At 49.9% G+C, this 142,495-nt stretch overlaps 2 protein-coding genes, 1 long non-coding RNA gene and 1 other non-coding gene across 5 annotated transcripts; 3 read left to right on the top strand and 1 right to left on the bottom strand.

Moving 5' to 3' along the window:
- Window positions 1-17,954: 17,954 nt before the first annotated feature.
- Glrx5 (glutaredoxin 5) lies at window positions 17,955-27,026 on the bottom strand. The gene is made up of 2 exons (XM_032908335.1): window positions 26,425-27,026; window positions 17,955-18,542 (listed from the first exon to the last, which is right to left on the bottom strand). The coding sequence occupies exons 1-2, from the start codon at window positions 26,849-26,851 to the stop codon at window positions 18,367-18,369; spliced, it is 603 nt and encodes a 200-aa protein (XP_032764226.1). The 5' UTR covers window positions 26,852-27,026; the 3' UTR covers window positions 17,955-18,366.
- Window positions 27,027-27,173: 147 nt separating this feature from the next.
- On the top strand, window positions 27,174-28,956 carry LOC116905388. Its single transcript, XR_004388519.1, has 2 exons — window positions 27,174-27,490; window positions 28,629-28,956. It is a non-coding gene; the product is annotated as an uncharacterized LOC116905388 (long non-coding RNA).
- LOC116906411 lies at window positions 28,115-28,389 on the top strand. The gene has a single exon (XR_004388673.1).
- A 20,473-nt stretch (window positions 28,957-49,429) lies between the features above and the next one.
- Syne3 (spectrin repeat containing nuclear envelope family member 3) lies at window positions 49,430-132,769 on the top strand. 2 transcript variants are annotated; one of them, XM_032908332.1, is made up of 18 exons: window positions 49,430-49,497; window positions 84,661-84,818; window positions 91,061-91,233; window positions 92,292-92,601; window positions 99,592-99,753; window positions 101,374-101,721; window positions 103,769-103,902; window positions 105,058-105,232; window positions 107,219-107,401; window positions 108,817-108,960; window positions 109,951-110,085; window positions 115,283-115,444; window positions 115,630-115,802; window positions 116,133-116,262; window positions 117,896-118,054; window positions 121,798-121,947; window positions 122,934-122,972; window positions 131,393-132,769. In XM_032908332.1, the coding sequence occupies exons 2-18, from the start codon at window positions 84,675-84,677 to the stop codon at window positions 131,600-131,602; spliced, it is 2,931 nt and encodes a 976-aa protein (XP_032764223.1). In that variant the 5' UTR covers window positions 49,430-49,497; window positions 84,661-84,674; the 3' UTR covers window positions 131,603-132,769. The 2 variants fall into 2 exon arrangements, with proteins under 2 accessions (XP_032764223.1, XP_032764225.1); XM_032908334.1 differs by lacking the exons at window positions 49,430-49,497; window positions 91,061-91,233 and having other exon boundaries at window positions 84,763-84,818.
- Window positions 132,770-142,495: the final 9,726 nt, after the last annotated feature.

The raw sequence follows: 142,495 nt of genomic DNA, 5'->3' as shown, positions 1-142,495 counted from the left end.
TGTATATGTGCATATAATATATGTGCATATATATGCATATAACATGCGTGTATATATGCATATCATATGTGTGCATATAATACATGCGTGTATATATGCATATAATATATTGTGTATATGTGCATATAATACGTGTGTATATGTGCATATAATATATGTGTGTATATATGCATATAATACATGAGTGTATATATGCATATAACATATGCATGTATATATACATATAACATGTCTATATATGTGCATATAATACATGCGTGTATATATGCATATAATATTGTGTATATGTGCATATGTGTGTATATGTGTATATAATATATGTGTGTATATGTGTATATATGTGTGTATATATGCATATAATATATGTGTATATAGATATAGATGTAATATAGATATAGATATAGGTATAGTTATAGATATAGATATATACAGGCCAAAGGGCAACCGCAGATGTTATTCCTCAGACCATATCTTGTTCATTGAGACATGGTCTATAAGTAACTTGGAGCTTGCCGTGTACATCAGGCTGACTAGCCAGTGAGCCCTAGGGGTCCGTGTACCTCTGACTCCCCAGAAATGGAATTACAAGAACATGCCACCGCATCTGGCTCTTTAAATGTGGGTGTTGGGGATTGAACTCAGGTCCCCACGCTTGCACTAAACCAAGTGAGCCGTCTCTCAGCCCGGCCTAGCAACTGCCCCTGGAGACCAACACAGCCATCCTCCAGCTGCAGCAATTTATCTTCCGTTCGTGCGTGCGATCTACCTGGCCCCCTCCTAAAATATCCAGATGTAAAGCCACTACGGCCTCAGGTTTAGGGATGAGGCCCAGGATCTCGTCACATAAATCGGGACCGCGTTGTGGGTGAGGGCTCCCGGACACAGTTCCTCAGCTACAGTGTCTCTTACTCTGACACCGCTCCTTATTTTTTTCCCCACTTCAAGCACACAATGGCACACAGATGACACAGATGACAAAGACACCCTCCAGTTAAGCAGTGGGGGAGCTGGGACAGGAGGGTGTGGGCTCTGTGTCTTCTTGTCAGCCTCACTGAACTTGCAGTCATCCGGGGGACACACGCTTGGGTGTGTCTGAGGGTGTTCCAAGAGAGGTTTAACAGAATAAGACATGCAGGTGGCACCATCTCTTGGGCTGGGGTCTGGAGGATGAACTGAAGAGGACAGCTTAAGCACAGCATTCCTCTCCCTTGGCTTCCTGACTGGGGGTGCAGCCTGACCAGTCACCTGTGGCTCTAGTCACCATGCTGTCCCTACATTGATGGATGGCACACCCTGAAACTGGGGGCCAAAACAAACCCTCCCTCCCTTGAGTTGCTTTTGTCGAATATCTGGTCACAGTAATGAGAGAGAAATTAAAGCCAGGCCCGCAAAGATTCCTGTGCTGGACCTACAGAATGCCTTGGCAATGAGACATGTCAATGCTAGCTAGATCGATGGTTGTAGTAACTGTCTGTTAACACTCTCTCTTAGAACGAGGGAACCATTTTCTGACAACCCACCCACTATCACCTTCCAGCTTCATATGGCCTGGGTCAAGGTATGTGTGTGTGTGTGTGTGTGTGTGTGTGTGTGTGTGTGTGTGTAAATGCGTGCGTGTGTGTACGTGCATGTGACTGTGTGTGCCTGTGTGCATATATGTGTGTGTATGTATGGTATATATGTGTATGCATGCATGTATGTTATGTATGTGTGTAAATGTGTTGTGTGCATGTATGTATGTGTGTGCATGTGTGTACATGTGTGTGCATGTATGTGTGTGCATGTATGCGTGTTCATGTGTAGATGTGTATGAGTATGTGTACACATGTGCGTGCATGTGAGTGCATGTTGTGTGTGTGTGTGTGTATGAATGCGTATGTGAGTGTATGTATGTGGGTATGTGTGCATGTATGTGTGTTAGAATATATAAGAAGTAGAAATCAAACTGATTAGAGCTCTGGTGGTGCAGCCAGGGTGAGACCTTCCCCATGGGTTCTGGGCCTATCCACACTCATATTGATAACCCCAGTAAACTCTCTGGTTCACCGAGCTAGACTGGGGTGGAATCAAGTCTTGGTTTCTCACAACCCTGTGCAGGGTGAAAAGAACATTTCTTTACATCTTCCAAGGGAAAGTAGCAGCCATAAGCAATAGCCCATGTTTACAGTTAAGGAGGCTTGAAGTCTCTCTATACCTCATTCTGTCTATACTACATTCGGGTCCGAAGGCTGCCCGGCATTTGAAATATTTCTACCATTTCATTCTAAACGGGTTCATTCCCTTTATAATTTCTATAGGTTTCTAGTCATCAATTATGCCGGCATCTCTAATTCTTAAAGACCCTGTTGTCCATCAAAAGTGGCACAAAAAACGGTCTCTAATATCCTTAAAAAGCCTCTCGCCTGCAGGGCAGTGGTGGCACACTCCTTAAGTCCCAGCACTCGGGAGGCAGAGGCAGGTGGGCCTCTGAGTTTGAGGCCAGCCAGTTGGCTACACAGAGAAACCCTGTCTTGAAAAACCAAAAATAAACAAAAACACCCTCTTATCCCAAGGCAGGGCCAGGAGGTAGTTCTGTTGGTGGAGAACTTGCCTAGAATTCACAAAGCCCTGTGTTAAATCCCTGGCATCACACAGAGCAGGCATAGTGGATTATGCCTGCCATCCCAGAACTTGGGAGGTAGGAAGATCCGAAGTTTAAGGTCAACTTTGGTTGTGCAGAATATTTTTGGCTAGCCTGGGCTACACAAAACACAGTCAAGAAGAGAAAAGAAGAGCGGATGTGGGGAAGGCTGAGGAAGAGGATGAGAGGAAAGATGAGAGAGATTGTCTTGTCTGCCCGGGTCTACAAAGAAAACCCTCAGAGTTCCAAAAGGGTCTTAGACCTCTGGGAACTTCATTTCTCTGGAGAACCATGTTTTACTTGTGTACACTAGGGGGCGCAGTAAAAAAAAAGTGCCAACGAGACTGCTCCAGGGCATGGTTGAGGGAAAGAAAGGTTTTGTTGTAGGGAAGAGAAAATATCCACCGGCATCTGGAAGAGTCCAGAGCAGAGAGAAAAGAAAGGCAACTGGAGGTGGCTGGGGCTGTCTGTGAGAGTGGGGAGAAGAGCAAGAGATAGACCCATGAGACCAGCGTGTGGTCAGGGGAGTAGGTAAGGGCATAAAGAAAGCCAGATGCTGAGGTGTGAAGGAACAGAATGCTAGGGGACTTTGAAAAGTCTAACAGGTACGCGTGAGTACCACTGCCTCTGGGCCATGTCCCCTCAGAGTACTTTGTGAACATGTCTGATTAGTATACCCCTCAGCCCACCAACTCTCTCCCGCTGCTTTTCCCTGTACGGAGCCAGGCAGTTCCTTGGAAGGATAAACTTCCCCTTCCCCAACATTTCAACATTGCCCTGTACTGATCCTTTCAGTGCAAGTAGAGACAATGGCTGGCCTGCTCTGGACCAAATACCAGCACCTTCACAGTGAGGCTGCTACTGTCCTGACTGACGCGACATTAGGTCAGTAAAGGCATCACATCTGACTGCCGGCATCTCCTAGGCTGTCTTCCACAGGGGACACAGAAACCCCAGCCACCAGGGTGAGGGGGTGAAAGGCTCATGGTGGAGGCCTCCAGCTGGGCCTAGGCCCGCAGAGAAGAGAGGTCTCATCCCTGGGATGTCAGTGTGTTCGAAGGGAAGTGTCTCCTGCCAAATGGAGCCGGTGTTTCGCAGGCCTGGGGACAGGCTGAAATTGCAGCTATTTTTCAATGCCTCGAATGTGTGTAGGCTAGCAAAAGTTAAAAAGAGAATCTGTTGACAAAATGTTTCTAAACTCTGCGAGGAAGCTGGAAAAATAGCACAAGAGGAGACTGGGGGAAAAAAAGCAACGGGGCTGTGCCTGGTGGTACAGAAGCAAGGGTCACAAGTTCAAGGTCTGGTTGGACTCTAGAGTGAGTTCAAGGTCAGCCTGAACAACTTAATGAGACCCTGTCTCAATGAATGAATGAATGAATGAATGGCCCAGCTGTATTTATAACTCTGTGGTGGTAGAGTTCTTGTTTATATGCAGAACCTTGGTTCTACCTCCAGTGGAGAGATGGGAGAGAAAAGGGGGGAGAGGGGGCTGGAGGGAATAAGAGAGAGATATGGTTTAGGGATTTTAAACTGTACTATCTCATTTAATGTTCACAGTAGCCCGGCAGTGGACGGGTGCTAACCTCACTCCTGATACATGCAAACTGTCTATTCAGCTCTTCTACATCCCCAGTGGTCCCCCCCCCACCTTTCCCTCCCCATTCAGCTCTGTGCCTAAACCTGAAATCACAGGAACGGTTTCAACTAGCTCCCAGGTTCAACAGCGTCTTTGGACAGTAAGCCCACAGGAGATGTTCAACACGTACAAACATCACACTTCTTGCTTAGCTGATGCCCTGTCGCCAGGAAGACACAGCACGGCCACAGCAACTCTTATAAAGGAAGACATTTCAGTGGGCCTGGCTTACAGTCAGGGTCAGTCCATTACCACCATGGTGGGAAGCAGTGGAGGTGCTCGGGTAGATATGGCACTGGAGAGGTGGCTAAGAGTTCTACATCCACATCCAGTGGGAGGCAGAAAGAGTCACTGGGCCTGGAATGAGCACTTTGAAACCCCGACGCTCACCCCTGGTGACACACTTCCTCTGAGAAGGCCACACTTCCTAATAATGCCACTCCCTCTGAACCCAGGGGGCCATTTTCATTGAAACCACCACATTTTTCAAATCTCCTTCACGCCCATTCTTCAAGATGAGTCTTGGAAGGAAGGACCCTTGAAAGGAAGGTCAGCAGCATGGCATCGGATTGGGGGCTTGTGTTTTCTTCCCCTCAGCACTGGGACGCCATCTGCACATCCTGCCTCAGTCTGTGAATTCCTATGTGTCTGTCCTGTCGTATCTGGAAGACACTATTTCCTGGTGTCCTCTATCCCCGCTGGCCCTGACACTTTGCCTCCTCTTCCACGGGGTTTCCTGAACCCTGAAGGGAGAGATTTGATAGAAACACCACATTTAGGACTTCCCTGCACATTGCGTAGTTGTGGGTCTCTGCACTGCAGGAGAAAGCTTTTCTGACGATGGCTGAGCTCGACTCCCATCTATGAGTACCATGGGATGTTATTAGAAGTCATTTTATTGCCACGTTCCTTTAGCGGAAGAGTGGTTTTCTCCTAGGTCTGTGGTTAATGTAGTCTCAGGCTCTTGGCCACCAGGACAATGTTGAGCATGGGTTCCGTCGTCTCAGGGACTGAGCCATGATGCCAGTCAGGTGTTGGTTCGTGACACTAACTGCACCGCGTGCCTTGCAGGCCGGTCACCATGGTGGGTTGCAGGGTTTGTAAGCTGGGCTGGTGTTTACCTTTCTCCGCTGTGTGCAGAGCACTTCCTGGTACCATGAACACTAGTCAGTAGGGGGAAAGACTTATGTGGGCGTCCTCTTGGCCTCACCACCAGTGTGTGGAGAGAAAGCGTTAGTCTTGGAGATAACTTGGGTGGTTTGGGGGTTCCATGTGGCTCCTTGGGCCAACGACTCCATGAGATGTCACCCTTTACTGGCACGGGAAGATTCATTAGGTGGTGAGAGGTGTCTAGTTGGGGCTGTCTCCCCCACTATTTGATGACTCCAATTTAGATTTCTTCCATATATGTATGTATATTTAAGAAACTTCTACTATACTAGGTTTTCACACAACTCCTCAATATTAGCTGTCTTTCCTGTCTCTCCCTTACTCCCCTCTTCCCTCTCCCTCCCTGCTCTGCTGACCCTTCCATTCCTGCTGAGTCTGTGTCCCTATGTGTGCCCATGTGTGTGTGCCCATGTGTATGTGTCCGTGTGTGTGTCTGTGTGTCCATGTGTGTGTATCCATGTGTTCCATATGTGTGTGTCCATGTGTGTCTGTGTGTCTGTGTCTGTATGCCCATGTGTGTGTGCCCATGTGTGTGTGCCCATGTGTGTGTGTCCATGTGTGTCCGTGTGTCTGTGTGTCCATGTGTGTGTATCCATGTGTTCTGTATTGTGTGTCCATGTATGTTCGTGTGTCTGTGTGTGTCCCTGTGTGTGCCCCTGTGTGTATGCCCATGTGTGTGTGCCCATGTGTGTGTGTCCATGTGTGTCCGTGTGTCTGTGTGTCCATGTGTGTGTATCCATGTGTTCCGTATGTGTGTGTCCATGTGTGTCCGTGTGTCTGTGTCTGTGTGTCCATGTGTGTGTCTGTGTGTGTTCATGTGTGTCTGTGTGTCTGTGTGCCCATGTGTGTGTGCCCATGTGTATGTGTCCGTGTGTGTCCGTGTGTCTGTGTCTGTGTGTCCATGTGTGTGTCTGTGTGTGTTCATGTGTTCATGTGTGTCTGTGTGCCCCATGTGTGTGTGCCCTGTGTATGTGTCCGTGTGTGTCCGTGTGTCTGTGTCTGTGTGTCCGTGTGTGTGCCCGTGTGTGTTCATGTGTGTCTGTGTGTCTGTGTCTGTGTGTCCATGTGTGTGTCCGTGTGTGTTCACGTGTGTGTCCATGTGTGTATCCGTGTGTGTCCATGTATATGTCTGTGTGTGTCTATGTGTGTGTCTGTGTGTGTGCATGTGTGTGTGTCCCCCTGTCCATTCATAACTACCTATTCTACTTCCCTTTTTAGGGAGCCCCTTCCTCTACCTTCATACCTAACCTCTGCGGTTACATGTGTTGTAGCCCCTGGGGAAGAACACTGAATTCCAGTCACACTGTCTTACCTAAGAGAAGCTGGTTCTGTCCAGTACCCAGGCTCCTCTCTCCATGCTCTACTCTTCTCTATAAACCTTGCTGCTTGTTGTCGCCGTAAGAAAAGCAGTGTTCCTTACGGCCCTTGTCTCTGGAGCATTCTTGAGCAGGAACTACCAACCGTCTTCCATTGTACAGGTGAGAAAACCGAGACCCAGAGAACTTTAGTGGCTTGTCCACATTACATGGCAGCCGGTTGTCCATCCACAACCTTCCTCCTCTGTCTCCAGAACAACTCTCAGTCTGGGGAGACCACCACGTTGCCTGCAGACGTGAGACACACTTCGCGTGTCTGATGAGACTGATATCAAAACCCACTCCCTGTACCCCAAGTGTCTGAGAGCAAGATCTGCTTCCCTGAGAGGAAACACGCATGTGCTACAGGGGACAGCGAAGGGCAGCCTGATTTGCTTTTCCCATGAAGAGTTCTAGAAAGGGGGACGTATCTTAGTTTACCAGCTTCAGGAGAGAGCCAGACGGAAGCCACCTAAGCAGACAGGGGCTCATTTTGGAGGCAATGGCGCCATCTTCTGGTATATTGTGGTATAACACCCCATGACACCAGACCCAGAGCCTCTCAGGCATCCTTGAAATATTTGGTTGATCTTCTATTTGGGTGGGTGGGTGGGGGGTCAAATTTAAAACTTTGTAAGTGTTGCAACCACTTAGAATTCTTTTTTAAAAAAATCATTTTATTTTCTTTTTAGAAGGATTTTCTTTTTTTCTTCTTCTTTCTTTTTTTTTCTCCAAGACAGGGTTTCTCTGTCCTGCAACTCCCTCTGTAGACCAGGCTGGCCTCCAACTCAGAGATCTGCCTGCCTGTGCCTCCAACTGCTGGGATTAGAGGTGTGCACCCACCACTGCCTGGCAACAATCTTTTAATTACTTAAAAATACGTATATCGATCCCTAATGAGACGAGACAGACGTGTTTCCCCCTCTTCTAAGTTCTGTGCAGTGAGGGCTTAGCGCTGTGCTGTTACACAGACTCACGTGCACAGAGTTATTTTGTTAAATAACTACAGCAGAAGGCTGCAGGTTTGGCCTGGGCTCCCTCCCTGGACCTCCAAACCATGGAAAAGCCACATGCTTTCTGTCACCAAAGCAAAGCTCAGTTACCTGACCCGAGGAACCCAGGAATTATGTAAGACAGTAGCTAAGTTCCCAAACACTGTGAGGCCAGTTGGTGCAATACTGAAGCTCTCTGCCTTTCCCTAAGATGTAATCCGATATTGATCAACCCTTGGCTTCTCAGTTCTGTCACCCCATCTCTGCCTTACAAGGGAAGTACCTTGAGCTGGCTTTTGTTCTTGGTCCGGGACCTCTTTTCCCTGGCTTTGTCTCCACTGGGCTCAGAAAAACACTTAATAAGATGCCACGTGACCCATAAAGCCTGCTCAGAAAGCCATGTAAAACCCACATCATTGTGGCTGTTTTAGATGATACTCAAATGCATTGCGCGCCCATAGACCGTGCATGCCTGTGTCCAAACACATGCACCAGGGTTCGCACGGGCGAGCTTGGCTTAGGTATGGATGAACTGAGTCATGGCGTAAGTTAACAGTGACTGAAGTTCTGCAAGAGTGGTAGAGCTCACTCTCCAGCCGGGGTGGTAAGACTTCTCAGAGTAGAGAGAACCAAATGAATGTCACGATGCAGGAAGGAGAGCTAAGAACAGAACTCACGTCTGAGCATGCACAAGTTCCTGGGAAGAATGTGTATCCAAACACTGGAGCACCCAAGGCTCCACTAGAATCTGGTCTCTAAGCTCAGCTGCTGGCTGCTGCAGCCCTGAGACCACACTAATAGACCAGGTTCGGGCCTTCAGATATAAGTGCACTCTTCTCAGGTCCTCTGGCACGAGATCATCTCTGGGAGGAGACAATGACTGTCTCCTTCACTGATGTGTACAGGGCTGGAGGTGCTCCAAGCCCAGTTGGACCCTGACTGTCCACTCCCAGTGCTGGGCTCATAGGTCTGACTGTCACTTCCTGAGGACAGTGGGAGACTGCTTCACAGAGATCTGTTACTAACTCAAAGTGGGCAGAAAGACATCCAGATCAGAGGGATCATATCCTGTCAGGTCCAAAGGAAACTCCACTCCCCAAACACTGGCAGTTGGACAAAACCAGCATTCCTCAGGAGTTGATGAAACCCTTCTAACAAAGGTGTCCATTCCTTTATCAGTGGCAGAGGGGACAAGTGGCTCTGTGCTGCCCATTAGAACAGCAAAGTGCATGCTGGCCACCGGCTCCTTCAGAGTCACAAGTACCTACCTAGCTTGTCTCACCTCCTCCCCCATTTGAGCTCAACTCCTCAAGTTCAGGACCCCACGCCCCCGGCCCCATGCCCCTTACCCCCATTTCTCCTTGTAACCCTATTTTGGGATCCTCTCTCTTGGTGATCTCTTTCTCCTCCTCTCTTTCTCCCTTACCCCCCCCTCTCTCTCCTCTCATGGCCAAGTTCAGTTCATTTTATTTCTCTGCTCTGGACTCTTCCAAATGCCTCTGGCTGTACTCTCTCATACCTATAATAAAAACCTTCTGATTAACAATACCTTGAAGCAGTCATGCCCTCAGCGTGTGCAAACACCAAATCAGGTACCCCAGCCTCAATATCTCCTCCCTGTAGGTCCTAAAGATGCATACACTTGAGCTGCTCCTATGGGAAGGTATAAGTGTTAGCCCTGTAGCCATCCCTTCCTCTCTAGAGCCCCAGCAGCCCTTACTGTGGAAACTTTCTCAGCACAGGGTCCCCAAAAGAACACACGCCCATTAAAAGCACTCCAGGAGGCTCACAGCTCTAGCCATGTGCATCCAGCCAACAATCACTAGCTTTCTGTGGTTCCTCCATCCTTAAACATAACTGAACGCACCTCCAAATAGCCTTCCTAGCTCTCAGAAGCACCACTAGGCCTGAAGCAGAAGCAAAGTACCAAAAGAGTATGGGACACCCTGGTCATGTGCTCAAAAGCCCAGGACAAATGATTATAGTGTTTCCTGTAGAGGAATTTTATTCCAGCAACATGGCTGCTCTGGCAAGGGATCACATCCAAAGAACTTTCAGGTCTATAGGATCCAGCTGGAACACAGACACACTCTGGGTTACAATATGATCTGGCTAGAATACACACACTCTCTTAGTACACACCTTTAATCCCAAACAATAAAAGTAAGGTTAGTTTATAGAAAGAAGGAGCCATGTTTGAAAGTGGAATCTAATTGAGGGGTAGACAAAGTGATGAATCAGAGAAAGATTTGACAGAATGTGTCAGAGATATGTCTCAGGACAGGAAAGAGAGGCTACTTAAGAGAGTAGACAGAAAAGAAGGGCAACTTAAGAAAACTCCAAAGAGAGACGCACAGAGAGAGGAGGCAGTTTTACTAGGACAGTTTTACATAGAGAGGTGGCAGGGGATGACAGAAGGAGCCAGAAGATTAGAACATATTGCCAAGGTTACTTTAAGGCTAAGCAGAGACAATTCAGTCAGAAGCTGAGGGAAGCCAGTTTGAATCAGTCGGCTTGGAGAGGAGTTCGGGCCAGAAGAGCTGAGTTGAACCAGCCAGCCATAGTTTAGAAAAAGCTAGAAAGGGTGGTCTTATTCAGCAGTAAGCCTCCCAGAGGACAATTACATCTGGGGAATAAAAGTTACTTTTACAGTTTCCTCCGAGGCTGCAGGACCATGAACCAAGAGACACATAGCAGACATTTGAGGGACAGAAAGAAGGAAACAGAAGGGGCTTTCTAAAGAGAACAACATCCAAAGACTGAAAAAAATGAGAGAAAAGATAAAATTAGGATTGGTTTGCGATCCAGCCTCTGACTAACGGGGGGTCAAAGGTGAGGGATTTCCCAAGAAGCTACAAATGGAATGTGTAGGCCTGGTTGTACAAACAGAAAGCCACTGGAAGATAAAAGAAGAAAGGGAGGGAGGGAAAATGCCTTCTACGAAAGCACAGAGGCCAGAGATTTTTTTAAAAATGATCTTGAAGTAATTTCTTCATAAAAGAGGGGGAAAGTCATAAATATCCTTCACTGTACTCCCAACAGAGCTGTAGAACTCCGGATAGTGAGGTCTTGCTACCAGACTTGGAGGGTCAACGTCTCTGGGCTCAGCCATGCTTTTCAATAACACAGAGATCTGACAAAACCTTTTCAGAAGAGCTGGTCTCAAGAGTAAACCTCCCATGCCCCTTCCTCATGAAGCTCTCAAGGCTGTGCTCTAGCAAAGAAAGGAACAAAGGAATAAAATTTAAAAAGTCCTTTTTTAAGGGAAGACTAAAGACTAAGCCAAGGAACACAGGGAACTGGGGAGCAGGGACACTCCACACTCCAACCCCGGGAGGACCAGAACAACCATGCAGTACTAGGAGGCAACCATGGGGTGGAGGATCCAAGACAGGCTGAGAGGAGGAAAGGGGGCTATTAATTACTGGATGTTTTTGTTTGGAAACGTTATCAATGGATTTTATGCATTATACGAAAACCCAGTAAGAAGACAATGACACTCAAATAGAAAAGAACCAATTAACAAAGGTAATTAAGGAAGGGAAGGGGGACTGCGTAACCATGTAGCATGTGAGGCAGTGGGTATAAACTTATCACAGTAGTGACAGAGATGGTTTCATGGATAAAGGCAGTGTTAAACCTGAGACTCGTGAGACAAAGACCAGTTCCGCAATTCCTGAGCCACATTTGAAGTGAGCTTTAACTGAATACTGGTCACGGTGATGGACTCTGGCCAGACCCGTTCCTGGATTCCCAGAGATGAGTCACATTTTGCAGAGGCTTAAAAGGCAACACCACAAGGTGTTTCCCATCAGGTCCAATCAGGGACAAGCGTATACCCCGATGTGTGCTTCTTGCTCAAATACCTCCCGCCCACAACCAATCAGGGGCAAGTGTGCATCCTGATGTACTCCCTGCACACGCGAGATCAGGCATGTCAGTATAGCTGTGTCGAACAAATTTCTTTAGGGGAGCAAAAACCTGTGGCTTGCTATCTCCCGTAAACAACAATCTCCAGCGGTCCAGAAAGTTCTCTGTCTGGGGGCCAGGTGAGCCTTACGGGTTAACTTTGGCCATTCCGGCACCTGCTGCCAAGTCTGAAGACCTGAGTTCAATCCCTGGAACTTACATGGTAGAAGAAGAGAATTTATAAGTTAATTAATAGACTTTTTCAAAAGCCATACTAATCAAACATCATTGTTATAACTGAGGGAGAATTAGAAGCTGGATAGACCAGCAATGAAATAAAGACACTACGTTTTCACTAAGCTGAATTAATTAACTAATTAACTAATTAATTAATTAATTCAGATAGGACCTGAAAACTCTCACTAAAGAAATAGTACCAGGAATGCTGAGAGCTACAGAGGCAGAAGAAACAACTCCAGCAACAGAAACTGACAGCCTCTGGGCGGGAAGGTCAGGGGCAGGAAGAAGACTGAGGACTTCAGTCATCTCGTTAATTATATGCTTGCCTTGGCTTGGCGAAATAAAAATTAGCGGGTGTGAACTTCAAAGCAGCGGGACTATGAAAGCACATGACTTATTTGGCCGTGTTGCCAGGAGTGGAGGAGGGGGGCTGTAACAGGCTGAGGGGGTGGACAGAGGAGGGAGGATAGAGGTGAGGGCTAGGGAGGAATAGAGAGCGGATGTGAGAGCTTAGCACCCAAGACAACAGGTGGCTCTAAGTGAGGCAGAAATAGGGACGCAGGGAGGCTGGTTACCATGGAGAGGAGGTGCAGGGAAACCTTGCAGGGGGCAGGTCTTACACAACCCTTTCCAGGAATGTCACAGGAGACCCCCTCAGCAGAGCTGTGCCACACCCAGGCAGGCCTGGGTGCACTCAGGTAGCCGGGCAGCTAGGGCAAAGATCAAGGTTCACATTCCAGCCGCGAGATCACTGGGCCGTGACCTCAGACGTGTAGTCTGGTTTCACAGACCTCTGTGAGGTCGTCTGCTCAAAAGGAGATGCTACCTCATATTCGCTACTCTTTCCTGAGGGGGTCAAGGAAATATTCAATCTCAATAACATGTCTGTCCTCTTATCCAGCTGCTGTACCACATGGTGTCCCCCATAAAACAAAAAGGAAAATCAGGCAGCCAAACACGCTACCTTTTTACGACTGCCCCAACAGATTTAATATCCTGCAGTTAGGGGTCTAAAGTCCAGAATCCACTTCAGTAGACTAAAATCAAGGTCTGTGCTCTTTACATGGGCTCCAGAGTGGACACCCAGCCTTGCTTCTTGCCTCTGTAGGCTGACTGCAGTCCACAGTTCACAGCATTTAACCCTGTCACCATCAAGGATACTCCTGGTTACATCTCTGCTCTCTGACCTCCCTGCTCTCCCTGCTATGACACCCGACCAGGACCTGCCCACAGGACCCAGGGGCATCTGTTATCTCAAAGTCAAAGCACATCTTCCAGGTCCCAGGTAACATATTCACAGGCTCTGGGGATGAGGGTAGAGCATCCCACATACAATATTTCGGAAGCAGTGAGCTGAACAGCGTCCCTTACCTCACCTTATACCCAGAGCTTTGCTATAGAGGCTACAGCTTGGGCCTTACAATAACTCTGAGGTCTCTGTGGTAAGACTCGCTCCCCAGAGTTGCACCTTAGAGAGATAGAGGGGACATTAAAAGGGGCAGGTCTAGTGGGAACTCCAAATCACTGAAGCAGGCCCTTGAAAAACCATCTCCTGCAGTCTTTTTCTGCCTGTGCTAAGAGAGGCATTGCCCCACCACACACATTGCTAGAAGATGTATTTACTTCCTTGACATAGGGCCAGGGCCACAGGGCCACCTCGTCATGGCCTGGAACCTCCGAAATTGAACAAAAATAGACCCTCCTTCTCTAGTCGGGTGTCCGTTAGTCAGAGAAAGCTAGCAGGAGCTCTGACTTAGAACGATGCACGAGGCATATTTGCAACTTTAAAACCAAGGTGGTGAGAAATGGACGCCTTCCCAGCTCACCCTTGAAGATTCTGAGCAGTGACTCTCCCAGGTTCACAGTATGTGTCCCTGAATGGTTTGAAGGCTGAGCCCCGGCCAGCCGCAGAGCAGAGCAGGAAGGGGAACCCACCACGGATGGCTCTGGTGACTTCCCATGAGGGTTGTTCATCTTTGGCTGTCAAGCCTATCCCTGAGCACCAGTGATGAGCACATCAGTGTCTACGAATATTTCCCATGGTGCATCATGACAGTGCCGGGCATTTCCACCGCCTTTCCCTGGCAAACATAGCCATAGGGGAAGTGTTACGGTGCTGTGGACCGCTGTACCACAGTCCTTGCTATTGATAAAAATGGGATAGCCTCTGGTTGAACTGCTCTTCCAAGTGTAAGTCCATACAACAAAAGCCCAACGTTTCAGCTCATTAGAGATTTTCTTCTGTAACACGGACTTTTTTAAAGAACTCTTTGACCACACATCAAACCTAACCAACCTCACAGAATCTACCTGTGGAGTGCCTTCTGCCTCAGTTTACTGTGATGAACACCATGGCCAAAAGCAAGCTGGGGAGGAAAGGGATAATGTCACCTCACAACTCGCAGGTCACACTCCATCATTGAGGGACATCGGAGCAGGAACTGGAGGCAGGAGGGTGGAGGAACACTGCTTAGGAGACTCAAGACTCTCTCAGCCTGCTTTTTTATAGCATCCAGGACGGCCTGCTGGGGTGGCCCCGCCCACAATGGGCTGGGCCCTAGAACGTCAGTCATTAATCAAGAAAGTGTCCCACTGGGCCAATCCAATGGAGATGTTTTCTCAGTTGACACTGTATTAAGTTGACAAAATAAATACTGTAACAAGCACACCTTCCCATCTACGCTGTTCCAGTGCGACACTGGTCACAAGTTTTCAATGGTGTCATTTACCTTCCAAGATGAACTAGAGGCAAGCAAGCAGGCATTAACCATGTTCATCCCTGTATCCCAGGCTGTAGCTGAGAGTACCCTTTTTTTTTTTTTAAGATTTATTTATTTATTTTATGTATATGAGTACACTGTAGCTGTCTTCAGACACACCAGAAGAGAGCATCAGATCTCATTACAGATGGTTGTGAGTCACCATGTGGCTGCTGGGATTTGAACTCAGGACCTCTGGAAGAGCAGTCAGTGCTCTTAACCGCTGAGCCATCTCTCCAGCCCCCTGAGGGTATCCTTAAATGTCTGTCCCCACCACTTCCCTTCTCAAGTGCTGTGATTACAAGCACTGATGTTGTACAGGGGGCTAAACCCTGAGCTTCCTGTGTACTGGAGACTCTACTAATGGAACTACATCCCCAGTCCTGATGAACCAACCACGTTCAGCTACAAGGCTTATTCCCTTTAAGCCTTCAAATGGTGGCAAATCAGACAAGGCCATACAGAGTCCTGACTGAACCACACACCAAGACATTAACGACCATGTTTGGGGTCTGAAGTAGATACAGCATTTGCGCTTGTCAATCCAACGGGGAAAGGACTGCATTCAGCTGAGGTAGGCTGCACAGCTGGGAAAGAGAAGCACATGTTTAGGATGGTGTGAGCTGCTGACCTGTGCTGACCAGTTATGCACGTGCACACACGTGAGAACACACACACACACACACACACACACACACACACACACACTTAAGTGACACCCATAAGGCGTGTCCCCATGTGATAAGCAGAGAGAGTAGACCAAGGAGCAAACCTGGGTGTGCAGTCACCTCACCGGCCACCGCCCGGAAGTCCCAAGGAGTTCCTCAGTGTGGCATGAAGATCCCAACAATGTCAGGAGAGAGATCCCTCTGGCTGAAGCTGGGGAAAAGGCTCCAACCCCACACAGACCTATCTGCAGGCTTAAGCTCCAGCAGAAGCTGATCTTTCCTCAGCTACCTTTGACTCTCAGGGCAGGCACTGTGGGTGTTCTGTTTAAGCTCCACCCCTACAGCTAGCCAGGTATGCTCCGCCCCACAGTTGCCTGGCAACAGCCAGCTGTGCCTGACTATAAAAGGGGCTGCTTGTCCCCCTCCTCCTCCTCTTACTCTCTCTTACCCTCCATTTCCCTCTTGCTCTTTGCTCTCCTCTGTTCTTGGCCCCCTCCCACGCTCCACGTGCCCATGGCCGGCCGCCTTTCTTCTCTTCTTCTACTCTTCTCTCATTAAACCTCTCCACGTGGAACCATGGCGTTTGAGTGTTTTCTATCCAGGCACCGGCTGAGATTTAAACCCTAACACACTAAGGGGTTGGGGATTTAGCTCAGCGGTAGAGCGCTTGCCTAGCAAGCGCAAGGCCCTGGGTTCGGTCCCCAGCTCCGAAAAAAAATAAAATAAAATAAAAATAAATAAATAAATAAAATAAAATAAACCCTAACACACTGAAGAAGAAAAAGTGTCTACTTTGCCTCACAAACCAGGAAGTGCCCGGAAGCCTCAGGAATCAGTGATGCTGCTCTTAGCACACTAAGAATACCACGCTAAGCTGGGCGTGGTGGTACACACCTTTAATCCCAGCAACAAAGAAGGCCGAGGCAAGCAGGTCTCTGTGATTTCAAGGCCAGCCTGGTCTACAGAGTGAGTTTCAGGACATCCAGGGCTCTGTATACACATGGACATGTCTCCACATGTCTGTGTAACTCTGCGGAGATCTGGATCTCCCCCCACCCCCAACTCCTCTTACTGCTATCAGATCAGCTGCTGTACACCTCAGGTGCTCTCTTTCACATTCTAGACAATTCTCAAGTTGAATGTTGAATCTATCCATTTTAACTTTTATAAAAACAAGTAAGTCTTTCATGTGACTGTGCATTTTCCTATCTGTGGCTCAGGAGCAAAGGCCAATGCTTTCTTACCTGGGGCGTCAGCAAAGCCTTTCCAAAAGACCCATTCCTCCCTTATCACCGATCTCCCCAGACATGGGACCTGGCTGTACTTCTTTTCCTGATACTGTGGTAAAAATATCCTGACAAGTATGTCTGGCCCACAGCCTGGTACTCATGCTCAGGTGGGGAAGTCATTTGCTAATGGTATTATTCCCAGAGATAGAGAAAGCTGCTATCCCAGGCAGGACGCTACACAGTCTTCCTTCTGGGGTTCCTTCCTCACCTGAACACAAGGTTTTTAGTGGCTTCCAAGGTCTACAAGGAATCTGTGCAGACCCAGCTGCCTGCTCAAAAGAAGTGAGTGCGCGATTAATGTAACACAAACCTTCAGACTCATCTGCCTTTTCTCCTTCCTACAGCCTTGAGGTAGGTCACTGGTGAGGGCTGTCATCCTCTGACTGGGTCCTTAGTGAAATGGGGGAAGGGGCAGCCTTAGGCTGCAGCTCTCCTTCCCTTCTTGGGGAACCCCAGACTCTGGGAGCCCAGCATACCCTGTGGGCAGGGAGGCCCATCCAACCTCAGGGAGTGGAGCTGAGGATGTCTGAACACAGAACGCTTCCCTGGACCAGCTTCTGAGAGGCCACTACTCATGGAGAAGGCAGCCTTTCTCCTGCCTGTGATGTCTAGGCAGCCTCTGGGACGTCTAGGCAATTCTGTCCGTGTCTGGAAGGGAAGGGTCCCACGGGTGAGGGTGGGGAATTGGGTCCTCCACACCAGTCTCTGGATCAATCAGCCCTGGAGATGTCCCACCAAGACACTGGACTGGGAGGCAGCACAGTTCCACTTATTTCCTCTGAGACCCCAGTTCATGAGAAAGAAAATGCGTCAGAGGCCAGCAGGTGCGTTCTCCCGTCTAGAGAGGTTGGGGGAGCCAGCATTACCATCTGGCTCAAGGACACTCACGGTACAGGGACTCCCTAGCAGCCTAAGGGAACTTCAGAGCGACCTAGCGGTGAATGAGAGTTACTGTTAATTAGTTACTCAAAATAAGAGGCGGAGGAAGGCCAGGGGCTGTACCTCAGTGGACAGTGTCTGCCTAGCGTGTACATTGCCCTGGATCCTGTTCTCAGTGCTATGGTGGCTGATACCCCAGCACCTGGAGGATGAAGGCAGAAGATCTGAAGGTCAAGTTCACCTTTGGGTACCCGATGAGCAGAGGCCGGCCTGGGCTGCACAGAAAGAAAGAGGGAAGAGAGGAGAGAGGAGAGAGGGGAGGCGTGAGAAGCAGAGGGTAGCAGAAAGGGGGAAGGATGAAAGAAAATACAAAGAAAGGAGGCTAGTTCTCGACGTCCCACAGATGTGTACTTGCTGGGTTTAATTACTCACACACGTCTGTATTGGCAATTTATTTTTAAAAAAACAACACTCCAGCCACCACATTTTCTTCTCTGTCCATCATTTCCCTTTTAGAGGAAGTTACAAAAGCATCAGGGGGCTTTGCCATTGTTATAACCCAAACCACGTACAAGATCAGGACTGACTCCCGAAGCTGGCAGAGAGTAAAGTCAATGTAAGAACGATTGGGTTACAGCAATACAGGATCACGACGTTGATTTACAGTGCAGTGGTGGTGAGTTCACCAGAGGGGATTCTGAGCCAAAGACTAAAGTAAAAGCACCCTGCCCGCTTGCAGGCCAGGAGACCCAGCGCAAGCGCCACAGCAGCAGGACACCACCACGCAGTGAGGCTTTTCTGGCCCTGACGGGGAGGGCGCTCTGCCCGCCCGGCGAGGACCTGGGGCCCTCACTTGGAGTCTTGGTCCTTCTCATCTATCAGGGCAGAGCGGATTCCCAGCTTTTTCAGTTCTTCCACTAGGTCCCCATTCTGGTGCATCTGCAGAAGGATGTCACAGCCCCCCACAAACTCGCCATTGAGGTACACTTGCGGGATGGTTGGCCAGTTGGAGTAGTCTTTAATACCTGTGGAGAGATGGAAGATGTGTCACTGACATGATCAGAAGCAAGGGAACCTTCCACCACAAAGGCCACACCCAGCACTCCTGGAAGAAATCCAGGTGTCCCCCGCCCCCCACTCCTGGACAGCGATGCATTTCAGAGGCAAATGGACAGCGGTTACTTAGCCGGCCCCTCAGCTTCTCCTTCGGCCTTTAGCCCCCAAGGATTTTTGAGACTCCAGTAAGGCTCTTGGTAAAACAGATGTCAGCCAGGGGACTAACACCAGGAAATGGGACTGTCTATAACCAAGGCACGCGAGACAGGCAAAGCTATAATTATCCACACGGGTCATGTTTTCAGGGAAGAAAGGTCACAGCTTGACTTCTAAATGTGCTGTGAAATCCACCCTGGACTCACTGGCTGCCCGGGTGACCCCCTCTGCCTTCTTCCTGCAGCTCTGAGTACTGAGGGCCATCACTGACTGGCACTCAAGACGCGGAATGCATGCTGCCTTTGAGGGTTACTGAGGAGAGACACAAAGGACTACGGCCTATGGCACAAGACTCCTAAGCCAGGTCTCAGCTCCCCAGATGGGCTCTACAGAACCTACTAAAGGACATAAGCATGTAGCCTGGTGATTAGTATTGGATGCCTATATATGTGTGCGTGCGTGTGTGCTTGCATGTGTGTCTTTGCGTGTGAGTGCATGCATGTGTATCTGTGTGAGGAGCTGGGAATACAGCCCAGCAGTAAAAAACATTTGGCCAGTGTGAGTATAATTAAGTTCAGTTTAGCAACAAACAAATTAACAAAGGCATAAGTACTATAGACAGGTATTTATCCCCTTTCCTGGTTTCCTGTCCTACCCCATCCACCCTCCCCCTGCTTCTGTGAGGGTATGCCCTTACCCACTCACCCACCCCTTCTCCTCCCACTGGTGCCCAACAAGGCCATCCTCTACTACACATGCAGCTGGAGCCACGGGTCTGTCCATGTGTACTCTATGGATGGTCATTTAGTCTCTGTGAGTTCTGGTTGGTTGGTATTGTTGTTCTATGGGGTTGCAAATCCCTTCAGCTCCTTCAATCCTTTCTCTAACTCCTTCACTAGGGACCTCGTTCTCAGGTCAATGGTTGTAGGCAATTTTTTATTAATTTTTTAAATTAATTTTTATTTAGATGAGTATACTGTAGCTGTCTTCAGACACACCAGAAGAGGACATCGGATCTCATGACAGATGGTTGTGAGCCACCATGTGGTTGCTGGGAATTGAACTCAGAACCTCTGCAAGGGCAGTCAGAGCTCTTAACCACTGAGCCATCTCTCCAGCTCCCTAGACAGGTGTTTATAAATGCAAAATTGAACATACAAATAAGTACCCCAAGTGAGTAGGTGCTTCCAAAACCACAACAGTACTCAAATCAAAACCCAGCCACAAGGTGAGCTTTTTACCTAGACAAACTAAAACACAAGACTTGCCCTTACTGCCGTACCATTCCATATTTGTTTCCCAAATATAATTTACAAATTTGAGTTACATCACAATGGTCACAAGAGACAACACACTTTCTCTTAAACGTTACTGTCTTTCTCTATGAAGCACTGAGTTGCTGTAAATGACAGGACTGGAAGGAGACCGGGTTACAGCTTTTATCTTGCTTCTCCAGACAGTGTCACAGGCTGGGCGTGGTGGCCCACACTTGTAAAGCCATCACCCAGCTAAGGCAGGCCTGCACCTCACAGAGAGGCCCTCTCAAGAAGGGGAGAGGCAACAGTAGAGGGCAAACCCTACAGGTCTTTTCAACACCCAGTATCTGGCACTCTGTACTACCTGGAACCCAAGGCTACACCACACTGAGGTGGGTGCACGGAACTGGGAGCAACCACTCGGTCGGCGGGCAATGCAGAATTACTTGTTTGCACCTCAAATATAAGCAGCCTGTGGGTCAGCCGGAAACCTTGTACATTTACGCTGGAGGCCATGTAAGCACAGGCTCCCTGAGTCTCCTGAGCTGCAGCTGTGCACTGGTCTCTGTTTCCCAACCCTGCTTTGCTGCACAGGAAGCTCACTGATTACCTAGTGAGGGCCCACTGCCTGGAAACATATCAAAATGAAAATACACTTGCTGCCTGAGGCCTGCCCAAACCACTCTGAGCTCTGAACAGTGCCATTGTTTTAGTTAAACCTCTGCGAGGAAACAATGAAGTATTTTCCATCCAAGGGAGACAGGGTTTGCTTAGGCTTACGGTGCCCTCAGACACAGTCCATCAAGGCAGGAAGTCATGGTGGACGAAGCAGTTAAGGCTGGACACAGGGTAGCACCTTACTTCATCCAAGCCCTGGGCTGGTCCCAGTGTGAGGCTCTGCTGCCTAAGACAGTGACTGGGTCCCGCACCAGAATGCCCATCACCCAGCTGCGAACGAGTGGCTCTCAGAACAGACGCTGTCACAGTTCCACTGTCCTGCCTCATGGCTGACATTTCAAGAACTCTGTCTCAAGGACACAAGGCAGTCTCCTGGCAGTACCCGGTCCACAGTGACCTGGGATCACTTTTGTTTCTGTTTTAGCCCAGTTCGGTCTGGACTCCATCTGTAGTGCAAGCTAGTCTCAAACGTGCGGCTACTCCAGTGTTGGCCCTGCAGGTGTGAGCCGCAGCCCTGACTGAAGAGGTCAATAGTTTAGGTCATGCTGACTCTTCCCAGGGAGCACAGTCCTCTATTGCTAGAACTCTATACCTTACACACTAAAATGAACCATGGCGGTTATTTAAATATGGCTTATGCACGTCCCACTTAGTGTGCAAAACTGCACTACTTGGTGACAGTAGGTAGGAACTCTCGAAAAGTAGAGAACCAGTCTTGACAATAATCAAATTCAAGACCAAGTGTTGAACGGAAGTCACCCTAACTAGAGCTAGAGAGCTGGGGGGACTCGGCTCACACATCACTGCTGCAGCAAAACAAAAGCAAACAACAAAACAAAATGAAACAAGCGAACAATACTTCCAGTCTGGGGAGGTGGCTGTGCTCCCAAAGAGGGTGCCCAGCAAGCACGAAGACTGCGTTTGAGCCCCCAGAACCCATGAAAAAGAGCTGAGCACAGCAGGAAGCGCCTGTAACCGCCCAGCTCTGGAGGCAGAGCTAGGAGAGTCGCTGGGCTTTGCTGACCAGCCAGTCTGGGTTCCATCAGAGACCCTGACTCAGAAAACTGGGTAGAGTGACCGAGGAAGACACTTGGCATAGACCTCTGGGGTTCACACTCACTGGCACGTGTGCCCATGTCTGTGCCCCTCCCAAACATTAGTTTATCAAGCCAGAAAAAAAAAAGATGAAAGAAAACATGTATTAAAATTGCCCTGCCCGTCCACTTCCGAAAGGTGTGTTCTACAGTGAAACACTTAAGCACACCACACTGCCCTGGTTTTCCTGGTCCTGGATGAAGTCTGCAGTAGAACTTCAGGTGTGGACTAATTCCCAGAGTCACATGCCAGGCTCTGTGATCCTGGCCTAGGTGTGTCACATCCTAGGGTTACATTTCCTTCACTTCTCCACCTTGGAAGGAGGGGAGAATCTTAGCATGAAAGTCCACAGAGCCTCAGAGAGGACGGTGAAGGTTGGAAACAGAGCAGACAAGGCTTGGGCACACAGAGAAGCAGAGTGGGCTCACTGGCATCTAGATGCAGCCTCAGAGAGGTGACAAAATCCCCCAGTCTCAGTTTCCTTGGCTCCAAAGTTCATGCTGCCTCATGGCTTTACTGAGATCAAATGGTATGTAACTACCGAAATGACTGACTTCCCATCGAAGTGCCAGGCTCAACTGAGTACGGATTATAGATGGATGTGCACCCACCCCATCAAAGGCCTTCTGCCCTGTTTGTTCTGAGCAGCACAGGAAACAGCGAGTGTGGGGAAACAACACAGGGATAGTAGAAGCAGGGTATTCCATGAGGAAAGGAGAAAGTAGCATTTGCAGGGCTCTGGGCTACAGCACTTCATACCCCTTAAGTGCTTTCCATATATAATCCTATTTAACCAATACAGACGCGTGATATAATTATCCATTTCACAGATCAAGTTAGGGTTCAGAGAGGGCAAATAAGTCACCCAAAGTCACAGAGTCGGCGTGTGGTGGGTCTAGGTCAGCATCTAGGTTTATAAAGTCTAAAGCCAGCCTCCAAGCCCATGACTCTCAGCACAGCTTGTCCCACCGACAGCTACCTGCTCACTGCACGCTGTACAGCACACAGGACTGACTCATACCTCTGACGTCATCCACAGGCAGTATTACAGTTGGTACCCCTGGCCACTTACTTTTGACCAAATGGGTCTCTGTATTTAGCCACATCCACTACCCCAGGATCACTGAACCATTTACCAATCCAGTCTCCTCCTAACTCACCAGGACCTCACCTTGTCCATTTGCCCCCCACAAGCCATGTTGTCACAGACACCTTACACATGTATCTTGATCCTCTAGACCTGGTGGGGAGGACAAGCTGGCTTTGGGCTAAACCTCCTCCTGCCTTTGTGAATAAGGTTTTATTGAGTTCGGCTTGCTGACTGAATATACAGCTTCCAAGTCTACTTCCAGTCTCCAACAACAGAGCAGAAGCAATGGCAACCCGAGAGTCCACAGCCCACCTGGCCCTTCACCGAGGAAGCTGTCACCTCAGACTATCTTCCTGGGAGAAGGGAAACAGCTCTGTTCATCTTCAACACTGACTGTTACAATTCCAGAGTGCTCGTGCCAGACGCCCACAGCACATGGCTAGACCCAAAGGGTGCACACACACAACTGGGAATCCAACTTCCAACATTCGCCAGAGTAGGGAGTGCCTCTTTCCTTGAATGTTCAGACGCTGCTTCATAAACAATTACAGGCTGTGCGGAGGAAAAGGGCTGGGAGAGGGAGGCTAAAGAAAACAGAGTTCACAGGTGGGGCACAGCAGGATTGAAAGAAGGACTTAAATACACAGGAGAGCCACTGAGGAAACTCTGGGAGACAGAAGTCAACAGCCAGCAGGGAGGGCTCCAAGTGCTCCAGACTCATCAACGTGTGTCCAAAGTGACAGCTAGGCCAGCTATCCTGACCGTGTTACATAAGGTACACACACGTGGCAATGTCACATAGGCCTATGCCTCAGAAACTTTACAAGTTATAAGGACAAGAAAACATGGGGTAATGGTTATGCATTCAAAAACACTCCGCCCCCTACCCTGCTCTTGTTGTAATGAACACATAGAGAAAGATGGGAACGGGACTATCAGAGCTGTCACAGAGAAGTCTATGCTGTGACTGTGAGCAACACCAGCCTGGCCTTAGCAAGGTAACAGTCGCAGAAAGCCTGCCCTGCTCAAGTGGCATTCCCTGCAGCACAGGCCGCTGTGCAAGCCAGGCCCCTGCCCTCCAAAGGTTAAATGCTCTGTGCAGGCAGGCAGGACCTCACAATGCCAGCAGCCGCAAGATTGCCCAACGAACCACGAGGCAGCACTGTGTCCTGTGTGTACCCCAGGTGATAAAAGTGAGGACCAGAAGGCTTCTCTGCACCGCCCGTCCTGGACCCTGGGTGAGAAGCAGGGCCCTCTGAAAACTCTGTCAGAAGGGAGAAGGAAGGACCATTGCCACAGCGGGACAGGTGAGTGGCCTCTCCTTGTCTGCCAAAGCGAGCATGAGCTGCCCACTTGCCCTCTGGCATACTTGACTGTAGACAAAACCTCCTGAAAGGCTCAACCTGGCTAGGGCCCCCCGGAGCGGGCGGTGATGGGGGGCACACTCTCATCAGTCCGAATGTCAGCCCTTCCACTAACCTTCATTTTTCTAAGCTACAGGAGGCTCATGTTTAATTATTTGGAGAACACACTAACAAAACTAACAAGTCAGTGAAATGAAGGCTTGAAGCTGGGCACAATGGCTCTCCGGCACCAGCACTTGAGCAATAGGAGGAACAATGCAAGTTCTGGGCCAGCCTAATCTCCACAGTGAGTTCTAGGCCAGCTTGGCTAGCCTGTCTAAAAAAGAAAGATAATAAATAAAATTGAGTAACAACAACAACAAATATCAACAACAACAACAAAAAAAAGAGCTAAATTCTTGTGTCATCTGAGCACCTAATGGTGAGAGGCCAGGCACGGGAGGTGGACGACAGAGCAGGTCCTGATACTTGTTCTCATATTGGTTGTCCCCGCTGTATCTTCCCTCCAGTTACACTAAACAGGGGAACATAAATTCTAAGCCAAAGCTCCTCAGACCTCATATTAAGCAAGATATCCACAGTGTAGCGTCTGCTAAGAGCCACACTGGCGGGGCAACCGCAGGTAGGTAGGTCCCAGTTCCAAGGCTGCAGAGTAGCTGCTTATCTACCCCCTGCAAGGAGCCACCTCTGACCCAAAGCCACAACGTGCCCTGGGCCAGATAACCCCAGAGCCTCACAAGCAGCCAAATGTTAGCTGAGGAGGAAAACACGGGGTTCTGAGCACAAAGCACGTCTGGCCATCATCCCTGGTAGCATTCGTTCAGTCGCTCTTTCTCTGCTTCACCCCAGAGCCACGCCCATCAAAACCATCCCAGGGAACTAATGTGGGGTCAGCCACGAAACACCACGGAGAAGAGTACTTTGAAAGCCGTCAGGTTTAATAATAAAGTTGCTGCCACTTAGTGGGTGCCTCTCGTGCCAGAGAGGATGGCATTATATACAGTATGGAAGGGAAAGGAGGAATTCCCACAATGCAGTGCAGTCTGGCTTTGAACTGGTGATCCCCCTGCCTCTGCCTGCAGAGAACTGGGGCTACAGAAGTGAGTTTCTATGCCCAGCTATAGTTTTTATCTTCTCTCGTTTCCTCATGGTCTCTGCCAGGTTCAGGGTCATAATTCTTCATTTTACTTATGGCTGTGCTGCAGACGATTCCAAAGCAAACCTGATCTCCACAGCCCCAGCCTCAAGAAGAATGACCATACCACGATGAATAGCTGTAATTAGTAATTTCAAACGCTGCATACTCCATTCTCATAGAAAAGGCTCCTTTCAGCAGTGACCAAACCAGAGCACCAGGTCAGTAAGAAGACTGGGGGGATTTCTAGAATGCCGGGTTCCCCAGATACCACTGAAGGAGGAGCAGGGGGAGGGGAGAGGGGAGAGGGCAGCTTTTTCATTACTCGGCCCACCCTGACCAATTCTTGCCAAGGACCAGGACCAAATCCCTGGCCTTTCTCTTCCCCTGCTCAGAGTAAGCAAAAGACTGAGAGAAAGATGCCCAGTATTTTGTACTAGACTTCAGGACTCAGTCTCTTTGCCTCGGGGTTAGTGAAAAGCAACGGGTTTGGCTGTTCTGCTCTCTGCCCTTTGGCCCCCAACCTTGCTGCAGTTAGGGGGTCAGAAGTCTTAGTGGCTTTCTCTTCCCGCTGTGTCTCTACCATGCTCACACAGGGTTCTTTGGTGCTACAGTCCCTAAAAACCAAAGTCCGTGTCTTTCCCAACGTTGAGTCCAGCTAGACTATGGTGAAACCTCTGCGTCAAGAAGACAGTCCCTGACCCTCGGTGCCTTAAACATTAGAGGTCAGCCTCTGACCTCGTTAGGCACACACAGGCAAGCCTGAGACCTCCTCCCTACATAGGCGGCATCAGTCCCTCACCTAGCAAGTAGGCTGCTGGCTTCCAAGCCCTCCAAGTGTCCCCAAGGTACTCGCTGTGAGTCCCCCTCTCAGACAGCCAGTCCCCAGTCTACCTGTTCTGACGGATCACGCTTCTGACTACCCCACACCTATGCAGCCAGGAACATCTCTCCCCGAGAGGGGCCCGAGGCGAACCCTCCCTCCGCCCAGGTGGCTTCGCAACTAGGGAGGGCCCTTACTCCTCGAGATCTGCTCAAGTTCACCGCGCCCTCGTCGCCAGGTCCCACGGGCCTGACCTTGCCTCAGCTCCGGGTCCTCCAGCACGTTGTAGGCCGCATAGTCGCGGACTCCGTGCAGCCGCAGGATCTGTACCACGGCGTTGCTGAAGCCGCACTGGGGCTGCTCGGGCGTCCCCTTGAGGAACACCACCACCTTGTCCTTCTTCACCAGCGCGTCCAGCTGCTCCGCCTGGCCGCCCGAGCTTGCTGCCCGCACGCCGGCTCGGGGCAGGACTCCGCCACCCGCGCCGCGCCCCCAGCGGAGCAGAGCCGCGGCCGCCCGGCTCAGGGACGCGCTCATGCCCGCACGCTGATCACCGCTTCTGCGGCCACCCGAGGGCTTACAGAGCCCGTGGTGTCCGGCCGGCCCACCGGAGGTTCTCATTGGATAGGCTCTGGGATGAGTCTCGTGATTGGACAATACTGGCTCAATTCCACCAATCATATCGCTTACACTGTTACGGTGGGCCTTCCCTGGGAACCGCGTCCTACAGGCTTGCTAGTGAGCCTGGACGACCGCTTTGCGTGTTGATTGGACAAACTGGACGTCCGTCAGGAAAGGACAGCAAGAGGTGTGACTACAGGAAGACGGCTTTCCTCCTGCGGGCGTTCGAGGCCTGCAGGGATAAGCTAGGATGACAGGGCAGGCGCAAGGCGGGGCTTCTGCCGCCCGCGGCACGCCGGGAAGGAATCAGGTCAGACGCAGTTTCCGGTTCCGTTTGCGGCGACTGATTTCTACGGTAACGCGGGCCGGTAGTCCTGCGAAGGCGTGCGCCAGAGAAGTGGTGGGCCTCCACGCCTCACCAGGTGAGGTGAGCCGCCAACTTGGCGTATCCTGACCTGCCCGAGGCTCCAGCCTCGAACCCGCCATGCACGTGGACAGCCAAGCCGTGTGCTGCTGCCTCACGTGGAGTCTTCCTCTAGAATGATCTTTTAACATAAAAATATCATTATTGTGTATGTATGATCTATGTGCATGCACCTGCCACAGCGTGTGAATAGAAGTCAGAAGACAACTTTGTGTGGTCAGATCCCTACTTCCGCCTATTCTAAAGGATCCAGTGATGGAACTCTGGGGTGCAGGGTAAGTCCCTTGACACGCTGAGCCATCTCCTTGGCCTCTAGAATGATGTTCTTAATCTACAAACGTGTAAAGTACTCTAGCTGTGGGACGGCTGGCTTTGGGGTCTCGGTGACCCTTCTGCCCACATAACCCCCTTTTGCCGGGGTCAGGATGGTTTATTGAAAGAACTAAGAAATTGGAGGCTGCTGAACCCTGTGGCCGTTGTCTGCAAAGTTCCTTGCCTATTAAGAGGCTGAGATAAGAGGATCTATTGAACTCAAGATTTCTAAATAAACCTGGGCCATACAGCAAGATTTTTTAAAGAGGAAAAACAGAAAGTATGAGGATATAGGTCAGTAGTAGGTCGCTTTCCTAGTGTAAGCGATGTCTGAGTTCCACCCCCAGCACATGCATACAGACAGTAATAAAAGAGAGTGTTCTGTCAGTGATGATCGCCCCTGGGTAGAACGCTTGCACATCTGGGGTCGGTGCAGAAGAATAAGCAGCCTAGTTGTTTGCTTTGCCCTCTCCATTTTATATGTTGCTTGGCATGTACTTCCAACAGAGCCCCAGACATGGTCGGTGCTCACACTGGTAGCATGGGGATCCAGATCCTGGCCAGCAGGACTCAGTGGCCCTCTATCTAATCTGTAGTCTTGGACCTGCGCTGGGTTGGTGGTACCCTCGAGCACACCAGACTTGCAGAAAAAGCATACTCCGGAGGAAGCTGAGGCATGCCTGCTCGAGAGCCAGCGGTTCCATGTGCAATTTTCCTCTGATAAATCCTGGGTACTGTTGCCACGGTGATAATGACTGTGCCGTGTCATTGTCGATCCACCAACAGTCAGAGAAGCTTTGCAGTCAAGATATTGTTTAGCAGACGGAGCGGTTTCTGTTGGACACTAAGTGCTGCTACAAGACCTCGAGTTACTAACGGTGTTGCTGGAAGCGACCCGTTTGCACCTGGGGACTGAATGTAAAAATCAGAGAGTGTACACACGTGACCCGTGGAGCCCGCTAAGTCAAGGCTCCTCTGGAAACCCGAGCCACGGGGAAACTGAAGACAGATGGGAACGGCCTAGCGGATTCCTTGTCATTGTGTTGAGTCCTCTTCCTTTTCTGATGGCAAGCCCCAAACTCAAACCTTGTTCTTTCACAGATTCCAGGCACCGTACAAAGATGTTTGCAAGAAAAGCAGAGGTAAAAACAGCTGCTCCAAAAGTCAGACACCTGTGTGGGTTAAGTCACCCCAGCATCCAGGAGCTTTTATTCATTCTTACATCGCTGTAAGTAGATATAAATAAATAAATAAATAAATAAATAAATAAATAAATAAATAAGGGAAGCCGTGTGTCTGGTTGGCTTTGGTGCTCCCTGGGTGAAGGGGAAGAATTTGCAGACTGTTCTGGTGACCTGGACGCAGAGCAGTGGTGATAAACAGCATGCTGCTAACTATTAGTGGTAACAATATTCCTGGCCAAAAAAAATACAGCTTAAGGGAGTAGGAATCTCACGGCTCGAGGATATAGACTTTGTCTCACAGCTTGAGGGTATAGACTTCATGGCAGGACGGACACTCCGGCTGGTGCCTGTTGCTGCTGGTCCCACGGCATCCATAGTTGATGCAGAAGAGGAAAGCTGCTGTCCAGCTGGCTCCAAGTCCCCACTCTACAGGTCAGCGGGTCCTCTCCCTACTTAAACCCTTCTGGAAACATCCTCATAGGCACATCCTGAAGAGTTCTTATGATTGTAAATCCTGTGGAGGTGTCAATAGCTGACTTTATGTATAGTTAGTTGGCCTAGGAAAGATTTTTCTCTTTAAGTCATCAGATATCTAATACAGCTGTCCTGTGACATTAAAGTGAGCAGGTGGGGGGTTGGGGATTTAGCTCAGTGGTAGAGCGCTTGCCTAGGAAGCGCAAGGCCCTGGGTTCGGTCCCCAGCTCCGAAAAAAAGAACCAAAAAAAAAAAGTGAGCAGGTGAGAAGATCGCTGAGCCCCGTTTTTCAGAAATGCAGCTCTGGCACTGCTGGGCATAGTGACACATGCCTTTGATCCCAATACTTAGGAGGTATAAGCACGTGGATCTGAGTTCAAGGCCAGCTCAGTCTACATAGTGAGTCCCAGTCCAACCAAGGATACACAATTTTAATAAAGCTATCTTAAAGTATGTGTGTGGTGTATAACACTGCTTTGGAACCGTTGCTTTAGAAATCTTAAAACGAATGTGAAAAAAGTACGCTTCTAAAGCAGTCGTCAGAACTGTGCTCTGAACAACTTGTGTATCGCCGTGGCGTGTATCCTCAGCGGGGAAGCAGGATGGGAGTTTGCTTTCAAGGATCCTAGGATTTGGGCAAAACAACATAGTTGGACCCCAAAATTCACCTTGGGAATATGTGACTCAGGCATCTCACAGTGTCTCTCCTTCCCTTGCGTTCAGACGAGGCTTTTCTATATCTGGTAAAAAGTGTTCTTTTCTGTTCACCTCCCAAAGCACCATGAAGCCAGCGAGAACAGTGATGGAGTCTTCGTCTTCTGTTTCTCAGCCCCAGACCTACCAGGGTGGGGACTGTGGAGCTGAGTGGGCTCCAGCCCCTGCCCCCTTTCTTTCTCTGACACCCAGTGCCACCACCATATGTCCTTTACAGTAACCAGCTTTAAGAAGAGGGGAGGCAGGGCTAGAGGGAAGGCTCAGTGGTTAAGAGCACTGGCTGCTCTTGTAGAGGTCCTGGGTCCAATCCTTGTACCCACCTTGTATCTCACAACTTTCTGTAACTCTGGTTCCGGAGAATCCAACACCCTCTTCTAGCCTCTGGGCACTGTATACGTGTGGTGCACAGACATGCATGCAGGCAAAACACTGGTACACAGTAAGCAAAAGGGGGTCGGGTGTGCTTATACACCAGGTGACATGAGTGTGTCTGGCCCTACTGTCCAGAGCTTTGAAGGTGCTGCCCTAAGAGAAAAGTGGCTCTCTGGGTTACAGTGATGGAGCCACCAAACATTCCTACAGTGAAGATGGCTCTTGGGACCCAGAAACCTACAAACCGAGCTGAAACCTGACCACCCCTGTGAGACACTTAACAGAGCATCGACTCAGCCGCACATTAATCTGATGCCCAGACAACACCTAAATGGAATGTGGAAACCCAGGCAGAGCCAGCCTTCCCAAGAGGTAGCAATGCCTTTTGAGTGTTGACTCCCTTTACCTCCAACACAGCTAGTTTATATTTTATTTTTAGCTTGGCTATGGTTTAATTTTTGTTTCTTGAGATAGCCTTGCCATTAGAGCCTAGTCAGGCCTAGAATCGGATCCTCCTGCCTCAGCTTCCTGAACACTGGAATTACAGGTATGTACTGCCGTGCCCAGAGCTTCTGTCAGTACCTAACTGATCTTAGATAACCTATTCCCTACATAGAGGATTCTGGCTGGCACAGGTTCTTGCTTTGCCTGAACCAGGAGTGACTGTGTATGTGGAGAAAGATGGCATGCTACAACTGGATTAGGTCAGCGGAGGATAGACCACGAAGAGGGTATACATAGGCTAGACCATGGAGAAGATATACATTGTGAAGAGCTGGAGTATCATCCTGGGATCTGGAGTGGGAGGGTGTGGTCCTGGGTTCTAGTCCTAAGCATACCGAGCATTGAGTTTTCATCCTTGAGTTTTCCCACGCATCTATTTTCTCTCCTTGTGTTTTTGAGAATGGCTACTGTAGGCTGTGTGTATTTCAAGCTTTGTTCGAGTGGTGCGGTAAAGCGCTCTGCTGTGTCCCTCCTGAGCCCCAGTGTGATTTTTTTTTTTTTTTTTTTTTGTCCTGTGTACGGATTGTGAATTTTGTTCTCCAAACAGCTTTTGTGTACACAGATCGGTCTGAATCTTACAGGAAGCCAGGGTGCAAGGTGTAGCAGTGTGTACCTGTTCTCTCAGCAGCACTGGAGGGACCGCAGCCAGAGGATCTCAAGTGGAAACTGCAGACAGTCAGACTTTGTTTCTTCACGTTCCATTTTTATATTTCTGCTGAGTCATACCAGAGCATCTCAGGGATCTCTGCTTGCAAACACATGCATACAGTATTTATGTACACATATCGTATAGTATAGACATGTGCATATCTACATAGGATAGTGATATTTGATTTATAACAGAGCTAATATGATGAAATCTTCGGTTTTAGTTTCTTAGAGGGATCTGTAGCCCAGCCAGGCTCCCCTTGAATTTGCAGCGACCTCGCTGTTTCTGCCTCCAAGTGCCAGGATGTGTACCGTCTTACCTCTAATGCAAAACAATCCAAACCATGGCTTTCCCACCTCTAGAAGCAGCGCCTGCTCCCTCCATCCTCGTGCCTTTTTTTCATACCAAAGATGGGGCCCTTTGACCAGATGCCTCTATTTTATGTGTTTATCTTTCCAGACTGGGTTTCATGCTGACCTTGAGCTCTTAACTGTCTTCCTGTTCAAGCGTCCAAAATGCTGGAGTTACAGGCGTGAAGCACCACACCCGGCCTATATATGTCTTAAAGTTGGACAACTGTCGGGCTTTGTTTTATTGAGACACTTACCGTACACGGAGTGTAAACAGAGAGGACTCCTGTAAAGTCGAATGAAGAACTAAATGGGGTGTTTGCAGCTGTCGCTGAGCCACTGCTGCTCTCTGACGCCAGCGCTTTCGGAGCTCCGGCTGAAGGAGAAGTGGTTAAGGAAGGGGTTAGGGGGATGTTGGCCCGGAAACCGGGAAAGAGAATAACAATCGAAATGTAAATAAAAAATAACCAAGTTAATAAAGATAAAAAAAAAAAAAAAAAAAAAAAAAAAGGAAGGAGGTGCCCATACCATGGCTCGGGCAGGCTAATCCACCGTGGTAACGCACCCGGGAAACAACTGTGTACAAAAGCCGCTCGCAAGGGTGCGCCCTCTACTGGAGGGTGAAGAAACCTCATCGTTACCGGCCTGGTACTATGGCACTCTGTGAACTCAGATGCTATCAGAAGTCCGCTGAACTTCTGATTCCCAAGCTCCCCTTTCAACATCTGGTAAGAGAAATTGCTTAGGACCTCAAAACAGATCTGCGCTTCCAGAGAGCAGCTATTGGTGCTTTGCAGGAGGCAAGTGAGGCCTGTCTGGTTGGCCTTTGTGAAGATACCAACCTGTGTGCTATCCATGCCAAACGTGTGACAATCACAACCAAAGATACCCAGCTAGTACGCTGCATACGTGGAGAACGGAGAACGTGCTTAAGAGCCCACTGTGAGAGGAACCATTTCATTCTCAAAATAAAAACATGTTCTCTTCCTCTTCCTGTTATCAGTCGGTCTGAATGTTACATTTTTCCCCCCCATGGGGTCAAAGGTACCTAAGTTTATGATTGCGAGTGTAAACATAGGGGACAGAATTAGGTATTGGCAGTTTCTCCACGATCATTTGTGTGACCTTTAATATAAATGCAAGATGTAAAATAAAGCATTAATGCAAACAAAATGTTTCAGTGAACACATTTCAACAGTCCAGCTTTATAACAGTTGGAAATAAACCTGTTAGATTTTACCACCCAGTAGATTCCATCCACTCACTGTACCTTCTGAGTTGTCCTGCGTGCAGGTACATGATTTTAATGTCGTCTGTCCTCCGTGCTGTTCCTGTGAGTTTGCTACTAAAATGCATTAAACTGTATTTTAAAAAGAATTAAGGGGTTGGGGATTTAGCTCAGTGGTAGAGCGCTTGCCTAGCAAGCGCAAGGCCCTGGGTTCGGTCCCCAGCTCTGAAAAAAAAGAAAAATAAAAAGAATTAAATGGCACATGAACTCTATGAGCAGGATGGCTCAGTGGGTAAAAGGCCTGCTACCAAGCGTGGTGACCTGAGTTCATCACCAGGTCCCACACGGGGGGGGGAGGGGATTCTTCTCCCCTGCCACCCGTTTAGTATACAGTGCTGATTTGCTGTTCAGGGTTGGGCTTGGTTTGTAACAGCGGAGAGTTTCTGCCACTCACTACCTCCCAAAGACTTGTGAGGAGGTGTCTAGACCAACATAGAAAGCAAGGAACCAGTCAGTGTCACAAGGCCAAAGGCCCCTCAGATAGTCAGCCACAGGGAGACTCCTGCAGAGTGACAGCCTCCGACTCCTGCTGAGTCAGAAGTTCGCTCAGCACTTCCCAAACCTTTGAGGCCGGATGATTTCATACTTGCAAAACAAAGCCACTATCCTGAGAGGCTGCTGCACACAGGACTCCCCTCAACAAGAAAGAAGAAGCCACCCCAGGGTTTCCACCAGGGCAGTCTGGGTTAGGAATGAGGAGAGATAACTTTTCATTCTCCTTTTCAGAAGAAGATTGGGAAATGAGTCTTTAAAACCTATTCTTTTTCTGCCTGTTTACCCAGAAGAATAACACTCGTTAACTCTAAATGTTGTATTTCTGACAGCGTAGCCCAGTAAGATACAAAATTCTAGAGGATTTTAATTTAAACAAACAAAAAGTATTCTGCTTTCCAAAAGTGCAGAGAGGGGGTTGAGGATTTAGCTCAGTGGTAGAGCGCTTGCCTAGCAAGTGCAAGGCCCTGGGTTCCGTCCTCAGCTCCGGAAAAAACAAAAACAAAAAACCAAAAAAAACCAAAAGTGCAGAGAGGGCCATTGGCTAAGGACTCACTGGCAAGTTGGGCACTTTTATTGTCTTAGGGCCAAGTTAGCATTTGTGGACGCCTTCTTCCCGAGGTGGACTGAGCCCAGCCTTCCTGTGACTTTTTTTTGTGAAGCCCTGGTTGTATGAGTTAGTTCCTCCCGGCCCCCCATCCATCCACACATCTGTCTTCCCGTTCCACAGCTGCAGCCCTGAGATAATTCACACACGTGCTAGACCACCTAGGGAAGCGGGTAAGATCCTGTCAGCATCCCCTGACCCCACCCCCATACACACAAACACACCCTAGCCTTGGAACTGGCCCTTAACTCATAGTGATCCTTCTGCCTCAGCCTCCTGAGTACTACCATTAAAGGTGTACAGTACTACTCCCAGCTTTAATAAAAATTCTCCTGAGGAAATTGTTGGTTGTGGGGAGAAAATTAAGAGTCTTCTTTTGGGGGAGACGGGGGGGAGTGGGGGGACAGGATGGGACACGGAGTATTTTAGTGAGTCTCCTGTCTTATCCTGTAAGGCCAGCAGGGGGCGCTAGCTTGCCATCCTTACAGAAGCTGGAGCAGCGCTTATAATGTAGTCTGGGAATGGGTAAATGGCCCAAATTTGTGCTGTCCCCCAGTGCCAGAGCCTATCCTATGGAGTGGTTAACTCACATGCTTTCGAGTCACAAAGTGGCATATATAACGGGGTCGTTGGGAGATTTAAATGTTGGCGGATATTCTGAGATTTTAAGAGGATCCCAGCTACAGACGGTAGAATGTTTGCTTAGGGGCAAGAATTTCTGAGTTCCCAACACTGGAGGAAGTATAGTGTGATGGCAAATGCTTGTAATTCCAGCACTCAAGAGGTGCAGGCTGAAAGATCAGAATGCAAGGTCATTATTGGTTATATATGGAGTTCCAGCCGGTCTGAAGTAGGTGAGACCCCACCGTCCTCACCCTCAGTCCCCTCAACCAAAACAAAGCCTTAGGTGTGAAACGAGGAGGATCTTGGGGTACTGCTCTGCCTGAGCTGACTGGAGATCCTGTTTCGAAAAGAAATTACGAATGAGCAAACAAATTTCAAGGGGATGGATGCTTTCTTCCCTCACGACGCTGGAGGAACAGTTTTGTGGATGGCCCTCCTGTCAGTCTATGGTCAGAACCTTGGGATACTGGTCGTCAGGTGTGAGGGACTGGGTGCCACCCACATGGAGTCCTTTTCCTAACCGAACCACAGCAGGTTTGAGGCAACAGTAAACTGGATGGAGACCCCACCCACTAAGAGGGGTAGGAGCTCTGTCAGCCTGTGCAGTCCGATGCTAGTCCCGCACAGCGGCAGGCACCAAAGAGCCCTTGATGGTTCCTTGGCCCCACTTCTCAGAAATGTGGCTTCTACTCCTATGTATTTCCTACGCCTGTGGGTTCCCAGGCAGGATTCACTGTGTAACCTGGTGCCTTCACACTGTCCCTGGCCTGTAGGGTCTGCTCAGTACATAATTCTAAAATAAAGGACACGAAAAACAGCCAACAATTCAGGACAGTACCTCTTCAGGTCCTGAAATAAGAAGCTCAAAAGACCTGAGAGGATGCCTGAGACCACAAATAACTTTGAATCCTGCATATACTCTATTTTTACATCCAAGGGCTACCTGTGATAAAGTCAACTTATAAAAGAATTGAAGGAAGAACAATATCAACAATAGTAACGGGACTCTGATAGCAACACTGTAGTGATAGTTCTATAACTGTGGTCCCTGGGATGCACTTCTGCCTTCTCCCACAAAGGAAGAACTCTACGGCTTCTCTTTGGCATATCCAAGTTACCAGCATCCCCTTGTGTTACTCCATGGACACAAGTAAAATAGGATGTCATGAACACAAGGGTTGCCATACACAGGGGGAGACCTGAAGACCAGCACAGCCTCTAAAGGGCTCACAGGCAGGTAGTGCATACCGCGTGGACACGCTGAGCAGAGCATGGTTCACTTTCCCAGCACGACGGGGTGGGATGGCGATGGCAAGCTGCTGAGGAGGAGTTCAACTTGAACTCTTGGTTGCTCATGGGTAACTGAAACTGTGGCAAACAAAACTCCTCGGCAAAGGTTCCGGTGCTGATCGATCACAGATGCCATAAAAAGAGACAAAACACCTGTGCGCTTGTGGCTCTGGGGTGAGGCGCTTGCTTTGCATGCACAAGGCCCTGAGTTCAATTTCTAGATCTACAGCTCCTGCTGCCATGCCAGATAGTCCTGAACACCTCACAGTTGTACAATGACACATATGAGGATGTCACTAAGAACTGGCAGGAGCTGGGTTGGGGGCACCTGACAGAAGCACTTCAGAGCCAGAGAAAGCTCAGGGGTGGCACTGAGGCTACCATTCCATGGAAGAGGGAGGAAAATTCTGCCACAAGATGGTGACACACACCTTTAATCCCAGCACTTGGGAGGCAGAAGCAGGCAGATCCTTGAGTTCCAGTCCTGACTGGTCTCCAGGGTGAATTCCAGGACAGCCAAGGCTACACAGAGAAACTCTTTCAAAATATCAAAGGAAGGGGAAGGAAAAATCCAGAAAGAGGAAACAACCAGGGGAGGGACACAGTCCTTGGAATAATCTGGGGAAAGCAGGCACTTTTCGTGAGATGCCAAACACGTGGACTGGCCCAGAGTCTGATAGGGAGGCAGTCCTTGGGAGAGAAGATCCTAGAAAACCTCCAGCTCAGTCAGGAGAGCCCTTGTTTGGGACTCTGAGCGCCAACTGGAGGCAGTTGAGCCCACAGCAGCCATCAAGGCGACTGTAAGTGAGGTAGAGCCATTCTAGTCTGGGGTGGGAGGGTAGGGGGTGGAGCCTTGGGAGGAGAGCAGCTGCCCTGAAGAAAGAAAGGGCACCGTTTGTGATTGGTTGGAGATTCTGGTCAGCCTTGCTGGCTCCTTGCTAACTTGGGGAAAATGGGAGGAGGATGGGCTGTCACAGACAGAGCCTGGATTACTTTTGGACATTATGATTCTCAAGCTACCTGAGGGACATCTGAATCATCAGGCTACATCTGAAAGAGGAGAGTGTTTCCACAGTCGCCTCTACAGTAAAATTACTTTCACCAATAACAGAGGTAGGCGCGGGCCTCCAGAGAAAAGCCAGATGAGAGTAAGACCCTGGGTCTATGTACTTGTGGAAGGACAGCCATGAAGATTGGGAAGGAGAGAAAGACTGAGATGGAAAATGTCCAAGCCACTGCAAGGCCAGGTGAGGGCCCGGGCTTCCTGCTTTGGGCTGTGAGGGAAGTGTGGCTGGAAACTGATTCCTGACCACAGGTGACCACATGCCCTTTTAGCTCGGGAAAGAATTGGAGGGAATTTGCCACATGTGAGTGGCCCCTGTGTGTGAGCCTGTGTTCTAGAGCATCTAAAGAGCCTGTGAAATAAGCAGAGGGCCCAGCCATTTTCCCTACGTGTGTCAATGGCAAGCAAGAGTTTGCAGGACTGAAGAAGCTGCCTTACCTGCAGAGGCTGGTAGCTGCCCCCTTTGCCTGGTGTTTGCAAGACCTTAGGTGCCAAAGGCCACTGGGATGGGCATACCTTCTGTTCGCCTCTCCATTGACTTGCTTTCTGCCTGCTGACCATGACTGTTCACCAGGAAGTGTATACTGAGTGGCACTTACGTCTTGGGCAGTTATAGTTTTGCTTAGAGCAACCACTTGGGAAGCTTTCTGTCTGGGACAGGTGTCAGTCAGCAGCAGCAAGACTGTAAGATTTCCTGAAGCTAGGCTATTCCAGTGGAACTTGGGCTTCACTATTCAGGAAGGTTCCCATCCAATCAAGAACTGGAGGCTGGAGAGGGGGGTCAGTGGATAAATTGCTAGCCGCACAGACATGAGGACCTGAGCTCTCACCTCAGCGTGCACATAAATATTTGGCACAGTAGCGTGAGCGCCAGGGAGTCAGGGACAGAGGTTCACCAGAGCTTGCTGGCCAGCAGACTAGCCAATCAGTGCGCTCCACATTCAATGAGAGACTCTGCTTCAAAAAAAATAAAATGGAGGGTGGTTGAGGCCGACACTCAAATGTTGACCTTTGTCCTCCACGCGCATGTGCAGGTGCACACATGTGAATATACTACATGTGCACACAGAGATAAGCTGTCATAAAAATAGGTTTCCCTTTTTAAACTGTTTTAGTTCTTCGACAAGTTTATACACATAATGCACTTTGGTCAATGTTGAGTGAACACTTCTTGGGGAGATGAGAACCCCATAAGGCACCAGTGATGGGCCATAGCACGATTCCACTTAGGAATACTGTAGGGAACTGATGACTTTTTGGGGTTTCGCTAACAAGCATGGATGAAGGGTTATTTATAGGACTGTGAGCGACCCCAAACACCCACAACACTGGAAAGTCTCACCCAAGCACGGATGACAGTTTCCGAATACGTAGAGTCATGCCCACCCCACGCCACGCCACGCCCCCTTCAATTACCCTTCCACATTGTATATATACTCTGGTCTCCCAAGAGTTACACGTGCCTGGCAGGGAGGTATAAGAAGGAGCAGCTGGGGGTTGGGGATTTAGCTCAGTGGTAGAGCGCTTGCCTAGCAAGCGCAAGGCCCTGGGTTCAGTCCCCAGCTCCAAAAAAAGAACAAAAAAAAAAAAAAAAAAAAAAAAAAAAAAAAAAAAAAGGAGCAGCTAGAATCGCGAGGGTCTTTTTGATTACTCTTCCCCGCCCCTCTCCTTCCACAAGAAAACATCACCCTCCCTGCCTGAAAACTGCTGCAGGTGGTCACAGCTGCTTTAATGAAGGCAGTAAAGGCTGTTGTGCTGTGAGGACAGCACCCTACAAGTCACTCTCAGCCCTCACGTGAACCTATCTCACATTTGTAAGCCCTGCCACCAGAGTGCCTGCCTGTTTGTCCATGGATGCACGGGGTACCACAAAGCCTGCCTGGGCTCTTTTGGTCTGACTAGGATGCCAAGGCCACGCCCCCGGGAGCAGGGGCTGGGCTCCAGGGTCTCCCTCAACGTCCTGGGCACCCTGCCTATCACACAGCTTCTAATATTATCACAGGTTCAGAAAACAAAGAGAAACACTCTAGTGACTTTGAAAATAATTGTCTCCAGGGAGCAAATACCAAAACTCTGTTTTCCCCACCTAGTAGAGACCCTTCCTCGCTGGCATCCTTCCCGGGTTGGTTTCTGTTTCAAGGTTCTGAGTCAGGATTCAGCTTATAGCAGGAAGGAACATTCGGGCAGAACTTCAAATTCATGGCACACGGTCTGCATGATCCTCCAGAGAGCTGTCGTTGGGAAAACACAATGAGCTGGTGGTCCCTTTCCTGGGTGTGGGAGCCTTGGGAGATAAGATATCTGGCCCTGCCCAGCCCACTAGAGGTGTGTGAGGCCCAGAGGAGATCCCAGTCAGGAGGCTTTGATCCTGGAAGCTTTTTTGCTCTGCCAATCACCCCAGGGCTGGAAACATTGATATTATGAAGTCTGCATGTTGATTTCAAAAGAAAAAGAAACAAGCAGACAGGTCAGGTCTGCAGTATGCGGCTGTTTAAATATGAATGATGAGACAGGGCGGGTGGGCGACCTTCAGCGCGGTGAACGCACATTTCATGTTTAGTCACCAAGGACAAAGCTGATCAGGGACGAGACTTTCCTGGTACGTAGCAGTTCCGAGAAAACAAAACCACATTCATTATGCGCAGCGGGCTCAGAGGCCCTGCATGCTCCGTGCTATCAGCCCGAAGCTCTGTTTTCTTGTTGCACAGGCAGATAATAAAACAGGACTTCGGTGTGCGCATGCGCAGTTGAGGTAGCAAGCCTAGCGCGAGCTCTCCGCCCCAGAGCGGTCAAGTAATTTCTCTGTGTAACCAGAAAGAGAGTCCTGTTTCTCCGCAGCTTATTCTATCTTATCAATAAGCGTGACCCAGAACAAACTTTAACATTTTGGGCAAAAAAGAGCACCGTGTGGAAATACCTCCTAAGAAACAGATTGGAATTTACTCATGACCCAGAAAATGGTCCTTTGCTATGGCGACCACACAGAATTAGAGTGACTAAGGTTGGTAAAGACGCCTGCTACACAAAGCCTAGCGACTGGAGTTCAAAACCCACATAAAAGTGGAAGGGGGTTCCAGCTGAGCTGACTCCAAAAAGTTCCTCTGATCACTCTTGCGCAACTCCTGCCCTATACACACACCGTGAAGACAAAAATAAAATAAAATAAAATAAAATAAAATAAAATAAAATAAAATTTAGAGCTGGAGAGATGCCTCAGCCCTTAAAAACACTTGTTGCTCTTGCAGAAGACCCAGGTTTGGACCCTAACATCCACATAGCCTCCTTTAATTCCCTGTTACAGTTTCAAAGGATCCAACACCCTCTTCCGACCTCTGTGGGTACCAGGCTCACAAGTGGTCCAGACATAATGCAAAGGAAACACCCATACACATAAAAGAAATTATTTTTCTTTAAAAAGTTAGAGTGCTTGGGGTGGAGAGATGGCTCAGCGGTTAAGAGCACTGACTGCCCTTCTAGAGGTCCTGAGTTCAAATCCCAGCAACCACATGGTGGCTCACAACCATCTGTAATGAAATCTGATGCCCTCTTCTGGTGTGTCTGAAGACAGCTACAGTGTACTTATGTATAATAAATAAATAAATCTTTAAAAAAAATAAAAAAAAATAAAAAGTTAGAGTGCTTAATCACGTGGGAGGCAGAGGCAGGCAGATCTCTGAGTTCGAGGCCTGCCTGGTCTAGAGATTGAGTTCCAGGACTACACAGAGAAACCCTGTCTGGAAAAACAAAACCTGACAGAACAGCAAGCAAACAAGAGTATGGACTGAGGAGGCAGCTCAGTAGGCAAAGTGCTTGCTGCACAGGTGTGAGAATGTGAATTCAGACCCTCAGCCACTGTGTAAAAAATGCCAGTCACCCTGTGCACTTAAAACCCAATGCCAGGAAGCCAGATCTCAGGGCTTGCTAGCCAGTTACTCCCGCAGGAAGAGATTTAGGGTAGAGGAATCTTCCTTCCCTGTTGCAGCAAATAAAATAAGGTGAAGAAAAGATTGAGGAAGGCATCCTTACGTTGACCTCTGGCTCACACATGCACAGACACACACACATACACACATACATACATACATACATACATTCATACATACATAGACACATATACACACACATATACACATACATACACACACATACACAAAGACATACATACACAGACACACATATATACACATACATACACAAAACACACACATATACACACATACACACATGCACACATACATGCACACATGTGTACATACAGACACACATACACACATACATATACACACATATACACAGACACACACATGCACACACATATACACACATACATATACATACATATACGCATGCATACATACACACACACACACACACACACACACACACACACACACACACACACACACGGTAAGGTGAGAGAATGAGGGGAAGGGCCCCAGAGTAGAATTGCCATTGTCTGTCTGGTTGGGCACGTGATAGCTGGGGGACAGTGGACAAGGGGTTACATTCTCTTTTCCCTTATTTGAAAAGTGAGATGACAGTCAAGGCTTCCAGAAGAGCGGTGGTACAGGCAAAGGATCAGAGTACTGCTTGCCTCGTGGTAAGCCCTTAGGAAATGCAAGGTATCTTTAGCATTCTCCATCATCCAGGATGAGTCCACAACCCACAATCTCCGGAGGGCCTTCCCTCACACACCCAGGCCTTCTGCTTCTGTCTCTAGGTTCCTCCAGGAAGTCCACGCCGCAGCCCAGACTGGCATTTGTTGTTAATTCAGTATCCCACGTGCCTCTGTGTTGCTACCCCCACACGCTCTGCAGGAACATGTCATTTATTTTTATTGGATTTCCACAACTCCGAGTTCAGCCCAGAGCAGTTACTGGTACGCAAACATCCCCTAGTTAGTGCACTGGAGGGATAAACAATTAGGAAGAACAGAGTTGGGTGGGGCTGCCTATGGGGACTATACCAAACAACCGAAGATGGGACGGCGCATGCGCAGAGTGCTTAGGCCGGCTTCACAAGAGAGCACTGAGCCCGAAGCAACCAATGTCCCTCCGTAAGGTGATTAAACCAGCATTCATCCATACCTTGGGCCAGGACTCAGCAGGAAGAATATGTTAACTACCTGCTCACACCGAAGAGTGGGAAGAGCCAATCCTAAAAGGTTCCATTCTGTATGAGTCTGAGACATGGTTTCATTATGTAGCCCAGGCTGGCCTTGAGCTCCAAACCCTCCCACCCTATCCTCTGGAGTGCAGGAGTTGCAGACTTGAGCCTCTGTACCCAAAGACCTGAGGTAGAGAAAGGAGAATGGTTTGGTTGACGGTTCCAGCTTTTTAAAAGGAGCAGATGGGGCAGGCTGGCAGCTTGCCGTGACAGAATGTTTTTTCTTAATGGTTGCTGTGTTAGTGTCCTCCCTGTGATACCCTATCATTCATTGTTCTGCAAGATGCTGGCAGCAAGGGAACTGGGCAGGGAGAGATACTGTGCAAGGTCTTGTAGCTATACGTAAGTTTACAATTATCTTAAAGTAAAACACGTAGTTAAACACATTTGAAGTAAGCCAGTGGGAGCAGAGAGCGTACCACCGGATGCTCACTAGGAGATGCACCGGAAGCTCCTTCCAGAAGGCTTTCAGTGTTCAGAATTAAAGTTTATCAACCATATATTAGCATGTTTTATTTCCTCGGAACTTAGCAGTAACAATGTCTAGTGAATGGTGGTGGTGGTGGTGGTGGTGGTGGTGTGTGTGTGTGTGTGTGTGTGTGTGTGTGTGTGTGTGTGTAAGAAGATCAAGATACTTTTAATTTTCTAATTTTAAGTGTAAAGGGGTTCCCACATATGTATGTCTATGCACCATATGTATTCTTGGTGCCCAGGGAAGGCAAAAGAGAGCATCCGAGCCCCTGGAATTGGAGTTAGAGGTGGTTATGAGCCACCATGTGGGTGCTAGGAATAGGACCCAGGCCCTTTGGAAAAACAGTCAGTGTTCTTGACTGATGTGCCACCTCTCCAGTCCTGAGATTTCCCACAATTCCTTAAGTTGGAGAGGTAAGCAAGGAATGGTCTTTTCCACTTGCCTCTTGTCACAGAATGGAAAACTCACAAGGGACCAGCAAGAGGTTGGAGCCAGGAGTTGGAGTGGGGGTGAGTGTGTGGAGCAGAACAAAGTGTAAACATATATAATAGAATGTAATTATATAATATATGAATAGAGTGAGCAAGGAGTGTTACAATGAGACCCATCTTTGTATACTAATGAAACATCTTATTTTATTTTATTTTATTTTGATACAGATAGACCTCACTGTGTAGCCGAGGATGACCTTGAATTTCTCATTCTCCAGCTCCCAACTTCCACATGCTAGGACCCAGGCATGTGTCACTGTACCTGTTTTATGCAGTACTGGGCACCTAGTCAGGGCATCACGAATGCTTGGCAGATGCGCTAACTGAACTGCATGTTGTACAGTTAATGTTAAAAACGTTCTAGTTTGCTTCTGTTGCTGTGTGTGCTGGCTGGTTTTGAGTGTCAACTTGACACAAGCTGGAGTTAACACAGAGAAAGGAGCCTACGTTGAGGAAATTCCTCCATGAGACCCAGCTATAAGGCATTTTCTCAACTAGTGATCAAGGGGGGAGGACCCAGCCCATTGTGGGTGGTGCCATCCCTGGGCTGGTGGTCCTGGGTTCTTTAAGAGAGCAAGCTGAGCAAGCCAGGGGAAGCAAGCCAGTAAGTAACATCCCTCCATGGCCTCTGCATCAGCTCCTACTTCCTGCCCTGCTTGAGTTCCAGTCCTGACTTCCTTTGGTGATGAACAGCAGTGTGGAAGTGTGAGCTGAATAAACCCTTTCCTCCCCAACTTGCTTCTTGGTCATGATGTTTGTGCAGGACTAAGACACTGTGATAAACACCAGGACCAAGAACACCTAGGACAGGAAAGGGTTTACTTGGCTAGTATTTCCAGGTCAGGGTCCATCACTGAGAAAAGTTGGGGCAGGAGCTCAAGGAGGAGCAGAGGCAGGAACCTCTGAGGAACGCTGTCCCCTGGTTCCCGCTCAGTCAGCTTTCATAATACTGCCAAGGACCACCTGCCCAAGAGTGTTACCTCCCAAAGTGCCGTCATCAAGAAGATGCTCCAGACCAATCCGATGGAGGGAATCTCCTTCGAAATTCCCTTACATTCTTCTGGATTGTGTCAAGGTGATGGCTGATGCTAAAAGAAAAGTCTATTTTTTTTTTAAGCGATGACCCCACCACTTGGGAGACTGAGACAGATGGGTCGCCACAAATTCCCAATAAGGTTGGGTTGCACAAGGATAGCTAAGGCTACAGAGTAGCAAGATTCTGTCAGAAAAACCACCCATGTAACTGACCAACCAGGCAAGCAAACCTATGAACATTTTTAAAAGCCCAAAGCCGGAAGTAACATGGCAGAAACAAGGCTAGAACCCAATCAGACCCTCCAGAATCCAGCCCTGTGTAACCTCATACTGTATTCTCACGTTCTAAAATCAAGGCGAAGGGGAGGGACATGGTTCAGTTGGTGGAGTGGTCGCCTAGCATTCAGGAGGTTCTAGGCTTGGTCCCCACCAATGCGGAATAAATACAAGACTATAAAGTAAAAAAACAAAAAAAACAAAACCAAAACCAAAACACACACACACACACACACACACACACACACACACACACACACACACACACAGAGAGAGAGAGAGAGAGAGAGAGAGAGAGAGAGAGAGAGAGAGAGAGAAGAGAGAGAGAGAGCAATGAAAGCAGGGTAAATCAATGTTACTCTAATCCCATGGAATGCTGAACGGAAAGGTAGCTGTGAGAGCCTGCTTCTCTCAGGGAAGGCAATTTACCCAAAGAATTGAACCTGCCAGGGCAGTGGGGTTCCTGCAGGATCCCAATGGGGATCTATAAAGTAACGGTTGGAAAACTCTAAAGACAGAAACAAAACTATTTTTTTAAAACCTGCGGAAAGCAGAATAGGGATGGAGAACCAGCTCTCCGGGGCACCCCAGAAATGGATACCCCAGAACTGGACAGATGCCCCAGTGAGATCTTTATGTAAGTGTTGCAGCCAACAGCTATTCTATAACCCATCACTGAAAGAGAAGCCAGACAAGAGACAGGAGATGGGACTCTGCGTTTGCAGGAGAGCACCGACACTCCTGGGATTTCTGGATTTCTTTCCTCCCCTCTTTCCTCGGTTTACCCATTCATACAAAAGGCAGTATAAGCGAGCAACGCCAGGCCCTCCCTACTTTCCCCCTTAATCTCCCGTGGAGGCTGAACACATAAACAAACAGGAAATCACACACCTACAGAACGTAGGAGCTGCCCCGGAGGCTGGCTAAGCAGCTGCCAGTGTGTAGCAGACCAAGAACTCCCAGTGCTCATTGAGCGGGATCCCGCTTCCCTGTGAGTGCTGGTAGAGACACATGCACGCCCAGAGGAAGGGGTGGGAGCAGTGGGAACTTCACTTTTTCGGAGACATTTTTGCCTTGCACAAACAGCCCCACAGTGAGTGAGTCAGAATTTCCGAAAGGCATAATTTTAGTGCCCCTTCTTGCGGTTGCCTCTCCAGGCTGCCTCTGAAACGGAGGCCTCCTCGGGCGGGGTTTCCTGTGCTCAATTCCAGAGATGACAACGGGGCTCTCCCCAAGCCTTTTGCCAGAACTTTCTTTCCAGATACGTTTTTAACTTTGTAGCAGCAGTTAATGCCCTCCAAGCTGCAAATCCCCCCCTCCCCTACCCCCACACGCTTGCAGGGCTTCCTCGGGGTTTCTTCCAAATACGTGGGCTGCTTCCAATTAAAAAAGGATCATTGAAGAAAATCAAGGCTCTAGACTGGCTAAGTGTTAATGGCGTTTGCCGCCAAGCCTTATGACCTGAGTTCGATTCCCCAGGATCCACATGGCAAAAGAAACATACCGACTTCTCTAAGTTGTCCTCTGATCACTGCGGCACTGGACAACTCCTTCAGTTAAATAAAAAAATGTAATTTAAAAAAATATTTATTTTATTTTATTTTACTTTTACTGGAGCTGAGGCTAGAAACCAGGACCTTGTGCATGCTTGGCAATGCTCTACCACTGAGCTGAGGTCCCAAGACTGAAACTATTTTTAAAAAGTAAATAAATAAGCAAGCTGTGGTGTGGGAGTGGCCAGCCCAGCGTGTTCCACCCAGAACCGTGATACCAATACGTACTTAGACATAGGTAAGTCCTGGTTTTGATGGATGTACCTATCAGCCTTAGAAAAAGCAAAGACAGTGTTGTGACAAGCATCAAGTCGGGCTGCAGAGACCGCTCAGCAGTTAAGAGCACTGACTGCTCTTCCAGAGGTCCTGAGTTCAATTCCCAGCAATCACATGGTGGCTCACAACCATCTGTAATGGGATCTGATGCTCTCTTCTGGTGTGTCTGAAGACAGTGACAGTGTACTCATATAAATAGCAAATAAATATTTTTTTTAAAAAAGCATCAAGTCGGGGTTGGGAATTTAGCTCAGTGGTAGAGCGCTTGCCTAGCAAGTGCAAGGCCCTGGGTTTGGTCCCCAGCTCTGAAAAAAGAAAAAAAAAAAAAGCATCAAGTCAAAGATAATAACAGTCAACATTGTGTATGTGTGTGTGTGTGTTCGCGTGTGTGTGCGCGTGTGCGCAGGTGTGTGTTGGTGGTGTGTCCATGCATGTTTCCATGTAGAGGCAAGAGGTCATCATCTTTTAAGTTCACCACTCTATCCCACCTTGTTTGTTTGAGACAAGATCTCTCACTGAAACTTGGAGCTTGATTCAGCTGGTCTGGCTGGATGGAGAGCCCCTGCAGTCCAATCCCCTGCCTCCACTGCCTTACAGATGTGTGCGCGGAGGTGTTGGGCTTTTATGGCACCATTGGTGATGCGCACTCAGGTCTTCATGCTTACCCAGCTAGTACTCATCCACTGAGAAGTCTCCCCAGCACTTTAATACCTAATGACATTCTGTGGTTCATAGTTTACCATTTTATATGTTTCTACCTGTGCAACACCATTGCTGTCCCCCTCTACTATTCTAAGAGGTTACCTGCCTCACACAGTTACTACACAATAGGAAGGCAAGGCTTGGAGTTTGGGTTCCTAGTGCTCTGAAAGGCTTAGCCATGGAAAGGACAGCTTATCTCTATAAATCCCTCCCCACATTCCCAGAGACTAGCATATGGCTGGCTCTGGAGATGTTTGATGAAAGACTTGCACAGCCGTATGCCAGAAACCCTAGCCATCATATCAGACTCAGAACCGTAATGCCAAGCAGTCCTCAGGGCACCAGGCATATAACCTTACAAGTGTCTGTTATTAGATTAGACCCTTTTAACAGAAGAGGGAACCAGGGTTGAGTAACCAACTGCTGTCTGCTGCTTGTGGATTGGTTTTTCAAGGTGAGGTTCTCTGGGTAGCCTTGGCTGTCCTGGAAATCCCTCTGTAAACCAGACTGGCCTTGAACTCAGAGATCTGCCAGCCTCTGCCTCCTGAGCGCTGGGATTAAAATGCTTGCAGCTCTTAACTTCTAGCCACACCAGGGCATCGTTCACTGCAGGTATGGGACTTCAGAGGGCCAGTTGCTTGCTCTAGCATTCACAAGGATGGCAGAACCAGCTCTGTTCCAGAACAAAGTGCCTGGGCCCTCAGTGCCCGGCTTTCCCTTTAAGACAAAGCTAATTACACTCTTGTAACTGCTTGGAGGGTGGTAGTAAGGATCAAACAAAGGGATGCAGGTTGAAAGCAAAAGCCTTCTCCAAAGGTGAGAATTATGGTGACTGTTAGTCACTGCTGGCTTGGCTGCTGTAACCCCCTGGGGAATGCAGCAGCTCCTTGCCAGACTCTGGACCAGAGGTGCTAGACCAGGGGAGGCCCTTTGTGTGGATCTTCTCAGAGTAATTATGACTTAATGAATGGGCTCCAACTAAGGCACGGTTGAACCTCTGGCATTCTGCTTCAAACTGGCTCTGTCTGCCTCCAGTATTAAGCTTGAGCTTTACCGAACTCTGCTTCTTCCTCAACCCAGAAAACACACACACACACACACACACATGTACACAGACACACAGATACACTCACACACAAACACATATACACACAGACACACACATACAGACACACACATACACACACACACACACACACACACACACACACACACACACACACACACACACTCCAGAACTATTTCTCTCTGGTTCTGTTTGACAATTTAATCTCCTTAGGACAGTGGCTTATTTATTCTGCCAACTCTGCTAAGAAACCACGGAGGGGGGCATTCCGACTGACCTTGGGCCTGTGTCGAAGACTGTTGTTATCTGTTAAGTGGACCGGCCAAGCCTGGGTCACGAAGACAGACTCTCACATGGTACTAGGTTTTCCAAGTCGTGTTCTCTTTAGAAGCAGGCGCTTCATTCAGAAGACGGAGACTCAATCACGAGGATCTGTTACTGCCTGGAAGAGATAACTCTGGAGCCCTAGGGTGTTTTGTTCCGTTTTGTTTCAGTGAGGTTGAACAAGGTCTGAGAGGAAGGTGGATGAGGGGAGGCTACGTGAAAGTAATCCGGACCTGGCAGGTGGAGTTAGGTTAGCCCTAGGCAGTTACAAGTGCAAAGGCCCAGAGGCAGAGAAGACTTACACATTCTGTTCCGAAGCAAGGTTAAGTGGGTGGAGCCTGAAGCAGGGATTGGCCAATGGTATGGGAGGGTGTTGAGGCAGGTGGGTGAGCGAGGCTAGGAGAGCAGAGAGAGGAGATGGGCATTCTTGGCCTTGGGCTTATTGGGAGGTTCCCACCAGGTATGGGTGGCTAGTGGACTGGAGAGTGGGCAGGGATGGGTAGAGTGCCTCTATCAGGTTGACTGATGGGTGTCATTTCATTCTTGTTTTTGGTATTGTTGCCTGTGTCCCTCGGTATCTCTGTGAGGGCAACACCTGTTATCCTCTGACCCTCTCCTCAAATCTGGACAGGTGGAATAATATCCTCCCCAGGGCCTCCTTCTTCTGGGTGGTCCCCACGACACTCCTGAATGACTAGAGGCAGGTGAAGACCTCGGATCGGATCCGGAGACTGTCTAGATTGGCATGAACACAGTATTCCCGCCCTCCTGAACTTTGGGTTTGAGAATTGTAGCTACGAGGTTCGTCCTCCGCCCTGGTTCCTCATCTGCAGTGTGGCGGGGCTCCGGGCGGGTCCCTAAAGGGGCGGGACAGTCGTGGTGTCCCCCGCCCCGCCCTGACCCGGCCCCGCCCCGCCCCGGAGCCGCCCGGGACGCTGGGTGCAGAAGGGACTCGGCCCAGCCGCCCGAGGCGCCGCGCTCCGTCTGCTCCGGGCAGGGTGAGTAAGGTCAGGGCTGTGGGAGGCAGCGCGGGGACGGAGGGGGTCGCGCCCGGATCCCTAGCGTACCCCTGTCTTGACGCGTCCCCGAGGATCGGCGCCGCGGGAAGTCTGGGGGACCAGAGGAGGCGCGCGGGGGCGGCGGCCAGCGTGACAGCTGCCGGCGGGCGGAGCTTCGTTTCAAATGCAACCGCTCCTCCCGCTGCGAAATCATGGGCACCCTAGAGTCTCGGCCCCAGGACGCCGCAGTGCCTAGGGCTGCACATCCCTGGGACTAGGTGGCTTCTTCGGTTTCCCCTCTTCACCTCTAGAGGCTGGCAGACTTGCCAACTCACAGGTCCCCAGGGCCCGGAATGTCCCATTCTGGGGATTACGAGCTCGCCAGGGAGAGCCTGAGAGCGCGCAGTGAGGAAGGAAAGTCTTATCCAGTGCGCTCCGTTTCCTTCAGTCACCTACCTCGCTGTGTAGTCTTGGGCTAGCTAGAGGCAGAGCCTCGCTGATCCCCATGTAACCACTCTAAAAGGGGAATTCAGATGTTGGTTTCACCTGAAATCAGATCTAGAGTCCACTCCCTGGGTGGGTGTCTCACCCACCAGCCTGGCTTCAAAACTGAGAAGTGGTGAGTTCAGCCCAGGGTTGGTAACATTTAATCTCTTTGGCTCTGGGACGTTTTCCCTGTGTCTTGCAGCCCCGCTTCATCTCTGTAGGGATGGCTTCTTTCTATAATGGATAGCCAGGCTATGCTTGTGGGGGTGACTTTAGTGCCAAAGAGGAGTGCCACACCCCATCCTTCATGGGTGGGAAAAAGCGACTCATCTTCGAGACCAGTGTGTCTCACTGGTCCTGCAGCCCCACTGGACAGCCCCCTTTCATCTACCCAGAGAAGAAGATACAAGCAAAGAAAGGGGGCGTGACTTGCTCAAGCGGCGCAGTCAAGATCCTTGTTGCGCAGGAACTTGGCTCTCTTGAAGGGCTTCTTAGCCTTGCCTCTTGATGGGGGAGTGGGGAGGAGCTAACAGCTCATAAGGGGCAGGAGCTGGGAAGTAGGAAGGTGATCTGTGCCAGCGGGGCTGTTTTGCTGGGTTTCCTGTGAACTGTGCCCCAGAGGGGCAGTCGAGCACACGTGGGCTCGCACATTCCCCAGGCCTGCTGACAGTTACAACTGAGCCAAGCTGCTCCCCGGGAGCCAGAGAGGCCGCTCTGGGGGTGGCTGTGTAGGAATGTACCAGGAGGCCTTATTTCTGGAGTCACGGAGGGAGAGATGAGAACCCACGATCATTTGTCCCCTCAGTCCTGCAAAAGGACCTCAGGGTGTGGCAGAGCTGTTCTGTCTCCAGGGGAACTTTGCATGATTTGAAGTGACTATGGACTCAGCCCTGCCTGGGTAGCCCCCTCTGCCCAGTGATACAGAGACCTGTGGTTGCTCCGGGCTCCCGGTGTCGCCACACTGGAAGGCGTGACTGGGCAGGGAAACACTGTCTCCAAAGGACTGTGGAGTCTGTAAGCCCAGAAGCCTCTGGCCCCCTGTGCCATCTTGCTGTAAGAATAGGGTGGCCAAATCAGGTGGCCACTTTGTCCTCACCTGAGTATGTGGCTTCAGAAAAGGGGCACCCCAGCTCCCCACACCCCTGTATCATGAGACAGTAGATGAGCAGTAGATGAGAGAGATTCACAGACAGTGTTTTGTGTGGCGTAGATCTAGCAGAGACAAGTGATTTTGTGTTTTGGGGTGTGAATGGGGATGTGGGCTTGATCAGGAGACCTGGGATCTTCTCTGTTCTGCCCTTTTTCCTCTCTGCCTTGATCTCCTCAAATCTGCTAAACAGTGCACGCTCTGGGTTACTTCCCTGAGGTCCTCTCAATATTGAAAGCTTGTCCTTGACTCTGGGAAGGAGGGAGATCACAAAAAGCCTGTCGAGGCATTCAGGTATGACTCTGGAGTCTCAGAATTAGTGTGTCCTCTTGCACACTTCCTGTGTCCCCTGGCAGGATGTAAGGATGCCGGCACTAACATCCTACAGGAGGAGACTTATATTACTGTCCACTGGCTGGGTGGCTGGTTCAGGATTTGAACTTCATACCTTTGACTCAGTGCTGTTCATTACCCCACACACCCTGTCCTGGACAATCCGAGGACAATATTGTGTGTTAGTCACTGGGAAAACTGCAGATCAGGCAGGTCCCAGTCATCATCAAATCACCGATGAACAGAAACGGAAACATGGACTGTGACCCTTTCCCACCCCACGTATAACATCCATACATTTTTGGCACCAAGCCAAGACCCAGGAGGCGCAGACAGAAGCAAGGGACATGGTACCTCTCAACCTCAGGATTCTTAGCTTTGGACTTAGTGACCGTGCCTGAGACTGTGCGGCTAGGAAGCAGATGGGGACAGGCCTCCAAACCTGGAGCCCTGGTTTGCTCTTCCCTGATGTGATGCCACTCCCTTCCAGATTGTCTGAGGAAATACATCAGGGTTCCCCAGAGCCTAGAGGGGCAGGGCAGAGCAAAGGCAGCACTTGCCGTCTTGTTCTTGTTTTTTTTGTTTGTTGTTTGTTTGTTTTACTGCCTTCCCAACATCGAGTCTCCTGGAGCCCACTCTGCGTGGCACCAGAACTTCGGAAGCCTAGTATCTCCTAAGTCCATCGGGGAGCAGCAGAGGAGAGTCCAAAGCTCAAACACTAGGCTGATGGTGATCTGAATAGAAGCCATGCACAAAAGAGGTGTGGGGATAGACTACCTTAACTGGAAATCGCATGCCACTGTGGCAAGGGACAGGACTAGCAGCATATTGGCAGTGAGGGTAGAGGCCTCAGATTTGCTAAGCATTTGGCTGTATCCTAACTTGTAGAGCATTTGCAGAGCTTCTAACCCACACATTGTTTTGCTTTTTTAAAGAGAAAGGTGAAGAGAGTTTCTTGCAGATGAGGGTGCCCTTGAATAAATAGGTAGCTGAAGATGACCTTGAACTCCTAATCCTCCTGTCTCTACCTCCCCTGCGGTAGAATTACAGGCATGTGTTACCACGCCTGGTTTATGTGGTGCTGGGGAACCAAAGAGCGGGCCTCCTGCATGCCATGCAAGCACTCCACCAATTCAGCCACAGCCTTAGGCCGAGTTTGTTCTTTTGAGACAGGGTCTCCACAGGTGAACCAAGCAGGCCTTGAACTCACGATCTCCTGCTTCAGCTCAAGACTACTGGGGTTGTAGACATGCCTCGCCGCCGTGTTGGGTAGCAAGGGGATGCTAAGAAGCCAGTGTGGCTGTTGTGGGGATAACTGTTGAGGGGTGAGCCTGTTCCCTTCTCAGGAGGGCCCATTCTGTTCTGTTCCTCAGCTTAGTACAAGGCTTGTGTGCGTGTGTGTGTGTGTGTGTGTGTGTGTGTGTGTGTGTGTGTGTGTGTGAGAGAGAGAGAGAGAGAGAGATTCAAAAGTGTATAAAATGTTTGTCACATTTACTTATTGTATGTAAATGCCTATGCTTGCCATAACATGTGTGTGGAGGCCAGAGGACAGCTTTCAGGACTCTGGTTTTTCCTTCCACCATGGGGTTGGGGGTTGGGACTCACATTATCCAACTTGCCTGCAAATGCTTTGATCCACAAAACCGTCTCCACGTATTTTTAAATATGTTTATATTCTATCATTGTAAATAGGAGATACATTTGCCTTAATGTCGTGTCCTGCATAGAATAAATAAGTAGAAAGATAGTAGTGAGCATGCTCAGAATCTTTTAGAGACTTATTCGCCGGACTCGAATGGCCGTCTGGCTGGGCTTATAAAAGCCTGCTGTGTGACACACTAGTTCCTTTTATCACAGAGGCACAACCTCTTCCTTTATTTGTCCTACGCGACCTGACAATGGCAAAGCTGGGAATCTCAAGTTAAAAACAGAATGTCTTAAAGTTCTGACCTAATCATTTACACTTCCAAGTCATAAAATGCTGACATTTTTGAGCTGGGAGGGAACCTCAGGTCACCTGGTCCAGCTGGCTGGTTTGACAACCCAGAGAAGTGCCCTGGCCAAGGTCAACATAGGACGCATGTCCACAAGGAGGACACAGTCCACAATGGCTAGCCACACCTGTGCGTGACTCTCATAAGGACACCACCTGTCACACTAGCCTGACGCCCTTGGATCTCAGCCTGCTCCTGAGGACAGGTGAAGGAGGCACAGGTGTCGTGCCTGAGACGACTCTTTTTGAATTTATGGTTTTCATTTTTAAGAAGTCTGGAGAGCCACAGTGTGCAAGGTGACTCATGAACAGAAACATCACCAAAGGCGGTTCACGGGCTTGGCTCGAAGTCTTGTTTCCAAGTCGTCTAAGGCAGCTGCTCTTTCTCATCCTGCATGATAATTCATCCCCAGACTGCACAGTGACCTGGGCATGGTCTGTCTTGGTTTGCTGTTGTTGGGGAAACAGGTTCACAGAGGAGGGCTGCTCTGCTCCAGATTTCCCTGAAGGTGATGGTAGGGCCAGAGAACCTTCGGCGGGAACGGAAAAGACTGCTTTTCCATTTTTCACGTGCTGGACTGGGAACACTTTGTTTTTTTACGCTGGAGAAGCAGAAAGTTTGGCCAGCCCAGCCTGGCAGGCCATAGGGAAATGGCCTTGTAGAAAACAGATGGGCGGTGTCCATGCAGCTGTCAGGTTGCAGGCATCTCTGAGCTGACAGCCCAGCTTGGCCACACCGTCCCACGCACAGAACGTGTTGTCTGCAGGACAGAGGTGGGGTGCACCCAAGGCCTGCTTGGTTTTGTCTAGGTGTATCTGGCACACCCTCAAAGTCCTACTAACTCCTCTGTTCCCATCCGAGGCTATTCTTCGCCTGCCCTCTGGAGAGGTGCCTGTGTGTGTGTCCTAGGTACCTTGTGCATAAGATATTCTTTAGTGCCTTTGTGGGGTCTTGAGGTCAGGTGTAGCATCATGGTGATGCTTATAAAGTTCCAGATTTTGGAGTATTTCCCATCTTCAGATTAGGGATGTTTAATTTGTGCTTAGAGGTGACAGCTGCAGTGGAGAGTGTGAGAATTCCAGAAGTTTTTACTCTGGATACTTTAGATAACCTTGTCTGAGCCTATAATTTTACCTACGGGGACACTGAGTTTTTTGGGGTATGTGCGGGTGTGTGTGTGTGTGTGTGTGTGTGTGTGTGTGTGTGTGTGTGTGTGTGTGTGTGTGTGTGTGTGTATGCACCAGGGAACAACCTAGGAGTTTGTTCCTTAGAAGCTGTCTGTCTTGATTTTTGAGACAGAGTATCTCACTGACTTGAGACTTGATATGGATAGACTGACTGGCTAAGGAGCCTGAGTGTTCATCTGTCTCTACCTGAGGGATCTTCCTATCTGCTGTCTACCTAATACCAGGATAACAAGAGTGAAACACCCCCCGCCCCAACACACACACCTTTTTGAAAATGTAGGTTCCAGAGATGAAATTCAGGTCCTCATGCTTATGAGTCAAGCAATTTACCAAGTGAGCCATCTCCCCAGCCTGACTGGTACCTGACTGGTAGGTACCTCAGGGTCTCGAGTGGACCTCCTGACTCCCACCCAAAGCTCTCTGTCCCACAGTTACCTTCCCGAGTGCCCCATGCCATTGCTGACGGTTGTGATGTCATGGCCGCACGAAGATGGGAAGTTTGGTTAGGCCCTAGCCATCATCGCTGAGCTGGGAGTGGTGGGACTCCAATTAAGCCACAAGTTTTATGTGAGATCTGAAATGGCCGAGCCCCTCCCAAGAAACATTTACTAGAATAATACCATAGCTGACTCACTGAGGAAGCAAGCCTCTTTCTTCCCTGATGGGAGGAGCTGGCATCTGACCTTCTCCAGTCGTAATTGCCAGCTCTTTAAGATGGGAGGCTCTACTTGGGTCTCTGTGAAGTTTGCTCACTTGGAAGCCTAGCAGTGGATATGTGAGGACCTAAGATCAGCCGCTGCAGACCGCCCACCCAAACAGAAAGGACCGATTTCTTAGGCTCCACTCCCTTTCCCTAAGTGTTGGGTCTGCCCTCCTACCCCCCTGCCCCCCACCCCGGGCTGCATTTGGTTTCCACAAAACCCCAAATTCATTCTGACTTTCCTCCCCCTCTACCTGTGGCAAGCAGTTACTTCTGCCAGCTGCTCTTCCTCCCACATCTGGTAGAGAGTGCCTCCTAGAAGACTCCCCCATGGGATTCCAATTTCCGTTTCCTGTTCTCCTATGCTTTGCTATTGATACTTGATCAATGGTTTCCAGAACTGGATTCCGGTCATCGCCCCCCTCTCCCCACCCCACACCCGCCTGTTGCCCATTCATCTTCATAGCTCACTGGCAGTCCACAGAGAGGTGGTTATAATTATGACTTAGACAAAAGGCTTACCAGGCTAGATAGGACCTGACAAATGCTAGGGGAACAGATGCCCCGGGCTGTGGAATGAAGTGGGCGGGGCGGACCCTAGTGTTTCCAGGATACTCAGGACCTCAATGAGCTCTGGAGGGAAGAGCCAAGACAAGTGTGACACCTGTCCTTATCTCTCGGGACCCTTGTCAATCAGAGCTCTGTTTGTTCCAGGAGCACTTGAGGGCCAGCAATGGAATCTTGATGACACATTAGCCTCACTGGTAGAGCATATCTAACTCCTCTCCTCTTTGCTGGGACCCCACCCCTCCACCCCAGCCTATCCTTTTGGATCTCAGCTCCTGGCCTCCCACCCCAAGAGAATTTTTTGCCCACACAGGAGCACCTCCTGGCTTTGTCAGCAGGGGATGTTCTTCTCTCTGGGGCACTGTCAACCCAGCATGGAAATGTGAGCCCTGGGTCTGGTCTGCAGCTGTGCCTACTGCCTGTCTCCTCTACAAGGACTTGAGTGACGCAGGGCAGGACAGACACCGACCGGTTTTAAATAAATTTTTTTTTTTTTTGGTTCTTTTTTTCGGAGCTGGGGACCGAACCCAGGGCCTTGCGCTTCCTAGGCAAGCGCTCTACCACTGAGCTAAATCCCCAACCCCAGACCGGTTTTGTTTCTTCTTCTAGTTTCCCTCTGGCGTCTCCTAGAGGGCTGGTTCCGGGAACCCTGAGGACATTGGATGAGTTGTGACAGAACACCTGTGGGAAAGGGAGGGACCTAAGTAATTTCAGGAAGGGAGGGCTCATCCTGGCTTGGGTTTGGAGGTTCAGTCTGTGACTGGCAGGGACGGTGTGGCGGGCTTGGCTTCCTTTCTTTCTCCTTTTAATTCAGCCCAGGACCCCAGCCCATGAGTGTTGCTGCCCATCTTCAAGGTGGGTCCTCCCTCTTCAGGTAAAACTTTCTGGAAACACCTTCCTAGCCACACCCAGAGGTTTGTTTCCATGGTGACTATAACCAGTGTGGGTAATGAAGATTAGCTATCACAGACACCAAATCAGTGACACCCAGCAGACCCTTATATAAAACAGGTCTTTTTGTAACTTATACGTGCTACACACATCCACACCTTTCTTTGTAATGTGCTTCTGTTTGTTCCTAGACAAGGTCTCTCTGTATAATCCTAGCCTGCTTGGAACTTGAAATTCTCCTACCTCAACCTTCACATGCCTAGAATTACAGACAGACAAGCACCACCACCTCCAGCTGTTACTGGGTAGCTCGGACTGACCCGGAACTCACTGTGATCCTCCTGTCTCAGCCTCCCAAGAGCTGTGATTATAGCATGAGCCATCACACCAGCTCTCATGCATTTGAAATCTTCTCTGGATCACTTACAACCCCAGCCCAAGGTAGATGCCGTGTGAATAGTTGCTAGAATGTGTTATTTAGGAAGAATAAAAGCCAAGTCCGTTCAGGACAGATGCAACTTTTGTTCTGCCGGTATTTTCTGTCTGTCTGGTTGCATGCTTGGCTGAAGGCACCGTGGGTGGGGAGGGCTGAATGAGCCTATGGAATGAATGATTTGTGAGGACAGTGATGGCTGGAAGAGAGGGATATAGATTCTCTGCCCAGTCTGCCATGACAACCGGCCTCTAGCGGGCACTTGCTGGGGGCCAGCATTGATTGTTTACAGTGTTCCTTACCTCTCCTGTTAGTCCCACAGCTATTCAGAGAGGCGTGCTGGCATCACTCTGCTTGGAAGAGTGTGAATTAACCTACCCTCACCATCTTCGGGTGCCAACGCAGTTAGGAGTTGAATGCAGGTGCTCGGATCTGGACTCTGCAACCTGATTATGAAAACTGAAAGCAAACCCAGCCTTCCAGTCAGGCAGATCCTGTGTATGGGTAGCTGCAGATCCTGTGTAGCTCCAGGCTTCCTCTGTGCCAAGCCATTCCTCAGAGGAAATCTTTTCCTCAAGACCATGGTGCCACAGGTCCCTCAGAGCTAGGGCCCGACCCTGGAGCACCCTGCCTGTTCCCTGCCCCTTTCTCCCGAGAACTCCACTTGCAACCTGTCCCTCAGCTATTGAGACTTGCTGACCACAGGCTGGGCATTTGTAGGTAGCATGTGAGCCAGTTGGGGTTGCCAGGTTAAACAGTTGGTCGCTCACCCCAGCACTGGGCAGCCAGCCTGATTGTGTAATTTGCCTGTCTATTCATGGACTTCAAATTCGACTTTGCTTGGAGATGATTTTAAGGAATGGATTTTTTTTTTTAAAGGTTCTTTCTGGAGGCCTCCCTTATTTCTGCTTCTTTGGGTAAAACCACCCACGTGCCCAGGCTGGCTACTCCTGGGTGAGGTCTTGCCTTCAGTGAGGAGGACTGAGGATGGCCCTTAGTTCCTGTATTTGTCACCCACAGGAAGTGGCAAGGTTAGTCACGAAGCTCCTAGCAGGAGCTGGCTGAGGTCTGGAAGCCAGAGAGACACGTGTCTGTGGCCGGGATCTGGGCTCTTCCGCCCTGTAACCCACATACCCTGGGCTACTGCATTCCTTCAACGACCTTGACTGAGACGGAATGGGTAGCAAGATGCCAAGGCACACATCTGTGCTCTGTGGAAACAGTTTGGTGGGTGAGAAGGTGCCGTAAATAACGGCCACCCCAGCTGGTGATAGCCTAGAAGCAGGGAAGCTCAGTGGTGAGGGTCGGGGTGGGGGCATCGGGAAGACTTCGTGCATGGCCTGGAAAACCTGCTCTCCTCTGCTGTATGCGTCCTAGAGAATGGAACCCAGGTTTGTCAGGCTTGGTAGTAGTCCCCCTTACCTACAGAGTCATCTGGCTGAGGGGCAGAGGGCCTTTTATTTCTCCCAAGAGCAATCTTGCTGGGCCTCAGCTCCCTCTTCTGGGAAGAGTGGGGAGGGAGGAACTCCTTTTGTCATCTTGCTGGCTCTATGTCATGAAACCCCCACCCCCACCCCAAGAAGTCAGGAGTCATCAGGTTGTTTGGTCGCCCTACAGAGCAAAGTATTTCTTACATCATCTGTCTTCCAATACAAAGGTCAGCTCCGCTCTATTTAATCAGTTTCTTTCTCCTCCTACGCCTGAGGTACAATCTGACAGACCTGGTGGGAACCCTGGTTCTCTTGCCTGCAGTATGACTTGGCTGTCTCCCGCTCTTCTTGTATAGGGCTAACTCACCTGTCCTGGGGGCAGTCCACACCTTCCCTGACCCCAAATATCCATCCTGTCAGGGTACCCTTCCCTCTTTTCCTGAATGCTCCCAAGCCAGGAGGAGGGTGCTCCCAAGCCAGGAGGAGGGTGCTCCCAAGCCAGGAGGAGGGTGCTCCCAAGCCAGGAGGGAGGTGCTCCCAAGCCTGGAGGAGGGTGCTCCCAAGCCAGGAGGAGGGTGCTCCCAAGCCAGGAGGAAAAGCTGCAGGAAGCTGAGTATTTTTGCCTCCTCCACCCACTGCACTTGCAGGGAGTTGAGCTGGCCCAGCTGCAGGTGACTCTGCCCTCAGTTCAGGTGACAGGATGCAGGCTGCGTTCCTTAATCACAACTGCCTTTTTCTCTTATAGAATAAATCCAGGTGTGGGGAGTGTCAAGGTCTCTACAGTGGGACTCAGCACATTGGGACCCGCTGTCTGGTTTCCACCCTTTGTCTTCCTGGTTCTGGATGTAGAACTCAGAACAGGAGTATCAAAAGCTCAGGGCATCAGAACATAGACAGGGACAACCTTGAACTTGTGCTCCTCCTGCCTCTACCTCTACCTGCTGGGATTACAGGCGTGTGCCAGCACCACACTTGGTATAGGCAGTTGGTGCTGGCGATTGAGCTGAGGGCTGTGTGTGTGTGTGCTACCCAAGCACCCTCTCTGCTCCCTGAGCTACATCCCTGGCCCTTTCTGGTTCTTTGAACAATTCTGTTCATAGGATATTTTAATCCTAGCTGAAAGTGTGCCAGTAGAATTAGAAATCTCTGGACATGAGATTGTTTCTTCTGGAAACTCTCAGGCAGTTCTGATGGGCAGGGATAGTTGAGAGCCCTGGGTTGGCCAGGGGCAGTTGGGGACACTTCAGGGTGGCCACTATTGTGTCCTTTTTCCGTTACTCCCTTCACTCTCTGTCAAGGTGCAGGCTTCTGTGCAAACACAAGAGGTTCTTGGGTGTGTGTCTGTCCAGTCCGCTTATCTCTTGGGATGTGTAGTAGGCACACCATTGATCCTGCTTCCCTGTTTGAGGCAAAGATAAAAAGTTTCCTTTTAAAATAAACTTGTCAGGAGTGAATGAAGGAACATCTGCCCTTTTTGTGGTTGATTCCGTTCATTGCAGGGCCTCTGGCAACTCTGCACCGTGCTGAAGGGCTGAGCGTGTGCAGGTCCAGGCCCGTCCTGTATACAAGTGGCTTAAGGGTGGGGCCAACACCCTGTAGGAAACCTCACCTCAGGTGCTGATGACCCAGGATTCTCCTGGGAGGTAGGCTACACTGGAGTGGCTGAGGGTTAATAAAGTTGTTTCCCAGGAGGCTTTAAGTCAGCTCTTGGGATTGGTGTGGAGAACGATGTGTTTGCCTCTTCTCCATTGCATTCTGAGATGCTCGATCATGACCCCAAGATCTTTTCTGGAGCTGCCATTGTCCTGTAAACTTGGTGACTATATTACAAGACTTCGGTGCTCACAGAGGCCTAGTACCTCACTGAAACATGGGCACACTGGTCATTCAGGAGCCTCGAGCCGCAGGGCAGGAAGTGGCCCTGCGGGTTCCCAGGACTGGACGTGGTTCACACGTGTATGGAGTCTCTGTGTACAAAGGCTGAGACAGGAGCATTGCCATGAATTTGAGTCCAGACACAGTCGTCCGAAGCAGTTCTCAGTGCTGCGACTGCTGACTGACTGGGAACCTAAGGTTAGATAACCCATCCTCTCATTTACTTAACTCTTTCCGAACAGTGCCCTTGCAGGGCCCTGCTGGAGATTACAGCCAATTGAAGTGGGAACTTGCTAACAGGATTAATTTAATCAGAGTCTTTACCCTGGGGTGAGGGCTCTCATAACTACTTCCTGCTGTGCCTGGCGATCTTGAAGGACCAGCATTGTTGAGGGGCCCCACCGCTAGGTTGGCTCCAGACTGAGGGCGCATCGTCACATAGGGTTCCAAGTTAGAGGCTCCATCCTACGGACAAACACTGGGGAAATCATGTGTTTCTGAGTTTCTTCTGGGCAGGTGAGGAAGGTTCCAGAAGGTTCTAAAAACAGGATTCTGGAATGTCCATTTGTAACAGTGCTGTCCTCCAGGTGCTGTGAAGCAAACGCCAGAGATAAATCTCTGGCAAGGTCTAACCTTGGCGTTTTGCATGTTAAAATTCAGCACCAGATTTCACTTTATAGTATTATGATAATTATTAATTTCTACATGTTGTTTTATTTGTTTTTTCTTTTTCTTTTTAATTTTTTATTAGATATATTTCTTTACTTACATTTCAAGTTTTATTTGTTTTTAAGTAGCCCTGACCTGATCATTGCTTCATAACCCAGAGTGGTCTTGAACTTGTGGCAATTCTCCTTCCTCGGCCTCCCAAGTGCTGGGAGTTCAGGCGGGTGGGGATGCTCTGCTTGCTCTGTTCGGTGGAGGTGGGTGTGTCCTCACGGCTGCTGCTGCCTCAGTTCACTGGGTGTGTGTTTGCTAAGCAGCGTCAGATAAATGTCAAATCCAGGAGGGAGAAGGCCTCAGGAGATGAGACTCAGGCATAGGAGGTAATGCCCAATCAGAAGCAGGAAGAATGGAGCCAGGGTCTTCAGCATCTGCTGTAGAGATCTTTGTAGACAGACATCGGTCCCTGGTGAAGGCATCCCTCGTGGTCCCCAGGAGACGCTGCTTGGTTTCTGGCTGCCTGGGAGAGCATATGTGTAGACTGCAGGACACTGTGAGTGGCTGAGAGGGAAGGGGCCGGGCAGACCTTGGGAGGGAACATGAAAGTGGAGGTAGTTGGTCAGCTGTCCTCAATCGCCTCACACAGAATATCCATCTAAGTCCAGTACTGAAAAGGCGCCCACCAAACCAGGACCAGTGATCATTCCAGGTCATCTCTGCCACCCAGATGGTGGACGTCACCCCAGGCTAGCCCTGCTGTTCTGACTAGAGATGGACGTGAGGAGGTATTACTTCTATTATGTTCTAGAAGTCTCCAAGGCCCTGTTCCTCTCTTTGCAGGGAAGGTGGAAGCCTTATTGTCCTGGGGCCAACCCTGCCTGTCTGGAACCCTGTACTTCATAATTCCTGTCCCAGTGAATGTGTGGGATAGAGGGTCTTCCTCGTTTCCTCCTTGCTGGGGACAAGTGACTGAAGGTAATTTCTGCTTTGCCTGTTCTATCCCCCTCTCTGTGTGAGCCTTTTCCCAGCCACCTCCACTGTTCTTCCGGGGAGTCACCTCCTCCCTTGTCTTCCCCTGAGCAAAGTCCTCTCCCCACAGAGTCCCCTCTGCACTGGCTCAGCCTCTCTCTGGGGCCACTTTGCTTGTGGTGCCTCGGTGAGTGAGCTGTACAGTAGGGAAGCCCTGGCTCCTGTCTCCACACAATGAGTGAAGCTCACTTCACAGGGGAGGCTGGGTCTTTCATTCTCTCTGAAGGTGCCAGGCACTGCCCTGGGTAGAGGAACTGGGATGGGCAGGACTAGTAAAGTTGTGGTTGCTTTGGAATTGGCAGTCCAGAAAGAACTACAGTTTAGGGGTTGGGGATTTAGCTCAGTGGTAGAGCGCTTGCCTAGAGAGCTGGGTTTGGTCCCCAGCTCCCTAAAAAAAAAAAAAAAAAAAAAAAAAAAAAAGAAAGAAAAAAAAAAAAGAACTACAGTTTAGAGGTCTCTCTCCTCTCTCTCTCTCTCTCTCTCTCTCTCTCTCTCTCTCTCTCTCTCTCCCCTCTCCTCTCTCTCTCTCTCTCTCTCTCTCTCTCTCTCTCTCTCTCTCTCTCTCTCTCTCCTCTGTGTGTGTGTGTGTGTGTAGGTTGATGTCAATCAGTCCTGGGTTGAGACAGGGTCTTTAACTGTTCTGAGCCTGCCTGGTGGGCTGCCTGTCTACTTGGCCCAGGGACCATCCTGTCTCTGCCTCCCCATTGTTGGCACGTTGTGACCACACCCAGCTTTTCACATGGGACTTGGGAATGGTACTTATTTCAATTAGGGTTTCTATTGTTGAAAAGAGACACTATGACCATGGCAACTCTTATAAAGGAAAACATTTCACTGGGGGCAATTGGGGCTGGTTTCCAGATTCAGAGGTTTAGTCCATTTTCGTCTTGGCGGGAAGTATGGTGGGCAGCACATAGGCAGACGTGTTGCTGGGGGAGGAGCCAAGCGTTCCACATCTGGATCCGGAGGCAGCAGGAAGAGAGACACTGGGCCTGACTTTAGAGTTTTAAAAACTCTAAAGCCCATTTCCAGTAACACACTTCCTCCAACAAGGCCCCACCTACCCCAACAAGGCCATTCGTTCTAATCCTTTCAAATAATGTCACTCCCTATGAGCCTCTGGGGGCATTCTCCTTTAAGCCACTACAGAACCTAATTCCTCACACCTGTGTGGCAAGTACCTTAATGACTCCGCCATCTCCCCAGCCCTAAGTGTCCCAACCTTTTGACACTACCCTATCATCACAATGTCATCTACAAATGTTTTAGACCAGTCACAGCTCCTGGGATGGGTGTGGCCTGGCAGCTCAACAGGTAAGCAGATACACAGGAAGGTGACAGCGGGACAACAGTGCTGCCGCCCTGATCGTAAGAAGGCTCAGCCGGTAGAGGTGTTTACTTCAAACGCCTGACTACACTTGCATTCTCAGGAACCCAGGTAAAGCTGGAAAGAGAGAGCTGATGTTACAAAGTTGTCCTCTGATCACCACACATGCTTGGTGGCACATACACAAGTGTGCACACATCATACATACATACAAGTGGTCAGACCTTGAACCCCGACAGCTGCTTAACAGATACAGGGGAAGCACAAGTAGCCTAGGCCCAGATATAAGGTGCTCCTCTTTGTGAACAAAAGAATGAATCCTCCCACAAGGTGGTGGCAGTTTTACTCTTTGTGGGTCAACTTGGGGACTAGGACATTTGCCTTTTATGCAAAGCCCGTGGCCAACAGTTTCTTCCAGGAACTCGGTTAAAGCCGGCATTGTCTTAAAGGAGGGAGAAGACAGTTTAGAGAGGTGGGTGGGTTTGTGTGCACACTGTGTGTGTGTGTGTGTGTGTGTGTGTGTGTGTGTGTGTGTGTGTGTGTGCTCGCGCGCACTCGAGCACGTGTGTGTTAATGCTCCACCCCAAGACAGGATACAGATCAGGGCTTACAGGCTGCCCATTCTTTCCCACCAGCTAGGTGGGTACCCTCAGCTGCTTCAGAGAGTCTCAGAGCCTCCCAGCTCCCTCTAGCTGAAAAGAGAGCAGGTGCTAGGTCAGCTCTCAGCTCTGCACACAACGGCCAGCACTGTTCTCTCCCTTGGGTCTGACTGGAAGTTCTCCCAACCCAAGCCTCCATGGAGGGGAGGGCAGAGGGAAGGGGAGAAAGGAGGGACACAGTCTGTCCCCACTGAGACTGAAGCCAGTGTAGTTAGGGCTTGGGAACAAACTTCTCCCTAAGATCTGGGGGAAGGTCACACTTCTACTGCCTAGGGCTTTAAAATAGTCCCCATTCTGCTGAGGGTACAAGGGGACACTCATAGGGTCATATGAGAAGTCTATGGGACTTTCTGTCATAGTCTAACTTGTAGCAAGACCCACAGAGCACCAGAGACCACCTCCTGGGAGCCCTCATTTCCCCAGGGACCAAGAGTCCTGGCTGGTAGGCTGTGGGGATTACACTTCGAATAGGCCTGCTCTTGCCGAGGCTTGGAATGTCAGACTGACCACCTATCTGGGCAAAGTCAAGGTCGCATGCCCAAGGCTGAACTCTCTCTTCTCACTTCTTTGTGGCCCAATATGAAGGGGCTGTCTGGTTTGTGGGGTGTAAGGCCTGCTTCTCCCAAGGGACTGCAGAAAGGACCAGTCTGCAGAATGACTTGCTGTGTGACCTTGCTCAAGTTACTTAACCACTCTGCACCTGGAGGATTCCAGGGAGCTTTTGTGAACTCTGCTGGGCACTGGGTAGACTTCCTGGAGGCAGTGATGTCAGGTTAGGGGGGGCTAGGGAGGCAGGGAAAAAGAAGGGATCCATGGGAGCAGAGGCCACCTAGGCTGAACCTGAGGGCTGCATGGGGGTCCTGCTACAAGCAGCCATTGTTGGAAGGCAGGCGGTGGGAAGCAGGTGAGAAGGGCAGAGCAGAGAGGCTTTGAGCAGCCTGGGCTTCCTTCAGTGTGGCTGTTGGAAGACTCCATGCTAAAAGACGCTCATCCCCCTGGCTCACACACCCTGGAAGGTTCTCTGAGAAGCCAGTGGACGGACGTGCCCTGGTGTGCCCCTCCCCCACCCCTGTCATGGGCCTCTCTGGTCTTTCCGTTATCCCTCTACAGCCTGACCCCTTGTTAAATCAGTCAAACCCAAGTGCTTTGGGGACTGTTTTAGAGGACCTGAGGACAGGTGAAGAGGTTATCCTCACATTGAATGGGAAGCCACCCACCTTACACCTGAGGAAACTCGGGAGCAGAGAGGTCAATACCCCGAGGCTGTGCAGCCAGTAGATGAGGAAGCCAGATTTAGTTGTCACTCTGTGGACTTGGAAGCCAATCTGGTTTCTAGGAAGCTGATGGTGAGTGTTGTACTTGACTCTTGTTATAACCCACGCAGAGTTCTAGGGAGCTCTGAGCTCGCTTTAGTACCTTAAAGGCTGGCTTTCTTTCCCTTTCTTCCTTCCTTCCTTCCTTCCTTCCTTCCTTCCTTCCTTCCTTCCTTCCTTCCTTCCTTCCTTTTTCCCTCCCTCCCCTCCTCCCTCCCCCCTCCTCTTTTCTTTTGTTTGTTTTGTTTTTCAAGACATGGTTTCTCTGTGTGGCCTAGCTGTCCTCTGTGGACCAGGCTAACCCTCCTGCCTCTGCCTCCCCAGAGCTGGGATTAAAGGCAGGCACTGCTGCCGCCATTTTTTTCAAATAACAAACTGGGGCTGAGGAGGTGGTTTAGCTACTACTTAGTGAGTACCGAGTTCCCACTCCCAGCACCCATGTCAGAGGCTCATCGCCGGCTCCAGGCCTCTTTCTGTTCCCTCCAGGTACTCGCACTCACATACACAGAGCCAGATACAGACACGCCCAGATCTGCACATAACCGAAAACTTATCAAAGTGCACCCTGCTCCTATCACTTTAAGGAGGTTATTTTTTCCATTATTCTTATTTGAGAAAAGGTGTCATATAGCCCAGGCTGGCCTTCGTATCCTTTTGTGGCCAAGGATGACCCAGTGCTGGGCATTCAGGCTTGTACCACCAGGAGCTAGATTACATCCTGACCGTGCGCTGAGGATCCCTCTGCCCTGTTTCCCATACTTGCTTCCGTCTCCATCTTTTTCTGATACAGTTAGGATGTACACAGTAGGACTGGCAAACAGTGCCCACTGGCCAGATGCCACCCGCTCTTGTCAATCAGATGTTGATGGAACAGAGACAGCTCCTCCTGGTCATCTGCAGATGCTCTCACACTTCCACGGCAGGTTTGAGAAGCAGTGACAGAGGCCGTGTGGCCACAGAGTGTGTTCCCTGTGTGACCCTTTCCAGGAAAGCTTGCTGGCTGGCTCCCCGTGCAGGAGCTCACCGTTCGGCAGCCTGCGCCTTCTCTTCGACCCTGGCCCCAGTATTAGTCATGACACTTCTCAGGACAAATGGCCCAGAATATTCCACGGGACGGATGCCATTATTTTCCTTTGGCGTTCTCTTTTCGCTGGAGTGCTCTATTGCTCCTTGGCTATTCCCTCTCAGCCGGACAGTCATTTGGCGAGTGTATTATATAACAAACCCATAGGAAGCCCTCAGGGGGTGGGGTTAAGCACGTTACCAAAATCAATCCTCAGGTCAGCAGCTGACAAGTCATGATACGTCGTAGTTGGAGGCGTGACTTCCATTGGCTGATGCTGTGTTAAGGTCAGCTTGAATCCAGGCAGGCTGGCTGAGCTCTCCAGCTCTGGTCAGCTAGCCGTGTGGAGGTGTCCTGGGGGAATCAGCCTCCGAGAACCCTATGTGCAAGGCAAACCCTGTGTACAGTTGTTCAGCCCATGACTCACACGCACTGGTCCTACTCCACCCAGCAGCCCACACCACCCAGATCTAACTCCGCTGTAATCTTTAGGTCTAATCTTTGATAGCCAGGCTGTTTGGCTCAAGTGACCAAAAATGGTGTTTTGTTGATTAAAATGGCACTAAAAATGGCCCCCTTGCTATACAGAAGGCCAAACCCAGCCGTGCCTAGGGGTCTACAGTAGCTTAGCACCAAAGAGCTCCGCTTCCCAACCTGAGGAGCCTGGAGCTCACCAGGAGTTAAAAATAAAACCACATGATCCAGTTAGACTAAGAAGTCAGAATGCAGTGAGCATGACTGTCCAGGAATCAGGAAAGCCTAGGAGAGCTCAAGGCATCTCCTCTACAGAACATTCTGGGCCATTTACAGAAATAGCTAAAAGAGGATTCCTGTGGCAAGCTTGTTACTTCTCCCTGGGTCAAAAGCCTTAGTGAGGTTCATGAGAATTTCAGACATTCTTCCTGGGAGAAGAGGACATGTCAAATGTCTTTATGTATAGAGATAACTGTACACTGTGTATGTGTACATTCACCTGGCGGCTCTTCCAGGTGCCCAACATTTTTGAAAGGGACATTAGTGAGCACTATTTATTTATTATGTATACAGTGTTCTGCCTGCATGTAGGCCAAAAAAGGGCACCAGGTCTCATTATAGATGGTTGTGAATCACCATGTGGTTGCTGGGAATCGAACTCAGAATCTCTGAAGAGTAGGCAGTGTTTTTAGTCACTGAGCCATCTCTCCAGCCCTAGTGAGCACTTCTAAAGGACACGTATACTCTGGTGGTAGGTCCCCGAAGGTTGTATCTCAGACTGGGGAAGTGGGGCAGCTATAGGGAGTATGCAGTACGAATACCAGTATGGTAGAGAGATGAGGCTCACTGGTCGGGTCAGGGTGAGCTGAGAGCAGGGCTCTGCTGTTAGGGGTGTCAGGATCCTACTCACTCACCTCTGTGATCTCTTACCCACCAGTCTTGAGTGGGCGTTGAAATGTGATCTGTCATCAGATCAACTTGGCGTCTCCCAAGCTCAGGAGAAAAGAGATGCTGACCTTGGCATCCGTGGGAAGATGAAAGGCACCACACCCAGATGATGGGATACCGTGGGGTGAGGAGGGACCAGCTGAGAGTTCTACTTAGCTGCCCATCCTAGGCCAGGCCAGTGGCCCTGTAGCCATGTACACAAGGAAGGCTCACCAGACCTAAGTCCAGCCATGCATGCTGTCATGCTTATCCCTACATCGTATGGATGATGGGGCTAAGATCTACCTTGTCCATCTCTGCATCTTTCTGGGTATGAGGGGAAGTTCTGTCCTGACACCAAGAGGAAGCCCCACTCTGTCGCCTGTGACTCACTTCCTCATTTTGGGTTACCGGTTTGCTGCTTGGCACCGTTGCTGACAACAGACACACGGGGCTGGTTTCCGAGTCAGAATCTCAGTGATCTGTGGAGGAGAGCTGGCCTCTCTGAGCCCCACTTTCTCCATCTGGAGGGTGGAGAGTTTCTCAGCCCTGGCCGCCAGCCTGTCATCCCAGTTACACATGGCTACTGCTAAACTGGCCCCACAGGGGAGATCTTGTTATTGTAACTGGAACTTGGTAACATTTTATCCAAACTATAGCAGCATCCTCTGACGTACATAGGTGACCTTGACAGCGGGTCTGTAGGTCGCTGAGGATCATAACGTTGGGAGAATAGATGAGTTAGGTTTCAGTGGCACTGGCTGTGGAGAATAACTGGGCATTTTTCTTTTGTATGTCTGTCTGCCTGTCTGTCTGTCTGTATGTCTATCTTAGGGTTTCTATTGCTGTGAGCAAACACTATGACCACAAAGCAAGTGGGGAGGAAAGGGTTTATCCAGCTTACACTTCCACATGGCTGTTTATTATTGAAAAACATCAGAGGAGCAACTCAAGCAAGACAGGGGACCTGGAAGCAGGAGCTGATGGAGAGGCCATGGCGGAGGGCTGCTTACTGGCTCGCTCCCCTGGCTGGCTCAGCATGCCTCTTTTTCTTTTTCAGCACGCCTTCTTATAGAACCCAGGACTACCAGCCCAGGGATGGCCCCACCTACCCTGGGCTGGGTCCTCCCCAATTGATCACTAATTGAGAAAATGCCTTACAGCTGGGTCTCATGGCGGCTTCCTTAACTGGGGCTCCTTTCTCTGTGATAAATCTAGCTTGTATCAAGTTGACAAAACAAAACTATCTATCTATGCAGTGTGTGTGTATGCTTGTACATATGCATGCCACAGCATGCATGTAGAGATCAGAAGACAACTGTGACAATTGGGTCTCTTTTCAGTATGTGAGTTCTGAGGATCATACTCAAGGGGTTAGTTTTGGTGGCAAGTGCCTTTACCTGCTAAGCCATCTTTCTGTTTGTATTTGGGTTGTTTGTTTGTTTTGAGACAGGGTCTCTCTGTGTAGACCTGGCTGTCCTGAAACTTGCTGTGTAGACCAGGCTGGCCTCAAACTCGCGGAGACCCACCTGCCTCTGCCTCCCGGAATTAAAGGCGTAGGCCATATTAAGCCATCTTGAGGGCCCACAGCTTTTAATATCCTTTGAGGTAAAGTCTCATGTAGTCTAGGCTGGTTTGATCATAGCAGAGGATGGCCCTGAATGCCCGATTCATACAGCTCTAACCACTCAAGCACTCTGACTGCATTTTCTTCACTACATTTTGTTTTTAGCTCTTACATTGAAGCCTTTGTTCGCTTTGAGTTAGGATTTGTATATGGTGTGAGGGAGGGCGCCAGCGTCATGCCATTGTCTGTAGTGTCTAACATGTTTTGTTGAAAACATCCACCCCTTTTCCAATGAGTGTTCTTGGCACCCTTGGTGGAAAGTAAGACTGTGTCTATATGAGGGTAATTGTTCCTTTATCTTCAGATCCTTGTGAAGAAGTAGGCAGGCAGACAAGCAGACACTCACACATACACACACACACACACACACACACACACACACACACACACCTCCCCCAGAGAGGCTCAGGCTTCTCTTATGCCAAGTTGAATCCTGGCCATCTCTTTACCTCTGCATTCTGGTCCTGACAAGCTAGATGTCTGTATCACACCTGTACTTCCAGCCCTCTGGGAGACTAAGCAGGGCCGTCTCCAGTCTGAACCCAGCCTTGGCTACGTACATGTCTTTTCAAAGATCCCAGGTAACTCTTGGCTAAACTATCTGAAAAACAGCTTAGCTAGAGAGGACTTCTAAGAATGGGATCCATGTAACATGTAGAGACTAAGGAATTTGCCCAGAACCTTCCTCTCTTTGCATCTTTAGAGGGCCCTATTGTGCCATGAAGACCTACCTTGCAGGCAGAGACCTAGAAGCACAGTTAGATCTGGGGTGGTCCCAGACTGGCCCTGTGAGATCCAGGCTTGCTTGTCCGATAATGTCCATGAGTGTTCCTTTTTTGTGGAAAGAGCAGCAGGCTCCGTGCTACTGTATGGGGGCTTTGTGCATTGAGCAGGAGACACATGGATTAAGAAGTGATCTAGGGAATAGTTGTGGGTCATTCTGGCTGGCACTGTGCACCAAAGGCTGCAGGTTCAGAGAGAAAATGGCAACATGAGGTTCTATTAACCAGGGCATTCGATAAACCTTGAACCAAAGCTAGGGGTTGGGGATTTAGCTCAGTGGTAGAGCGCTTGCCTAGGAAGCGCAAGGCCCTGGGTTCGGTCCCCAGCTCCGAAAAAAAGAAAAAAAAAAAAAAAAAAAAAAAAAAAAGTAAAACCAAAGCTAGAGGGTGGGCGGATTTCACAAGGGAGCAAGTCAGACCTCTTTGAAGTAGACCTCTGGGATATAGTTCTCTCACTTCAAAGAAGCAGGTGTGTTACTTGCCCATCAGTTGGTCAGCTTGACAACCTACTGACCAACTGGATGCTGGACAAGCAGCTGTCAGAAACTTCTAGAGCCAAATTGCTCTAGCCTCCTTTCTGGCTCTTCAGGCACGTGAGCAGATTATTTAATATCTGTGTCTCATTTCCTTATTTATAACAGAGAACTAATTATAGTATCCTCCTCTTGAAGATTCACCCCCTAGAGCAGTGTGGGCGCTGTAGACAATGGCTGGAGTTGTAGTGTGGAACAATGTAGCATTTAACACAATTTTAAGGCCACTCTGCAGCTGGTTTTCCAGCCCAGGGCTAAGACACTTTGTAACATAGTTGTAACATGGTAATGGGGCACAATTAGCCTTTAGAGGGTCAGACAGAAGATGTTAATGATAGTTCTTTATCCTTGGGGCTGCAAGCATTTGTCTTATTTCCCCCCAGTCTGTTAGAGATCAGTCCTGAAGGAAACAAAGTGCTCCTTTCCCACTTAAAAAGCTCACGGGTCTGGAAGGGCCTGGAAGCCAGCTGGGAACCACTGGTCCTGGTTTAGCTGTAAAGAGCTCAATAGGGGAGGAACCTGCACTGGGACCCATGTCCCTCACCTGTGGCCAACAGAAAGCTCTTACTTGGGGATGAACAGAGCATGGTCTGAAGGCCTCTGGTTCTAGCCTTTCTCAGGCTGTTTAACCTGGTTGAAAGTGTATAGCACTGAATGAAATAAGGAGAGAGCACATTTTGAGGACCTACTAAGTGCCAGTAGGGGGAAGATTTCTGTGTACACGGCTAGGTTCATCATCTCTCCATTAATACCCATTTAGGAGTTCTTGCCTTCCAAGTGTTGGAATCAGCAGTCCAGGCAAGGCCTTGTGTGTACTTAGGTTCTCACAGGCATAGGGGTGCACGGGCTCAGAGCCCAGAGGCCTGGGTAGCAGGTTTTTGATTGTCAATGTTGATGCTGTTTGTGGCAGCCTTGAAAACTATGTGGCAGTCCAGGTCCTATGGAGAGGATTGCTGGGGGCCTTCAGGAGGGGGAGACAGGGATTGTAGAAATGTCTTTTGGAGCTCAGTTTGCCTCATGCACATTGGCTGAATCTATTCGTCTTTCTGGCTTTACACCCTCTTGCCTGTTGATTCAGCGTGCCTGGTTTTGTGCTCAGAGAACCACTTATTCAAGGAATTGACGAACAGCCTCCTGGATCTGCATTAGGTTCTTGTTGGCTCCAAGTCTCTCCATGACCCAGCTTTTCAACCCTATGGCCTTCACCAGTGTGTAGCACTAGGAGTGTGGAGGGTGGAGAGTCTCAGAGTCTATGTGCCCAGAAGCCCAGGAAGGGAATACCGGAACAAAAGTATACCAATCAGTAAGACGAGGCTGGCATAGTGACACATGCCTACAGGGCCAGCTACTCACGAGGCTGAGTCAGATCCAGTTAGGTCCAGGAGTTTGAAACCTGGGCTACAGAGCAAGATCCTGCCTTGTGAAATAAGAAGCCACCATGCAGGTGAGAGCGAGTGAGCGAGCTGTTATGTCTGAAGAGTCTCGATGGTCACTGTGGCTGACAGCCCTTTGAGGAGGCACAGATTTCAAGGGAGAGGCCCAGGAAGTAGCTAGCTGGCCAGGCAGGTCTAGTGGGTTCTGGGACTTTCATTATGTGGGCAAAAACCCTGCCTGAGGAGACAGAACAACGGGGGGTTGGGCCAACGCTTGCTTGGCATGCACCTCATTTTCCAGGACCAAATCATACCAGTGAGTGCTGAACACAGGGATGCTGGGGTTGATAGGTGCCTGTTGGGGGACAGGATGTGACTTCCTGGATGACTCCTCCTTGTTGAATCAGGTCTTCACAGGGAGGGTTTCCGGCTGTGGGGAAGAGGTGGGGTGGGGGCTGGAGAACCATCCTCCAAGCCGGGCAGGCCCTTGAATAGTCATTCTGCAAGTGCTTGGACATGTGCGGGTTATACTCCCCACTGAGGTGTAGGCAGGGCAGATCTGCCTTCCCAGAATTCTCTTCTTCCCATACTGTGAGAATGGCTCTGGGTGGTACCCTAAGTAAAGGTTTCTGGCCTTGTCTGTGCCCCTGACCAAACTTCCCACATGGGACTCTGTTGGTACACTCTCCTCAGAATAATTACTGAGCTCCACAGGGATGGGAAAGACAGCTTAATGCGGGCAGAGGCTCCATAGGACCTGGAGTTTAAAGAGTTCTGGAGGTCTAGGTATGGGAGAGCTGTTTGCCATAGGGAGGTGACATCAGGGAGCCCTGCCATCTGGGAGAGCAGCCAGCTCCTCAGGTGCCTCTGGGGAGATGGAGGACAGAGTGCAGGGAGCCACGGTGGACTGTGATTGAGTTCTCTTTCTGTTCTTAGTCCCTCACCCCACATATGTGCACACAGCTGGAATGAGCCCTGCCCTCCTGGAGCCTGACCACCCTGAAATGCTCATTAGTAGTTAGATGTGAACATCTATGGCTGACAGAGCCTGGCAAAGGCTTGTAAACCCAGCAGAGGGGAGGTAGAGACAGGCAGATTCCAGGTCTCGCTGGCCAGCCAGTCTGACGTCCTTGGAGAAGTCCAGGCCAATGCCTGCAAACACAACCTCAGAGGGTTAGTACCAAGGTTGTCTCCTGGCCTCCATACATATCAGAAACATCGACATATGTACACACACACTCTCTCTTGTCACCCCCCCCACCCCCCGTAGTACTCTCCACAGACAAAGCAAAAAATTCAACCAAGTTCCAGGCCAGTGAAAGATTCTATTCTCAAAAACCAAGTAAAGAGATGGCTCTTGAAGAACACTAAGCCTGACCTTTGACCTCTGGATTCATTTATGTGCATATATGGCCACCATATAGATATATTTTGCCTGCATGGGTATATTATGTCTGTGCATGCAGTGCCTCCAGAGGCCAGAAGAGGGCATCTGGTTCCCCAGAACTGGGCTTACAGAAGCTTGTGAGTCCATGTGGGTGCTGGGAATCTAACTCAAGTCAGTCTGCAAGAGCTGGCCGTGCTAACTGCTGAGTCATCGTTCTAGCTCCTGTCTCACTGTTTTAGAAACTGATGGATAAGTCCTGGCCATTTGGTTCAGAAGGACTTCCAGAGGCTTCTAGAGGGTAGGAGCACTAGTCTAATTGGTCTTTAGAGCGGTGTGTGTGTGTGTGTGTGTGTGTGTGTGTGTGTGCACATGCATGTGCATTACCACTTTCATTGTGAAATACTTAACACGTCCTCTAAAAAGCCCAGCTGTGTTGAGTGGCTGGCATCAGCCTCGGATGGGGTATTGCACATCTCAGCCAGGTCCCAATGGTCCCAACACCCACCTCAGCTTGATCTGCCTACAGCAGACAGCCAGTCCCATGTCTGCAGACCACCTCTGCCCACTCTCTGTCGGCAACTGGCCCTGTGTGCAGGAAACCCCTAGGGACCCCTGTGATTGGCAGTCCTCCTGTGCTAATCGCACAAATTCACAGAGCTCTAGTAAAGCCTTGGAGCCCCATCTGGCACCATCTGGCTGCCCAAAGCAGCCCATGCCTTTGAGTTGCCAATGCAGAGTTTCCCAAGAGGGATCTTGGTGTCCTCCAGCCTAGGCCTAAGGAGAGAGAGCTTGGGACAGCTCCTTGGAGATGCTATTGTGAACCCAGCAGTAGTCAGTTTTCACGGCTAAGGACTGTCTGTCTGTGATGGAAGGCTGATCTCAAGACACCCAGAGTGCTTTATTGAAAGCAATTGCTGGCCTGTATTCTCAGTGGCTTTACCTGAAGTGAGCCTTATAGCTCTCTTCTGGAGCAGGGCTTCTCCTATAACCATTGACAGTCACATCTCAGCATCCCGGTGGTTCTAGGACCCTGCCTCCCAACCAGTGGATCCAGAATTCATCCATGCTCAAGTTTCTTATATAAAATGTGTTGGACCCCACTATTGGCATAGCATTTCCACAGAACCTGTGTGCGTGTGCTCCTGTGTACACCCACCACAAAATCAACCAATGTGCTCTCTGTAGTTGATATATTGTATTTCTCAGGAAATGACTAGAAAATGCCTGTAATGTTAAGGACACACACACACACACACACACACACACACACACACACACAAACACACACACCAAGACAAGGTCTTGTTATGCAGCACAGGCTGACCTAAAATACACTCTGTAGCCCAGGATAGCCTGAAACTCGTAGCAATCTTCCTGCCTTAACTGCCTGTGTGCTGGGATTGCAGGAGTGTGCTAGCTGAGAAATGCAAGAGTTCTATCATTGGCAGTGGTGGTGATGGAGAGGTGCTGGCAGAGGGCTTTGTGTAGCCCAGGCTGGCCTCAAACTTGCTTTGTAGCTGAGGATGACATTGAACTCCTGAGCTTCCTGCCTGCGTCTCCGAAGAGTTGGGATTACAAGTATATACTATTGTGCCCAGCTCAACTGCAGCTTCAAACCACAGCAACAGCAGAAAACCAAGACCAGGGATGAGACATTTCATTCTAGCTGGCACGAGGCAGAAGCAGGATATCTGTGTTCAAGGCCAGTCTAGTCTACATAGTAAGTTCTAGACCAACCAAGGGTTCGTAGTGAGACCTTTTCTTTGATGGCTGCATCAATGGATCTGGAAGCCATGGTCACACAGGACCGACCTCCCAGCTACTTGAACAAAGTGCCAGTGGAACCTGGCCTGCCCAGAGCTTGTGTGCGTTTTGCTCCGTCCCTGAGCCTGTTTGCTACTGTTTTGTTACCTTCAAAGTGTGATAAAACATTCCATACTTTAGATTCTGCTGCCCTGGAGGGATGTAAGGTTAACAGGGCAGAATGCAGGTGCCTGGTTCAACAACCGGTTCATGCTCTCCTTCCGGGAGTCCTTGTCCTCCTTTTTTATGCTCCATTCCTAGAATCACCTTCTGTAAACACAATGAGAGAGAGGCCCAGGGCACTCAGGGCAGTGATCTCTCCGCCTCATCCTCCAACGTCCCCCTTAGCTCGGAACCTTCCCACAGCATGCTTGGAGAAGCTTTGGGATTAAAACCAGCTGCGGTTCAGATAATTAAATTCTATCTGTGTATTCCAGGGCAGAGGGAAGGAGAATCGAAGGGTGGGGAACCATGTGTGGCAGGAAGGACTGAGTCACTGCCGGGGCTGGTGAGTCACAGCCCAGGGAGCATGCCCCCTAGGACTCAGGATCAGTTTGTGGTGGGCCAGCTAGGGTGACTGGGCAGGGACACTACAAAGTAACCGCTCAGAAAGCCACCGCAGGACCTTAGCTCTCCTTGGTCATGATCTCTCCACACCTTCTGGGTGCCTGAACGAAGTGCCAGTAGGCCAGATGGGAGGACACAAGAGTGAACACATCCAGTGGAACAAATCTGAGGGGGCCTGGCTGTCCTCATGGAGCGAGTCCCAAACTCTAGGTTTTTGAGCTGAGACCCAGGTCTCTGAAGATAGATCACAGAGGGCTGGCTGCCCCAGCTCCCCACATCACTTGGCTGCTCTCGACGGGGCCCCAGCACAGGCAGAGGCAGGCAAGTTGTGTAGCACTCAGGGCTAAAAACAAAGGGCTTAGATCCGTGCTGTCCTGGGTTCAAGTCCTGTCTGTGTTACTTGCACAGTTCTTAGTACTCATGAACCCCAGTTTTCTTAAGGAGAATAGTCCGTGCCTGTGGGAAATCTGTGTAATAGTCTGTAATAATTGAATAACTACAAACCCTTCTTTTAGAGCAGTGTTTCTCAATCTTCCTGAGGCTGCGACCCTTTAATACAGTTTCTCATGCTATCGTCATTGTCCCCCCACCCCCACCCCTCCACCCCCCACCTCCACCATGAAATTATTTTCATGGCTACTTTGTAACTGCAATTTTGCAACTGTTGCGAATTGTAACTCTATGCTTTCCAGTGGTTCCTGAGGGGTCATGACCCTCAGGCTGGGAACTGCCGCTATGTAGCCAGGCACCTGAAGGATGTCCCGGAAGTGCTGGCTGCAACTGTAACCACCATGAAGCTGGACTCACCACTTCCGGGCTGGGTCTATGCCTCTCCGACTATGCTTCCTTCACTGCAGAATAAGCCCGATAATGCCGGACCGTGCTTTACTTTGAGAGCCTGACTTTGCCCCTTGCTTTATTTGAGGGGGTGTGGTCATGGGTTAGGTGTATCCTCAACACACTATGGTTCAATTCTGAGCAGGTTTCCATGAGCCCTGCATCTCTGGAGGACAAGCAGTGCTGTAGGTTATGCCAGTGAACTTTAGAAAGGGACATTAGGTAGGTATGTGTATGCATGTGTGTGTGTGTGTGTGTGTGTGCATGTGTGACTGTCTTAGTTTGCTTTTGATTGCTGTGATAAACACCATGACCAAAGGCAATTTGGGGAGAAAGGGGTTTATTTCACTCACAGGTTATAATCCATCATGAAGGAAAGAAGTTAGGATAGGAACTAGAGGCAGGAACTGAAGCAGAGGCCATGGAGGAGTACTGCTCACTGGCTTGCTCCTCCTGACTTGCTCGGCCTGCTTTCTTATACCATGCAAGACCACCTGACCAGGGTGGACTCTCCTATATCAATTATTAATCAAGAAAATGTCTTTCAGATTTGTCTACCAGTCAATCGGATGGAGTCATTTTTCTCACATGAGGTTCCCTCTTCCCAGTTGTCAAAACAAGACAGGGGTTGGGGATTTAGCTCAGTGGTAGAGCGCTTGCCTAGCAAGTGCAAGGCCCTGGGTTCAGTCCTCAGCTCCGGAAAAAAAACAAACAAACAAACAAAAAAAAAAACAAGACAGAAATCCCAAACTAACCAAACAAATAAAAAAATAACTAACCAGCACAGAGGGACTGAGGCTAGGGGCACGGTGCTTTAGCAATGGTGCTACAGAGCCAATAGGGACTCTCACCTGTCACATCAGCTTGCAAGAAGGAAGGGAGGGGAGGGAGGTCTAACTGACCCCGGGACAGAGGACTTGGAGCCAAGCCTGCCCTTCCTGCAAGACTAGCTCGGCCTTTTGCTCTTGGAGATAGTCAAGGGTACAGGGAGCCTTCCAATGGACACTGTGCTTTGCTCTAACCCAATCCCCTCCCATCTGCCTCTCCCCACCCCATCTGTGCCTACGCCACTGTCTTAGGGTTTCTGTTTCTGTGATGAGACGCCATGACCAAAGGCGAGTGGGGAGGAAAGGGCTTAGTTTTTGGTTTACTGTGCTCCATCATTAAAGGAAGCCAGGACAGAAACTCAAATAGGGCAGGGTCCTGAAGACAGGAGCTGATCCAGAGGCCATGGAGGGGTGCTGACTTGCTTTCCATGGCTTGCTCAGCCTGCTTTCTTATAGAGCCCAGGACCACCAGTTTAAGGATGACACCACCCACAGTGGGTTGGGCCCTCCCCCATCAAGCACTAATTAAGAAACTGCCCTATACCTGGACCTTAGAGAGGGTTGTTCTTGTTTTCAATTGAGTTTCCCTCATTTCAGAAAACTCTAGCTGTGTCAAGTTGACATAAAAGTACCCAGCACAGTAATGGGGGAGCCACCCCTGAGAGATGCACTGCCCAGGCTCCCGTGTGTTAGCTTCTGCCTGGGCTAAGCCAAGAGAAGGCTGGAGTTTGCCCCAGTAGCCTGTTCTGCTGGGTGAGGCCTCCTGTAATTACAGTGTCTCCTTTGGGTTGCAGGGCTTGTCACCTCCTTGCCAGGTCTGATGGTGTCACCATCTCCTTCTCTCTGGGTCCCTTTTGTCCTGTGGTGACTCGTTGGTTCCTTTGCTCCATTCCATCCATAAGGGAAATTTTTTTTTAATTTATTTGTTTCTGTATGTATGTATGTATGTGAGTACACTGTCGCTGTCTTCAGACACACCAGAAGAGGGCATCAGATCCCATCACGAATGGTTGTGAGTCACCACGTGGTTGCTAGGAATTGAACTCAGGACCTCTGGAAGAGTAGACAGTGCTCTTAACCACTGGGCCATCTCTCCAGCCCCAAAAGGAAATGTTTAATTACCTCTCAGTAAACTGTTCAAAGGACACCTAAGTCACAAGTATAGATCAGGAAAAGCAGTAAAAAGAAAATAGAAGAAAGGGATGTTTATTAATTTTGACAGCAAAAGCGCATGTAATAGATTTACTTAAGATATTTTTGGGGCTGGAGAGATGGCTCAGGGGTTAAGAAGCACTGACTGCTCTTCTACAGGTCCTGAGTTCAAATCCCAGCAACCACATGGTGGCTCACAACCATCTGTAATGGAATCTGATGCCCTCTTCTGGTGAGTCTGAAGACAGCTACAGCGTACTTATATAATAAATTAATTAATCTTTTTTTAAAAAAGATGTTTTTGGAATCTACTAGAATCTTCCACAGCATTTAAAAAAAACGATTTTGTTTTTATTATGTGTGTTGTGGGTATGTGCACATGAGTACAGTGTACATAGAGGCTGACAGCATAGGATTCCTGGAACTGGAGTTACAGTGGTTGTAAACCACTCAGCGTGGGTGCTGAGAACTGAATTCAGGTCCTCTGCAAAAGCAGTATGTGCCTCTAACCTCTGAGCCATCTCTCCCAACCTGGAAAGCATTCTTTTAAAACTTTATTTAACTTCATGTTTTTTAAATTGGCACTGAATAATACCCACATTTATGGGCACAGTGTGTAAAGTCAGTGCAGGTGTGTAGGGTGTGCTGTGTTCCATATCTCTATCCTGTGCTCAGCACCCCTCTCCTGTGCTCAGCATAGCACCCCTCTCCTGTGCTCAGCACCCCTCTCCTGTGCTCAGCATAGCTTCCCTCGTCTGTGCTCAGTGGCCCTCTGCTTGCTGTCTTCATGTAGGGAAATTTCAAGCTCCCTCTAGTCTAGTTCTTCATAAAATGTGCAAAAGGTTATAGCGAGCATAGTTTCCTTTTAAAATACTATTTCTACTTGGGAATTGAATATACACATATGTGTGTACATGTATATATGTGTATGTATATATGCATATATTATGTAATATATATAAGGAATACATATATATCTATATATGATTTACTAGTGTGGCTTACAGGCTATGGTCCAAGTAGTCCAACAATCGCTGTTTACCCACAGAAAGTCCAAAATCCAGTAGTTGTTCAGTCCATAAGGCTGCATGTCTCAGCTGGTCCTCAGTATATTCTAGAATCCCAAAGACTCCAATGCTAGCTAAGGAATGGGCTTACCAGTCAGAGTGAAGGCAAGTGGGGGGGGGGAGGAGAGAGAGAGAGAGAGAGAGAGAGAGAGAGAGAGAGAGAGAGAGAGAGATTCCTCCTTTCCATGTCCTTTGTGTAGGTAACCAGCAGAAGGTATGGCCCAGATTGAACAAGTGAGTCTTCCCAACTTAAAAGTTCTCTCATGGGTGTGTCCAGCCATTTGGGTTTTAGTTATTTCCAAATGTATCAAATTGACAAGCAAGGGTCGTGTGCAAGTGGTTGTCTGCATGTATGTGTGTGCACTGTGTTCATGTCTGGTGCCCACAGAGACTAGAAGACATTGGATCTGGTGGAACTAGTTTCAGATGGTTGTGAACCGCCAAGTCTCTAGCTGCCAGTTGGTGCCGGGAACCAAACCTGGGTCCTCTACAAGAGCAGTAAGTGCTCTTACCCCCTCAGCCAATCTCTCCAGTATTTTGTTTGACTTTCCAGCTGTCAGCTTTTTACACTCTCTTGCCTCTCTCCGTCGGCTAGACTTCAGACTGTCATATGGGGTCTGTGTAGTGTTGGGGACCCCTGGATAGAACTCATGGGCCCACAAGCTTGGATGGGAAACTGACTCCACGCTCCCCTCTACTTGACCCGGAGCTGATGGTTTTCTGGTGCTTACACAGGCAGCAGCAAAGCCCCTCTGCTATTAGCAAGGCCTGGCATTCTGTCATGTGTATTTTTAGTTTATGGTGCAGCTGTCACACATGTCTCCAAGTGTCGGTTATATTCAATATTCTTTCAGACTTACGGGAGTTATAAGATCCATGGTTGTTCAGATCGTGTGATTTACTGTGTTAATAAAGGTGTGTGTGTGTGTGTGTGTGTGTGTGTGTGTGTGTGTGTCCCAAATTTGGTTTTCAGTATTTGGTAACCGGCTGTATTATGGCTGGTTTTCTTAACTTGTTTGCACTTGAGAAGGACCTTCCCCTCCCCCAGCCACACATGCTGTCCTTATGGGCAGCTGTCCGTCCTGAACGCTGGCCAAGGCTGTGTCTGTTTGTTTACTGCTGGGGCTGCAGTGTCAGGTGGGCTGGGCGCCGCATTAATGAAATTCCTTGGTGTGGCGGTTTTGCCCAAGAGGTTCAGATCCCCTGAACTCTGTCTGCCTGCGGCTACACCAGCCCGTGTGAGTGCCAGCTGATGCTGGGCTAAGCCCTGCCTGCTGTGAGGCACACTACCAGGTCACTAAACCATCACACTTCTGCCTAAGAGCACTGCCTTTGAAAGGGTTCCTCGAGACCCAGGGGTCACTCCTGTCTTCTGAGGCCATGGGGATGATTTTTCTTGTCCCCGCATTCCTGGCTTTGCAAAACAGAAAAGCAGGCTTCTCGGAAGCTAAAGAAGGCCCAGCAGTTTGGAGCCACAAAGAACCAGAGTGGAGGCTAGCACACGTGAAGGCACATTTCAAAAGAAGCACTTGAGGGAGTGGCTGCGGGTGCGTATTAAGTTTCTAGAAAAATGTCAGAACAGTTCTAAAAGGAAAACAACACTCTGGGGATGAGCTCTGGATTAGCAGCAGCCAATCCTAGTGCGCAGCCTGCCCTCCACCACCCACCGCCCTCCGCCACCCTCCACCGTCCTCCACCACCCACCTATGCCCATTGGCCTGCACTGCAGGCATAGCCTTTGTCTCTGTCTCTTTGTCTGCCACAGATTCCTCCGCCCAGTGCCATGGGGATTGGGGGCCAGCCAGATTCCTGGCCAAGGCTTTTGGAGCGACTTAGTCATGCTAGGAAAGGGTTTTGGTTATTTTTTTAGTTGTAAAACAACAACGGTTGCTCTTTCCTGAAATATTTCACAGAGTGTGAGATTACAAAGAAGACAGTGTTAGGGAGACGACGGCTCAGTGGTTATGAGCACCGCTCTTCCAAAGGACCTGAGTTTGAGTCCCAGCACCCCTGTAACTACAGCGCCATAGGATCTGACCCCTCTGCCCTCTACGGGCACCCACATTCACATGTACACACACACACACACACACACACACACACACACACACACACACACACATATATACACACACCACACACATAATTAAAAATAAGTAACTAGTTTAAAAAGTAAATAAAAGTAAGAGAAGAAAAAGACCCTCAGTGGTGATCTTTTTTTTTTTTTTTTTTTTTGGTTCTTTTTTTCAGAGCTGGGGACCGAACCCAGGGCCTTGCGCTTGCTAGACAAGTGCTCTACCACTGAGCTAAATCCCCAACCCCCCTCAGTGGTGATCTTAACCCCCTGTGGATGGATGCTCTTAGCCAAGTGGCTTCGAAGGCCACAGTGGCTCTTCCCATGGGAGAAGCCTCAGGTCACATGTGTGGACAACGAGGCCCTGGAGGGGCTGGGTCACTTCTATACACCCTTAGTCACGTGGGCTCAGTAACAGGGAGTCCCCAACCTTTTTACCTGAGTGGAGAGGATTTTGTTTTTGCTTTTTTTTTTTTTTTTTTTTTTTTTTTTTTTTTTTTAGAGCTGATTTTTTTTAAAGGTTTATTTATTTCTGCTTTATATATGTCTGTATACCATGTGTACTCATACAGTGTCTGTGGAGGCCAGAAGAGGGCTTCAGACACCCCTCGAACTGGAGGGCTCTGGGAACTGAAACCAAGTCCTCTGCAAGAGTAGCCAGTGCTCTTAATGGCTGAGCTATCCCTCCAGCCCTCTGTTGGTCTGGTCTGGTCTGGTCTTTCCTTCCTTCCCCCCACTCCTTTTTTTTCTTTTCTCTCTCTCTCTCTCTCTTTCTTTCTTTCTTTCTTTCTTTCTTTCTTTCTTTCTTTCTTTCTTTCTTTCTTTCTTTCCGTTTCTTTTCTTTCCTTTTCTTTTTTGGAGACAGGGTTTCTCTGTGTTGTCCTGCCTGTCCTGGTCATAGAACTGACTTTGTAGACCTGGGTAGCCTTGAACTCAGCGATCCGCCTGCCTCTGCCTCCTGAGTGCTGGGATTAGGTGTAGGGTCGTAGCTGCTAAATACGTGATCTTGCTTCAGTTCTTGGTATTACATCCTCGGCCTTCACACTCCCAGGCTCCTGCAGGTTTGCATTCTCCTGTGGCGTCTGTGGAGTCTCCTTGTGCACAAGCAGGCCACGTACCACACAGTACATGCGACCAAGTCCCTGGGGTCGGGCATGGCGGTTGCTCCCAGTTTCCTATTGGTTAGCAACTTCACTTGATTTTTTTTACTTAGCAAACAGAATGATAGATTTCACGATCCATGGTATATATGGAATCTTACGTCACTGTACCTTCTCATGCTCACCTCCCCACCTTCCCACCTCCCCTACCCCCTCCACCCCTCAGTGGTTTCTCTCCTCATCCCAAGAGTCTCTCCTCTGTTTTCATTACATGTGTGTGGTATATATGTGATGTGTGATGTGCATGTGTGTGTGTGTGTGTGTGTGTGTGTGTGTGTGTGCTCTGTGCTGTGTGTGTGGTGTGTGTGTGTGTGTGCTGTGTGTCTGTGTGTGTGGTGAGTGTGGTGTGTGTGTGTGTGGTGTGTGTAGTGTGTGTGTGATACAATTAAATGCATTTTTACAGACACGAGAAAGCATGTGATATTTTAGATGTTTTATCTTGCACTCTCATCCTAAGTATTTTGCCATTTTAAATAGCACGGCCGGGACGAAACTCAGTGGTTGAGTTTCCTTAGCAGAAGCACAACCTCGTGTTCTATCCCCAGCACTTCGATAAAACAAAACAATGGGAAAATAGCATGGGGGTGGTGTTGGATGGAGTGAGTGTACACCCATTCTGGGCTGCTCCTGCCAGTGCCCTCGGGCTTCTTGTGCAAGGCATCATGGGAGGCTGGCAGATAAGTAAAACCCAATCTCATTACTCTACATGGAATGTGGATGTAAATAACCTTAATCCAAAGCAGGCTCTAGTCACCGTCAACTGACACGTAGCACCGGAATACAGAGAAGTTTTGTCCCAGCATGGTGGGCTTTTAAGAACAGTGAACAGGTTCACTGTACAGGGTGAGGTTAGGAGCGGCAGCCCAGCCAAGGGGACTGCAGTGGGTGGGTGGTTTGCCCAGATGGCAGGTGTCACTGGGGAACAGGTGGGCTTTATCAGAGGGGCTGTGTCAGCTGATTGCCTGTGTCTGTGGGGAGCCCCCGCCTCCCCAGCATGGAGGGACACATATGAGGACTGCTGGAGGCCCAAGCTGGTGTGAAGTGGGGACACCCACCACAAGCTCCCAAGGCCCTCTCCTTGCCAGGTTAATCTCAGGAGTGTTCTGGGTTTCTGTGGGTTCGGCTGATGCCAGAGGCAATGCTTCTTCAATCGAGGGCGTGGACTCATTCAAATCAAGCTCACTTTCTCTCACACGCTCTGCCTGTGAGCTTTGAAAGTCTCCTGTAGGGGGCCTGAAAATACAGCTAGGAAGCCAGCCTGCTCCCAGAGTAAGGAAAGGGACAGAGAGGTTACACGCCAAGGGGATGTCTCTACCAGCCTACTGTTCCCATAGCAGAGCCTCTGGGAACTTAGGATTTACAGTTGTGCCAAGTGGAGCACTGGTACGCTGGGAAGCGTCTCGGGGGAGGGGGGGTGTGCTGTGCCTGCTGCCTGGCCTCTCTCTGTAACCTCTGACCTTGTGTGCCTTTTCCCAGGCTATTCAGGCGCCATGACGCAGCAGCCCCAGGAGGACTTCGACAGGAGTGTGGAGGATGCCCAGGCATGGATGAAGGCGGTACAGGAGCAGCTTCAGGTCAATGACAACACGAAGGGGCCCCGAGCGGCCCTGGAGGCGAGGCTGCGAGAGACAGAGGTAGGCAGTGGTCTGGCTTTGTTGGCACTGAGGCGTCCGCACCCCCCCCCCAATCTGAGGGACCAATGAGTTATTCACACTCTGACCTGTGTTCAGATGTCCTGGTCATTTTGTTTAAATGTGTATTTAATCAGGTGGTCTGGGGCTAAGGCTGAAGTTCTGATTTTCCAGAAAGTTCCACAAGATGACCCTGCTACTCATTCATACTTTGGTCACAAGGAACAGAGACTGCATTCTGTCCCTTCCGTCCCAGGGTGGGCATCTGTGCTCCTTGAATCTAAGGCTTCTGCTGCTACTTCCTTCAGTGGGGAGGGTTAAAATGCTCTGGTTCAAGGTGGGAGAGATGCGTCTGACCCTTGCAGAGGGTTAGAATTAAGTTCCCAGCAGTCAGGTCTGCTAGCTCACAACCGCCTGAAACGCTAGCTGTAAGGGTTCTCTTGTATGTATTTTGGTCTCTGCAGGCACTTGTGCTCTCACACACACACACACACACACACACACACACACACACACAGAGAGAGAGAGAGAGAGAGAGAGAGAGAGAGAGAGAGAGAGAGAGAGAGAGAGAGATACATAAGTAAGATAAGTAGCACAGCTTTTAATCCCAGCTCTCAGGAGGCAGAGGTAGGTGGATAATCTGTGAGTTCGAGGCCAGCCTGGTCTACATAGTGAGTTCCAGGACAGCCAGGGCTACACAGAGAAACTTTGTCTTGAAAAAAACTGACAGACAGACAAACAAACAAACAAACAAAAAATTATTTTAAGAGGTGAGAGGACTTTGGAGAGATGGCTCAGCAGTTACAGGTACTTGCTGTTCTTTTAGAGGACCCAAGTTCAGTTCCCAGCACCCGAGTTGGGAAGCTCCAGGAGATCTGACCCTCTGGCTTCCCAGGACACACATGTTGGTTTGGTGACAGACGCATCCAGAGGTGTGCTGTGCCAGTCTCCAGGTGACTTCAATCCAGTCAAGTTGGCAGAGGAGATTGACCATCCAAAGAGTCTTTGTTGTTTTCCTCTAAAACTTGCCATGGTTTCCGGTCTACAGAACTAAGCTTCGTCTGTGTCAGAAGTCCTTCATATCTATGACCTCCCTCCCCCATTGTCACCCCTCACTAGCTCCATACTCCTCCTCCATTTCCTGTCTCTAAGCCTTAGCCCACGGACTGCTTCTCCTCAGAATACCCATCAGCTTGCTGTGAGTGAGCATGTGAAATGAGAAGTAGCCAGTCCTTTCCGACCCTACTAGCTTCCGGGCCCCCCCGACCATTGCTGTATTGCTGCCAACAATTCTTCCTTTCCTCAGCATCACTGTCCTCCAGTGCTTCCCTCAGCTGTCACCTGAAACCTTGCACCTGTCAGAGTTGTGAGCGAGGGCTGAGAGGGACATAGGAGGAGCTGTTGGCCAGGCTGGTGTGTATGTCTGTGTGTGCATGTGTGGATCTGTGTGTTTGTGTGTATCACTGTGTATAGGTGTCTATGTCTGTGTGCACATGTGTGTCTGTGAGTGTGTGTGAATGTATGTGAATATATGTGTGTCTGTTGTCTGTACTTTGAGTGTTAATGTGTGTGTATGACTGTGTGTGTGTATGTGTCTGAGTACATATATATGTCTGTGTGTGTGTCTGGGTGTATGTATGTATGTATGTGTGTGTATGTATCTGTGTATATATGTATGTGTGTGTTTATGTGAGCATGTGTATGTCTGTATGTGTGTGTCTCTGAGTGTATGTCTATGTGCGTATGTATGTATATATCTGTGTGTGTGCATGTGTATGTATTGTATTTGTGTATATGTGAGTATGTATTTCTGTCTGTCTGTATATTTGTGTATGTCTCTGTGTATACGTATGTGTCTATGTGTGTCTGTACATGCATGTATATGTATATATGTGTGTATGTATGTGTCTGTGTGTAAGTATGTCTCTGTATGTATGAATATGTGTGTATGTAGGGGTCTGTGTGCATGTGTGTATATGTGCATGTGTATATCTGTCAGTCTATATGTTTGTATGCGTATGTCTCTGTGCATGTATGTATGTATGTGTCTGTGTGTGGCATGTGCGTATATGTCTATGTAAGGATCTATTTGTCTGTCTGTATGTATGTCTCTCTATGTGTGTATATGTGCATGTGTATATGTTTGTCTGTATGTTTATGTATGTATCTGTGTGCATGTGTATGTATATATCTGTGGGTCTGTATGTCCCTGTATGTATGTATACGTGTGTGCATATGTGTATATGTGTATGTGTGCTCTCATGTGTGTGAATGTATGTGTATGTGTGTGTCTGCGTGTATATGTGTGTATGTGTATGCATGTGTGTGTATATAATACGTGTGTGTATGAATGTGCATGTACATGTGTGTCTTTCTGTGTGTGTATGCACTCAGGCTGGAAGTGAAAAGAGGACCATCTGCCCTGTAGTTCAGACACTGGGATGTGGCCATACTGTGGTCACTGACTCCCAGATCCCAGCTCACTCTGTTCACTCTCCAGTCCCAGCCTTCTTGGTCCTGAGCTTGAGCCCCATCCTCAGATTCCTCACTAGCTTCTAGGCCCCTTCCTGATCAGGTCACCTTTGCACTGCTGAGGTCTGACTTCCAGGGGCCATGTGTGAGCATTCCTAGCTATGTCTTGTTTTTCTACCTTCACTCCTCCCCCTTCTCCAGTTGTGGGCACCATTCCTGTGAACATCAATGCTGCCTCCTTCAAGAAGCCCTCTTAGATTTCCCCAGTCCTTCTTTGATCTCCCAGGTGGTTCTTTTGTAGCAAGGTCTGTGATTCTCAAGTCTGTAGCTCTCCGTCTGTCCTGCCTGTGAATCCCAGAACGGGCCACACTGTCTGGCGCCATGCCCAACTGGTGGTCAGCTAGAGTTGGCTGGGTGGAGGGGAAGCCCTTGACTAAGTCTTGTCATCTAACTGGCACCCATTCTTGTCACCAGTTGCTTGGAACCAGCAGGCTGAGGCTCTCACTCCTGCCCTGCCCCTTGTCGGACTTCCCTGGCATCCCTGCTTGCTGGCGAGGGACCTATGCTGAGTGGACAGAATGGAGCCCTCAGGCCTCAGCAGAGTGGGTGTGGCAGAAAGAGGGACCAACTCTTCCTCCCTGGCCCCGCTTTCTCTGCTGTGGCCTCAGCCTCTCCTCCCCTCAGGTCACAGCAAACAGTTCTTCCTACTTGGTGAGGGGCAGGGGCAAGCCTGTAAGTTTGGGGAAAGGAGGTTGTTAGGTGTTCTCTCTTCTGGGACCTTTCAAAGAAGCATCAAGATTAGATGTTTGGGAAGAGCAGAGGGTCTCAGGTGCTTTCATAATCCCCCAAATCCAGCCTATAACTCTCCCGTGAGAGATGGGCAAAGGCAAGATCACCGGGTAGGGAGGTTGACTTTGGGGAAAAGAACTTTGACCTTACCACTGTGGCCTGGGAGGTTGAATCTTACTTCTTCCCCAAGTTAAAGGGTCTCTTGGTTAGCAAAGGCTAGTGGAGTCCACTGGGATTCAGGAACCTAGGACCTTCCCGCTTGCTCTTGTCTCTGGCTTCCGTAGGTCCTCAGCACCCTTAGCTATACAATGAGTGAGCGATACATCCACCTTGCAGGTGTGAGGACTGTGGACTCTCCTTCATACATCTGGCCATGAGAGATGCTGTCTCCTGATTTTATTACTAATCAGATCAAATCTCTGCTTGGCAAAAAAGTCATACCCAGCCATGCTGTAAGACCCTGTTCCTGGTGGTAGGCAGCAACCTGCATGCTGGATGCTCAGTCTAGAACAGTGGTTCTCAACCTGTGGTTTGTGAACCCATTGGGGGTGAAATGACCCTCTCACAGGGGCCGCCTAAGACCATCGGAAACCACTGATTTTTACATTACCTTCATCGCAGTAGCAAATTGCAGTTATGAAGTAGCAACAAAAATAATTTTATGGCTGGGGGTCACTTGATGAGCTACCTTAAAGGGTCACAGATTAGGAAGGCTGAGAACCCCTGTTCTAGATCATTCTGCAAATGGCCCTCACATCTTTGTCCTACCTTGGAGGTATTGCTGTCTTCCTCGTTGCTGATTATTACTGAATGGGACACAAAGGTTCTCATCTGAGGCTGACACAGCCACTGCCCAGAGAGGGTGACTTGCCACATCCTGCCACCCCACAGAACAAACAGAGCCTCTTCTCTCTCGTAAGGATGCTCCCCACTCTCTACTCGACTTTGTCCCGTACAGACATGGGTGACATGGGGACTCTTTATAGCAATGTATGAGGAGAAGTCTCCGTATTGTCATCATGACTCTTGCCGACCTGGCTATCTTTTATCCTGTGGAGCCAAGAAGAAGGGGTGGGGACTACTTACATGTGTTGGGGGAAGGTCTGAGTATGCGACAGTTGACAAAGTGTTTACTTGCATGCACTGTTGATACAGTTAAAAACAGGATGTAAGTTGGACACGGCAGGAATTGTTGTTACCCCTGGAGAGAAAGGACTGCATAGAGTAGCCCTGTGATCTGCCCAAGGTCACACACACCTTCCCAGAAGGCCACACTTGAATGTCAGGAGCCGCTCCTTCTCCGTCCACTGAGAAAGAGCAGAGATAACCAGGCTGCCCAGGGGTGTGAAAACTGACAACTAATCTTGAGGTTAGACCAGGGGAAGCTGCCGACAAACTAAGGCAGTAATAAAAGATAATAAAATAGATTCTATTGTCTACAAAAAACAATGTAATAATAGTGGACAGTTACTGGTGGCCAGTGTAGTTGGGTCAGGCGACTGGCTAACATGGGGCTTACTGCAGCCCTGGTGTTGCCTGTAATCATTACCTCCCTTCCTGTCACAGGTCGGGTGTACAGAGTTATATGGTGAAGGCCACTCTAGAGTGATCTTTTTAGTCCATGAATGGTCCTGGAATATGTCCAGTCACCTGACAGGATGCTAAGCTTATGTCTGTGACAACCAATTGTGGTGACAGTAGCCGAGCTTAACTGCCTGCCATGCTTCTCTCTCATCCTGGGAGAAGCTGAAGGCCAGAGGAGATAGAGGATACAGAGCCTCTGTGAGAGGGTGCAGCCCTGGGAGGTGATGGGGTGCAGGGCTGATGAGGTGGATCAGGAGGGTAAAAGGGCTTACTGTGTGTCCCAGTTTCTTATACTGTGATAACACACACCGTAACCAAAAGCTACTCAGAGTGGAACGGGATGATTGGCTTATGACTTCCAGGTCACAGTCTACCACTGAAGGAAGTTGAGGCAGGATCCCACGGCAGGAGCTTGAAGGACAATCATGGAAGAACAGTTTTGCTCTCTGTTTCTCTTTCTCTGTCTCTCTTAAAGCTCAGGCCCACTGTTTAGGGATTGGTGCCGCCCACAGTGGGCTGCGTCCTCCCCCATCAATGGAAACTCAGGACAGTTCCTTCGTAGGCATGGCTGCAGGCCAATCTGCTCTGGGAGATGTCTCAGCTGAGATTCCTTGGATGAGTCTAGGTTATGTCAAGTTGAGAGCTGAAGCTGTCATAAACCCAATGACGTGAATTTAATTCCCGGGACCCACAGTAGGAGAGAACAGATTCCCAAAAGTTGTCGTCTGACCTTTACATGTGTACTAGGATACACATGCCTCCACACTAACACACACATGCACATGCACACAAATAATACATTAAAAGAGAGAGATAAGGAGGGAAGGGGCTGGGAGAGACAGGCGAGGGACAGATATAGGATGGATGTAGGCAAGGCTCTGGGGTGTCCTTGAGTGAGACATCCCTCAGGAATGGACTGTACGATCGATTCTGTCACGCACGGGAGCAGGACCTTGGAGTAAGGGCAAAGCAGTGTGACCACTTTTGAGCCTTGACTGGGTAGGGACTGAAATGGCCTCTGACATCAGACATGAGGGTGTCACTTCATGGCCACGGTGATGTACACTGCCTACATGTGTTTTCTTCTGAGTAAAATCTGAGAGGTTGGCCTGCTCGTACCATCGTACAGGTTAAGAAAGGCTCACCCCGGGAGAGAGCAAGCTTTGTCTGAGTTAGAAGCTGGGCTCAGCTCAGTGGTCAAGAACAAGAATAACATCCAGAGTCCCCTCTCTTTTCCCAAAGCCCTCAGCGGCTTCCTCAGGGGCACATCAGAGGGGTGTAAGGCCTCAGGCTAAGTTGTAGCAACTCTGGCCTCAAAATCCAGCTCTTGGTGCCGGTCCATTATCTGTGCCCGGTGGTGCCACGTCTGACCCTGGGAAACTGTGCTGTTGTACCCACAGAAAATCTGTCAGCTGGAGCCTGAGGGATGCATGAAGGTCGAACTGGTCCTGCGGGCAGCTGAGGCCCTCTTGGCAACTTGCCAGGAGGGCCAGAAACCTGAGATCCTGGCCCGGCTGAGGGATATCAAGTCTCAGTGGGAGGAGACGGTCACCTACATGACTCACTGCCACAGGTAGGGACAGTCAGGGGACCTCACCGCCACATCACCTTGGGACCCCTGGCTGAGTGACTGTTCTCCAGACTCAGGGGTCCTGGGAACAGCATGTCCTCTTTGGATTTGGGCCAGCGCCTCTTTCTCAAAAGAGACAAGCATAATGGTGACAGAGGGTGGCCGCTGCAAACTCAGTTTGTTGCACCCACAGTCCTAATAGGCTCCTGGATGTGTCCTCTTTGTAAAGGCAGACATAAGAAGGCCTGGCCCTGACTAAGAAGATGTCTCAGTGGGTAAAGTGCTTGCCGCGCAAGTATGAGGTCCTGAGTTCGGATCCCCAGAGCTCTTGTAAATCTGAGCATGGTAGTGCATGAGAGATCAGAGCTTTCTGCCTTCTAAACCCTGCCATCCAACATTGCAGACAAATGTCTCGATGCCAGCTGCCAGGATAGAGCCATCTCCACACTAGAGAGGTGGAAACTAAGGCAGATGAAGGGGCAGGGCTGCCCTACCCTGAGAATTCACCCAGGTCCTTCATCCCCCATCCCTAGCTGGTAGCCACTAATTGACCCATAGATTTTTGATTTTTTTTTTTTTTTTTTTTGAGCTGGGGACCGAACCCAGGGCCTTGCGCTTGCTAGGCAAGCGCTCTACCACTGAGCCAAATCCCCAACCCCGCCCCCAATAGATATTTCTTTTCTGCCTAATATTAGGCAAAGTCCCAATCTTCCCTAATTGCCTTCGGGCAGCATATTCTAAGGGCCTGGGGCCACTGTGGGTGGAGTGAAGGATTTGTATACTGGTAGCAGTGGACGTTCAGAATGGGAATCTAGGGTCCTGGTGGCTCAGAGCCACTAGGATTTCATCTCCCTAGCAGGAGGCTGAGGGTTCCCATGGGATCTGGGCGTGGCCTCATTTGGGAGATTACTCACAGGACAGGAGGTCTCATGGGAAAGAAGGAAAGTCTGGAGTGTCATCGAGCACATCCTGTCCCCAGAACAAAGCTCCTAGAATCTGGGAGGGGTCAGTGACAGGAGCCAGCGGGCAGGCCTCTCAGTCCCACCACCTCTGTCCCACAGTCGCATCGAGTGGGTGTGGCTGCACTGGAGCGAGTACCTGCTGGCCCAGGACGAGTTTTACCGCTGGTTCCAGAAGATGGTGGTCACGCTGGAGCCCCCCGTGGAGCTGCAGCTGGGCCTGAAGGAGAAGCAGTGGCAGCTGAGCCACGCCCAGGTGCTGCTGCACAATGTGGACAATCAGGCTGTGCTCCTGGACAGGCTGCTGGAGGAGGCGGGCTCCCTGTTCAGCAGGATCGGGGACCCCAGCGTGGATGAAGAGGCCCAGAAGAGGATGAAGGCAGAGTACGATGCCGTGAAGGCCAGAGCCCAGGTCAGTGGCAATGGCTCCATCATCCAAACACCTACCCACCCCGTCCGCCCCTTCAGCCCTCTGCTGCTCACTCATGGAGGGTCAGTTCATCCGCCACCCACTTTCCCCTCAATCTCCTGGCCTGTCTGCTCCCCTCTCTGAGGCATAAGCAAACTTCCTCAGTCTACACACTCCACCTCTCCAACCCACCCGGTCACTCATCCATCAGCCTAGCATTCCCCAACGATTTACCTCTTAGCCGCCCACCCGCCCATCCACTCACCCATCCACTTGCCCATCCAGCCATCCTCTTGAGCGCTAACCATGTCCATTTGCTTTCTTGCCCGCCACCGTCTAATGCCCATCTTCACCCTCGTCCGTCCAGCATCTGGTTACCCATCCATCAGCCTCCCGTCCCTTACATAAGCTGGAGTGGCTTAGAGCTTCACACACACATGTATGCTTAACACATGTGCACAAACTGACGGGTTGTGCTGTCCCTGCCCCCGGCGGTTTTCCTTCAGCCTCTATCCGTCTCCTTCCCATTCCATGTTTTTCTTCCGTCTTGGTTTCTCTCCTTCATCCCTTAAGCCCGTCTACTGCCGCTCTTTCCTTCTTACCCTGATCCTTCTGCCCATCCCCCCCCGACCCTCCCCCACCTCATCCTGGATGTGCTTTTGTGACAGTTCATTCGATTGCTGTGTTAAATGATTGCTTTTTGGAAATTCTGATTTTCTTCACAGGTCTTTAGTATGTCCACCCCTTTCCTTCCTTTTAACAAACGTCCCTTGTCCTGCAGCGGGGTTAGCTTCTTCCTTGTCATTAAGCATGTGTGTTTAAAAGCGGAAGCATCAGGGGCGGTCACTCAGTGTCACTGTGTCTCCTGCACGGGTGGACGCTGAGCTCATCTCCTCAGGGCATGGTGTGCATCCCCACGGCTGAACCTGCCCTTAGCACATGAGTGTTTGCTTCAGCCAGGCACGCTGGGAGTGGACCTTCATGGTCCCTGTTTCCCTGTCACTAGGCTGGCTTGGGGATTCCTGAAGTGAGGGTGCTCATTTGTGCTGAGACAGGGTTTCTCTGGGTAGTGACCCGCCTGAAACTCGCTATGTCCATCACACTGGCCTGCCTCTGCCTCCTGAGTGTTGGGATTCAAGGTGTGCATTGCCACACCCAGATGTGAGTGCTTTCAAAACCTGAACCCTGACCCAAACTGATACCATAAACTCTTGGTTCCGTGTTCTGCAAGATGGCCGGTTTTGTTTGTTGCTGGTCTGTCTGTCTATCTATCTATCTATCTATCTATCTATCTATCTATCTATCTATCTATCTATCTATCCATCCATCCATCTATCTTCTATCATTTATGTATGTATGTATCTATGTTTCTATGAATATATTTATGTATGTATGTATGTATTTATGTATGTATGTATATATGTATGTATGTATGTATGTACCTATCTTAGGTAAATACTCCTTCCCATACACGTGGGAGAGTGTTCATGGTCCCACTGTGATGAGGACTAGAGGCACCTCCCTAGAGCTCTGTCTCTCTGCAGTGTCTCTGCTCCTTCTGGACATGAAAGCCCTCGTCCCTCTTACAATCTGAAGGAACAGACCCAGACCCAGCACCCAAGACCCAGATGCTCTGTCTGCTTCAGGCTGGTGGTCACAGTGTCCTACTTCTGCAGCTCAGTGTCCCTTTCTGTGGTGTGCTGTGGTCTGAGTCCCAAAGGGTTGTCTCTCTTTCCTGTATTCCTACTGGTGTTGTGAAGGGAATTCACTTTTTAAAATTATCCTCCGTGCTGGGATCTCTTGGGGTCCTCAAGCCCACAGTTTATAGAAGAGAATTTTGTTTTTGTTTGTTTGGTTTGTTTTTGTTTTTTTGAGATGGGTTTCTCTGTGGAGCCCTGGCTGTCCTGGAACTCACTCTATAGACCAGGCTGGCCTCAAACTCAGAGATCTACCTGCCTCTGCCTCCCAAGTGCTGCGATTAAAGGCGTGTGCCGCTGCCACCTGATGGGAGAGAAAGAATTTCCATAATGATCCAGTATGCTGATTTCCACCCCTGGAAGAAAGTACCAGGAGAAAACAATCTGAATGAGAGGTTTTGTTTTTTTGTTTTGTTTTGTTTTCTTTTCTTTTCTTTTTTCTTTTTTTCGGAGCTGGGGACCGAACCCAGGGCCTTGTGCTCTTGTGCTTGCTAGGCAAGCGCTCTACCACTGAACTAAATCCCCAACCCTGAATGAGAGGTTTTTGATTTGGTTCTCTCTGACTCCGCTGCTCTGAGCCTGCAGTGAGGTTGAGCATCATGGCAGTTGTGGTCCAGGAAGCAGAGAAAGACTCAGTAGTCTCTGCTTCCCAACAACCTGTTTGGCTCAAGCTCATCAATGGATTGGCTCATTGATGAGGTTAGTGCCCTAGGGAGCCAATCGTTTCCCAACAGCACTTCCAGTTGAACCTCCCACATGAGGAGGTGACTTGAGCCATGAGGTGACTTTCAGATCCAAAGAATAATGTCAGAGCGTAGAAATCCGTTAGAGACACTGAAGAGGGACTGGATTCGGGCCTGGATCTGCTGCTGCCTAGCGATGTGGACCACTTAACTATCACTAGGCTCTGAACTCTGAGAACCGGCTAGTGTTTGGCCATCATAAAGGGTGCCTATATTCTCAGCATGTGAAGGACAGTCAGAAACAGCATCCTTGTTTGACACGCAGTACATGTTTGGAACTGTTTATGAAATCCCCCTATACACACACACACACACACACTCACATACACACATACACACTCACACACACACATACACACACACATACACACTCATACACACACATACACACACACGCATACACACACATACACACGCATACACACACATACACACATACACACATACACACTCACGCACACATATATACACCCACACACACATCACACACACACAAACACACACTCAAACACACACACACACACACACATTTTGCTCCCCAGGCTTCTAGGCCTGGATCAGGATAGATGGACAAGATAGTATTCGGTTGACTTGGCTCTTGTAGCAAGTTGTTTTCTCCTTGACAACCCAGTACTACGTTGCTGGGGAAGGCATAAGAGGAAACCTCTCTCTGGATCTGCCTCTCCAGGTCTGTCTAGGAAAGGTGCCAGGCCCTTCCCTGTGATTTACCAAAACAGGCACTCTGTCCATCAGCAGAGCCCTGAGTACAGGGAGCAGAGGAGCTAAAATCTGAGTTTTGTGTGTTCATGTGTGCATGTGTGAGTGGAAGCTAGTGGGGCCTGGCCTTTGAAATTTTTTTAAATTGTTTTTTGTTTTCAGCTTATATAAATACACCTGGTGACATCTTTGTCTACCCTGTAAGAAGGCTGGAGGGCGGAAGGGGTGGAAAAAGGGCTTTGGGAAAACAATGCTTGCTTCCTAGAGCTAGGGTTTCTGTTGGGCTTCGGATCAAACAGGGGACAGAGACTCCCAGAGGCGAGTCGTGGTTGCTTCTGTATTGCGATGGAAGGCAATGCTCACCCAGCTTCCCCTGGCAAAAATCACACCCCAGCTAGAGCAGGAGGCAAATCACAGTCAGCTGCCGTGGGCAATCTGAAGCAGCCCCGCATCCCACACCTGGGATTAAAACAGATGCACGTTCCTATTGATTTCCGTGTTGGTTTAAAGAAACCAAAATTCTCACTACACATCAGCACAGAGAGGGGATTTGGAGCTCCTGGAGGAGGGAGGGTTTTCCTTTAGCCGGGTGTATGGTCACTAGGCCTCCATGATAGGATCAGCAGGGCTGGTGCAGAGGACCTAGCCTTTCTGGTATAGCTGTTAGCTCAATCCCAACGTGGAAATAAGGTGTTGAGGCACGAGGGAACTGAATCCTGTAGAAGTGGGATGTTTTCACCTTCCAGCTGCTGGCTGAAGCCTGGGAACCCTTGATTTTTCTCTGGGTGTCTGAGACCCCAGAGGGCTTAGAGGGACTGTTTAAGGGGGACTGGTCAGCTGGCTTAGAAAAACCAGAAGTGGCTTGGCCCATGGGACATCACGCACAAGCGAGTGTGCGAGTGCACATGCGCATGTGTGTGTGTGTGTGTGGTGTGTGTGTGTGGGTGTGGGTGTGTGTGTGGTGTGTATGTTTGCGTGTATGTGTGTGTGTTGTGTGTGGTGTGTATGTGGTGTGTGTGTTTGCGTGAGTGTGTGTGTGTGTGTTATGTGGTGTGTGTGTGTTTGCATGTGTGTGTGTTGTGTGTGTGTGTGTGTGTGTGTTGTGTGTTATGTGTGTGTGTGTTTGTGTGTGTGTATGTGTGTGTGTGCGCGTGCACACGCTGGAAAGGACATTGGATCTCACGCAGCTGGAATTATAGGCAGTTGTGAGCTGCCTAACATGGGTGGTGGGAACCAAATTTGGATCCTTCGTAAGAGTAGCACACACTTCGAACTACTGAGCTGCCTCTCCAAGCCCTCTCTCCTTCTACCTTGTGCAGCTCAATTGTCAGGTTTGGCAGCTGGAGACAGTTATCTGCTTAGCCACCTCTCCACCCCCCAGCCCCATCTGTTTCCATAGATGTCAGGTGTGTGAAGCAGTGAACACCTCTGAAACAGGTGGGGACAGGTGCACCCCCTTCGGCTTCTGGGACCCCCCCCCAAAGAAGCACCCGTAGAGGAGCTTCAGTCTTCCCAAAGCATCCAAAGGAAAGCACAGGCAGGCCAGCTGATGCCAGGAATGTCTTCCTTGTTTGATTTGAAACCATTGCTTCCGAGCGAGCGGCAAACAGCAACATCCGCCCTCTTCCACAGAAAAGGGCTGCCTGGCCTCAGGCCATGGGTCCTAGACTTTCTGCAGCCCTTTGTTGGGGACATAAATCCAAGCCACCCCGTTAATTGCTCGGGTTTTGACATTGCTGACAACTCTGCCTGCTGCAGATGGTTTAATTGTTTGGTTTAATGAGGAGGCGGAGCCCTCATCCGCTCCGGCCCCTGTCACTCAGCGGTGGCTGAGCTCGGCTTTGAAATGGCTGTGGTGCCTGGCACGCAGCTAATCTGGATCCCTGCCTGCCGCTTTGCTAGGGCCTGCTCCCCATCATGGGGATTTTTATTGACTCTGGACTTTTCTGGGTGCCAGCACCTCATCCTTCACACAGACCGAGCTGCCTGTCATTCATTCCTGGCGGGGAGCCCTTTCTTCCACCTTCAACATCAGGCTCAGCCTCTGGGGTTCCTGGCAAACCCACTGAGTCTCAACCATGAGCCTTTCCTGGGATTGGAGGGCACTGGGTGTGCAAACCATAGCACAGGAAGTTGGAACCACTGAGGGGGTGGAAGAGGCCCCAACAACTTTCTGAAGGCTAAGGACTGATCTGTGAAGGGGGTGGTCCCTGCCAAGGCTCAACCTTGGGATGTAGGCAGTTCTTATCTTGAGATTCTCCTATCTTTCCTAAGTGACCTGGTCCTAAGCCTTGACTATCCCATCTCTAAAATGGGGAGATTTTCTTGTGCTTGCTGTTATTACAGAGGTTTAATGAGCTGGTATTGTGTAGTTTGGGTGAACAGTGTCTCATAGGAGGGGAACCGTGCACAGACCGATGGGGGAAGGCTTCCGATCCACCTGCCTGCCCTCCTCAATGGAGAGCTTGTGACTTAGCTTCCCACAGGGTCAGGACCTTCCTAGGCATGGCCTGTTCTACAGGGAGGAGCTGAGGTCACCGAATTTCAGCTGCTGCACTGACTGGCCTCTCCTGTGGCCGCTCGGCGTTGGGCTAAGAACAGGTTTTAGATATTTAAATGAGCAAGGAAAATTTCAAAGCGAACTATTTTATTACATACAAAAGTGACACGAAGTTCAGGTTTTAGGATCCATACTGAAAGGTTTGATGGGAACAGGGCCGTTCTCTCCGCACAGTCTGGCTGCTTACGTGACACAATGCAAGTAGCTTCCGAATGGTCGAGTGATGGCAATAGAAGCCACAACGTGACAGGCAAAGCCAAAAGCATTTGGCTTGATAGAAACAGTTTGGGGTGCCAGCTTACAGGTCCCCCCATCCCTATGTAGGGATGGAGAGTGTAGTCTCATGCTTGCTGTCTGGATCTCATCTTGGGCCTCGTGAGAGTCCTGTACGCACTGCAATGGCTGATAAATTGATTATGGCTTAGGGATGCCGTAAGCCACACAAGATGCAAGATGTGCACTGGAAGAGTCCCCGGGTCCTTTCCCTTGACTTTCTGTCAAACTCCCTCTGTCCTGCTTTTGCTCCTGTATCACTGTGATGCAAGCTCTGACCGAAAGCGTTTCCTCTTCTGGGAAGAAAGCGTTTCTTTGGCTTTCTCTTCCACATCAGTGTCTGAGGGAAATCAGGACAGGAAGTGAAGCAGAGACTGCAGACAGATGCTGCTACCGTTTTGATTTATGGCTTCCCCTCTAGGTCATGCTCAGATACCTTTCTTATGCAGCCCGGAATCCCCCTGACTCTGGCTGTCCTAGGTGGGTGACTCTGGGCATGTCACTTCACTGCTCCGAGTCTCAGAGGCCTTGTCTGTCAAGTTGGGCTAAAACTGAGAGGCCCCCGTGGGTGGGTTTACAGAGTGTGAATGTAACTTTCTTAGTAGTGACCCAGCAGGGCGAGGGCAAGGGTGAGGGCGTGGGCGCAGGGGGGCAGGGCAGGGGCAGGGCGAGGGGCGGGGGCGGGGCGAGGCGAGGTGGGGCGGGGCGGGGGCAAGGGCGAGGGCGAGGGGAAAGCTCAGAGGGACAGTGGTCTTTGCTCCTTATCATTGTTCATGCTGTTCCCATGTCCTATCCAGTGGCATTCCTCAGACATAGCAGAAAAGAATGCCAGCTGGACAGTTGACCAGGCCAGGTTCTGGCGTGTGTGGGACTTCGGCATCCGGTTCTGATTCCAGCATCCATACAGATCCCTCACCCTCCCTGCCAAGCCCCTACTATTCCCAGTCTCAGGCATTGGGCTCCTAACAGACTGGGACCCTCACGCAGGCAATTCCCTCTACAGCACAGGGTGGAGCTCCTGGCCCAGGTGGCCCAGGACCATGAGCAGTACCGGGAGGACGTGAGCGAGTTCCAGCTGTGGCTGAAGGCGTTGGTGGAGAAGGTGCACAGCTGCCTGGGGCGGAACTGCAAACTGGCCACCGAGCCTCGCCTCTCTGTGCTGCAGGTACACCACCGGGACCCAGACGGGACACTGTGTCCCAGTTAGGTTGCCCTGCTGAAGGGGAACCTTCATGTTGTCCCAAGTGGGAATAATGTGGGTTGTCACACCAGACACAGGCACCCGCAGCACAGACTCCTGGGAAGAGAATCAGGGATGACAGCTGACAGAGGGGTCAAATTGGACATGCAGGATCCCAGTGACCTGGTCTCAGATGTGGGGTGCATGGAATGTCAGGAGAGGTTTTTATTTGTTACAAGTGGGAGCTTCTCCTGCCTCCCAATGATGGGGTGCATCTAGGGGGTGTGGTGATAGACGCTACAGTGGCCAGGGCAGTGCTACAGTGGACAGTCATCCCATTCAAAGGTCAAGGTGGGCAGGAGAAATGGGTCCATGCCACCTCTCATACCGCATGGTCTTGGGGGAGCATCTAGATCCTGCACCTTGTGAGTGGATGCAAGGGTTTTGGCACCAGGTGTATGCAAGGTCGCCGGTAAAGACGCTTCAGACATGACTGCTGTAGTATGGTGAAGGGGAAGGTTTTTATTGAGAGAGAGAAGACAACCAGAGGCATCTGGAAGAGTCCAGAATAGAGAGAGAAAGAAGCAGACTGAACATGGGCAGCAGACAGGACATGGCTGGGGCTGTCTATACGGGAGAGCGGAAGTAGAGAACAGTGAGGTTAGCCTGGCTGTCAGGAGGACAGGGTCCAGGTTGAGCTTGTTTTGGGCTATTTGGATATCCTGTTGGAGTCTGGGGAATTTGGAGTCTCCTTTGGACCAGACAGCAAGTTATCAGCAGCAATTCATGAGCCGCTTCTCAGCTCTCCCTGTGTGGTGTCTGTACATTTATGTTTAAATCAATTTGCCTTTGAAGAAGGCGCTGACCATTATTTAGAAAGAAAGCTTAGAGTCAGGTGGAAGTGTCCAGCCCAAAGCGTGGGTATTGGGTTTAAGGTGTTGGAATGGTTGAAACTTTGGGGCCAGATTTGGAAAGATAAGTATAAATATTTATGTTTGCCTGTAATCGTATCCTGTCACAGAAAGGAAAGAAGTGAAGACTTGAATCACTGTTGGAAAGGGGGAAGCCAGCACTATAATATAAAGACGTAAAAATCAGGCATGGTTCTATGTGCCTGTAATCCCAGCATCTGGGAACGCTGAGGATCTGAACTTTAAGGCCATTCTTGGCAGTAAATTGTGGCCAACCTGAGCTACATAAGCCACACACAACATTCTTCACAGACCTATTCAAATGCAAAAAAAAAAAAAAAAAGACAGATGCGCATCTAAAATTGAAATAGATATCTGCACGCAGAGTGAGGCTTGGCACCCCTTGACTCTTTGTGGATCCATGGCGTAGCTTGCTGATGGCTTCAAGCTGATTTGTCTTAAAGAAACAGATGCCAGACGGCGCTGATGACAGGGACACACATAACAGAGATGCTCTTCTGCAAGCACTCAATGGCTTGGAAGAGACAGGAGGGGACATTCCTATCTCACAAGTCCATGTTACCTTGGGCAGGCAGTCACCCTTGGGATGGTCCCAGGTCCCTTGGGATGGCCCCTAGGTCTGCTCTGGGAGCACAGCTAACCTTTGCTCTTCTGCTATCTCCCCATCACCCAGGACATCGCCAAGGAGTTCCCTAGGGGTGAGGAGTCTTTGAACAGATTGGAGGAGCAGGCTGTGGGTGTCATTCGGAACACCTCTCCTTTGGGTGCAGAGAGGATCTCAGGGGAGCTGGAGGAGATGCGGATGGTCCTGGAGAAGCTGAGAGTCCTCTGGAAAGAGGAGGAAGGAAGGCTGCGGGGCCTGCTCCAGTCCAAGGGCGCCTGTGAGCAGCAGATCCAGCAGCTGGAGGTGGAACTGGGAGAGTTCAAGAAAGTTCTTCAGAGGCTGGCCCAGCAAGGCTTGGAGCCCATGGTGAAGACGGCCACAGAGGATGAGCTAGTGGCCCACTGGAGGCTGTTCTCAGTAAGTTCAGGGGTGTGTTGGGCCTCGGGTGGCTGGAGTTACTCTGAGGCATAGAATTAATCACAGAAAGGCCTTACACTTCTCTGGTATGCTTGACTCTTTGGTACCTGAGTTCTCTGAAAGGGTCATAGAGAAATCAAGCATTTCTTCCCATTTTCCAGGAGAAGAGGCCTGAAATATTTTTTTTACCCTCTTGCAATCCCTAAAGGCACATAGTAAGTTGGTGGCTAATTAAGACCCAAGGAACATAGGATATCCAGTCATGGACTAAAACCCTTTCCTTCCTTGGCAGTGGGGGTGAAGATGGATGTTCTGCCCAGGGAGAAGTGAGGTTAGAGGTTGTGGAGAGATAGTAAGAAGAAAACATGGGGCAGGATCTGGGGAGTTGGAGCAAAGAAAGCAGTGTAGGCTCCTACCCACTCAGGAAGTCTTAGTCACCTCCGTGTTACTGTAACAAAATAGCCATGGCAACCAGCTTATGAAGAGGAAAGGTTTGTGTAGCACATGTTCTGGAGGTGCCATTTGAGATCCAGTGGCTGTGTTTCTTTGGGCCTCAGGTAGGGACGATGTGTCATGGTGACAGTCTATGGCACATCATACATATATTCGCCTCATAAGTCAGAAAGCAGGGCCAGTCACGAAGACAAGACAAGCAGGCCCTATGAACTCCTTCAGTGGCACACTTCAAAAACCTAAGGACTTCCCCCTGGTCTCCTCCCTCTAGGCTCCTCCCCCTGGGCTTCTCTCTCTGGTCTCCTCCCCCTGGGCTCCTCCCCCTGGGCTCCTCCCCCTAGGCTCCTCCCCCCTGGGCTTCTCTCTCTGGCCTCCTCCCCCTGGGTTTCTCCCCCTGGACTCCTTCTCCTGGTCTTCCTCAAAAGCTCACAGTCCTGTTTTCTCCACCACCCAAACCACAGCAGGAGGCCTGACTTGCAGGCAGGTTTTAGATAAAGATTCCCAACCCCCCTCAACCCCTTACTTTTTTTTTCTCTCTCTCTCTTTTTTCTTTTTTTTCCGGAGCTGGGGACTGAACCCAGGGCCTTGTGCTTCCTAGGCAAGCGCTCTACCACTGAGCTAAATCCCCAACCCCTCAACCTCTTACTTTATGTTAATATCAGGATTCTGTCAGTGGTAGAATTGTCTAGCTCACATGAAGTTCCAGTTTCCTTCCTTTGTACCTCAAACGGTGGGGGAGCCATGAAAGGAAATACCTAAAAAATAAAAAAGTAGAAAGCATCGCCCCCAATCTCCATTCTGTCCCACTATGGTGCTAAGGTTTTCCTGTCCATCCTTTATGAATTTGAGAGCTTTTCATGCAGCCTCCCAGCAGGCCAGGTCACGCAGCATCTTTCTGCAGAATGGACCATGCATCCTCAAGGGCCACCTACTTTAGTCTGAGTTAGAGCATGGGCGGTGGTTGGCAGTGGAGATCGTAGGACCAGACTGTACAGTTTCACACAGGTCCCTGTCCTTCACTCTGGACAGACTGGAGGAATGGTTTCACTTCGGGAGTATGTGAGTTGGGAATATTAACAGGAAGACTAGAGACAGTGCTTACCGCCTAGGAATGTAGGCTTGCTTTCTGAGTCCAGGTTGCTAACCAATGGACCACACTCCTCAGTCCCTTCCGTTGGAGCTTTGTTCTTCTTAGCCAGCTTTTATGTCAGTGCTGGGGATTGAATCCAGGTGGAGACCTGCAGGTTCCGATCTCTCAGAGCCAGAGGCAAAGGCTGTAGTCAATGGGAGTAGCTACAGGACAATGAAGCTAACATTTGTCACAGTGTCACTATGAGGAAGATGACACCGAGTGCATACAGGCAGCTACAGGGAAGGTTAAGTTCCAGGTTGGGGAGGACAGGCTGAGCCTAAGGATAAGACCCCCCCCCAGCCCCAGTCCATGCCTTTGGTGACAGGTAAGACCTCCCAGCCCATGCCTTTGGTGACAAGGTCCTCCAGCCTAGCCAGTCACTGGCCTCTATTCAGCTCCTGCACACACATTGTAATCCCGCTGAGGAAGGAGACTCACAAGCAATTGGATGTCATCTTGCAGGGGACTCGGGCTGCACTGGCTTCAGAGGAACCCCGTGTAGACCGGTTACAAACTCAACTAAAGGAACTTGTCATCTTCCCGGACCTGCAGTCACTCTCTGATAGCGTGGTGGCTGCCATTCAGGAATACCAAAGGTACCCAGGGAGACTGAAGCCAGGCAGGACTAAGGGTGGGCGGGACTCAGGGTGCCGGATACTTGGCACCCTGTGTGTGGATGGTGGGCTTGCTGTCTGGGGATGGGGAGTATCTACTCAATGTAGACTCTAGTGTCTACATTGTTGCATTCGGCTCCCAGAAAGAGGTCTGAACTTGCTTTGCTTGGAGGCTCTGCTCCGCCTTTGCGCGGCTGAGCACTGGGAGAAAGAGCTTCCCCACGCAGTGTCCTTAGGGAGGGCTGCCTGTAAGTGAGCACCACTCCTCTGCCTCCGGCCATGCTGAGACTGATCAGTGTATCTTCCCCACAGCCTCTGCCTATCTCTGCCCATGGGCACAGTTGGGCTTAGCTACACATAGAGTAATGGCGCCCCCTCTGCAGAAGTGAGCACTGCATATTTGGGGTGTTCACCTAGTTTTGCTGAGGAGGCATCCGAAAACCAGCCCATCTGTCCCAATAGCATCTCTTTGTATGTCTTATACCCCTGCCTGATTCTGGGGGATTTCTTCCGAGGGGACGTAGGCACTCCATCACAGGCTAGGTCAATCTTCAGCACTTTCTTCCAGGATACCCTCAGACTCAGTGTAGCTCTGGGTCCCACATTAACTCTCGTCATCGTTTATTTTAAATGATCTTTTAAAATGCGGATTAAGCTCTCATTTGAGTCTTAAGTGGGAAGGGCAGTCTTCCAGCTTTCTGTTAACCAGAAGAAGCCCTCGAGGGTATGAATATTTCTGGGAGCAGTGTGAAGGGCGTCCTGGATTAGGAATGTTTCTGGGGACGTTCTGTTACTCATTCTCCAGAGTAGGAAAAAGGGGGTCGGACAGCACCAAGCCATGCAAGGCACAGTTGCTCCTCCTGCCTCTAGACTCCCACCCTTTCAGACACTGCAGTCTCGTTTCCTTGAGGGCCCATGTGACTGAGGAAGCCAAGGGTCTGTGGGTTTCTCATTCCGTTCTGTCCCAGTGCTTACAAATTCCCACCTAATTCCTGAGCAGGAGTCCATACACACTCATGGCAGCCCATGCATTAAGAGGCCATCCCCTTCCCTGGCAGCCTGGGCAGAGGCAGGCCTTAGCCTTGGACTAACCTTGCTCTCTCCTCTCTGGATGTGTGCCCTGTGCTGCCCTGTCAGTATGAAGGGTAAGAATGCCAGGCTCCACAATGCGACCAGGACGGAGCTATGGCAGCGTTTCCAGCGGTCCCTCAATGACCTGCAGCTATGGAAGGCGCTGGCCCAGAGGCTCCTGGACATCACCACCAGCCTGCCGGACCTGGCCTCCATTCACACCTTTCTACCCCAGATTGAGGTAACCAGGCTTCGTGGGGATGGGCAGGCCACTGGTCCAGTGTGTGGAATCTCAGCTACCCTCCCAGGGACAAACACATTCCTGGGTCCTCAAGATACCTGGCTCAGCCAAGTACCAAGTGCACAGGAAGGATTACCACTTGCTCTCAAGGACAAGTCATCCTTAGTCCTCAGGTAGAAGCAAAGCTGGGTGTGACTTTCATGGATCTCCCTTGGAGTCCCCGCTACAGGTAGAGTAATAATGGTTCTGCCAGAGAACAGTTTAGCAAGCCATGGTCTTCATAGCGTCTGCCATTGACAGCCTGGCCAGTGGGACCTTTAAATACAGAGTTGATCAGGCCAGTTAGGACTCAACGTTGCCATCCGAGCCCAGGCTCTCCTTGATCCAAGCCTCATCTCTTTCTGGCCCCCAACTTAGCTGACAAAGTATTTGTTACAATACTTTGTAGCAAGCCGAACTTCTTATTCGTGGGAATTGCCTAGGGCCTCCTCCATCACCTCTGCGGATTAGGAGGTTAAACCCTTTCTGGAAACCTTTTATCTCATTGGTCAGGCAGGTCATGTGACCATCCTTTAACCAGCAGTGGCTGAAGACTGGGAAATCGGCATGATTTCTGTAACCAGTAATTCTAAACCTTCCTTTGGGCACTTTGTTTCCAGAACAAATGTTGGCTGTTTGGGGAAAGAGGAATATTAGGACGAGCATTTGTCAGCATCTGTCACAAAGTCCCTCAACACTGGGGTTTCTATCGACTCATAAACCCTGCAACGTCACCACTGAGCCCTCAGTCCATGAGAGGCTCTTGCATCCAGGGATGCTCAGACACACAGAGCCGAGAGGGAGCCATGAACTGTGCAGGGTGTCAACCTCACTTCATAGTTTTTGTTCCGATTATAAAAATATACCTATATTACCCAGAGACGGTAAGGATTCCAGGAGAATTAAACAAAAACTACCCACTATCCCACAAGGCACAGAGCCTCCATCAACACATCAGATCAGTTTCCCCCTCACCCTTGCTGGTCTACTGAGTGCTGCTGGGAGAATCTTTAACCAGCTTGGGCCCTGTCCCCTGGAGCATGCTGCTCTGCCTGAAGACTGGAGCTCGCCCATGTGTGAGCCCAAGGTTGGTGCTGGGGGTCATCCTTGGTTGCCCTTCTGCATTAATCACTGGACACGGAGCTCACTGGTTGTGGCTAGTCTTGTCAGCCATCTTGCTTTAGGCAGTCCCTGGCACCTCTGCCTTCATAAACTGAAATTACAGTTGGCTCACCGCGCCCACCCAGCACTCATTTGTCTTTCTTGGTATTTGAACTCAGGTCCCTCAGGCTTGTTCGGCAAGCGCCTCAATTGTTGAGCCATCTCCCCAACTTTAATCTCTCCCTAATTACCTGTTTTAGTTAGTTTTTGGAGACAGGGTCTCCCATTGTAGGCCTTGCTAGTCTAGAACTCGCAATGTTGATCTGGCTGGCCATGAAATCACTGAGATCCACTTGCCTCTTATTATTGGTGGGAACTGCCCAGCAGCCCAAGAGCTGCGTTTTCAGGATGTCAGAAGGCCTGTCAGTGATAGAGGATCACTGTATATAGGCATAGAGGATCAAACTGATGAGGTGTGGAGGGTCACCTCAGGGATGCCGGCTTGGAAGCAATAGGCAGGCGGGAGCTGTGGTCCAGGCTGAGCATCTGCTGCAGCTTCTGGTGGTGATGATGGGAGGACATGAGTTTCTGAGACAGGAAAGAGGATGATGGATTATTCACTTGGCTTTTGGTAATGAGGCACATGGGGGATGGGCGGTTAACAAAAGGACACAAAACAAAACCCCCAGGGATGGTAAAACTCAGGGCCCCCCAATTCACTCCTGCAAGTCTGTTTCCACTGTGTGAGTCATCAGATGCCTGCAAAGTCACAACTCCAGCACAGCAACTGTAGGAAAATGTCGGCCCCTGGCTGTCCGAGGTGCATGGATACTTTGTCTCCCCCAGGCAGCCCTAACAGAAAGCTCCCGCCTGAAAGAGCAGCTGTCAATGCTGCAGCTGAAGACAGACCTGCTGGGCAGCATCTTTGGCCAGGAGAGAGCAGCCACCCTCCTGGAGCAGGTGACAGGCTCTGTGAGGGACAGAGACCTACTGCATAACAGCCTTCTTCAGCGGAAGAGCAAACTTCAGGTGAGCATCAGCAGCTTTGTCCCTGGAGCCTAGCCATGGGGGAGGGGGGTAGCCCCACCCTCTGCCCCTGTGGCTCTGGATGTGTGCCTATGCTTCCCACAATCTCAGGTACTATAGACAGGACATGACTCTCACATGACCCCTCTAACTGGCTTCCTAGGTACCTGTCTGCTGCTGTTCACTCCAGCATGGAGGAGAAAGCCAACTCCTATAAGTTGTCCTGTGACCTCCACATGCATGTGTGTGGGTGTTGCACGTGCAAACACACATGCACACATGCACGCATGTACACACACATGCACACACACACAAAGAAATTAAATGCAATAGAAGATGCAGATACAAGCATTTGCTAACTTTAATCCACTACAATCCTAGGAGTAAGTGTTATTAACAGCACCCTTCTGGCTACACTCAATCAAAGCAACAGCCCGGCACTCTGCGGGCAGCCTGTTCTAGCTGCCAAATGTTTGCTGAGTGGCCGCTAATGATGATGATAAAGGCTATGGGCTACTGGTGTTGGCTCTGGGCCAGCCACCTGCTAATCTCTGTCCAGCTGACGCTCTGGGGGAGGTGCTGCTGTTTGCCCGGTTTTACAGGTGAGGAGAGTCAGTCAGGATCTCCTGGCACAGGGTCAGGGCTCAGGCTACATCACCTGACACCCATCCAGCAACCTCACTTCATCAGCCGGCTGAGGCAGGGTGGCAGGACCTGGGGGAGCCAGACAGAAGGAGAAGTCTTCCCTTTCAAACCACCGAGGCAGCTGCTGGAGACAACCACCCACAGGAGGTGTCCACAGAGGCCCTCAACCTTCCTGATGCTGCGACCCTTTGATATAGTCCCTCATGTGGTCACCCGACCCCAGCCCCGGCAACCATAAAATTATTTTTGTTGAAGAGAGAAGACCCACCTTGAACGTGGATGGCCCCACCCCGTGAGCTGGAGTCCCAAACTGAATAACTGTAATTTTGCTACTGTTGTGAATTGTAGTGTTAACATCCGTGTTTTTTGGATGGTCTTAGGTGACCCCTGTGAAAGGGTCATTCAACCTCAACCCCCACAGGAGTCGCAACACACAGGTTGAGAATCTCTGACCTATAGGCTGCTGCAGCCTATAGGGTTCTATATAGGGTTCAGGCAGTGAAGAGGCCAGTGTCTGTAGGACAACTGGCTCAATTCTGTCTCTATAGCAGAGAATTGAAAGGAAATGACTAGGCTGGCCATATTCTAATAAAATCATATTTATAAATAAGGTTCTGGTGAGATTTGGTGTCTAAGGGAGGGGCTGCTTGTTAGGGGCTTGGCCCACCAGGGACCACTACCTGGAGGAGATGGTTCTGGAGAGCAGCCCAGCCTGCTGTTAGGTCTTACAAGGCACTAGGGGAAAAGCTCTTTATTTGTGGTTCTATTTGCAGAGCCTGCTTGTTCAGCACAAGGACTTTGGGGTAGCTTTTGATCCTCTGCACAGGAAGCTCCTAGACCTCCAAGCCAGGATCCAAGCAGAGAAAGGGCTTCAGCGGGACCTTCCTGGAAAGCAGGTCCAGCTCCTAAGGTTGCAGGTGAGGAGTGGTTGTCACCTGGTGTCTGCTTGAAAGCTCCCCCTGCTGGTGGTTTGGGTCCATTACTGCAGGGATGACGGGTCTCAGTGGAATCTGTTCATTTATTTGGTCGGCAGTTCTGGCGCTAACACACACGCACACGCAGCTGCTGAGTCTTGAGTCTAACACAGCGACAAGCAGTTCTTTTGGGCTCTGAAGCCTGAGGAGCAGTCAGGAAGCAGAGAGCAGTAAATGCTGGCTCTCAGTTCATTTCTCCTTTTGGGACTCCAGCTCCTGGGGTGGTGCCATCCACAGTGGATGTGGATGTGGTTCTTCCTTCCTCAGCTAATCGTGTTTGGAAACTCTCTCATAGACCCATCAGAGGTTTCCCGTAGATGATAAAGTTCTAGTCAGATAGGCGATAAAGATTAACTGTCGTAGGAACTATTCTTGGTTGAGTCTGGAGACTTTCGGTTGAATAAACCAATTTTGAGATTAGGAAGATATGTTTTATATCACGGGCAGACTGCATGCAGGCGGGTCACTAGCAATCGCTGGTTGACTGAGGAGCTTAACTGGTTTTTATCATGCACATGACACCATGTTTATTGTTTTAAACCCAAGTACGGTTCCTGCATGAGCTGACAGCATTCTCTGGAAAACATTAACTGTGGTATACAATTGAGTCTTTAATACCAAAATAGGTATAATTCCTCATAACAACCAATAGTCACCAAGCGAGGGTCCAGACACGAGTTTCCTTCCCAAGATGCTGTCTGGTATCTTTCCTATAGTTTATTTTTATAGTGCCCCAGGATATTTGTGTCTGAATTTTAAAGTTTCATTTGCCCTGAAAAGAAATCTATTGGACCACCCAAGCGATCAGTCACTGATAGAGGGAACGCGCTATCCTGGGAACCCAACTCAGCCTCTACACTACTGGGCCTCCGTGATGGAGGGGCCTCTGGGATGGAGGGAAGGTGGCCTAGCTCACTTGTTTTTCTATCACAGGGGCTGCAGGAGGAGGGGCTGGATCTGGGGACACAGATCGAGGCTGTGAGGTCTCTTGCCCAGGGGAACTCTAAGTACCAGCACAAGGTAGACCAGATCTCCTCTGACCAGCAAGCCCTGCAGAGGTCCCTGGAGGTAAGGGGCCAGTGATGGGCCTGAGCAGTGAGGCCCAGCTCCTAGACTCCTACAGTTCTGGTCCTTTCTCCTTATCCAACCTTCCTTTCTTCTCATCCTCATTTCTGCGGCCTCTGACGGTCGAGCAGCTCCTGTATGCTGGCTACTGTTCTGGTTCTCATGGTGGACACGTGCGCCGACAGATAAGGGCTCTCCCTGCCTTCCCGGGGATTGGGTGGGTGAATCAGCAAGTAGGCGAGTGACGCCAGGGTTTCACATTGTGACGAGGGCCACGGATGGAGAACAGAAACGATAGCCTTGTCCCAACACCTTGGTGGGTACACAGTTCTCATATGTGTCCCCCCAGCCCTGGTGACTTCAGAGCCTTGTCTGCAGCGCCCTCTAGTGGCGCCATGAGCACTTTCTGGTGCACAGGCTTGATCCTACTCCCTGCAGACGCTTGTTCAGAACCCCAGTCATTTTTCACAGTCGACTGAGACAAATTGAAATGGAGTCTCCAGGTTCCCTATACATCCGGATCTACACAGGCCTGGGTCGTCGTCGTCGTCGTCGTCGTCGTCGTCGTCGTCGTCGTTCTTCTTCTTCTTCTTCTTCTTCTTCTTCTTCTTCTTCTTCTTCTTCTTCTTCTTCTTCTTCTTCTTCTTCTTCTTCTTCTTCTTCTTCTTCTTCTTCTTCTTCTTCTTCTTTTTTTTTTTTTTTTTTCCGGAGCTGGGGACCAAACCCAGGGCCTTGCGCTCGCTAGGCAAGCGCTCTACCACTGAGCTAAATCCCCAACCCCCTGGGTCTTCCTCTTGTTTCAAGCCTCATGGAGTTCAAGTTGATCCCTGAAAGTGCAGCTCAAGACAAAAATCAACACTAGGCTGAATTCCAGCCCTGGACACCCTGTTTCCTTCGGAAACATCCTTGTTACCACTCTGGAGCTAATGGGTGGACACATCACTCTCTTGGGCAATTTAGAAATGTCTAGAATAGAAAGAAATTCTAGATAAAATAGATAGATAAAATCTTCATTGAACCAAAGCAAAGTCCTTTGTTCCCAGTGAAGCCAGTGCCCTTGTTGGAACTTCAAAGACTTCTTTGCACCTGTGTGTAGAGTTAGACCCCCAATCCCAGGGCATTGAGAGAGGAAGGGCAGGAGACAATTCTGTCTCCTCCTTCCATGTGGGAGCATCTATCACACTTACATTGTGTCTTAGTTAGGGCTTTGCTGCGTGAACAGACACCATGACCAAGGCAACTCTTATAAGGACAACATTTAATTGGGGCTGGCTTACAGGTTCAGAGGTTCAGTCCATTAACATCAAGGGGGGAGCATGGCAGCATCCAGGCAGGAATGGTGTGGGAGGAGCTGAGAGTTCTACATCTTCTTCTGAAGGCTGCTAGCAGAATGCTGGCTTCCAGGCAGTTAGGATGAGGCCCACACACACAGTGATACACTTACTCTAACAAGCCACACCTCCCAATAGCAACTCCCTGGGCCAAGCACAAACAAGCCATGACACAGTGTCTGTTAGTTTTGGCACCAGGCTTGGCCCCAACACTTCTCCAGGAGTCTGCAGGAAACATGATGCCATATGCAGGGCCTGTGGCATCCACAGGGGCATCCACAGCTCATCCCCCAAGTAGCACCTTCTGTCTGGTTGAAATCACCAATTCCATTCAGTACACAGCATCTGTGGTCTCAGGGGTAAAGGAGGTGAATGGAGAGATAGGACACTGTCCCCACCTTCTAGAAGGCAACAGAGGCCACAAATGTTAGTTCCGAAAACTATATCCAAATGATGAGCTAGGAGATTCATTAGAGGACATGTTTACCAAGTGTCATCAGAGGTCACAAGATGGTGACATCTCAGCATGCTTCTGGAGAGGGAAACTGTCCTTCATTCAGACATTCAGGGCTTGTTAAATCTGGTGACAGCCACAGCCGGGTCACCTTCATGTCCTGTCATCACCATGACCAAGTATCTGACAAAAACAGCATGAGGAAAGAGAGGGTTGCTTTGGTCCACAGGTCCAGCATGTTTCGGGGAACCTCAGTGGCCAGACCTTGAAGCAGCCAGTCTCACCTGGCTTTTGTCAGAAAGTATTGAACAAGGAACTCTGGAGTCCTAGGCAGCCCAGGCTGGCCTAAAACTGCTTCCAGTTTTCTCCCTTTTCCTGCAGTTTTGGAGCCAGGCCCACAGAGTGGTGCAGCTCACATTGCGGTGGAGTTTCTCACCTCAACTAACAAACCTAGGCAACCCTTCAGAGACACAGCCAGAGGTTTGTTCCTGTGGCGATTCTAGATCCCGTCAAGTTGACAAGCAAGATTAACTGTCACATATCTACAGGGAGAGAGCTCCTGTGCCAGAGGCCACAGGCCCTTGGGCAGGAAGCTGTTGTGGTCAGTTAGTCACTGTTGGTACCCTGACCCTGGTACTGCGGACTCAGAGAAGTGGGGTTTGGAAAATGTCTGAGGTTATATTTGACGGGGTTGTTGAAGGCAGATGCAGAATGTGGGGTGTTGAACCCTTCTTTGGACTGTATCTGATTACAACTCTGTAACTTTATGGACTTTTCAAGTCCCTTGGCAGGGGCCTGGCATCTGTATCTCTACCAGTGGTTTTGTTTTTGTTTTGTTTTGTTTTGTTTTATATATATATATATATATATATATATATATATATATGGAGATAGGGTCTTTGGGAGCCCAGCACAGAAGCATGAGGCCTTCAGAGTAATGCTGTGAGAATAGTGGCCACAGGCTAGAGTATAAATGGCCCTGATGGGTTGAAAAGGGGGCTCAGAGTCCCAGGCAAGAGGCCAGAAGCATGGAGAGTGGCTGTCCTTCTGAGGACAGTGACCAGCCTTCTTGAAGACAGAGGAGAGAAAGGCTGGTCATTCAGACTTCTGAGAAACTGATAGGTCCAGGAAAAGAGAAGGGGTGGGGAGAGGTAACTTTGCAAACCTTTATGTAGAGTTGTAATTAGATATAGAAAAGAAATCATGTTGCCTTAGCTACACGAATCTTAAAGAACAAACAGATCCCATGTGAGCACCTCCAGACCAAACCTAGGGTGATACCAGTGTCCCCCATAAACCTACCAGTGTCCCCCAGAAACTGTCCCTCACTTGCCCTGAAGAGAGCTGAACTTCAGAGCCCCACCTTCACACAAGCAGATTTTCCCACAGCGCTGCAGAGGGTCACGGACTGTTCACTGTTTTAAAGGCTAGTTTTATTTATTCTTTGACAATTTCATACAATTGTATACAATGTATCTTATCATATCTGCCCGTTCCCTTCCTCCTCCTGAACCCTCCCCAACATGTCCCTGCCTTCATGACCTCTTACTTTGTCACTATCCACTGAGTAGTTAGTGCTGCCCATATGGGAAGGCCGTGGTTCATCCAGTAGAACATGGGCAGCCTACGAGAGGCCATATCTCCAAAGAAAAAATGACTCCTCCTCCCCCAGCACCCTTCAAACTGGCAACAGCCCGTTGTTAGGGGCGGGGTCTCATGAGTCCCTCCCTTGTCCCACTGTTGTATAAACTGGCTTGGTTTTGCACAGATAATTGCAGTTGAGTACACCAGCTGTGTCCTGTCGTAGCATTCTTTCACCCATCTTCCCTGATCATCCCTAATCCTTGAGGGGGAGGGTAACTTAGTCACTGTCCTATAGCTATGAAGAGACATCATGGCCAAGACAACTCTTATAAAAGAAAGCATTTTATTGGGGTCTGGCTTACAGTTCCAGAGATTAGTCCAAAATCATCATGGTAGGGAGCATGGTGACACATAGGCAGGCGTGGGAGCAGTAGCTGGGAGTTACCTTCTGATCTATATACAGCAGGCGGGGGCAGGGGGAGGGAGAGAGAGAGAAAAAGAGAGGGAGAGAGAGAGAGAGAGAGAGAGAGAGAGAGAGAGAGATGGCCTGAGCTTCTGAAATATCATAACCCATCCCAAGACACACCTCCTCCAACAAGGACACACCTCCTCCAACAAGGACACACCTCCTCCAACAAGGACACACCTCCTCCAACAAGGACACACCTTCTCCAACAAGGACACACCTCCTCCAACAAGGACACACCTCCTCCAACAAGGACACACCTCCTCCAACAAGGACACACCTCCTCCAACAAGGACACACCTCCTCCAACAAGGACACACCTTCTCCAACAAGGACACACCTCCTCCAAAGACACACCTCCTCCAACAAGGACACGCCCACTCCAACAAGGACACACCTCCTCCAACAAGGACACGCCTTCTTCAACAAGGACACACCTCCTCCAACAAGGACACGCCCACTCCAACAAGGACACACCTCCCCCAACAAGGACACGCCCACTCCAACAAGGACACACCTTCTCCAACAAGTGCGCACCTCCTAATCTTTCAAATCACTTCAAACTGGGGAACAATACATGAACCTGTAGTAGCCACTTTCATTCAAACCACCACAGGGGTTTGATATCAATATTCCATTCAGGACTGAGCACTCAACCCTCACTTAAGCTCCGTACTTTGACCAGTTTTACTCTGCAGTAACTTCTGGAGCTGTTCTCGCTGCTGTAGAACATTCTGTGGAGCCGATGTCTACAATAAACTTTTCCACCCTAACTGATCGAATTAGGACCTTACATACACCAGGCCAGGGCTCTACCACCAAGCTATGTCCCATGTTGCCCATTTTACTTTTGTGGATGGCTTCTGATTTGGGGCAATGACAGGTGATAGTGTGCATGTGCCTTTTAGAGACAGCATTTCGGTCTTCTGGGAGGCAGGAGCCCACAGCTGGATCAGATGCTACATCTGTGCCCAGCCCTACCAAATTCCTACCTCTGGTTTTCCCAGGTTCACAGAGCACCCCAGTAAGTGGGAGCCCCACTCTCACCTATACTTGGGAGTCTCTGTGGAAACAAGACAGGCTCAGAGCTGTTTAGGGCAGAATTGGTCTGTATCATGTAGAGGGGAAGACTGGCCTGTAAGGTTCCTGCTGGGGTAAATAGAAGGTAAAGCCAGTCTAGGCACCTTGCAGAATTGGGGTGATACCCAGAGTCTACCTCAAGGAGCATTCAGGGGAAGGATTGTGGGAGGGAGTGACCAGGAGGGGGGGAGCGGTGAGTAGGATGTAAAGTGAATAAGTTAAAAAAATTAAATTAAAAAGAAGCAGCAGCATTCAGATCTCCCACTCCCTCTCCCTATACCCCAGGACCTTGTGGACAGGTGCCAGCAGAGTGTACAGGAACACTGTACCTTCAGTCACAGGCTGTTGGAGCTCCAGCTGTGGATCACCACGGCCACACAGACCTTGGAGTCACACCAAGGGGATAGGCGTCTGTGGGATGCAGAGTCCCAAGAGGCTGGGCTCGAGGTAAGGTGCTGATTCATTCTCTCAGCCATATGCCCGGAAAGCATTCAGGATGATCTCATATAGGGGCACAGAGACTCCCCCAAATCAGTGCCTCACATCTGTGTGTGTGCGTGTGCGTGTGCGTGTGCGTGTGTGTGTGTGTGTGTGTGTGTGTGTGTGTGTGTGTACACTCATGTTTCCCATAGAGGCTGCTGTCTGAAATCCCAGAGAAAGAGGTCCAGCTCTCCCTGCTCCAAGCACTGGGCCAGCTTGTGATGAAGAAGTCTTCCCCAGAAGGGGCAGCCATGGTCCAGGAGGAGCTGAGGAAGCTGATGGAGTCTTGGCAGGCCTTTCGACTGCTAGAAGAGAGCATGCTGAGGTGAGAGCCTTCTTTGCTCCCCACTATGTCCCAGACAATACCTTCTTACCTCCTGGGGTCCCTAGAGCAGATGGCTGTAGCTAGGGTGTGTGTGTCAGGCATGGAACCTGGAACCTGGAAGTACCTTCCGGGTATGGTGAGGTGGGTGGGTTTAAAATAAGAGATGGCGACATGAACAGGCCAGTGAAGCCTTCTTCTGATGGTCTCCAAAGGGGGCTGCTTTAGTGAATCCCAGCAGTTTCCTGTCCTTCTTGATACCCCTGTCCTGTCGCTTTTCCTGGGACCGATGGATACTCATCACATGGATATCCTGAGTGTCTGTCTTCCCAGTCTCATGAGGAACGAGCAGCTGCAGAGGACGGAGGTGGACACGGGGAAGAAGCAGGTTTTCACCAACAACATCCCAAAGGCTGGCTTTCTCATCAACCCTCAGGATCCCATTCCCAGGAGACGGCATGGGGTGAGTCTGTCTCCCAGGCTTCAGGAGGAAGGTCAGATCCAATGTCAACCTAGGAAGTGGGGGTCTCCAGCACAGCTCCCTTCCTGCCCTGCATGCTTAGCTCATGGGATGTATCTGCTTTCTTGTTACGTTCCCCCTGATGGGACCTCAGAAGCCAATTGCTGGAGGACTAAGGGTCTTGAGGGCCTGAGATCTAGAGGTCTCAGATCACACCAGAAGGTCATGAATATCCCTGGACAAGACTGGCCCTCATGTCTCTGAACCCCTGCAGCAGCTCATATTGGGAGAGGTTAAAGGAATTACTGCTGACCCCAGATAACAAAGAGATCAGAGATACAGGTCCTGACCCAGTAGCCTGATTCTGTTTGCTGACAAGCCCCAGCAAGTAGTCTGTGCCACAGGGCTCTGGAACACAATATGAGAGACACGGGAGTGGGGTCCGGAAGTTAAGCAGGCTTTTAAAAGGTGCAGCCTTTGCTGGTGCTGGGCTGGATGTTATATGCAAATCTGGGGTGAGGAAGTCCATCTAGTGTTGATGAAATATGAAGAGGAGAGGGAGGGAAGGGGAGGCATTGTCTTAGTTACTTTCCTGTTGCCATGACAAAACACCACAACCAAGGTAACTTATAAAAACAAAAGGTTTATTGAAGGCTCACAGTTCCAGAGCCTTAGAGTCCACGAGTGTCATGGCAGGCGGCATGGCGGCAGCAGGCAGGCCTGGTGCCAGAGCAGTAGCTAAGAGCTTACGTCTTGATCCACAAGCATGAGTCAGAGAGCTAACAGGGACTGGCATAGGTTTTTAAAGCCTCAAAGCCCATCCGCATTGATACAGCTTCTCTAATAAGGCTACACTCTGAATTCTTCCTAAATATTTATACTACCTGGGAACTGAGCATCCAAATATATGAGTTTATAGGGACTGCTATCCTTCAAACCACCACAAGCATGTTCTCAGTAGATGGGACAGCGCTTATGGAGACTGAGAGGGAGCTTAAGTTCAAGGGGCTGAGGTGCAGCTGCAGGCTGCAGCAGGGAGGAGGAGGAAGAGGAGGGGGAGGAGGAGGAGGGGGAAGGGGGGGGAAAGGGGGAGGAGGGGAGGAGGAGAAGGAGGAGGAGGAAGGTGGGGAGGGAAGGGGAGGGAGAGGGAGAGGGAGAGGGAGAGAGGGGAGGGGGGAGGAAGGTGGGGAAAGGAGGGGAGGGGGGCAGAAAGGGGAGGAGGAGGAAGGTGGGGAGGGAAAGGGGAGGAGGGGGAGGGAAAGGGGAGGAGGAGGGAGGCAGTTCAACCTTCAGGAGCCTGTAAACTGGAACCTGGGGCTCTCCAGCCATATTGGGGAAGAGGGAGGACCCACCAAGGGACAGGGAAGGAATTAGCTGGACTGGCTTTCATTTCACTCAGTCCACAACTCTACAAACATGGAGGGAAGATGGCCACTGGGTAGGCATCTTGGTAAAGAAGGGTGATGACTTCTAGAACTTCAGAAGGGTGACGGAGAGGGATCCCCAGAGGTGATGGTGAGGGATGCTCTTGACCCCTAAATGTGGATGACTAGAGACTGTTCCTCATCCCTCTGAGTTTCTCCCCCCACCCCCTGCCATGCTCCTGTCCTCACCTCTGGTCACCGCTTTCCTGCAGGTGAACCCACCAGAAGAACACGACCTCCATGAAGACCATCCCCAGCTCCTGAGGGAGTTTGAACAGTGGCTGCAGGCAGAAAACTCCAAGCTACTTAGAATCAGCACAATGAGAACAGCCACAGCCAAGGACTTGAGGACCAGAGAGCTGAAGCTGCAGGTCTGTCTCAAGGAATAACCCTGAATGGTGTCCATGCTATCAGGACGTCCTCAAATGAAGGAGTTCATACTTAATAGTAGTTTGTGGGCCATCCTGAGTCTAAGTAATATTTTAAATTTTTTTTGTTCAAATATTTAACTTCTCCTTGCACCTGCCCATGCATACATTCACACATCCATACATGAATCCATCCATCCTACTTTATATCTCTCTATTTGAAAACTATCACCACTTACCACTTCACTCTGGTCAGCTGCCACTGTGCCATAAACCACCATGACAGTTGCTTAAAACAAGAGCATAATTAACTCATGATTTTGATACTAGGTGATATGAGCTCAGTCTTATTTCTGCCAGTTTGTGGGGTCAAGACACATCTGCTGGGCTACCCGATCTTTTATCAGATGTGAGGCAGCTAGGTGGCTCTAACTGGAGGAGGGTTGAGAGTTGGTGGTGAGGAACTTGACATGGGCCATGACTGTCTCATTCTTGGGTGGGACAGCCCAGACTGCTCCAGGTGGCTGCAGACTGTCAGGAAGCCCACGGGAAGAGGCAAGGCCCTTGGGTGCCTCCATTTGGGACCAGTGTGCTAATGTCACATGCTAGTTCACACAGATTCTCCTGTGTTGTACAAAGAAAGTCAGCAGGCCATCTGGGGTTGAAGGGAAGGGAAAACAGACTCCACCTCGTGATGTAAGGTATTGCGGGGTGGGGGGTGGGGAATCGGACATCTGTTGTGTTCAGTCCACCACCCCTCTCTCCTCTGTACCGTCTGGCTAGTCACTGTCTTGGTCTGTTTCTGCTATAACGGTCTACTATAATCCTATAACAAAATACTCCAGACAGAGTGATTTATAAGCAAGAATTTTACCTTCCAAAGGCCAGAAAGTCCAAGTCCCAGAACCTTGCAAGGCTTCCTTGTTGTATCACAATATGACCCAGAGATCAGGAGGCCTAAAGAGTCAAAGGGGGGAGGGGTCTTAAAAAGGCCTTCTTGTGACAGTATTAGTCCCACCCACCCCTGAGGATGTTAATCCCACCCTCAGATCAGGTCATCTCTCAAAGGTCCCATCCCCCAATACTGTCCACCTGAGTTTGGAATGGGACAATCATTCAACCCATAGAAGTCACCAAACCCTTCTCAAGTCCATTTCTTGGATGTTTCTGTCGCTGTTCACCTGACCATGACAGCAGCCTCCTTTCTGGTGGGCCTTCTCCCAGGTCAAGACTCCTTCTGCAGCTAGCCATGACCCAACAGGATCACTAATGTGACCTTGACGCCCTTAGCACGGCATTCAAACCTACGTCATTACGCGGGACAGACCTCCCTCATCTAGCCCACTCTGCATCTTCTCTCCTTTATTTGTGGGAAATCTCGGTCAGATGTTAGAGTCCACATTTCTTCTTACCCTGCTCAGCAATCATTTGAGCTGCACTTGCAGTGTAGGTCTTTATGGAAAAAATACCCGACAGTCTCTCTTAAAATATTAACTTTGCCTTGATACCTTTTCCTCCCTTTCTCAACTGTCATTGAAATCTACATCCCCCACACACTGTGTTTCTTTTACTTTGTGTATCTTTTGCCTTTGACTCGGAATGTTGAATTCTGAATATTTTTTTCTGACTCATTTCCATTTGCTAGTTCTCTTACTAGCTGCGTCTTATTCAAGGTTATGTGTGTCTGTTAAGGTCTTAACGCTGGTTGTTGTAACGACCAGTTTTAAAAGTTCTACTCGGTTCCGGTTGGTCTGGTTGGTGACATTTTTGGCTTTAGTCACATCCTTGATGAAATGTTTAAGCTTGTCTTTTAATTCTTTGGACTGTAATCTACCACAATTGCATTGACAAATAATTATGCTATCTCCAGGTTTCTAGGTGGTATTTCTTTTTTTTTTTAAAGATTTATTTATTTATTGTATATAAGTACACTGTAGCTGTCTTCAGACACACCAGGAGAGGGCATCAGATCCCATTACAGATGGTTGTGAGCCACCATGTGGTTGCTGGGATTTGAACTCAGGACCTCTGGAAGAGCAATCAGTGCTCTTAACCACTGAGTCATCTCTCCAGTCCGGTATTTCTGTTATATATTTTTGCTTTTCATTCTTGGGGTTGCATATTATCATGTGGCTGCTTTTTGTCCTGAACAAAATATATATTAAGACTAATTTGGGACTTAGGATAATCTCTTCCAACAGGGATGATTTTGTTTGCTATTGTCAAAAAAAATGGGGGCTTTATGATTCTGGGACCGCTGAGTCCACGTTCAAGGGCCACGAACTGGAACTAAGCTATGAGTACACTCAAGGCCTGGATTCACTTACTCTGAGAATGAGTCTGCGGGCATCTCATTACAAAGAGAATAAGCCCCTGCCTCTACCAAGCCCAGGTTTCGGCTTTCTTCGCCTTATCTTTGGGAGGCTTTGGAAGCTTCAGAGCTGATGTAATTTCCCCCTAGGTTGGCAAAAGTCCTAAGCAACAGGAGGTCTGGACAGAGGCCTCCCTTCTCAGGCCTCGTCCATGTCCAGGGCTTCTGGGGTGCTTTGACTTGGCTCAGGATTGAACCCAGGGCCTCCATCCGACGTGCTAGGCAAGTGCTCTGCCATGGAGCTGTTCCTCGCCTTCCTCGGTCTTGTCCTTACTAGCTGTTCCTGTTTTTGTGAATCCATTGCTGGCTTTAAATGTTGCCCTGTGTTCTCAGTGCAAGGCTCAGCCCACAGAGGGAGCTGCATGGGCGTCTCTCCACCCTCCTCCCCACCCACTACTCCAGTCACATCAACAATGACTTCTGGTCCCATCCCACACTGTGGTGGATGCCGAGTAGCTTAGCCAGAGCCCAAAGCTGGGATTGAAGCCCAGGCTCCAGCCTGTAGACCCCCTCATCCACCCCATACCACAGCATCTCTCAGAACTCCCAGGAAGAGGAAGTGCCACCCTATGGTCTACTTAGAAAAAGCTTACCTGACTGAGCATCAACTCTGGCAGTCTCAAATGCCAGCAGTGTCACCTCTCGGTGATCAGTTCATCGTGATGACCGCCGTGACCAACCTCTCGTGGTCCCAGCTTGTCAGTGTTGAGAGTAACAATTGTGGTCAGTGGACCTCATTGCTATTCCGTATGCTGGGCGTTCTCTTACATTCTGGATGCAAGGCTCTGTAGTCGAGAACAGTTGCTGCTCTTGGAGAGGACCTGGGTTTACTTCCCGCCATCCATGTGGTGGCTCAGAAAAAGCATAACTCCAGGTCCAAGGGATTTGATGCTCTCTCCTGATCTCTGTAGACACCAGGCACACTCAGGATGCACATGGATCCAGGCAGGTAGATGCTCATGCAGATGAAATAAATATACATAGGACCAGTTTTTAACAAGAACATTTTTATCTGCTTGTATGTCTGTGCCCTTGTGTGCCACATGTGTGCCTGGTGCCCTTGGAGACCAGAAGGAGGGCATCAGATTCCTTGGGACTAAAGTTAGAGATAGTTACAAGCCAACATTTGGGTACTGAGAATTGAACCCAGGTTCTCCGCGAGAGCAGCCGTAACTTGTAAACATTGAGCTGTCTTTCCATCCCTAAAAAACCCTTTTAAAAAAAAACTTGCATGGATGAGCAGTCTCGTGTTACTGGTCCAATCTACTTTTCCCAGCATGCCTCGGATGGCCCTTGATTGGCTCATTCTTCCCAGCCGGTGGGGTTCGTGAGTCACTGGACAGCTGTGGCATGATGCTGCCGTCTTCTCTCTCAGGAGCTGGAGGCTCGGATCCCAGAAGGACAGATCCTCTTTGAGAACCTGCTTCGTCACAGACCAGCAAGGGACCCCTCCAATGAGCTGGAAGATCTGCGATACCGGTGGATGCTCTACAAGTCCAAGCTCAAGGGCTCCGGCGACCTGCTGGTGGGTGTTGGTCGGGGGTAGGGGAGAGGCTGGGGTCCCAGGGGGCACCCATGTCTTGGGGAGACAGAGCTCCATCTACCCATGTTTGTTCCTGCGTATCCATATGTCAGGCCAATGTGGCTGCTTAAAGGAAGAGAGGGGACACTCTTGGGTCTCAGGCTCTTAGCGTGTAATATTGTATGTCCATCTGACCTCCCAGAGAAGCTGGAGTCCTGGGACTAAGGGCAGTGACTCCTGCTCAGTACATAGAGATGTCTCCCTCTCACCATGTTACAGTTTTAGTTCATTTCCGCATTTGGTCGTAGAGCTGACTCCGGAGGGAATAGCTGAGCCCCAACCCCAACGCCAATGCTAGAAGGGCCACAGAGCCCTTCACTGGGGTCTGATGTTGCCATAGGGATGAGTCCTGAGACTTGGCTCCTCTCTTCCCCTAGCCTTGACCTTTGACCCTTTTGTCTCCTGGACTTCCCATCTCTTAGGCAAACCATTGCTTATGGTAATGATAGCCCTTGGTTAAACAGTATGGCCACCTAACTCGCCTACACAGAGGGGCATCCTTCCCTCCAAACTAGTGACAAAAGTGTGACAAAGAAGTTAAGTGTCCTAGGCCCAGGAAGGAGTAGGTAGGATGGCCTCCAGACCCCAACTTTCAGGCCTCAGAAGCCATAGCTTTCTGCAAGCCAGGCGGTTTTTTAATTCTGCAACTGCCAGGTTGGCCACTAGGTGTCAGCTCAGCCCAGGCCATATAGACCACATCCCCAGCCCGGGCCAAGGCCATCCAGACAGTGCCACCTGGCCCTGAAGTGTGTTAAAAAGCTCATTAAATGGGATCCCCTGCTGGCGCAGGCTGTCCAGATGACCGGCGGTTTGAGCGAAATACTCCCCTGACAAAATGAATATTCTGTTACGGGTTCTGCTGGGGTTTAAGTTTTACGTGCCTAGCTGATTTTTTTACCCCGTTTCTTCCCCCTTCCCTAAAATAACAGACGGAGAGTTCTCCAGGGGAGCTGACTGCATTCCAGAAGGTACGTGTCTGCCATCTGTCCCACACAGCTAGAGGGCAGAGAATGTGCAAGGCTGGAGGCCCGTGACTCTGGCGCAGGGTGTCTGGGTTTTCTAGAACATTCCTCGAGAGCGGGAGAGCATGGATGGAGAACCAGCTTTGGGCTGTAATGGGTTGGGCCCCGAGGAGTGTGTTCTCAGGAAGCCCCAGGCTCAGGGAGGGATTGAAGTGTGTGTAGATGACTTAACCTTGACATGAGATTGAGGAGGGACCCTGGATTTGTCATCCAGACCCTGGGGACACTCAGGAGAAGGACTGGATGCTGCTCTGATTACACCTGCGACAGCTGGTGTAAACCAGGACTGACCCAGGAGCCTGGACCATCCTGGACAAATAGATCGTGTGGCCTCTTTGGTCCCAGGGGACACATTCAAAAGGGTGGTGGAGTCCTTTTCTCTGCCAGGCAGGCTCTTCCCACGCTGGTCACAGCAAAAATGGGAGCAGTACCAGTTCCTGCCCTCTAGGTGGCAGTCCTAGAGCGATACTGGGTGTCATACCAGATGACAGTCTAGGCTCTGTGTGCCAGGACTGGGGCTTTAGTGGTCTCAGTTCCCTTTCCGGTGCTGTGACCAAATCCAACAGGGAAAAAAGACGTGAGAAAGGGTTTGCTTGGACTCATGTTTCAGAGAATGCAGCCATGGTCTTAAGGACTCATGTGCTTGGGCAGTATGTCAGAGCTTTGGGAGCCTGTGACAGAGAAGGGCTGCCCACTCACTTCCTGACCAACTATGAAGGGAGAGGGAGAGGCTGGGGAAGGAGGAGGGGAAGGGGGGAGGGGTGGAAGAGGGAGAAGGAGGAAATTGAACAGTGAGACCCGGCATATGTTTCAGTCAGCTGGCCCCAACTCCCAAGGTCTCTGTAACCTCCCCTAATAGGGACAGTCAGCTAGGAACCCAGCTGTCCAAACCAGAAGCCTGTGGGGACATTTGCAATTCAAGACAGGACACTTGTGGCTGGGCATCTCCACGCACCCTACCATTGACAAAATAGTTTTCTTAACTCCGCTCTAAGAGGAGGAAAAAAGTGTTGCGAAGGCTGGCTGTGTCCACCAGGCATGTGGCGGCTGACTAGCATCAGCCCTCAGGCCTCAGCACCTAACGTTTCACTGTCTCACAGTGTGCCTGGGGCTTGGAGGGTCTCCCTGATCCTGTCCCTTGCTGTCCCCGGTGTTACCATCGTTAACATGAGCCCCCAGCACATTCTGGTTCAAAGGACCTGGAGTCACTTCAGATCCCTCATGCCCCAGAGTCAGCATCTCTGGTATGGACACCCTGGGTTCATTCCTGGCCTCTGGCATCTTGAGGGGACCAAGGCTGAGCCCTGGGCCCTTCAGCTAGCTCTGTGGCCTTGGACGAATCACCTTGCCTTAGGTCTCCCTTCTCAGTGTGTGAAATGGAAATACCGATATTGACTTAATTTACTCGATGAATTAATTTTGAAGGCTTGTGTGATCCAGAACATACTGGGGCAGGTGTGTCGCCCAGGACTCCCCCCAACCCCCCAGTTCAGAATGACATGAACTTTGTGGAGTGCAGAGGTGTCAGGAAAGGTCATGTGACCACTACTGCCTGGCCTGGTGGCCCCTGGCGGAAGATGGAAGGTACCAAGATCGGTGTTCTTCTGCCAGTGGTTGCTGCACTTTAAGGCCCTTCATGGTTGGGAGTCCACATGCATGCATCCTAGGCCAGAGTTGATCAAGGGCATCCAACCTTTTGACACTGAGACACAAGTCACAAAGAGTTCTTTTCTTCTTCTTCTTCTTCTTCTTCTTCTTCTTCTTCTTCTTCTTCTTCTTCTTCTTCTTCTTCTTCTTCTTCTTTCTTCTTCTTCTTCTTCTTCTTCTTCTTCTTCTTCTTCTTCTTCTTCTTCTTCTTCTTCTCCTCCTCCTTCTCCTTCCTCCTCTTCTCTTCTCCTCCTCCTCCTCCTCCTCCTTCTTCTTCTCCTCTTCTCCTCCTCTCTTCTTCCTCCTCCTCCTCCTCCTCCTTCTCCTCCTCCTCCTTCTTCTTCTTCTTCCTCCTCTTCTTCTTCTCCTCCTTCTCCTCCTCCTCCTTCTTCTCCTCTCCCCCCCCCCTCTTCTTCTCCTCCTCCTCCTCCTTCTCCTTCTTCTCCTCTCCTCCTCCTTCTCCTCTCCTCTCCTCCTCCTCCTTCTTCTCCTCTTCTCCTCCTCTCTTCTTCTTCTCCTCCTCCTCCTCCTCCTCCTCCTCCTTCTTCTCCTCTCTTCTTCTCTTCCTCCTTCTCCCTTCTTCTTCTCCTCCTCCTTCTCCTTCTTCCTCTCCTTCTCCTTCTTCTCCTCCTCTCCTCCTCCTCCTCCTCCTTCTTCTTCTTCTCCTTCTTCTTCTTCTCTTCTCCTCCTCCTCTTCCTCCTCTTCTTCTTCTCCTCCTCCTCCTTTTCTCCTCCTTCTCCTCCTCCTCTTCCTCCTCCACCTCTGCTTTGTCTTGCTCCTCCTCCTTTTAAACACAACTCACAATATTTTAAATATGTTTATAGTTTTGTTTTGGACCACATCCTAGCTGTGACGTGACACATGGGCCATGGATTGTACCTGTCAGAAAGATTCTAAGCATTAGCTACATCTGGATCCCTGGTCCAGTCATGGTGCCCACTAACTGCCTGTGTTTTCAGCCATTCATTTATTTTGTCCTTATGGAGTCACTGCTGATTCTGTGCAGAATGATGTTTAAGGTGCTCAAATCCCACCAACCAACAAGAGAGCGATGTATGCCATACTAGAGTGTGAGCACTTGGCTGGGTGCGCAGTGGCAAGGACATTTACGTGGAGCTGGGGCTTGGCGATCTCTGTCTGGGTCAGGAGGCTCTGAAGAGCAGCAGCCACGAGGGTTCCTCGCCCCAAGGCTCAACAAATAGCCCTGTGGAGCTACAACCAGGAGAGGATGGCCATTGTTCTGTCATCGAGTGTACAAACCAGGAGGTTCTTTGTGCATATCCACCCTGATTCAAACACACAGGCATGTAAAAGGCTGGCTTCTGCTACGGCTTCCTTCTAAGCCAATAGCCACAGCCTCCTGCAAAGTATGAGGCCGTTCACAGCTGCTTGGTACCAGAGACGACCCACAGGGTGGCTTGTGAGCCCAGAGGGCTACGCCCAACCCTGCTGCGGTTCTGATCCATCGGGCTGGATAGTTCGTGAGTCTGTGTTTCCGACATTCCCACGTGTTTCTCACACTTCCGGTTCAGGGACCACACTTTGAGAACTGGTGTTTTATGCTCAGGATTTAAGACCAGGCTCAGACACTGGTGTGTGTGTGTGTGTGTGTGTGTGTGTGTGTGTGTGTGTGTGTGACATTTGGCAAAGAACTCAACCATGCTCTTCCTAAGTTTCCTTCCTGCCAACTGGCACTTAGTAGGCTCTCAACTGTTGTGTATATGAGGGACTCGGATGCCTGTAGACAGGCTCCCTACTTCTTCCAAGAGCAGAAAGAGCAGTGACAGCCGTCTCGTGTTAGTCAGCTTTCAGTTACTGTTACAGAATGCTTGAGGAAATCAGCTTATCAAGAGGGAAGGATTATTTGGCTCACGGCTTCCATGGAGTTTCCCATTGGGGTCACTTCTCCCTGTTGGTTTGGGCCTGAGTGAAGTAGCACATGATGGTGGGAACAGGAGGTAGAACAAAACCACACACCTCGTGGCCAGGGAGCAAAAGAAGAGGAAGAAGAGAAGGCCAGGGTCTGTCCCACAGACTATTTCAAGAGCATACCTCCAATGGCCTAAAGACCTTCCTCTAGAAGCCCCCCCCCATCCTTATGGTGTTTGCATGCGCCGCCCCCCCAAGTCTGCGTACCACATGCATGCAGTGCCTACAGAGGCCACAAGAGGGCACCTGATTCCCTGGAACTGGAGTTACAGTTGTAAGCTGCTGGGTGGGACCTGGGAATCAAACCTAGGTTGTCTGCAAGAGCAGACTGTGTTCTTTACAGCTGAGCCATGTGCAGCCCTGCTTCTTAAAGATTCCTTTCCTCCAAGTAGCTAGTGAGGAGATCAGTTTCTTTAATACATGAGTCTCTGTGGGACATTCAAGGCTCAAATTCATAGTCTGCCTGTTGTTATTTACCTGATTAGGTACATGCAAGTGTGACAGAACTCCATACACGTATATTTACACATGCATACACACTTATACTCATGCATACTTGCACAGACATGCACATGTATGCACACACTTATGCACATGCATACTTGCACACACTTACACACATGCATACTTGCACACACATGCACACACACATACACACATGCATGCACAGTACACATGCACACACAGAGGCCAACCGAGTAGAACAGAAGCAGCTTCTGCAGAGGCTGTAATCTCACCAAGTTTAAAGCATTCTATGCATTATTTTCAGTCCATGGGGAAGAAAGACGCCCACTGTTGGGCTGACAATTTACGTGCTGTTGGTTCTCCACACTTCCTTACTCTTTTCAGGCCTCCAGTCATCTATAGCTCCAGCTGCGTCAGCAGCTCCAGCCTGTTTGTTTGCATAAACAGAGTAATTAAGATTTATTAAATTTGTACTGCCAACGTGTTAGCCAGCTCCGTGCCAGCAGACGCTTGCCTGCAGCCCTCAGACACATAAATTGTAGTTAACTTTTCAGATGGCAGCTGGACTTGGGCTGCGACTCATCTCAAGCCTTTCTGTGGCCTGGAATGTGGTGCCACCCTCCCTGAAAACAGCCTTTTCTGTCTGGTCTGACTGGAGCTGCTGTTTTCCAGGGCAAGCCAGGGTGGTTAGCAGGGGCCAGGAGCAGGTGCGTCCTTGGCATACCACACAATAGGGCTCTTGGTATGCTGGGCACCACACAATAGGGCTCTTGGTATGCTGGGCACCACACAGTGGGGCTCTTGGTATACAGTCCCACCTAGGAGTCGCACTGGGTTTACCTGATTGTATTTCCAAGGTTCCAAGATTCACCCCCAGCCCCCATTTTCACCTTGCTGGAGTTTAGAGTTTTGTCCCAATCTAGCTCCCCCGGGGAGTACTCAGGATGGCTTCCTCCCGCCCACTCAGGGCAACTTTGCCTGGGAATCTTGAAAGTCAAAACCTCTACTGCTGGTTGCGTTTCATTCTGGCTTCCTTTGGGCTACGCTAGCCCGTCTAGTTGGGGGAGTCCCTGCCTTTGGTTCAAATTCTCAAGAAATAGCTCCCCCCTACTCCCTCCAACCAGGTGTGGAGTGTTCTGCCCTTCTTCCTGTGAGGTCCCTGTCCTTGCCCCTCTTCCCCACTGAAGGCACAGCCTCTCCTCTGTAGCTTCTTTCTCCTTCACTTCCTCTCCCTCGCTCCATCCTCCCCTCCCTCCCCAGAGTCTCCCACAGCCCAGGTTAAGCCTCAGATTCATTTGTGTGGATGAACCAGGATTCTAAATCTGCCACTGCCCGTGTGACAGGTGGACACGACCACACCCAGTTTACCCAGTGCGGGCAATCAAACCTAGAGCTTCAGGCATGCCAGCCAAGTAGGTATACTGATCAGTATCATCCCCAGCTCGTCTGTGGAAGCTTTTCCAATCGAGTTTACTCTGGCTTTGGTGGTAGTGACTGCTTTCTTTTTGGTAGTAAGAGAATGATTGCCTTTGGACAGGTACCCTGGTTGGGTGGGATATTGTGATACCAAACCTCAGGAGGCATTGGTTGGCTTCTCGTGGTAGAGGATGGATCCCGCAGCTGAGGTTTAAAAACAAACAAAACCCTCCAATTAGCAGGTGCAGTGGACACTCACGTGCCTGGTGGTGGGCGCTCTGGACAGCCTCTCCTCTTGTGTCCCATGGGCAGTAAGGCCATTTGGAGCTGGGGCAGGCGATATCACTGACCTCCCTGGGTGTCACCTACACACAGCTCAGCAGTCAGCTGTCCCTTCCCTGTCCCAGCTAAATACCTAGCTGGGCTTTGCTCAGCCATGCTGTCTCTGACCCCGACTGACCTCCAACCCCACTTGATGCCATCTTCCCTCTACCCACAGAACCCTAAAGGCTGCTTTGAACTTGTCAATCAGATGGGCTGCTTCCTTTTGATCCCAGCCCTCCCATCTCTAAGCCTTCCTCTCCTCCACTCCACCCAACTTCTCAGGAACTCACGTCAGCCAGGGAGCCTGTAGCTGCTGGCGGGCTCCCCTCCTCCAGAGGTTGTCCTGACTTTAGCTATGCCGTCTCCTCCATTTCCCCATTTCCCCTAACGGAACGATGACGTTCAATGTTGGCAAATTGCAGTGCTTTAACCCACAGCGTGTACTCAGCATCTGTGAACAGCAAGTCATGTTTCATAGCACTTTAGCGTCTGACATTATGATTTCAGCATGTCTGCCTCCCTTTTCCTCCCATCAACCCTCCTTGTCAGTAGCCTTTTTAAACCTAATGGACTACCTTTTGAGCAGTTTCTGGTTGGAAGTGGAAGAGGATGAGGAGATGGTTGGTGGTTACAGTGAGTGCCGCGTAGGCCTCCGGACCCAAGTTCAGATCCCGACACCCAGGGTGAGGGGCAGGGACAAGCAGGTCCTGAGGTCTGATGATCAGACTAGGCTGTGAACACAAAGATTCAGGAAGAGACCATGTCTCAACAACAACAACAACAACAACAACAACAAAAGATGGAAACAATACTGAGAAAGACATCCTGATATCAATCTTTGGCTTCTCCAAAGGTTGTGCATATATCCACATGAGCCAGCAGGTACCCCCATATGTTATGCATACATGTACATGCACATGTCACACACATGCATGGGCGCACACACTCACAGACAGGCACACAGGCACACATGCACACACATGGACATGTGTGTACACACATGTGCACAGGTACACATATGCATACCACATACATGTGTGCACATGCACATCACACATCAGGACACACACCAAACACACACATGTGCATGCATATAAAACATATACCACACACATGCATATACACATGCCACATGTGCACAGACACTCACGCACACATGCATGCACTTGCACATACACTACAAATAACAGAATTTTGGAAAGGAAAACCGAGCAGAACATGCAGCAATATTCTCTCATGTCCACGCATCCTGTCCCCTCATTTCTTCCAAACTAGTGAAGGTCCAGCTGTGTTTGCATTTACAAGTGAGCCCTGCTGGATGTGAGAGGGGCCTGCAGATGCTCTCTAATCAATTCTGGACAGTCTGCATTCTTCTTGAGGGCTCTAAATTCTAAGATGTTTGCAATAAGAAATATCTGAAATAAAGGGGATATTTAATGAGAGTTTCAAAAGCTCGGACACACACACACACACACACACACACACTTCTAACAAATACTCTTTAGGGGCCAACAAGTAGATTAACGATCCTAGCCTCCATTTCTCTGTGGAGTATTACCTATGCCCTACTCAAATTCGTTCAAGCAGGAAGGGGCCCACCAGGGGTTCCCATCCTTTATTTGCTGAAAAACAGAATGTCTTCTCTGCTCTGGCATCTGCCTATCCCTCAGTACCCAGGAGGCGACCACAGAGACACTGGCCCCTGTCTGTGAACATGTTCACTATCCCAGTAGTCCACCCAGAACATGAGTGCACACACTCCACCTCAACTCCTCATGGGCTTCCTGAATGCTTTCAACTGCCCTGGAAGGCTGTTGTCCTCTGCCTATTTTATAGAGGAGGAAATTAAGGCCATGGGAGAGTCAGCAGCCTGAGGTCACACACAGGCTCAACTTCCATCAACACTAACCCAGGCTTCTCCACCAGCCTACATGCTGCATCTCATAAGAAACCATGGCTAAAGATATCCCCAAGGGCCTCTGGGCCTCAGCAGTCCAACATGGGTCAGCACGTAGTCAGTACATGACCGCTCACCAACCTTTGTGACTGGGTAGCTGAGGAGCAGCCCGTGGGTCCACCAGGCAAGGATTTCTGTCATCCCTGGCCAAATCCGTTGTTCTGTTAATTGTTACACTTCTTCCTAATCCTCGAATGACCAGTCTCAGGAAACTGTGGAGATCTTTGTAGCTGGCAAGGCTCAGCTACACATCCTAGTTGTCTCACTGTTGTGACAAATGCCTGAGAAAAGCAACCCAAGGACAGGCTCGAAGGATGTGGCTGGTCACATTATGCCCACAATCCAGAAGCAGAGAGGGATGGATGTTAATCATGTTCTCACTTTTATTCAGCTCGAAGCCCCGTGAGATGGCGCCACCTACTGTTAGGCTGGGTCTGGCCACCTCAGCCCAGTCTAAAACTCCCTCATCCTCATAGGCATGTTCAGAGGTTTGTGATTCTAGAGCGACACCCAAGATTACCCATCATACCCCTCTCCACAGTCACGTGGTTGATCCAGCATTTCCTCCCGTCCCACATCCCACTGAGCCCTCTAGTCACTCACGGTGTATCTCCTGTTGGTTCACAGAGTCGGCAGCAGAAGCGGTGGCGGAGTCCCTGCTCTCTCCTACAGAAAGCATGCCGCGTGGCACTGCCGTTGCAGCTTCTGCTCCTGCTCTTTCTGCTGCTGCTGTTCCTGTTGCCAGCAGGCCAGGAGGAGCGCAGCTGCGCCCTGGCCAACAACTTCGCTCGCTCTTTTGCGCTCATGCTGCGGTACAACGGCCCTCCGCCCACCTAGCCCACCGGTGGGCGCACAGGTGACCTTCTGCAGTCCCTCTGAAGCTGGCTGCTGGGGGCACGATAGCCATTCAGACACCCAGAGCAGCCTTAGACCAAATGTTGTATCTGTTCCCAGAACAAACTTGCCTTTTCTACGATGCTGCTTCTGTCTATTTATACTAAATGTGCACTGTGTGTGGTTAGGGAATATGTACAGAATTTTTATATGCCATGTAACTTCAGCTGCAATGTCTCTTTGTGCCTAGGGAAGCCCCTGGCAGTGTGTTTCTCTAGTAGGATTTGTGGCACTTGTGCCTTAGCGTCCTGTCATCCCTGGGGGACAGGAAAAATCACAGGTTACATCGATGACATCTGACCCCCAGAAATCCAGATGTTGCTGGAGAGCCTCTGACTGCTTACCATAGCTGAACGGAATTAGAGTCCTGGGACTTATGTATGTGGCTGTTTTTAAAGCCACACTGCTAAATAGAGAAGCCATGATGGCCTACTCTGGCTCAGCCAGAGCCGTGACACGTGTAAGAGGGATACCGAGAGAGCAACAGAAGAACTGTAAAGATGGGATCCAACTGACCTCCACAAAACGATGGTGCCTAGTGCCCAACCCCTGCACAGCAGCCACTGACAACACAGACCAGCGAGGAATGCCTGTGACCAGGACCAGGACCCCGTGTCTTCAGGAAGCAGCTGGGTTCGATTTGTGTGTTTTCTCCAGGAGAAAGAAAACGATGAACTTGATTTTTTATTCTGATGCACAAGGGTGAAGCACTTTGCAGTGGCCTGTGATATCGTAGCTGTGAGCTGTCTACAGCCCAGGGCATGAGCCCAGAGCAGAGTAGAAATAGTTCCCCACCAAGCCAGGCATCATCCACCCAAAGCAGAGAGGAGAGACTCAGGCCACCGAAGGGGACTCTCTTCCCTTCCTGTAGATCCTCGCAGGCTGGTGGATCTACAAGGCTGGGCAGGTCCCGCCTTCCTCGATGGGCCCAGGACTCACAGTCTGACTCCAGGCAGGAACGGGCATGGGGAGCCCCAGGCACGGGTGGAAGATTTCCAGTTATGCCCAAGGCTGGAAACATAACTAGGGAATTCTGGGATGATTCCTAAGTGCTTTAAAACTGGATCAGGTTCACCCTGAACTGACACATTTTTTTAAACCTCTAGAAAAATACTTAACACTCCCTTTTTACAGATGGAATATGTCTTGGGGTGTGTATGTGTGTATGTATATGTATGGTGTGTGTGTGTGTGTGTGTGTGTGTGTGTGTGTGTGTATTCTCAAGCCTCCTCCTCCTCATCATCATCACTATCAGTGTTACAGAGTAGCACTTTAAACATAGCAAATACTGAGGTCCTAAGAGGGACTGAACTCTCAGGTCACCACACTTATTCTGGCATCAGGCCATACCGTCTTAGCATGGTGCCCAGTAAAGGCTGGATATCAGCCAACAGGAAAGCAGCATCTTGGGTGACCCTGACTTGGTCTGTAACCCCAGTCACAAGGCCCTCCCTGCATTTGGCCAGTTTGCTGGAAGATCAGGCGCTGGTGACCTCAGTCAGACCCAGATAGCTGAGCCCTGACCTCAGACCCAGGTAGCTGAGTCCCGATGTTCACCAAGATGTTCATTGGTCCACCTCTTGGTCAGAACTGTGGCAAGGGCCATCGATACTTCCATATTCACTTTCCCATTCCAAAAGTAAGAAACCTGAGGCCCAGAGAGGGGAAGCTACTCACCCATAGTTCCACAGCAGGAACCTATAAAGCCGGAAATGGACTGGTTCCCAGTCTGGAGGTGATACTGGGTTCATTACAGCAAACCTCCCCACACCACTCAACTGCTCAGTGATGGAGCACTTGCCTAGAAGGTGAGTCCTGAGCTCCATGACATGTTTCCTGGAGAGAGAGAGAGAGAGAGAGAGAGAGAGAGAGAGAGAGAGAGAGAGCTATGAATGTGGGCGTGTCTCCTGGTAAATGCTGGGGAGGGTCAAACTGCATACATGGGTGGGGGTGGGGCAGGTGGGAAGGTGCCTGTGTTTTTAACTATTGACAATGACACTGTGGATTGCTTGCTTGTTGTGTAACTTTTTTTTTTTTTAACAGAGGGGACTGATATTTTTATTACTTTCATATGAGTATAGCTGGAACATGACATGCTAGCCATTTCCGGGCGCTTTTCAGATGTAGCTTCTTTTGCTTAAAATGGGGACAGACACCTGCTACTGTGATGTTGTGTCCTAGCCAGTTATCAAAGAGAGCTGGAAGGAGTCCCTGGAGAGACGTATCAGGTCTCTGTGTTGTGTGTGTGTGTGTGTATATGCATATGTGTCAGTGCATGTGCAGTCGTGTATGTGAGTGTACATGTGTGTGTTTGTACATGCATGAGTGATGTGTGTATGCACATACATATGTACATATGTATGTAAGTGCATGTTTGAGTGCATATGTGTGTATACATGTGTGATGTGTATGTGCATGTGTGAATATGTATGTGTTTGTATGTGTGTGTATATATATGCACCTGCATGTATGTACATTCATGTGTGAGTGCATGTATATGTGCATGTGAGTGTTTGTATGTGCAGGTGTATGTATGCACCTGTATGTGTGTACATTTGTGTATGAGTGCATGTGTGTATGTGTTTGTATGTGAATGTGTATGTATGCACCTGCATGTGTGTACATTCGTGTGTGAGTGCGTGTGTGTGTGTGTGTGTGTGTGTGTGTGTGTGTGTGTTCCTGTTCCTTTGTCCTGCAGACAGTGCTCACGTATAACCCTCAAAGGCTGGCCCATGAAAGCATATGTGTGAGGATCCATTGCCAGTATCAATGCCATTGGTCCCCTCACCCATGTGTCCCCTCCTGCCCTTCTCTGCCCCATACTTTCTCCGAGAGCAATGGTGCATTTAGGGGCAGAGTATGTCTATAACACGGATGGAATAAGTGGACTTAGTGGTCATGACTGCAGGGGAGCTATAAAGCCCCGGAGGTTCTGGCAGAAAGGGCAGAGGGGCTGCGCCTAGACATGGGAGATGACATCTGTGGGGAGCTGGCACCAAAGGGCTGGCATTTCATTGACTCCCATGCTGCCCACCCCGATTCAAGCCTGAGAGTTCTTCACCCCTAAAGGTGCGCTGAGAAACCAAGGCATTTGAAGCTATGAAGCCGCTTGCCCACATTCTGGTGAGAATTGAATCCAGGGTTATTGAACCCTGAAGCTCACACCAGGAGGAGAGGGCTTTGGGTCAGTGCTACCAACTGCAGTGTTCATGGCTTCTGGGAATAGTTTCACTGAGTGGCAGCCCTGCCCTCAGCTCTGCTGGGGTGGGGTTAGCTTCCGGTGAGCCAGCCTGGGGCTCTTTGAGGATTCACCTCAGTAGTCCTCATCATCATCCTCACACTGTTCCCAGAGGCAGGACTTGCCACTCACCCTGGAGCTCTGCCCCACCATGAAGTCTTCCATCATTGTCCCTGTGGGACCAGTGTCCCAAGATGCTTTAAAGGAAGGAAACTTGGGTCGTTCTACAGCCTGGACAAGGAGATTGACAGGCCCTTAGTGAGCTACTGCTGGAAGACCCGGTGCCAATGGGGTGGCTCTCAGGTCGCCTGACAGCAAGAGGGGCTGAGGGGACCTTTTTTCCTTTATACAGAGTGGAGCCAGGACCGACCAGATCAATAGGCTCGGCAGAAGGCTTGAGAATCTGTGCTTGAGCTGGTCAGGTTTGGGTAGCCAGGTGGGAAACAGGCAGAGGAGAGCAGAGACAGAGACCACAGAGGCTGAGGGCCACCAATGCACACTCAGTGTTAAGGGGCCAGACTTTATGTTGCTTATGTTTATATCACTGTTTAAGAAAGGAGACAGGAGGGGTTGGGGATTTAGCTCAGCGGTAGAGCACTTGCCTAGCAAGCGCAAGGCCCTGGGTTCGGTCCCCCAGCTCCGAAAAAAAGAACAAAAAAAAAAAAAAAAAAAAAAAAAGAAAGGAGACAGAAGAGGTGGGTAGACAAGAGAGAAGGAAAGAGGAAGGGAAGGAGGTAAGAAGAGAGGGAGGGAGGGAAGGGGGAGGGAAAGAAGATAGACAATAGATGGATGGGTGGGTAGGTGGGTGGGTGGATGAATGGATAGATAGATATGTAGATAGATAGGTTGATGGATAGATGGATGGATGGACAGACAGAGGAAGTGTCACTATCCCCTCTTCATTCTAACTCACATAACAAACCCTTAAAGTTCTTTCTTGTGGTCATACATGTTGGAACATTAGGGTAGACAAAGTGTAGGCCCTGCCCTTCAGATCTAGACGAGAAGGTGTCTGTATAAGGAGCTGAGCCCAGACCAGGACCTTGGCCCTTGACTTGGCTCAAATGCACTCCCAAAGGCGCTGCTCAACCTACCAGGAGCTCAAAGGCCATGGTGGAGATGCGAGGATCTGGGGAGGGATATGTGGGAAGGAGCCTCACAGCCTCTGCTAATTAAATATGGTTGTGACGGTGAGGGCCATGGAGATCTACTGGGAAGGCCAGAGGAGGACCGGGAGAATGTCAGGGCCAGGAGACCATATGGAGGAGAGATGTGGGCCGTTCCCTCCTTTACTATGTCCTTGGCAGATCACTGAGCCACCCTCTCTCTAGCCTGAAGAGACTTCCTGGTTGTCAAAATACTTCCAGTGTTTACTCCTAGTTTGTCCTGTGGAGAAAGTACCTGCTTGTCATTCTAATACTGAATCCTAGTCCCCACAAAAGGCTAAATTCTTGTCTACCTCTTCCGCCAACCCCACACATTAGAACATTCCAGTAAAATCCACCTTTTCTTAGGAGGGAGAAAAGGTGGAATAGATCAGGATGGTACCCAGGTTATCAGCCACTATTGGGACAAGAACCCCAGGTTCACCCAGAGCCCCACATCTGGGTCTCATGCTCTGTTAGGACTTAGGGGCCCTTTGACGTCCCTGTGCTGCCTGCACAGGCAGCCCCTGCTAGCTGGCAGGGGTCCCTGAGCCCTTCATGTGCTCCTGGAACACCCATCCCGGGAGTGCAGAGGCAGCATTCCCCTGTCCTGCAGAGCTTGGGCCGAGCTAAGTCTTCTGGGAAGCTCACAGTAACTCAGTCACTCTTAGCCATGAGGAGCTCCTGGGAGCAAATCCTGGAAAGAGAAAGGGAGTCACAGCTTTTCCAGACCTGCCCTTTGACCTTCTAGCAGGTCACTGAGACCCATCATCGCCCTATAGACAGCACTGGAGCCTCTCTAGTACAGGGCTGCAACCAAAGGACTTCAGATCAGCCGACATTTCCCCGAGGCATGAAAAGAGGACCTTCCATTTACCAAAGAAGAACAAGGGAGAGTTGTTTTCAAAAACAAAACAGAAGAACCAAGCCTGGAATCTCCTAGCACAAGTCTTATAGGACAGCCCACAGGCTTAGTGTTCCCCAGGTACCTTCCTGCCTTTTGGTTCCCATGATAACATCATAGGTGCTCAGAGGATGGTACCCGGGCATCCCTGAACACAGGAGACAGCAATGGCAGAGGGAGTTGGTTTCCCAAGAGATCCCAGGCATCCTTTCTGGAATGGTCATTGTTAACAGCCAGGCCACCTGGAGTCCTGGTGACATTATGTGGCTGTGGGACAGAGCCTGCAGACTCTCATCTAGTTCTGAGGGAAGAGAGCAGAAGAGGCCCGTAAGGAAGGGCCTGAAATACGGCCCAACTCCAGAGATGCTGGGCTGTAGAGCCGAGAGCTAAGTTTAGGTGCTGAACCCAGAGCACAGACAAGGCCTTGAAACCTGACTAAAACCAGCCAGGCAATGGGGTAAATGAGACGTTTGGAATTTGAGCCCAGAGGTGAGAAGGTTTTCGGGTGTTTTCCTGCCACTGTGTAGAATTTGCTTTCATTTTTGGTGGCTTTTTTTCTTTCCCTTAGGGGCCACAGGCCACTGTTAGCCAGCATCTGGTTAGCCAGCCTGTTAGAAGGTGCCATTTCTGTGCAGGGCTGCAAGCTTTCTCCCCTGTGTCTCTTCTGCCAGCAAGTTCTTTGATTTCCATTGCCAACGGGAGCATCAGGATAGAGTGCCAGGGGCAGGGGCTGGAAACACACAGGCCAGGAGTGTCAGGGGCAGATGCAGGAGAGAAGTTGCTTGTGGGCCACATTCTTCCAGGAGAGCAAAGATTCAGGGGCTCCTGGGATGAAGAGGGGGACAGGGAAGGCGTGTGTGTGTGTGTGTGTGTGTGTGTGTGTGTGTGCCTGTGTGTTGCGTAAGTGTGTTTAGGTGTCTAGAACAATCGAATTCATTGTTTTAAATCTTCCCTGGTATAAACAGTACAGAGGGGCCACCTCCTCTTGTCACAGTCTCTGTGATTATAAAACATGAATTTTTGGTAAGTTCAGCTTTCTGGGAAGGCAGGCGGATTTGGAACCAAATGCCTGTCTTGGAACATGTGTGCGTTATCTTGGTTCATATCAAGTCCAGAGCCGACTAAAGGCCTCCACGTCTCCCAGCTCTGTGGGAACGGCCACGGGAGTCCTCCGGTCCCCGCTCGGTGCTGTTGTGAAGCTGCATGGCGGTCCCTGCCTCTCGTTCACTTTGGTGGAAGAAGCATTCTGAGAGATGGTTTTGTGTTCTCATCATTGCTTCATGTTTAGTTTTGTTTGTTTGTTTTTTTAATGTATCTGCTATGTGTTTGGAAATAAAAAAAAGCCCTATTTTGGTCTACGAGCTATTGTGTGGTTTTCTGAAGTGAGGAGTTACCTAGGGAGGGCACGAGGGGAAGAGACAGCAGGATTATGGCTGGCTTATTTTGACGTTGTTTTTAGACAGGCTTATGACTGGTGTTTGGGCTTTGGGCTGTGTGTTTCAAGGCTCTTGGCCTCTTAATCAAAGAACTGGGCTCATGCAGATCTGCAGAAGTAGCAAGATCCCATTATTCAAAGCAAAGTGGGTTGTGCAGAGAGAGAGAGAGAGAGAGAGAGAGAGAGAGAGAGAGAGAGAGAGAGAGAGAGAAGTTGACAGGGGTTGGTTACTATTTGATCTCCTTTCTGGGGCCTAAGGGAAGGAAGGGCTGGTTGCTAGGGGGCATGATTTGGATGGCTCTCTTTTTTGATTGACATATGAGGTCATATATCCATCTTTCCTATTTTATCTTCCTATGATGTCCCTGTGAGGTATCTTCCTACGATATTCCTGTAATGGCCTATTATCCCTTCCTATGATGCATCGGATTCTAATCACAATTGTGCATATGGTGATCAATGGGGACTCTCCCTAAAAGGTTAGTAGAAGATACACTTTCCCCTTACTGCATGTAATGGTTTGAACGAGATTGCTCCTCATGGACTCATTGAAAAGCTTGGTCCCCAGTTACTACAACTGTTTGGGAAGGGTTAGGAGGTGTGGTCTTGTTGAGCAGGTGCAACCCTATTGGGGGAAAGTGTGTCACTGGGGGTGGGCCTTGAAGTTTCAAAAACCCGTGTCATTCAGGTTCCTCTCTGACTGTTGCCTGCAGAACAGGATGCAGTGCTCTCAATTACCGCTACAGCGCCATGCCTGTCTGCTTCCCATCAGGATGACCACAAGCTTACCCTCTGAAACTGTAAGCAAGCCCCCACTTAAATTCTTTCTTTGGAGGGCTTGAAGATGGCTCAGAGGTTAAGAGCACTGGCTGCTCTTCCAGAGGACCTGAGTTCAATTCCCAGCATCCACATGGCAGCTCACAAGAGTCTGTAACTCCAGTTCCAGAGGATCTGACACCCTTGCACAGACATACATACAGGCAGAACACCAGTGTGTGTAAATATAAATAAGTCTTAAAAATAATTCTTTTATAAAAAGTTGCCCTGGTCATTGTGTCTCTTTATAGCAATAGAACAGTGACCAAGAAGGTACACAGGCCCCCAAAACTAGTTCAGGCTGGTTGTCCTTCTTTTCTTTATCCTCAGATACCCTAGGAATACACTGGAAGAGAATTATCTAAACTTGACTGTTACTAGGAGTTAAGGAACCTACACTATTGTTCAAGGATGCTTGTAGCCTGCTGCAGACTGGACTGAAGAGGGTCTGAGGTTGCTTGTGTGGTGTATGGAGAAGGGCGTGTGCTCCTGATACATACAGGTGATGGAGGGAGGCTGCCTAGTGTGTCATTACAAGAGAGGTGGAAAAAAAAAACAAAAGCAAATGTGATTCCAGAGTACCAAGCTGTTCAACACTTGCCTGCCTCAGGATTAATCCTTGTGCATGCTGAGGTAGAACCCAAGGCCAGTGCAACACAGGAGCCAGAACAAACATCAGCCCTGGGTGTATCCTGAATGTCCTCAGCATCCTTTAGACTAAACACACACACACACACACACACACACAAACACACATGCACACACACAAACACACATGCACACGCACACAAACACACATGCACATGTGCATGCACACACACACGCACACACACAAACACACACACAAACACACACACGTGCACCTACACACACACACACACACACACACACACACACACACACACACACACACACACACGCTGTTCTGTGTCTGGACACCAGCAAAGAGAACTTGCCTTGAGACCAAGATCAGGACCCTATAGCTCTCTCTGTTCTTGGATTTGAAGATCAGCCTTCCCCAGCCGCAGTCCTTTGTAAGCTGCAAGCTGGAAATGGGAGGCATGGAAGGGATTGGCTCTCGCAGTGTGAACCACATGTGTGTGCCTATACATGTGTATGTGTGTGCCTGTATGGGTGTATGTGCGTTTGTGGGATCCAGTGCCAGAAATGCTCTCAGTTGTTCTGAGGTGTAGCCTGGCTCACATGGCCTATTTTTCCTAGATAAAAGATGCCACCCTGTTCATAGCAAGATCCGAGAAGCCAGCCAGTGGCACAGGGCTCAGCACAGGTCAACAGGTACACCTGAGGACTCCCTGTTGCTAGTCAGACTGGAAGACCACACTTCTGACAAGGAATCCATTCCTGAGGAGAGCGACCCCCCCACCCCGTGCCCATGCGGTCTGAAGTCTTAACTAAGTCCCACAGGTATTCTCAGAAGGATTCTCGTGGGTCTTACAGCAGGAATCAGGCGGCCCCTCACCTCTAACTAGTCAAGAACGACGACGATGATGAAGTATGTTGTAAGAACTTCGCCTCATGGGGTTCTCCACCCTGGGCTTCTGTGTGGAATTGGTTCTGGGGCTCTGTTAGGAAGGTTTTCACTGCAGAGGATCCTTCTGTGAGTCACTAACCTTGGTATGAAAACGGTTTTGGTAAGAGAGCTGGTAGTGGAGGCTACAGGCAGACCAGGGCAGTAGTCACACCTTTTAGACATTCCATTTGCTGTAAAAGTACACGTCACATCCGCACGCATGCGCGAGCGAGCGCTTTCTAATTCCGCCAGGAGTGCTCGCGTGCCTGGCTGGGTGATTCACGCGGGTTTATGACTGTGTATTGTGGTTTTTTTCCCCTAAGTCAGGTGTGAAACAGTTCTTTCTGCTTTCATCCATGGCTCCCAAATCCCAGCAGTGACGAGTTTTCGCGGGGAAGGCTCATCTTCTTCTGGTGGACCCCTGACAAGAACGTTACGCAGCTCCTTGGCCTCTCCTATCATGGGTCCCTGCCAGCTCTGGCTGCCTCTGGGACCTTCTGTACACTGCTGCCCTAGATTGGGCACCCTGAGCAGAGTTCAACGACTTGCTGGGAACGCCCATGGCTGGCTGGAAGGCCTTGTGATTGGCTGGCTTGGCTCTCTGCCCTGGTCTGCCTGTAGCCTCCACTACCAGATTCTCATCCAGTTTCTCTTCTGCCACTATCAGAGGGTTCATCCACTGAAGAGTGTAAAGGGAAATTGCTTAAAATTGTTCTGAGCCACAGCCTGGCTCACGCTGCCTGTGCATGCGTGTGCTTCTCGGCCTTGAGCATGTGCAAGTCATTGAAGCCCCGTTTCCTTTGGAAGGTGGCAATAAGGTAACAAAAAGAAGACTTTTTTTTTTAGAGACGCCAAAGTGCAATGTGTGCTCTGGATTGCATCCCGGAACAGCAAGAGGCCATTAGAGGAAGCCAGGGAAATGTGGCTTGGAGTTCAGTTCCCTGAACTCCAAGGTGCGGTGTTAATGTCGTCTCGGTTTTGATGGATGCCCGCGGTGTGTAAGGAGCCAGCACAGGCTGGGTGAAGCTCGCGGGAACTCTGTCTGTTATTGCAGTCTTTCTCAAATCACTCCGAAATTAAAATTTTATTTTTTTAAACGTGGTCTTTATGGGCTCCCTTTGGCTCTTAACTTGCTTTCTTCAGAACTGGTGAACCTGAGAAGGTCTGGATCAGTCGGGTGAGCGTGGGGCTTGACGAACCCCAACTGCAAGGCGGCTTCTCAGTCTCCCTGACTGCGCTCCTGTGGGCTTGATGCAGGGTATCCTGTCTGCCATCTGCTTTGGCATTCCCCATCGCTTGGGACTGACACCGAAGCCCGCGACTACGCTAGGTCTCCCACGTGTGCTGGGGAACTACTTGAGGGGAGATTCTAGAATCAATCGGATTGTTTCAGACAACAGAGTCCAGTCTAACTGGTTTAGGGAGAAGTGGGTTTGTCACGGGTGGGTAAACGGCTCCCAGAACTATCTCAGGAGTAGAGTGGATGCCAAGGTTCCAGGAACAGCCCTCCTACCCAAGACCCTCCCCCGGGTCCACGCCGGCTCCACGCCGGCCCCTCGTGACCGAGAGCCTGTTGTTGCCATCAGTGCATGTTGCTGATCCATGGTGGTAGCCAATGGCAGGGTCTCCTGGTTTCCATGGTCACTCACAGCAGCATTTGATGGCTCTTGACCTTGTTGTCTCTTCCTTACGGAGAATCTGAGCTGAAAAAGCCTCATCATATTCAGACAAAGAGCAAAGGGCAGCCTCAATCAACCCTTCCTGCAC

Source organism: Rattus rattus, chromosome 7 (assembly GCF_011064425.1).
Source record: "Rattus rattus isolate New Zealand chromosome 7, Rrattus_CSIRO_v1, whole genome shotgun sequence".
Classification (NCBI taxonomy): domain Eukaryota; kingdom Metazoa; phylum Chordata; class Mammalia; order Rodentia; family Muridae; genus Rattus; species Rattus rattus.
This window is presented reverse-complemented; position numbering and strand designations above follow the sequence as displayed.

Bases quoted from the DNA above. Each gene is read 5' to 3' on its own strand.
- Syne3 (XM_032908332.1), top strand. From the start codon at position 84,675: ATGACGCAGCAGCCCCAGGAGGACTTCGACAGGAGTGTGGAGGATGCC. The intron at 105,233-107,218 runs GTAACCAGGCTT...TGTCTCCCCCAG, and splicing joins CCTTTCTACCCCAGATTGAG to GCAGCCCTAACAGAAAGCTC. The intron at 121,948-122,933 runs GTGGGTGTTGGT...CTAAAATAACAG, and splicing joins AGGGCTCCGGCGACCTGCTG to ACGGAGAGTTCTCCAGGGGA.
- Glrx5 (XM_032908335.1), bottom strand. From the start codon at position 26,851: ATGATTGGTGGAATTGAGCCAGTATTGTCCAATCACGAGACTCATCCC. The intron at 18,543-26,424 runs GTCAGGCCCGTG...ATCTCTCCACAG, and splicing joins GGACCCGGAGCTGAGGCAAG to GTATTAAAGACTACTCCAAC.